The sequence below is a fragment of the Chrysemys picta genome, chromosome 13, assembly GCF_011386835.1.
Source record: "Chrysemys picta bellii isolate R12L10 chromosome 13, ASM1138683v2, whole genome shotgun sequence".
NCBI classification, from domain to species: domain Eukaryota; kingdom Metazoa; phylum Chordata; order Testudines; family Emydidae; genus Chrysemys; species Chrysemys picta.
The window spans coordinates 47855549-47976683 of record NC_088803.1 but is presented as its reverse complement, the minus strand read 5'-3'; the positions used below and the strand labels follow the sequence as shown (position 1 = coordinate 47976683).

Sequence of the window (121135 nt, the reverse complement as noted above, 5' to 3'; positions counted from 1 at the left end):
GAGTGGCAATTCTAATGCTCATTGTTACTTTCTGTGTTTTGTCCTTTGGAAACATGATGCTGATTGGCTTAACAAGGTGCAAGGAGTCAACTTATTCATTAGCCACCTCTCAGTCCAAGGGGGAAACAATATTTGTGTCTGGCGGCAGACAAGAAATTCTGTCAACGTTCTTTATAAACATTCTACAGATACAAGGGACTTCTACCGAACGAAGTGCTTCAGGGCTAAGTTGTTAGGGCAGGATGTTACACTGCACATAACCTCCCTAGCAACAGTATGGGGTAAGGTCCTTGATAGGGTAGAGGGGAGTTTTGCAAATGGCTCCAGGAGGTCCCTGTCATAGGCTTTGATGGGGCATTTTCCTCTCCTTATATCCTCTCTAGCCTTGCCCCGACTATAAAACTATATGAGCCAGGTTCTGACAGGGCGGCTCTGGTTTGATGTCGCCCTCGTTTGAGAGTAGGCCTGTTAAAAATCTATGGGGCTAGTCACAGAGTAAAATACTGCTCAATGTAAGGGGGGCAGAATCCAGCCCATGGAGAACCACTTTCTATGTCCCTCTTGCATGCGCTCTCTCTTCTGCTTTTCTTCTTCTGATTTCTCCCTCTTAGTGTCTTTTCTTTCTTTTCCTTCTGGCTGCTAGTGGTCAGCATTCTCCCCACTACCCCCGTGTTGACATGCCTGAAATATCTATGCTTCACTGACTGGGCTCTTGGAAGTGTTTTGCCGCTATCACTTCTTCTAGAGACACATTCGTTTGTCAGCTTATGGAAGGAATTTCTAGCATTCTGTGGCAACACCGCAAGCCTTAATCTTGTTGTAAGCACCTATAGACAATTAGCATACAAGATAGTTCCCGCTCATACTGCGCTCTAATGGCCTGAGAGTTCTTTTGGTTTTTCGTTTTAGAATCGAAAGGAAAATGATGTAAGCAGACAGTAGCATATGTCCTATAAATAACGTTAAGAATTCATGAGATGGTAGCCATATGGAACCGTCACACTGGTATTGCTATTGCACAATAGTCAAGTATTCATTGTTTTCTAATGAATTCTTTCGTCGTCGCATACATTTCTTTAGTATCCGAAATGCTGACACGACTCATCTCTGTGGTTTATTGAAACAATACAGCTCCCACTGGAGTTCAATGCCTATACTATTGGCTTTGTTCTAATACTCTGTGGAGATGCTGGGAAGCCAATGATACAACTAAAGGCTGCTCTTTCTCAAGACTGCCCTCTTCTGGCAGTTAACCTAATTTTAGTGTGTTGCAATGGTGCCTTTATATAGGTCTAGGTAGCCTGCAGTTGCTGATGTTGCATTTCTTCAGACAGAACTACAGCACTAGTGTGGTTGAGAATGATTTTATATATTTAGTCTCCGCTTCTGTAAAGTTTAACGTAATCTAGATGTTTGTGTCAATAAACTTCTGTGTGTGTGAGCGAGAGAGCGGGCAAGGTGCCTTATTGAGTGAACTGAAAATCCTAGTAGCAATATTTTATCCAGTACGATCTAACCATACTCTTGTTGTGCGTAATAATTAATATCTGTGCCATGCTAGCTTTCTCATGGGTATAGCAATGCATGTCCTCATTCCCTAGCAAAACAATATTTCAGCATCATTGAGTTAATTCTCTTGTGTCCTCCGTTTGTGCCTTGTTAGTTGTACAGTTACTGTAAATATAAAGTTTTTAAACAAACTTTGCTGATTATCCCTTCCGCTCGTTCTCTTCTACCCCTGAACACTGTACACATCCTTAGGAAAACTGTATATTTTGCTTTTCACATTGCCTGGATTTTTTCCAAGCAAAATATCCAAGATTCTCCAAAGACCGTGTTAGAATCCTTAAAGCTTCCAGTGCAGATCTATCCTTGTTGTATTGGTGAGCATTTCTCCAGTTCACAAAGCCGGACTACAGCTTTCCCTCCCCACCCGGGGCTGGTTTAAATACATGTAGGTGTTACATTAACCATGGATCTATACTGCAGGATTGAGATGTGCTTCTGCAGTTCTTCCCTGCAAAAATATTTCATTTCTTTCTCTTTGACACCAGTCAGAACATTCTGCTCCATTGATCCCATTTAAAAACAATTAGTAACTATTTGATTCCATTTGAAATTGGGACATACGCTGATTTACCAGCAAGCTATTGTCGTTCTTACAACCAATTAAAATGCCCAATGAATTGATCCCTGGTTGGAAACCAAAGGTCATTCCCACCCAGATGATTCAGGCAAAGTAAACAAGTTAAGAGCAGCTCAGTCCAATTTCTTTCTTGATAGATAATGACTGGGGTTTTCACCAGGGATCTGAGATTTTCTATTGATGAAAATCTGCCTTTTCTGATACTCAGAGGTATCTGTCTTTCTAAACTTCAGGGCTCTTGCCAAATTCACAGGCAGCCCTGTGAATGTGCTATGTCCCACAAGAGCCGTGTATTTTAATATGAAGTGGTTTCATTTGTCCCGGAACCAAGAGCAGCCTCCATGCTAACAAAACATATAAGACCCAATGACGCATTTGAGGAAAATTAACTGGCAAGGTGGCCATTCAAGGTAGAATGTTTGTTTGTTCGTTCGTTCCTCCCCGATGGTGTGCATCTGTTGAACCAGATTTGATCTTCAGAGCCCCGTAATATTGAATATTCCAAAAATCAAGCTCAACGGGAGATTAAAGGATAACTCTCTCACTGCCGGACCTTATTTAATGGCCCTGAAGGGTTCAGATAGGGGCAATGATATCTTTCTCAAAGCTTCTCCCTCTTTGTGCCAGTGTAGATAGGAACTGCAAGGCACTCTGGATAACTACAATGCAGAGCAGTAATTTCTCTCCTCTGGTTTTGGGGTTAAGGTAGTGGGCTGGGATTGGGGAGGTCTGGGTTTACTTCCTAGGTCTGCCAGACTTTGTGATCTTGGGCAAGTCTCTCTGTGCCTCCATCTGTAAAATGGGGATAATTGTGCTTCCCTTCTTCGCAGGGATGCTCTGTAAATCCACAAATACTAAGAAAGTATTCCAGTGCCATGGCGATGGGAGCTATATCGGTACCTCCTAGACAAAGATGTTCCGGGGAAACGTTTATATTTGTTTAAAGCTCTTCCAATGTGTAACTCAGTTACCAAACTGAGCTGATCTGTGCTTCTGATCTGTTATACTGCAGTATATCTGGAGTAACTCCATTGATTCATATTGGAGTAACTGAACTCGGAGTTTGGCTGCCCGTTAACAGTAGATGCTAACACAAAGAAGGCTCCATGAAAGACTGGTAACAGGCACAAATGTCCCTCTTGTGCAGGACGGCCAGATGAATACACAGCTGCACATTAGAACTGCTCTTGGTGATATGTGAATTCCCAATGCATTTTTTTTGAAGGTCCAGGCTACTACACCAGGCCCACTCTTGCTCCCCTAACACTGAAGTCATTGGGAGCTTTGCCATCGACTTCAATAGGATCCTAATCCCTGGTGTAACTACTCCACTGAGTTTGTAAACATGGAGCTAATGGATATCAGTGTAGGAATGGCCAACCAAGTCAGGGGTCATTTCTGCAAGCAGTGTCACAGGTATCTCCAGCCTTCAGGGACGTGGGGACCATGTGCCTTAGAACCAGATTGCATCTTACGCTGTGTCTCAGTAGAGTTAAATTGCCCCATGGCGTAACTACATTGTAGCCAATGTAACATAGTGATTTTAAAACAGCAGTACCTCAATGCAGAATGATGACTTCACTTTACATCCCTTTCCTCTGGAAAGCTGTGTTTTAGGGAAAGGATTCGGTACTAACAAAGTAACAAGGGGAATCCACCTCTTAACTTCAAAGACCCACCATTTACTTTATATATTCCTGCCAGTAAATGCTTTGTTCTAAGAATGTGCATGAAATACTGACAAGCCTCCGTTGATTGTGAGTACAGCTTTAAGAAGAGCACGCCAGTGATTAAACGTTATGCAGTAGCTTTGCATCCTGTCCACTTGGAGTATAATTTTATTAGGGAATTGGCAGGCACCTCATCTGGCTGTTATGATCTGATGCCTGCTCTTTCACTGCACATATCATAGGTAAAACGATCCGAAAGGGGAACTCTGTGATGGCTTTGAACACAGAGGACCAGGATCACTTTTAGCTTAGTGGCACCAGTTCCAGACTTCCTTTCTATTAAGGGCCTCATGGGTAGCACCCACTTGCTCTGAAGCAAGGCTGTTCTCCTTTATCATTACTTTCATTAGGACAAGATTCTTTAGAACATGCAGAAAGTGAGGCTAAGTGGTAGGGTGGGCGTAGCGAGGTGCACGCTGGGCCCGTCTGGTTTCAGCCCCTGATGCCCTCTCCAATCAGCCAGGAAGGCCTCAGCTTGATGCAACACCAGTGGTTTTTATCTACAGTTGTTTTCCCACCACCACTTTCTACCTCTGCCCAGTACAGGCCTGGCCAGCAACAGACCAGACAGCGCCCACGGCCTGGCCTGGCCTGGCCTGGCCTTTCTCCCCCGTCCCTCCCAGCCTTTATAGCCCTGGCTAATGAGGCTGGCAGGTGCTGCCCATTACCAGGCAGACGTAGGGCTATCCAACCAGCCCCAATCCATTCCCCTGGATTGGGGCTGGAGTGGCAGGGGTGGATTAAGTGCTTCTCACTCAGCACCCTGTCACAGTGGGCTAATGCAATGTAGTTTCTCTCATCTGGAGAACTGAGTTCCAACTGTGCCTTAGGTCACAAATAAAACAGATTTTTTTTTTTTTTGGGTGGTGGTCTCTAGGGTGAGAAGGAAGCAGACAATATGGAGTACAAGGGATCCTGACATACGTCCAACTCAGTGGGAGTAAAGGCTGCAGAAATGGGGCAAGTTCACACAGGTATTTTCAGTCACATGGGCCTGATAAAAGCCAGTCAGCCTGCCCAGGTGTCAGCCTGTCCAAGGATAATTTCAGGAAACAGCTAAATAAGGGTTCTGGCCAGTGGCACACGCTCACCCAACTAATCACTGAACGATTAGCAATAGGTGAGCCAATTCTGAAAAAATATAGAAATTGTCCCACATTCAAACCCTGGATCTGAACCCCCTACTTGGGGGGGATCTCAGCTCTAGGATTTGGAAAGGAGTCAGATGTAAAACTGGGATCAGGAGCAGAGCGCAGCCAAACTTTGGAGAAGAGGTTCACCTGTAAAATAGAAGAATCCAGTCTCATTGAATCTCCTTCCCAGAGCTTTGCTCATCCTATTTCTAAAACAGAATCTTTCCGGAGGGTCTGAATGTTTGAGAGAGGGATGTTTCTTGTCTGGCACTTGCGGTTAATATGCAGAAATGGAAGGATAAATGCCTAAAATCTTGGGAGAGAACCTGCTATTTCCAGCAGAATTTTTCCAGAGGCAAGAGGTCTGAATAATGCTGAGACGTTTCAGATGAGCCTCCAAACTGAACCTGAATTCAACCTTTAGAGAGTTGCCTGGCTCCTGTTGTTAATTGTATTAGAGTGTGTGCTGCTATCATGCCCTATGGTGACTGAGTAAAAGATAATCTTCGTATTTAGGAATGTATGGTGAAATTCATCCATAGGCGAGGTCTCTTGTGGGATCTCTGCGGCACCTTTTCAAGGGGAATTTCCCCACTCTCTGGGCACCTCAGCTAGCAACGGCAGAGTGCATAAACTGCCCTAGGAGGTGGCTGCCCCAACACTGCACAGGGCATGGGAAGCTCTGTTATTCTGGCTGTATGTAGAGTCCAGGGTTTTAACCATAAAGTCTGTCTAGGGTACTGACAGCCCCTATCACTAGTTGCTGATTGTGTCTTTAATCCCCACAACACCTCTCTCAGGTGGGGGTCATGCTCTTTTCCCCATTTTATAGCTGGGGAACTGAGTCACGGAGAGGGTAAGTGACTTATCCATGGTTAAGCATGGACCAGAACCTTGGTCTCCCAAGCACTAAACTGGTGCTCTAACCACTGGATCATCCTTTCTCTCTAGAGCCTTGATCTTGTCCGGGGCTTACTGTCAGTTCATTAACACAGAGCGCACCATTAGGAAGTATAGCAGATTAAATCTGAAAATGTCACTCATTTAAATAAACATATTCAGACAGGATAATTTTGGGCCACCGCCTTTCTCAGGTTAACCTGTTTTACAAATGGTCTGTGGCCTACAAGGCTGATTTTTATTTTTATGATGATGATAATTGTTTGGCCCATTCTACAGAATGAAAAATCAGCTCATTGATTTCATTTTTAATTTGATCTCTAATTTAGTGGTGGCGCATTGCAGGCTAGGATGGGTTAGCCCGAACATTTATATTTTCATGTTCCATAAGTGGTGCTTGCTTGGGAGTCTTTACTCCCAAAGCCGGTAGCAACGGGCACACAGCTCTGTGCTGCTGGATGTGAGGAACTGTGCAGGGAAAGGGCTTTTCATCACATGCCAGCCCCTGTTGTTTTAACACTCCGAATAAAATTTCAGCATACCAGAGTTTCACCTTGAAACCGTGTCAGACCCTATTAAGGCAGAGAGGAGGACAGGTCAGTGGCCTTTTCTACACCTGGGAATAGCCCCAATTCAGCAATTGCTATCCTTGCACCAGTGCTGACCCCTGCGTTTAGACAAGGACAGGAAGGAGTTTGCATTGATTCAGCCGATCAGGGATTGCTCGTTACACAGGGGTAACCCTTGATTAGCTCAACTTCAGCTTTCCACGGTTCTCCAAAAGGGGATAGCAGTTATGCAGATCTCTGACCACTGAGTGCAGAACTGAAGCTACTCCCAAATATATGCCTGGCCTTGTTGGTTTCTGTGTCTCTGCGTAGATATTTTCCCAAGTGCCCTGCACCCTGCATATACACACACCCTGTTCCTGCTGCCAACAGCCCACACAAAGATCTCTGTATTCAAAAGGCTTGGTGTGCAAGCAGCTGGAATAAGGTGAGCTGATGGCAATCAGTAGTTTAAAGCATTGGATAACAGAGCTGAGAACAGAGCAGATCGTCTCATGTGAGCATAACTTCAGAGCTCTTGTCGCTTTGCAGCAATCACCAAGAATAAAAGACTTTTGCATCAATCCACCAAGATACACAGTCCCTTCCTGTGAACCTTATTTAAAATTTGTTTGTTCAGGCGCTTGTAAGATCTCCACCCTTCAAAAGCCTTGTTATGCACTGAAGAGGAATTTTTTTACCCTTGGAGTGCCCTAATTATACAGAGCATTGATTTTTACAATGCATTCATGGATTGATTGTACTGCTATGCTCCTCCCACAGGAAGCAGCTTGCACGCTAGCACTTTTTGATCTCTCCAAAGTATTCCCTAAGGTGAATCAATGGCTCTTGCATCTTTTTGTCTCTTACTTAACTACAAGGGAAGCTGACAATGTCTTGCTACTAAAATGAGCTGTAAGAAAAATATCTGCATATTCTTAATGCCATCCAAAAAAATCTTAGGTACAGTAAAATATATTCTGTTAAGATAATGTCCACATACAGACCCAGCCAATTGTAATAACAGAAGAACCACAGGGACTTCCATACCAATTATCTTTAATAAACTAGCCAAGCTAGAGACAATGATACTGTCAGAAACAGAGTGCATAATAAAATATAAAAAAATCATTAAATGGTTTACTAAAGGTGGTGGGGAGACAGAGGTGATTTAAGTCTTTTATGGCTTTGGCACATTTGTAAAAGAAATCTTGACTATACTGGTATAAACCAGACTAAACCCTTTAATTTAAAGCAGAGGGTTCTCTTAAAGATATTAGCTCCAATTTTTAGGGAGAGTGTGCCAAGGTGGTAATGGAATAGACACAGATTCAATCTGAAGGCTTTAATTCATGTCCTAACGACTGTACATCATAATCTGAGTGACAGCATGGCTTGCTAAGGGCCTGATCCAAACCCCATTGAAGTCAATGGAAAGATTCAGGTCCTAACAGTAATGTTTCCGCAATAAGACCCAACGCAGAGGATAGCTCCTAGAATTATGGATTAATTTGGGGTTAGCACAGAGATCCCTGTTGGATCCTAGTGGGTTTGTATCTGCTGGCAAATACTTTATGTGGAGGTTTGATTCTGTTCTCATGAGGATACTGGAAATCATACTTTTATCCATTCTGTTCCTTGGTTTTAACTTAGATCTGTGGAGGGTTTCATTCTGGCATGTCTTTTGCAATAAGGTTTGTTGATTTCAATCTAGTCCCTGAGTTTTACAGTCCAGGAATCCTATTTGTTCTGTTTGTACAGCGCTTAGCACAAAGGGGTCCTGATCCAGGGCTGGGTTCTTGGTGTTACAAGTAATTCGGCTTGGAAGGCTTAGATTTGTGTCCGTGAATGTCAGTAAACGTTGACTTCACTTTACACACAAACTGATGAGAAAATATTTCCATCGGCAGTTGAAATGTACAGAGGCAAAGTAAGGGAGGCTATGTGAGAACTTGTTAGAGTTTGATTTAAAGATATTGACTTAGTATATTTTGACATGTGATGTTGACCACTTGTATTTTAATGGTTATAAAGCTGTAACTTTTTGAATCTCAATGTCTACTGTCATTAAATAATTATTGTCCTACCCACCCATTGTCTGACACTCCTATAATTTCCTGCAACTGTGAAAATATAAATAGATTATCTCCATGTCAATTTTTAAGCTTTATAAGTTTTTATCTGTCAACATTATATTTAAAAACACCAAATTCATCCAAGCCTACAAATAATAAAGGCATCAGGAACTCCCTGAAGCCCAGCCTCTTCTGCCCCTGCCCCACCTCATGAAGAGAAACTAATCTTTTTATTATCACAGGTGTAAACTTTCACCCCTCTGTGATCAATTGCGCAGTTATGACCAGGTTTCCCTGTAATGCCATTTACTACTCCCCACTAGATAGGACGAAGAAAGTTATCGTTGTTCCAAAAAGGAAAATCTATATGACTTACAAACGGTTTTTAGATTTATTTTTAAAGGGGAAAAAGTGCAATGTTGATCTTTCGTAGCTGGTATCAAGAAGACACATGGATGTGTACATGGGTGCTGGAACTAGAGGTGCTGGGGGTATTATTGCACCCCCTGGCTTGAAGTGGCTCCCATCATATACAGGGTTTACAGGTTGGTTCAGTGGCTGTCAGCACCCCCACTGTAGAAATTGTTCCAGCACCCCTGAGTATAATACAGTCAAAGGTACAGTCTAGCTTTGATTCCTCATTCGCCTGCTATTGGAGTCTGAAACTGATAAAATCAACAAAAGCCCAGATTTACCCCTGGAAGGGAGTGCTGATTCTCAGATCAGGTGAGAGCAGCATCATTCCAGCACTGATTAAAGCGAGCAGTCTGCACTTTGTTAGGCTGGTCTTTAACAGTTCTCCTGGCCCCAGGCTTCCAACAGGAATGGCAGTTGTTGGCTAGGAAGATAATGCCCTTTCATTCATGCCCTTTTTGCCTCCTCATAATCTTAACATGTTGTGTAACAGTCTTGGGATTTCTTTGCTCAGTGGTGATTGGAGGTTTTGGATGTACACTTTTCCTGTTTTATCTGTGCTGACTATGAACCTGACTAAATTCAGTGGTAAGACTCCTATTTACTTCAGACCCCACAGGTGACCCCAAACCAAAACTGCAGATGTTGAACACCCATGAACTTTAGAAGAACTCACCATGCAAGTATAAGCTTTGTGCATTATCTCCCGGCCTCTAGTGCTAAGGGGAGATTGTATCAATGAGGAGTAAATATCAATATAAAATATATTCAGGGAATGGGATCCCAAAGTTAGACTCTTGAGTCTGCATTTAGGCATCTAAAGAAAGAAGCCAGATTTCAAAGGTGTAAGAACTCGAAGTTCCTATTGGCTTCAATATCAATCTGGGAGCTTAGCTCTAGGCATCCATATTTGAAAATCTTAGCCAAGGTCCATGGCCTGAGCATCTTACAATCTGATTCATTTGCTCCACGTCCAAATCTGCAGCGCTCATTCGTCTGAGGAATGGGGCCCTATGAACCTTACCTCTCAAGCCCTCGCCTTTGGGATGGCAGGATTTATCTTTTCAGTTCTAAATAACCTAGAAAGGTAGCCGATAATTGGCAGGATGTTCCAATTCGTCTTTCCCTGGAAAGAAATGTAGCCTCCTGTATCCGAATAGTGCCAAATGGATAGTGTCCTAGCGCTTACAGTGTTGGATCTTCCAAGTTCAATGTCCCGTCCCCTGCACTAATGCCTGAGACTTCAGAGCAACATCAAAAAAAGTCCCATATTGTGGCTTTGCAATTGTGGATTGCTAGAAGAGGAAGGGGAGAAGGGATCCCTCCTGCCCCATTGGGGTGGTCAGTTTGTGCCCTGAACGTGAGCGGTTTCCTTCATTTCCACATGCCTTACCCAGTCCCCTGGTCTAGCCACCAGACTAGGCTGTCCCCACTCTCCAATAAGGATTTTGGCATCTTAGGATTACTTTGTAATGTAACTTAAATGCCTGCTGCCTTTGGAACAATATCATCTGAGCACGGCTCATTGCAGGTGGATTCTATGGTCTCTGTCAAAACCTGTGGCCTTGAAATTAATCTCCGCTAATCTTTAGATTGCAATCAAGCTTTCTAACATGGTTTATCCCAGTCCCCTTTTCCCCCTGCCCCGTTCTGCCCCTCCTTCATTCAAAATGGAAACCGGGACCATTGATTCTATATAGCCTCTCATGGCTCCAAATATGGTTCAGTTGTTCCCTAATTCACAGTGAGCCGTCTTCCAAAGCCTTCTCAGACTGATGATATAATAACAGCTTGCTCATTACTGCGAATATAAATAGTTGAAGCACCCCCTGAGAATGGACGCAGCTGGTGGAACTTCACATATTAGCACCGCATTAATATTTATGGCAGCTCTGTGTAAGTATGCAAAATATTGGCGTGCCTCCATGCAAAAGTTTACACATCTGTCATTCCTGATTCTGCCTTAATATCCCACATTGGTTAGTAAGCTGGAGTGGAGAGCTTGGGTCCCTGTCCAAACTGCAGCCACAAGAACAGCCTAGTGTCTTTGGGCTTGATTCTCCTCTCACAGCAGTATAATGCCATTAAAGTCTAGGAACCTGATTCTGATCCTATTTAGGCCCCGATCCTGCAAAGCACTTATGCATATGAGCAGTCCCATTGAATTTATTTCTCCACAGGCTGTGGCCATTTAATTGAAGTCTCATAATTCAAGTTATGCACATGCTTAATGCTGTGCAGGATCAGGGCATTATTCCAGCACGACAAGGATGGCGCTCCATTGGCTTTGAGGAATTTGGAGTCACGTAGGTGTGAGATTGGAGCCAGGTCCAATAGAATTAAACTATGCTTGTTCTTTACGCTCCCATGCTGCACCAGTGGATGCCATTGTCTGCACTACCATCAGGAAATGGGGCGGCATCAGGGGGCTGGGTTGGGTTTTGAAAGGACGTGGTGGCAACCCGCTTAATTGTTCGTCTAACATTTAAACGGTCTCAGCTAGGATTCCAGTCAGTGACTTCACCTCGGGTTAGACGAGAGAGAAAGTAATGGTGCCCTAAAAGCACATTTCGGTATATCTTTAAAGTTTAAAGAGAGTTTAATTGAGGGATGGCCTGCTGTTTGGAATGAGAGTCTGTGGTGTGGCACTTCCCCAGGAAAGGAGCAAGGAGGATCAGTCCTGCCCTGTAGCTTCAGGCTTACGTATTCCTAGGAGGACTAAATTTTCACCAGTTTTTGCTCCAGCGGCAAGTCAGGTTTTCAATGAAAATAATATCAGGTGGTGCAGATCTTCAGCTGGTGTAAATTAGCATACTCTATTGGCTTCGGTAGTGATTTGCACCAGCTGAGGTGCTGTTAATATCTAGCTTTACTAGTTTAATCTTTGAAAAATCACACTGCATTACAAGTCTGTTGCAAATTTATAACCACCTTAAGGATAAAGAACTTGTATTTTAAATAGCACCTTTCATTCAGAAGGATCCGCAAGCACTTTTAAAACTAGCCAATATACAGGGACTCTCCATGATCACAGCACCCACTCCTGAAATGAAGCCACCTCTCAAATGGAAACACAGAAACCATGTAACAGTACCCAGCAACCTTGCACAACATTTTTAGGACAGTAGAGGATGAATATCTTTTTATTAAAAGAAACTGCATGAGGCATGCAGCTAGGCAGACTGTGTTACCTGTGCTCAAACGTTGTACACACACATGCACTCACACAATTCTTTGTATGTCAATGCACTGGCTTGTGATGGGAGATTAAATATTACCCATTCTGTTTTCAGCTTATGATATCCCTCTCTGCACTAGGTGGAGTGCATTCCAATTTGCAGTGCAGTGTTAATGAAATATGAGGCACACTGTTGAAATCAAGTGTTGAATCGTGATTTATAAAGAAAGATGTTTTGAAAATGGTTAACGGCTCCATTAAAGGAACTGTGGTATTTGGCCTGGTGGTTTTCTTTGGTCCTTTTCAGAGCATTGGGTGTTAGGAGTTCAGCATATTCAGTAGTAACTTTAGATCAGCATTTCTCAGAGTGTGGAAGCATAGGGGGAAAGGACGAGCCTCTAAAATCTTCTCCACAGACTCAGCTTTCATTTAAAAACCAGATTTGTTTCTAACTGTTATGGTTGGCATTAAAACCTTCAAAACAGGATCTGAGTGTAACCAAGTCACTGACTGCCTGAATTTGCAGAGAGCCTGAAACAATAGTTCTGAGGTGTGAATTGTCTCATGCCTCTCCTTGGATATTAACTCCGAAGATGCCGGTGATGATACACTAAATGAGCATTTTCCAAAGTGTGGAGAGCAACTCTTGGGGGAATTCAAAAGACAAGCTGTGAAGGGTAGGAGTGATGCATAGATCTTCAGCCATATGTGGCAGGGCTGCAGTGATTGGCTTTATTTTCCTGGAGCGGGTAATGCTGCTGTAGATGGTGGGTGAGCGTCTCAGTTTTGGTCCAGCAGCCCCTGTGTGCTGCCTGAGCAATATATTAGAATCTGTTGCATTGGTACAAGTTTCACTTTGCATGGTTTTGGGATATTTAATTTTCATTAGGCGTTCGCACCAGCATAGCTCTAATGGTGCAAATTTAGCTAGAGCAGGCAGCTCCAAAGTCTTCAACGCTTGCATTATAAAAATGACTTTGCAGCAGACAAAACAATCGTTTATTGAGATCCATATAATAAGCAGCCAAGTTTGTATAATACTGTCCACAAGCGTTTCAGCGGGCTCTGTGAAACATTCAGGGGGTGACTTGAAAACGGCTTATTTGCTTCTTACTAAATCCCTACATCCTCCTTTGAGAAGATACTGACAGAGACACTTTGTACCCCGCTGCTGTTTTCCATCCTGTGTCTCAGACGAATATCAATGCATCTGGGGTAAAGTTCTGGGCCCAGATCCTTGGTGCTGGCTGGGGAGCATACAACACAATTTAGAAGGAAGTGGGTTAGAGCCCTAATTTGCTCTGGTTGACAATGACCCAGGGGGCCAATACAACATCCGCAGAGTAGTGGGATGTATGGGAGTCCCAGCCGCAATCCCTCCCCCTTGGCCACACAGCACGTCACCTTTTATGCCACCTCTGTCTCTTTCCCGATACATTGGAGTTATGCTCCCCTGGCTAGCTACACCATCTTTAGGACCACTTTGCACTGGCTGACCAGCTCAGATCATCCTCAATGCAGCAAAGGTCCAGGGCCTAGTCTTTAATGTACTTTGTACAGAGTAGGTATTATGTTATCAGACAATGCAGAAATGAAGGGTTTGATCTTGCAACGCTCACTCAAGTGAGTAATCTTTTCCCAACCTGGCAGTGCAATTGAAGCTGAGTAGGATGGCTCCCATGCATCAGGACTATTCATGTGAATAAAGTTAATAGCCCTAAATTGTAATTTTTGGATTTGTTGCTTTCAGTTCAGCTTTTGTTTATAAGATCAATTATAACCTGGCTTCTTGTTAGTCAGTCCCAGAGAACTTGGGAAATACTGCAAAATATGTTCCACTAATGTTTGCTGGAGTTTTTAAATGAATTTGCTTTGGATATGATGGTTTGCAGAAACCCAACAGAAAAAGAAATGCATTTCAAAGTTGTCTAGATATTTACAGAAAACTGATCTTTAATTTGCTGGCACAAGTATTCACACTCCAGGAGTCATTTCAACTTCCTCCAATTAGAGCTCAGAAATACCATGTGACTTCTGACCAATCACAACTACCCAGCATGTCTTGAATATTGAATATCAAATATTCTGAGAGAATTGTTTCTGAACAATCCAGTTTAAAAAATATTCACAACATATTTCCAATAATGAATACACTCAAGGAAACCGCAATTTGCCTGTGGCTCTCTGACAAGCAGTGAAAAAGGCAACGTTAGTTGGATAAACTATTAGTTGCAAATATTTGCTCACTTCTACAGAAACCCACTTTCTTAGCACAAATAGTCCTTAGAGGACAAAAGGTCAAGGAAAACCTATTTTCATAAACTCTTGTCCCCTCAGGTACTCTAGCTAAAATGAATTGATAATACATAATTGCTCATTGATGCCTTTTTATAAAAGATAAAATATGTTTCAAAGCTAATTTAGACCTTCCGACAAATGGCTTAAAGAAGAGCTGCGGTACTGAAAAATGTCCCTGTCATTCTCCCCCAGATCATAGTTTCAATGCACACAGCCTTAGCCTGACATCTGAATTATGTCTTTTATTAAACATTAGTAATAGAGAGCACTTAAATCATGGTTTCCCTGTAAAAGAGAGATGTGTTCAACTCGGATCTGCACATTTTAATGCCATATTTCTTCCTTTTACTCTCCCCGTAAGATAAATATACTTACTCCACAAAAATGTTTTGCTGAAAATAATTCATCCTTCAGTGTCCACCTAATGTACCTTGTGAGTAATGTGAAATGATGCAAAAATTACAATATACTGGACATGTTTGGAATATTTAGACATCTCCATGTTAAAGGTTATGTATACCACAGCACTGAAATTATATTTAATGATTATCATATTTTAGAACGTTGCAGTGTTGATTTTTTTTAAATAAAAAAGCTTTGATCAGATGCATCCTGAATATAGTGAGGGTACAAACAATTGAATCCGCTGTTTTCAGAACCGCTGGTCAAGCCAAGAACCAGGGTTCCAAAACTTGGCCACTCCTCATGCTCACAATTTGCAGATGTGAATAGCTGTGGGCACAATTTTGCACGCATAATTATTTGCAGACCTAGTTTAGGTTATTTAGGCATCCAAGTAACTGATCTATCTGTGGTATTTATATGGCCCCCATCACTGTAGCATCTGAGTGCCTGACAATTTTTAATGTATTTATCCTCACAGTGCCCTGGTGTGATAGGGCAGTGCTGTTAAATCTATTCTACAGATAAGGAGCACAGAAGTTAACTGACTTGCCCAAGGTCCCTTGGGAAGGCTGTGAATGAACAGGAATTTGAATCTGGGTCTCCCAAACTTAGACTAGTGCCCTAACCACTGGACCATCCTTCTTTTATGATTGCACCCATAGGTGCAATTAGGTACTGAGGTAGTTAAATGAATATTGAAATGGTGCCTATTATTATTTGCACCCATAGACTAAGACTACAAAAAAACTCCAAAAGAGACCTGGATAAGAATGGGCAGAAGATCAGACCCCAAATTGTATACTCTCTGTTAAGACTTAATTTAACAATGGTCTTACTCAGAGGGTTTAACTCACCCCATGCAGAAAGCACACACAAGGGCTGTGCACCACTTTGGTCTCACCTCAGCCCTCAGAATTGAGTTAAAGTGGGTTTTGAGTGTTGCATAGGCTTGTACTGACCTTCCGAATAAGGGTGATTTTCACCTCTAGGGCCCAATCTGGTTCCTACTGAGGGCAAAAGTAAAACTCCCATTGACTTCAGTTGGAACAACATCTGATCCCCACACGGTGAAGTTATAAATGTACACACGCTTTGTATACTCCTTTCAGTGCCTATGCAGAACACCCACCGATGAACCATGCCCTGCAAAGTAACCTTTTATTCAAAGGACGGCAGCCCTAGTATTGAATCACCGTCCCTCTGCTAAGAACTCTGCATAGGCACTGCAGTGCAGGGTCAGCATTGGGAAAGATCCCAATTACAACTGATACTTGGATCCACTATGACTTACTGGCCCCCAGACAGGAGTGTTGCCAGCTGAGCGGCGTTGACACTGACGCTGATCGGTTCTGGTATTCTAAAGCATTGTCGGTGACTAGGGGAGAATTCCAATGCCTCTGTTTCTAAATGGAGTTATTGCTGCAGGTGCCACTGATGGGCAAAACACTTGTGTTTCGTAGGCAATCAAAAGCTACCACCGATGTAGCACTTTACATTTTTATTGCTCTGCACAAACATTAACTAATTAGTCCTCATGCCATAAAGATTTTTATCCCCATTTCCCATCCCCAAAGCCCTCCAACTTAACTTCCTGCAGGCTCTTCTAAATTACACCAGGTGGACCCTAACTCTACCAGGAGGAGCAATACCATAGACCCTCCAGAAATGTTCCCAACAGAGATGCTAATGTGAAACGAGGCATTGTCTGATACAATTGAGTCCTGCATTAAAAATCAGCCATGTGGAATGGACAACACAGCTCAGTTTCTGCTCTGCACTATAAGTACTATCGATATTTATTAGAAAAATCAATATTCCATTGGAACGCTGACATTTCAGACAGATCCTGCCTCTTTCCAAAACAGGGCAGAAGCCAAAGCAGAGAGCAACAATGATGCACTACAGCAGACTAAAGGCGCTTTTTTCCCCAAGTGTAGGAGGTGAAGGACTAGCAGGGGAAGAGTGCATGGAACAATGACAATGCAGATTTCCCTCTTGCTGCACTCTAATGTGGCCAGGTGGAACAGAGGTGTGATTGGTTTTATTTTCCTGTGTGGGGCTCAGCTTTCAACAATCTGGTAAATGTTACGCCAAGGTATTTTCCCTTCATCAAGCTGTGGAGAAACAGCGAGTGTAACACTTTTGAGAAACTAGCTATGTAAACCATTTCCAAAAGAAGAAACAAAACTCAAGCTGTTGCCATTTGGGAGGGGGAGCTTTCTTTAAAGAGAGAAACTTCTATTACATCTGTGATGGGTTTGGTCACCTGATGTGCTGAAATTACCACTGAGCCCGTTTTCCCTGCCAGCTTGGGACTCCAGAACCCTGTCTTGTTGAGCCAGACATGCTAGCCTGCTGCAACACAGACACGGGGTCTGGGCCATGCCCCCAAAGCTGCAGACTTTAACTAAAAACAACTCAGCAGGTTACTGTCTCCAGCACCCAGACACCCAGCTCCCAATGGGATGCAAACCCCAAATAAATCAGTTTTACTTTGTATAAATCTTATACAGGGTAAATTTATAAGCTGTTTGCCCTCTATATCACTGACAGAGAGATATGCACAGCTGTTTGCAAACCCAGGTATTAATCACTTTCTCTGAGTTTATTAATAAACAAAAGTGATTTTATTAAGTATAAAAAGTAGGATTTAAGTGGTTTCAAGTAATAACAGACAGAATAAAGTAAGTCACAAAGCAAAATAAAACAAAACACACAAGTCTAAGCCTAATACATTAAGAAACTGATTACAGGTAATATCTCACCCTCAAAGATGTTCCAATAAGCTTCTTTCACAGACTAGACTCCTTCCTAGTCTGGGCCCAATCCTTCCCCTGGTACAGTCCTTGTTAGTTCCAGCAGACATCTCAGGTGGTAAGCAGGGGTTTTCTCATGACTGGCAGCCCCGTTTGTCCTGCTCCATCCCCTTTTATAGCTTTGGCACAAGGCGGGAATCTTTTGTCTCTCGGGGTTCCCACCCCTCCTTCTAAATGGAAAAGTACCAGACTTAAGATGGATTTCATTATCCGGTGACATGGTCGCATGTCACTGTAAGACCCCTAGTCTCCATTTCCCGTGGGCTGGCCCACATGTACACAGGAAGGCTTTCAAGTAACTAAGGCCATTTACAACTGATTGTTTCTGGAGCACCCTTAATGGCCTGCACTTAATATGTTTACAGCAGTGATACAAGTTTATATCTTCTTCTCCTAACTCCAGATATAGAAATAATACAGGCAAACAAATAGAATGAACACACTTAGTAGATTACAAGCTTTCTAATGACCCCATACAATGGGGTATTTAGCGTAAAGCATATTCCATTTATGTCATATTTGTAAGCATATTTCCATGAAGCATGTGGAGTACAATGTCCCATCCAGCAAATTAGTCCTGATAAGCCCAACACAACTCATTGTAATAATCTGACAACTAAACCAAACTCAGGATCAGGTTCTCAGCTGGTGGAAATCAGGGTAGCTCTGCTACCTGCCGTGCAGATATGTTGGTTTATACCCACTGAGGACACAGCCCTCAGCATGTAGATGAAGCCAGACCTGAATTCTTATTATTTGTATTGCAGTAGCACCTAGGAACCCTTGTCATGGAACAGGACCCACTTGTCAGGGCTGGCTCCAGGGTTTTTGCCGCCCCAAGTGGTGCGACAATTCAGCGGGAGGTCCTTCGCTCCAAGCAGGAGCGAGGGACCGTCCCCCGAATTGCTGCCAAATAGCTGGATGTGCCGCCCCTCTCCGGAGTGGCTGCCCCAAGCACCTGCTTGGCAAGCTGGTGCCTGGAGCCGGCCCTGCCACTTGTCCTAGGCGCTGTACAGACATAGAACAAAAAGACCCTCTCCAAAGATCTTACAGGCTTCTGGATATCCTTTTGACAAGACCTGCTAAACTGGAAACCTAGCTATGGCAGGGGTTAACACTTTAGACACAGCATTATTGTTACAATAAGTTTAGTGGCTGAGAACAGGAAGACGGCTGGATGACTAACTTTGGAAATCGATAGTTTGATAGCTTTGGGCTGTGTTAGTTATGACCCTACCAATGAACTCTGATTTCATTTACATGTCCTCTTGAATAGCATAAATGCTTCCAAAATGAGAAAAATACCTTTAGCACATTAGCTAATATCACAGCAAGGGAAATGACTGCTTGCTATATTCTCAGTAGGAATTTTTACATGGAAGGATGTAAACTGACTCTGAATTATTTATTGAACTGAAGACATCAAATTGGACAATTAACCTTGAAAACTTAATTTAAGTCCCCTAAAAGGAGAGCCCTGAGCCTTCTGAAAACGTGTCCTCCATAAAAGGCAGAGGAACAAAACACAGCAGGATATGCCACCGTCAGTTGCAAGGTTCAAAAACGTTCTGGGAACTCGTGAAGATCTGTCCCAGTGGAGAGAATAGCTTTAGTGGTAGTGTAGCATGGTAGTGATCAGAGGCTAAGGAGAGTCCAAGGGTTAGGGTATTAGTCTAGAACCAGGAGACTAGAGTTCAGTTCCTTGCTCCACCACAAACTTCTTGTGTGACCTTTGGCAATTCACTTAGTGTCTCTGGCCCAGAGCCTCCAAGGTATTTAGTCATCTAATTCCCATTCATTTTAATGGGAGTTAAGTACCTAAATATCTTAACAGATGGGGAACAGAGACACAAAATGGGGATAATAGCACTGCCCTATCCCACAGGTGTGTTGTGAGGATAAATAGGTTAAAGATTGTATGGTGTTTCCAATACTTTGATATTGGGGACTGTTTACATGCCAAAGATAGAGCAAGGGGTCCATTCAGAACCAAATCCTGAGATTTTTACGTAGTCCAAACTCTCATTGACTTCAATGGGAGTTTGACTGAGTAGGACTTGAGTAAAAATTGAGCTATGCAAGGTTTGGAGGCCTGATCCAAAGACCACTGAAGTCAAGGGGTGTCTTTCCACTAATTTCAGTAGTGTTATCCTTTGAACTTCTGCTAAACTGTACCATTCTGATGCTACTACTAGTTGGGTGATGAAAATTGCAGAAGGTCTAGACAATTTATTCTGTTTAATTTCCTCCACTGAGGTATTTTATCCTCACTAATAAAAGACTATAACTTGATCATTTTAAAAATATTGTTCCTTCTAAATCTTTATGGCTCAAAGTGGACTGAGATCATTAGAAGTTACTTTATGTGCGGTTCAATCAGTTGCAAAGGGCTATTTCAATCACTCTGTACCTGGTAAGATGAGATCCCATTTCCAGAGGCAAAAGGACATGACTTAATCACTGCCTTGCTTGTTAGGTGTTTTAACAAGTTGTATTAAGCTTCATCAATGGGAGCTCTCTTGCCAGATTAAAAATGATAGTTCACTTCTCCATTATTACAGGGCATCATTTGTTTTCTTTTGTTTTGCCAGGCAGTCGCATGCCACTGTGATTTTACATGAAAATATATGACTGATATCCCTCAGAAGTAATTAGGTTTTAAAAGCCTTGATTGCAATAGACACAAACGTTATGGCTTTACGGTGCTACTGCATTGCCATCAGTTTTATAGCTGTTGATTCTGCAAATATTTCATAGATCTGTCAATCGGAATAACTTAGTTGACATTGACTGGGACCATTAATCAGAGGGAAGCATAATCTGCATTCTTATTTCTGTGGCTAAGGTTGCAACTGCAGTAGAAGCCCCACCCACCCAGCCTTGTTGCATCTGGTTCATCACAGATCTTCAGTATTTATCCATTTAAACAGACCCACTTTGAGAGATGTCCTGGAGTATCTCAGTTTTCAAATAACAGGCCACTTATTATTCTTTGTTCCATCTCTTAGTAGAATAGAGGTTTGTTCTTTTATTAAGTATTTATTTAAATATCTAATGTTGTGTATATAAATATTGGATGTTAATGCCCGGACAAAATGTAGTTAGATCATTTCATCCTTTAATGGGGAGGGAGGTGTGTTATAAGGATATTGAAATTCTAGTAGGAGTGGGACATTGCATTTGCCTTCTTGACATCTCCGTTAAGCAGAATGTTAGTCAGAAGAAAAAGCTCCTGTGTTTTCAGTGATTGAGTTTAAAAAGCCTGGGTTTATATTCAAATATAAATTCCAGCAGTGTGGAATTAGGCCACCAACATTCAAGGCAGTTCTGCTATACCTGAAGAACTTCAGGAGCTTTTTGCTACCCTAATCAGCACTGCAACGAAGTACAATATTGAGAGAGTGAAATCCTGGCCCCACTGACGTCAAAAGCACAACTCCCATCAATGTCAGTGCAGCCAGGAATCCATCTGGAGAGTTTAGTGCTGATCTCTGACAGCCAAGGCGGAAAGAAGGGTATTACTTTAGAAGAATTTGCTTATAACCTGCAGCATGAAGCATTTTATAAAACAATCCACACACTTTCTTTAAAGTTTATAGTTCTCTTGGCAAAACGTATCGCCTAAGACTGGATCACTATTAATACTCTTTAATTTTCTTATAATAATTAGTCTCATCAGAACCCCCCAAAACACAATTGCAATATATTTACTACTTTTAAATTCCCACTTTCTTCTGAGCTAATTTTACAGTGAAGTAACCCCACTAATTTCAATGAAGTTGCTGCTGATTGACACCATTGTAAGTAAGATCAGACACAGGCCCATAGTAAATTGTGCCTTACCTGTTCATAGTAATATGTGCCTTACAGTTGCCCTAAAAAGGGCACGATTCTGCACTGACTTACACTCTATCTAAACCCAAGTCAAAGGCATGGCAAATCCGTGCAGAATTTGGCCCTGAAGCTCTCATGCACACCCCAATCTAAGTTGATTTGTAAAATCTCTCACACTTAACATCAATCTCCCATTAGGCTAAGAATGAACAGGGATATGGAAGCATGCCAAAGTTCATGCCAACTCATCAGGAAATTCAAATTGCTTTGAGCACGGGAGCCAAGGAGCCTTTCGTTCATGCTGCAGAAACCATGACGGATTGGACCATTCAGAAGGTGATCACCAAATCAGGATTGCATCTGGTACAGGAGTTTCTGAACTAGACTTAAATATTTTGAGGGAAAGGGGTGAAAAAGGTCAGGAAAAAAAGAAGCATTTCTAGAGGGATTCTTTCCGATCAGGATAAAGGAGCTACTATGACTGGGGGAGAGACACTGAATCCCAAACATCTAAAATGGTACAAAGCCAACCCTGGTCATCTGGCCCTGCAATTAAATCACCTGATGCACATACACGACTGCAGTAACTGCACATGCAAGCAAGACATGCAATTACACACATGCAGTTAGTTATGCAAATCTTGCTCTATGGTGATAGAATCTGATCTGTTCATATTACAGCTCATGAGGTCTATGTTAAGTAGTCTCAGTTCCTTTGGGTTTGGGTAACCTGTCAGCATTCCTCCCTCAGTTTATAGGTAACAGGAAATACACAAGGTTACTGACTTCAAGAAATAGATCCCAGACACACCCACCTTGTCGGATACTTTGGCGTTACTCAGACCTGGGTCAAAGCAGGCATATGACATGTCATGGCTTTGTTTGGGCACTTGTTTTGGTCTTCATTGGAGCTCTTCTAAAAACACTGCTAGATATCTAATCTCATTCACTGCGTTGGAGCAGATTCTGCCCCCCTTATTTGTGAGTAGTCCATTGGACCTAGCTCATGCATGTTTGCCAGTACATAACATTAAATGAAGCACATGTTTTAAAAAAAGGTTTACAGGCCATCTAATCAATGTCAACCAAAATCTCCAAGCCACAAAAACACAATCCTCCGAGCTGGGTTTTAACTCCTCTTAATAAAATCCTGGAGGAAAGGATAAGCTCTACACACTGACTTGAAGGTGAACAAACTTGGGCTCTGCTGGACCCAGGAGAAATTGTGAATTCCAGAATCTAGGGCCTTCTGCTAACCCCCAGAAGCACACATCTAAGATGCATCAGCTTGGGTGTCTCATCTCAACTCCATTGCCTCTTCAAAGCCCTTTATGGACATGAATCTAACTAAGGTCTAGTGGTAGCATAAGAATCCTCATCTGGGGAAGAGTGTTAGGGAAAGCAGCAGTATAATGATCTTGCAGCAAACTCCATCCACTGAAATACTTACTCCTGAGAGCAGTCCCCTTGAAGTCAAGGTTGTGACCCCAGCAGTGCACTAAGTGTTTGCAGGGACAGGCCCAATATTATTTGCCTGAAACTAATAAGAGTGAAGAACATGCCTCTCTGGGAACAAGTGAAGGCAGGTCAAAGACCTGTTCCTTGCCCTTGGAACAGGAAGTGGTGGGTTTGGGATGGTCCTTAGTTCCTGGGGGAGTTTGTTCCACAGTCTGGCACCAGCCCCCGAAAAGGTTCTTACTGTTGAGAGTGCCACTGAGCCAGCAGAACAGAGTGGTTGACAGTGACCCTCTTCTAGATCTTGAGGTGATCCTGTAGATATCCTGGGCTTAGGCCAGTGAGCGCTTGGAAGATAAGGACTGCGACCAAAAGGAGTTTGGATAGCCATGTGTCTACACTATCCAAGGCAGAACAAATCCTGCATCTTGTGAGGGGGTTAGACTAGATGACCCTCACAGTCCCTTCTGACCCTATGGTTCTATGATGCCACATCAATCAAGTAGAGTAGTTTTCAGGTGTGCTCATTTCCTGCATTGTTGCTATAATGAAGGGAGTTCTGCCTTCCTGGTAATTTGTAGTAATTTGGGTGAGACTTTGGGGTTCCATTATTCTAGGAAGCCATACATTGGCATGCCTAAGAGCTGTGCCTGTCTTTTATCTGCTGATGGACCCTGGAGAATTGTTTGGTTGGCTCCTGATGACAATAGGGGGGAGGGATAGCTCAGTGGTTTGCGCATTGGCCTGCTAAACCCAGCCTTGAGAGTTCAATCCTTGAGGGGGCCACTTAGGGATCTGGGGCAAAATCAGTACTTGGTCCTGCTAGTGAAGGCAGGGGGCTGGACTCAATGACCTTTCAAGGTCCCTTCCAGTTCTAGGAGATCCTTTAATAAGAAATAGGGGGCTGGTTTACACTTCTTTAAAAAGAGAATTCTAGACAGCAGACCCAGGAAGAAAAAGATTTGAATCACCAGCAGATAAGCACAATTTCACCTGACCCCTGAGCTATATAAGTCATTCCTAACACAGGGGTGTATTCTTATCTCATTGTATCACTTAACATCCATTAATGCTTATGGGAGTTATTCCAGTTCATGGAGATACCCAAGTAAGAATTTCCTTAAAACCCTGAGATTCAAGGTTGAGGGTTAATTTACTTTAGGGACTGTAATTCACTAACCGGGGAAGTTTCAGGTGTTAGTAGACAGAAATAGCAAAGTATCGCTCTCAAACTTGCTTTACTCTCAGGCAGGACACTTTGGAGATACTTGATTTACACTGGACTGAACTTTAATCCACGGGAATGTATTCAGTAAATATATTAGGGTCTAGATCCTCCATTGGAGGAAATCTGCCTAGCTTTTTTTATATAAACAGAATTATTGTGCCCACATATTCAGCTGGTAGAAATCAGCATAGTTCTAATGAAGGCAATGGAAGTGATTGGGTTAGATCCTCAGCTAATGTAAAATAATCTAGCTCCATGGACTTCAATATACTGCACTGACTCAAGATCTGGCCCTTTTCTTCACTGAGTCGGAAGGTCAAATTCTGACTTTGGATGTATGCACACAGGACTCCTATTGACTTCAGTGCATCAGAGGGCAGATACAAAAGCAGATCTTTCTGTTTTGATTTGTTTCAGTCCTCCCCTGGGAGGATGTGGTTGGGAAGTAGAACCTGATGATGGGTAAAAAATACACTGGCAAGCAGACTAGCTTTTCCATCAACTACCCAGCTATCTTTGGGTAGGCGAGCATGCAGCTAGCATTAAAGGCATTTTGGAGGCTGTCAAAAACAGGGCCCAGCCCCACAGAAAACCTGACTTTGAAATACATCATCAGATGTGCCTGTAGCGGTTGTTTGCAACAGGTGCCATTTAGAAAATGGAAACTGCCTTGCTATTCAGTGCTGTCGCTTGATGAATTAGCACGTTATTTCTCTTGAGCCAGTTCCAGTTTCAGCACCAAAGAAGAAACCCTTTTTTGGCAGCAGGTCCTAGGGAAATCACAATCAAGCCTGGCAATCAGTGGCTGTTAATAGTTTGCCTGGGCTTTAATTAATGGCTTCCTCTCAAACATTATCTCCAAGGCTAGGGGAGAGATCCCAGATAGATGCGTTTTAGAAAGAACTGATTCAGCTGCACTAAATGCCATTCTTCATGTGTTCGGCTCACATCTGAGTGGGACTACTGCTGTAATTGAAGTGAAGCACATGCTTCCGTGCTTTGCTGAATCGGGGTCTTTGTGTAGTTCTCCGGTTTTTGGATAATACCAGGTCCTGATATTTTTGTCCTCTTGCCTGTTGTATGAATGGAATCCCTCAATGAAAATACCTGACAATAGAAGGAACAGTATTAAAATGAAATGCTAATAGCAGCTCAGATTCTGACACTTGGTTTATCCCAGTTTCTGGGTTACCAGCTTCCCAGATCCCTTTGGCAAACCATCTGTTTTCTATGCTAACTGTCAAGTACTTATTCCTAATAATAATGCTTTGTGCTTCTGTAGGGCAATCATTCCGGGATCTAAAGCCCCAGTCCAACAACGCACTTAAGCACATGAGTAATTAATTCAATGGTCAAAAATCAAAATGTAATGAACTTGTACTTTGTCTCGGAAATATAGGATCATGCAGTCTTTCAAAAATCACTGAAGAGCATTGGAGAAACACTGTTCCAATTTGTCTATAAATGCTTGGTCTTCACTAAAGATTTTGTAGTCCCAGATGGAAACCTTGTTTATAGATCCTCTTGGATGAAGGAAAACAAGTTACTAGGTTGAGGTTTATACCATCCATTTCTACTAATCTAAAGAGACCACACGAATCTACAGTAAATGCGGGATAATACAACCAGATGTGAAAAGATGTGACCCTAGTTTGGATGTAAATTTTAAAATAAACTCCCGATGAGGTAGTTGCCGTAGTAGCTCCATGGCCACCAGCAGAGCGACAAAGAGCCAAACATCAGAACAATTTGGGGACTTTTTGTTTCTTATTGGAACTAATTTTAGACATAGTTCTGTCCTGAGGTCCTGTGAACCGGTTACAAACACAGGATCCCACAAATAAATACAACTTTTCAGTCTAGTTGGTTGGAATTTTCCAAACATTTCTTCAGATTTAGTATTTGGATTGCTTCCCTACCCCCCAAAATGGGGCAAAAAAATCCCACAAAAGGTAGGTAGGTAGGTAGGGGTGTGGGTGTTTCAACCAGCTGCAACCCTGATTGAAGTTATTTGAATTTCAAAAGTTCATTGAAAATATTTGACATTTTGATTTGGAAAGAAAAGAGAAGACGGTTCAATAACATCTTTGTAGGTCTTTCCCCTGCCCCCACATTTATACTTGAACATTAGTGAAGGAATGGTCACTTTAGGTCACATTTTGGAGAGACACAAGAGAATGATGAGTCTTAAAGAGCTCAGGAAACTGCCATAAAGTCTACATACATTTCTGTTTCTCTTCTGGGAGCAGTAGCACGCGGGTTTTCATAAATTCATAGACTTTTAAGGCCAAAAGGGTCTATTGTGATCGTCTAGTCTGATCTCCTGTGTAACATAGGCCCATAGAATTTCACCATCTAATTCCTGGATCAAGCCCATTAACTTCTAGTTGAACTAATATACACTTCAGGGATGAATTGAGGGGGTCTGTCTGTGTTGGCAACAGAACATCTTTTGCATGGAAAAGGAAATAGCAAAATTTTGACGCACCCTGCAAAGTTAAAACTTGCATTCTTTGGATCAGTTTTGAATGAGTCAGAGGTACATGGGACTTGGGGGTGATATGGCTGTTAAAACCTTCCTCATTCCCAATCACACACTTTGATTCCTTTTTGTCTGTGTGGACAGATACCGCTACCTTAAATGGACCCTCATTAGAAGTTGTAGTCCCAACTGAAAATCCCCCAAATTAGAAATTAACTGAAAGATCTATAGATCTTGTTAATGCTACAGTGTTCCCAGACCGAGAGCAACAGTTCTTGTGATCTGGTCTAGCCGGGGAATGACGGAATACTGGCCTGTACAACCAACAAGGAAAAATTAAGCTATGAAAGTAAAAGAAATTGTTTTTTATTGATTCTGCCTGAACAGAACAGAACAGACAGTGCAGACTGGGGGCTGCAGAAACCAGAGGATGGGGGCAAGCCCATCTCTACCCCTCATAACCATTACAGGGGATGTGTTTCCTGCCATTGTCCCCAGCAGAGAATTGGATTAACAACTGCTTTACAAAAGGGGCCCTTTTTGGTTTGGGAAAACCTGCCTCTCGATAATGCCCCCATCTTATTTCTGGCACAAGCCCAGTTTCCTTATTGACTTTGATTGACTGCAGCACCTCTGTCCAGCAAAGTATATTCTCTTTCTAAAGTGCTTTTAGCTCTGATGCCCAACTGGTAAAATAAATCCTACCTAATGAAATATGCTCTTTTTTTTTTTTTCAAACAAATAGTTTAGAAGAGAGCAACCAGTAAATCTAATGAACTACAGCACACGTAGCTGGTGTATAACTCATTGCATTTTTAGCAGAAAAGCCTAATCTCCCTTCCCATACTCGCAACTCCCATTCACATCAGTGGGAGTGGGGATTACACAGGTCTCTGTGCTAGTGGGATGGGGGAGGGAGACACGGACTTCAGATTCTCCAGTCACTGACACTGGTGTACATTACAGGTAACTGCAGTGAAGTCTATGCCGTTGCAGCAGTGTGAAACTGGTTTGAATGTGGGAGAGTGAGGCTCGCGAATTGCCCCAATCCTGGGCCCCATTAGGGCCACTTTCTGCCAATTCACTAGCCCGCAGCAGTGCAAAAGCCGGTGTAGCCAGTCACTGGAGATCAATCCTAAATAATGGGATCCTCTAGTGGAAAACAGCCACTATAACAACTCCTACACCACTTCCTCCCTGCAGCTGGCATAGGGGGGGTGGCCATGGCGTGTCTGCATCCCAGCTGCTGTAATGGGCCCTTTGGCCTCCTGGCAGCGAGTGTAATTTAGTGCAGCTCTAATTCCACTCTGTTACCCTTAGGGACCAGCCCAGGGTCAAGGGAATGCAACCTTGGCTTAAAACAATCCCTGTTTTGTGTGGGGAGCTCCTCGGCCAGAGCCAAGGATCAGGGCCTGAAAGGAGGCAAGAAACCTCCATGTACAATGGGTAGCAGGGTTTATTCCTGTTGGAAACGGAGTCAGGCTGCAGAATTTGGCTCCAGCTCTGGATTTTGACCACTCCAAAGCTCCTGGCTGTTTAGATCTTGTGTTCTAGTTGAGCCAATTATAAAACTAGAGGCCATTAGCAGCGTCTGTATCCACGTTTGGATTTCAGACCATCCCCAATGGCTTGGAGTGATTTAGGTCCAGCCTTTGTGTTCAGGCTCATCTCCTCTTCCTGTTTGGTATTACACATTACGTACTGTAAGTGAAGGCAGCTTTAAGTATGGATGGGTGAGCCTCGAGGGGGTGGGTAGTTTGGAAAAGCCTTCAAAACTTTGGAGCGTGTCCGAAGTCCTTTGGATGCAACATTCTGAAGAAGCAGGTTCTGTCCTGGGGTTCATACGCTTTTCGGATGGTGGTGTGGCTTTTTTTCCAGACGGATTGATGCATGACACACCTCACTATCAGACTTATTGAGCCTCAAGGAGGGTTTCGGCTTGGTGCAAATCAGGAAAGAAGGTTTATGCTGGTTCTCATTTTACCCAGACCACGTCTCTCAGTTTTAAGCACAGATTTTCCACAGGAGACATTGTACAAAAAGGTCCCCTGCGAAAGGACAAAGTGAAAGCGCTTCGTGAATCTCAGTAGCACCAGAAATCCCTACCTATTCCCATTCTTCCCAGTCCACACACAAGAACAGTCTCACATATGCTATAAAGAATCCCGTTTTCCTCTTTACTTTCATAACACTTTAAAATAATGGTGCGCTGCTACTGAATTACAAAGCAATTCCCTTGGACGTACCCATGGCATACGCATTATTAATACCAAGTGAATCCACCATGATTTATGTTATCGTAGTGATTTTGCATCTCGTTTATTACCTTCTGGAGATCACTTTGCACTCCACAGTGATTTTTAAGGTAGCATGGAAATTACCATGTGAATCGTGTCTTCTAAATCAATGCAGCCTTTTCCTGCCTGACAATAAAACTCTCTTGCGCTTTTCAGTGAGGAGATGTTAGTTAATGCTTAATTACTATGGAATGACAGGTGATAAGGACAATAGAGTCAAATAGGCACATCGTGATTAAAGGGCCTTCAATAGAAATAAGTCATGAGACACATCAGGGCACATGTTATGGAATGAAATCCAGGTCTCATTGGAGTCAATGGGAGTTTTGCCACTGACTTCAATAGGGCCAGGATTTCATCCTTTGTGCACTAAAAAAGGGTGAGCTTACTCAGCAATGGTTGGGTTTTGGTTTAGATATTCTAGCCACGTTATTCAGGGAATCCAACCTGAACTGGAAAGGCGCGGTGGCATGAGGACACTTGCGTGGCGTCAGCAGATCATGTCGCTAATCTGCCAAATCACAGGTGCAATGACCTAATGCTTTTTGTTAGATATCTAGGATCAATGATGGTATGTCAGCATTTTCTGATCTGTCAGCCTGTGCTTTTTAAGACTGTAACTGCCCCCGGAACACTGCTGCCAGAACCCCTAATAGGTCTGAGTGACTTCCTTTGACCATAGGACTCCGGTCTTAAATTCTCGTCATTGGTGACTACCATTTCACATTCGTTTTTAAAAGATCGAATTGTAATTTGCCCTAGAATTTTTGCTACGGGTTCTGTATAAGTGTATCATCAGTGACAGAGCTGGGCAAATGATTCCTGTGGTGACGCGGCAGTCACTTGCATTGAATTCAGAGAGTTGCAGGGACATCTCTGAGATCAGAATTGGAACGCCCTGAATATGTACGCAGCCTAGGCAATCTAGTTTCTGAAAGAGGGAGAAATGGGTGCTGCAATTTGCTTAGCTATGCAAGGTTTAGGCTTTTTTCCTTTAACACTGGAACCTCTGGGGTCTCTTCTGTCTGCAGAGACAGGATGCCATTTTTTATGTATTTCCTTGCGGATTATTAAAGGAGACGCATGTGCTACAAACCCCAAGCATTCAAAAACCACGAGCCAAGCCCCAGAACTTCATAAGATTGGCTTAAAAATCATGTGATTTTTAAATTGTTTGTTTAAAATGTCTATTTGTCCTCTTGTGGTGGAAACGTTTAGGGTTCCTATGCTCCATTTTTTTCCTCCACAATCAGAAGAGCCAGAAAATGAAAGCTGAGATTCTACCATAATCACCTGACTCCTGGAGTGGGGGCTTCAAGAAAACCCAATATAGCGCGAGACTTGCAATAAAATCATGAGAGTTGGCAACACTTTTGCTTCTCTCATGGAGACTCTTTTTCTGTTCATTCTTGTTTTTGTTCTCTCAATCTAAACTCAAGGTCATTCTGGTTGGAAGCCTATGGCTGCTCTTTTCTTTATGGAAATGTGACCTCAAAAATCCATCTGCACCTGTGCCCACTTACCTTTGCAAAAGTCTTAGTACAGGAGCAGCAATATATCAGCCTTTGAAAATCGGGCTGCAACCTTATGGCTAGGTCAGTAAAATTTTCTCTTCCACGCCCTTCCATGCACGCTACATGCTTTCATGCCCTGTAAGAGTTCTCTCTGTATTTGCCTGACAGCAGCCCAGAGTTATTATTGAACACTTTGGACAGTCCTAAATCCTGGACAGGATTTCACTGATCCAGTGTGGAGCTTTTTGCTATCCCCCGAATGAATTCTATGTATCCCTTTGAATATCTTGTTTTGTGATTCTGCTCAGCTAAAGCTAAATTACAATGGAACATTTACATAAGATTTACCAAAAGACACCGAATCCACTGTCATCCGGCAGTGGCAATAGATACTCAATATACTCTCAAAGACAGGATGCTTAAATGTGACCGATACTGACCAGCGAACATGCTCTAATTCTTGTGTGACTCTGGTGTTGCTTCCACTTCTTAAGGAATTTTATTTTAATTTCACAAGAGTTTAATATAAAATGGACCCTTTCAGTATTACCTGATAGGGCTCTCTTGTAACATCTCGTAAATAAAATGATACATTAATAAAAACTGCTGGTACCCACCACTGTCTGTAATTATAAGAGTAAAAAAAAAACCTGGAATTGCTACTAGCAAAATTACACAAGCCAGGGCAGTAAGGAACCGTTAGCATTCTGTAAGGAGATATCCACGTAGCCAAATAAATCCTCTTCCTTAAGGCAGCTAGTTATCGTCTGTATTACTCATAAAACACATCTCACAGAAGACCCTTACTGATGAAATAAGCCATCAATCTCCCCACATTTCTATTCATTTTCCATGTGCACTGAGAGCAAATGTCATTCAAGGCATTACAGTTCTCTCAAACTATATTAAAATACATAGTTTGATGTTATATCTTTTGGAGCCTCTCTGTTCATAAATTGCCACTGCTGATTGGAACATAAAACATATTTTATAACACCATAAAGCCCCCAGAAGATTCAAGATCACTCATGTTTGTCTTTATGGCTCAATGTGTAGGACTTCTGGAAACAAAAGCATTGTGTATTTCTTAACAGTAATGGTAGGGTACTTCTGGAAAGGAAGCATCAGACATTTCAATAAAACATTATTACCGTACTCCTTGATGACTGAAACATTGTTAGTACATAGGACCCTGAACCCTTAACTTGTAGACTGTAAACTGGTGAGTTTTCCTAATAAATCAGATTTAGGAATGTAGTTATTTTTTTCAGTGCCCAACTCCTGGCTCTAAAAGGTGTGTAGGTGTGTGTGTGTGTGTGTGTGTGTGTGTAGAGCAGGGGTAGGCAACCTATGGCACACATGCCGAAGGCGGCACACGAGCTGATTTTCAGTGGCACTCACACTGCACGGGTCCTGGCCACTGGTCCGGGGGGCTCTGCATTTTAATTTAATTTTAAATGAAGCTTCTTAAACATTTTAAAAACCTAATTTACTTTACAGACAACAATAGTTTAGTTATATATTATGGACTTATAGAAAGAGACGTTCTAAAAACATTAATATGTATGACTGGCACATGAAACCTTAAATCAGAGTGAATAAATGAAGACTCGGCACACCACTTCTGAAAGGTTGCCGACCCCTGGTGTAGAGAATTAAAGAAAACTTAGAATGATGATTCTCCTGAGAAATGAAGGGGCTGTTTCTGTGCATTGAAAAATACTAGATCATAAACTAAATTATTGTCCTTGGCTCCATCACCTTAGAGAATCCAGAAGCGTAGGCCACAATCCTGCAAAGAATTTAAACACATGAGGGGGCGATGCATGTGCTGAAAGGGGCCTTACATTGGAAAACTCTGCATTCTCTTATTTTCACTCTGTCGTTCTGACGCCTTCCAACATTTGTAAGGCAGAAGAGTTTTGATCCATGTATTGTTTATATTACTGTAATGCCTAGATGCCCCAGCTGTGACCAGGACCTTAGTGTGCTATTTTTTCAATGCCTCCCCTGCTTTGAATCAGACACATTATGATCTGTACCTGCTGAGCGCACCTGCACGTGTCAGTTTCACTCCCTCTCTTTCAGATGCCACCTGCCTCCAGTGAATTTACTTTGCTGCCAATTTCCTCCTTCCCCTGCTCTTGCTGGAGATATGTGTTTCTGAAGGAGCTTTTTCTCCATGCCAAGACAGCCTCCCTTCCTGCACTGCAATTATTCATACTCCGGTGTCCTTAGATTAGAAACTCCCTGGGCAGAGGCTGCATCTGCCTATATGTCTGTGCAGTGCCTGGCGCTGTGGGGGCCTCAGCAATGGGCCTCTCGGCACGGCTGCAGAATAAATATTCAGAGCTAGATTGTGACTTGGATTATACGCCTACACGAGGGGAGCAGGGGAGAGTAAAACCCACCCCCTTACAGCACTGCATGGGCTACCTGGGCCATGGGCCAGATCTTCAGCTAGTGTAAACTTAATCCATTGAAGTCAGTGGAGCCATACCATTTCATGCCATCTGAGGACCTGGTGCCTTGGGGTCACTATACAACTCTCCCACCCCCAAACCCAGAGCAGATGGATGGGGAAAGGTAGGGAATGGGAAAAGGCTGGGTTCCAAACCCTACTACACCAGCCAGCACAGCTAAACCAGCACTGGAGGGTATCATAATTTGCTGCTGATATAAGGCAAATTACAGCAAGGGAGCAGCATGGAGGGAACTGTGCCTCAAAGTTGGAAGGTTGGTAGGAAAACTGTTCCCAGAGAGTAGTTATCAGTGGCTCACAGTCATGCTGGAAGGGCATAACGAGTGGGGTCCCACAGGGATCAGTTCTGGGTCCGGTTCTGTTCAGTATCTTCATCAGTGATTTAGATAATGGCATAGAGAGTACACTGATACAGTTTGCGGATGATAAACAAGCTGGAAGGGATTGCAAGTGCTTTGGAGGATAGGATTAAAATTCAAAATGATCTGGACAAACTGGAGAAATGGTCTGAAGTAAATAGGATGAAATTCAATAAGGACAAATGCAAAGTACTCCACTTAGGAAGGAACAATCAGTTGCACACATACAAAACGGGAAATGGCTGCCTAGGAAGGAGTACTGCGGAAAGGGATCTGGGGGTCATAGTGGATCACAAGCTAAATATGAGTCAACACTGTTGCAAAAAAAGTGAACATCATTCTGGGATGTATTAGCAGGAGTGTTGTAAGCAAGACACGAGAAGTCATTCTTCCGCTCTACTCTGCGCTGATTAGGCCTCAACTGGAGTATTGTGTCCAGTTCTGGGCGCCACATTTCAGGAAAGATGTGCACAATCTATGGTCCAAGAGCTATTTAGAAAAATTCTTCATTAAATAACTGAGACTAATAAACATAAGAGAATCATAAACTACAAGTGGGAAAAGTGTGAACTGAAAGGGGTGAGGCTAAAGTCATTTTATTTATTGTGACTCACCCGTGGAGCTCTCGCTGCAATTATCACTTAATATTTCAAATAATTAAATCTCAGCTGAATTTTCCCTTTCATTCCCCTTTAATAACACTGGGGTTGGATATTCCATTAAGACACTTTCCCACAAGCATTTTTGCATATGTCTTTCCTGAAGCATCTGCTTCTATTCCTAGTTCAAGGGTCCGGCTCATTGTCATTCTGAATTCACCTGGCATTCACTCTAATGCCACTGATCCTAATGACTTCATTTTGTATTCATGGTGGGGATTGCATGGACTCTTCACAGACATTCCACTTTCGTTTAGCTTTAATTACTGGACACTTAGAATAATATGTTACTGGAAGTAGCTATTGCTATATTTAGCTTGGTGATTTTTAGACTGTATCATTCCCCTGCCTCGAGATGACGGCAAAACCCAGGGAAATGTGAAGCCTAGTAGAATGCTAGCTTTGATAGCCACCTTAAGAACTTGGCATCTGAGCCAAAGCTCATTGAAATCAGGGAACTCTTTCCAAAATGACATCTCCAAGTGCCGGAAAGGGGGCGCTGCTCTGTGGGAGCATTCCCCCGCCAGGGACAAGCAGGTGATGCACTCCCATGGGGAGGCAGTATCTGCGCAGATCAGTGAATTCCCCAACTGCCTTGGCTGTGTCTCCTCATGTGGAACAGCACTGGCTGGTGTCGAGCATCCAGGTAGAGTTGAGGTAGTCTCATGTTCCCCCATAACCCCAAGGTATTTCCACAGGAAGCCCTGTGGTATTTCTATCCATTGAATGGCCCATAGGGGCCCCATCAAAGCCTACGTATAGTCACAGTGAACTTTTCACTACTGGAGTAGGGACTGGAAGCCCTTCAGTTCTTGTGAAAGCTGCATCTTGCCAGTAGACTTTACTGGCCCAAATTCTCCATGGGTGTCCAAAAACTGCCTAGCCCGTGCACCCGCTTACCCAATCCCTCAACTTCTCACACCGGCACGTGCACTGAACACGATGACACAGAATGGTAATTGTGGCCAAATTGGCATCGTTGGTACAAGTCCAGTACCTCGCACTGGGGATGGTGTCACTCTGTGAGTCTGTGTTCTGGACTTCCCAAGCAAACAAATACACTGCAAGTTTATGCAAGGCCTGGTGGAAACCTGCACCTTAGTCAAAAATCCCAGTAGCGTTTATACCGCAGAGCACTTAAATGGCTCTTTACCTGGCAAAGATTTCCCTTCACTAATGTTCATGGGACATCCTCAGTAAGTATCTATCCATTACAATAAATGTTGAAACTCAGCCAAGGTCTGGCATGATTCTGTCTGTTACCATGGGCTGTGTAGCTAATGCCTTGGTATTTGTATGGTTTCCTTTTTCACAGAAATCCCTGTAGTATTTCTATCCATTTAATGGACTATAAGGGCCTCATCAAAGCCAGGTATAGTTTATATTGCAGATGGCTGCTGACATGATATAATCCACCCTAACAGGCAGGCTGTTAAAGGTCAGAGTCCCACTTCACTTCTGTTATTAGCTTTGAAGTTGGTAATATGCTGAATTCTCCCTCTCTGTCTTTTTCTTTTAGAGGGAGAAAAGACACTATTTACTGCCTGGCTCTTCATCAACATAATTGGTAGCTTCTTTAGGCGCTCTCCTGCTTTAAAAACTGCTGTGAATCAGCTGCACAAAGCCTGGTCTTTGAAAAATTCATGGGAGGAAGAAGAACACGAGCAACAGTTTGCAGGAAAGGGGCAGTGTCTGCTCCAGATGTGTGCGGAAGGCAGACAAGGCCATGTCGTTTTCATCCTCCATTCCCCCATGCTGGATCCAGACTAAAAACAGCTCTTAGACAGGAGGATGCTGTTGGTGATAACGATCCTGTCAGGATCAGCAACATCTGTACCACCAATCCCACAACAGTAGCCCAACGAGGCAAATAGACATCTGTGATCTGAACCGGCAGGGAGTTCGCTGGCTGGGCTAGAACTTCATCGCTATCGATTGCTTTCATCAATAGGATAGCAGCCATTCCAGACTCTTCTTCTCTCTGAAACAATCCTGCAGCCTGTGTGTAAAGCTTGTGTGCAGGGCTACGTCTAAGGCAGCCATCAAACCTTGGGGCTTGAATCATTAAAATAAGGCACACTAGAGACCCAGAGAGAGGTCTCGGAAAGCGAAAGGAGTTCAAATTACCCCCACTTTGATTGTCAGCTCTTGGAGGCAGGGACTGACTCTTTGAGTTTGTTTGTACAGCACCTGGGACAATGAAGCCCTCATCTGTGACTGGGTGTCATTGCAATACAAATAATGATGACAATGCAGGGCCCAATCCTGCAAACACTTATGCACATGCTTAAATATAAGCATCCGAGTAGTCTGAGTGAAATGAAGTCAAGCATGTGTGTAAGTGTTGATAGGATCGGGGCCCAAGTTTTTTCAGGCCGCTGTCCCACATCTGAACCCTAGTCATGTAATACAATGTAGCCCAACTGCCTAGGAAATGGTGCAAACCTCATCTGACGCAGCCAGAACACTGAATTCAGCATGGAAGTCGATTTCTTTTTAAATTCTGCTGTGTTGTAGCCTACAAGGCGAAAGAGTTTGCAAAACTTTCTGCAGTGCAAAATTTCCCCTAATTTGGAAAATTTTACAGAGAATTATAATTTAGCCTTTGGGTGAGGGATAAATATTACAGGTACTCGTGAATAAGAAGAAAGATTTCTCTCTCCTTAAGTCAGCCTAGGAACTCTGATTCGGGCTGATGCCTCTCTTGACTGCGGCCCGTACTACCTTGCTTCCAAATTGGACAGGACACTGAGATTGCCAAGCTCAACTGCTGTTCAGAATGAACTGGAATTGCTGGCCTGTCCATGATAAGGCAGGAATAGTGGGCTAGCTCCTAGTACCAGGGGCGGCTCTATGTATTTTGTCACCCCAAGCACAGCAGTCAGGCGGCTTTCGACGGCATGCCTGTGGGAGGTCCACCGGTCCCACGCCTTTGGTGTACCCGCCACCGAATTGCTGCAGAAGCTGCGGGACCTCCCGCAGGCATGCCACTGAAGGCTGCCTGACTGCCACCCTCATGGCGACCGGCACGCCGTCCCCTGCGGCTTGCCGTCCCAGACACGCGCTTGGTGCGCTGGTGCCTGGAGCCGCCCCTGCCTAGTACACACAGGGCTGAATTCTGTTCGGACACACGTTCTGACCCATTGATGTCAGAGGCTGACTGGAGAGTCTAGCAAAACTTGGCCCTTGGCCTTTTTTGCTTTTTTCCTTTTCCAAACATCCCCAAAAGGTTCAAGTCAGTATCTGAGGTGGGGGTCTTGTTCCGACTGAGTTATTATTTTGTAGTATTGTCCTTGTTAAGTAAGAGCATTATGTGCTTCATCCTGAAAGCTGGTAAGCACTCTTCCCCCATCCAGCAAAGCCTGTAAGCACATGCGTCACTTTTAGGGTTACCATATTTTGTGCCTCCAAATGGAGGACACTCCACGGGGCCCCGGCCCCGCCCCCAGCCCTGCCCACGCCCCAACTCCGCCCCCTCCCGAAAGTCTCCGCCCCCCTCCCCTGCTTCCCGCGAACATTTGATTCGCGGGAAGCCTGAAGCAGGTAAGGGAGGGTGTGGGGGGAGGAGGCGCGGCCCAGGCTGGCCCCCCGGCGGCTCCAGCCTGGGTCGGCTCGGGCCCTGGGGTGCCGGCCCCGGCCCCCGGCCGAGCACCCCCGGCCCGCCCAGCACTGCCGGTCCCCGGCCTGACCCGGCGCACCCCCCGGCGGCCCGGCGCACCCCCCAGCTCCCGGCCCAGCAACCCCCGGCCCCGCGACCCCGGACCGGCTCCCGGCCCCGCGGGCCTGGCTCCCCGGCCCCGCGACCCCGGACCGGCTCCCGGCCCCGCGACCCCGGACCGGCCCCGCGACCCCGGCTCCCGGACCGGCTCCCGGCCCCGCGGGCCCGGCCCCCCGGCTCCCGGACCGGCCCCCGGCTCCCCGCCCGGCCCCGCGCCCGGCCCGGCCCTGCGCCCCTGGTTCCCGGCCCGGCACTGCGCCCCTGGACCCTGGCCCGGCACCGCGCGCCCAGCTCCTGGACCCCGGCCCGGCACCGCGCGCCTGGCCCGGCACCATGCCCCCGGCCCCGCACCGGCCCCGACACCAGCCAAATAGGCCCCAGCCGAGCACCACCGACCCCTCCCTCCCGATTTTCCCGGACATGCTCGGCTTTTGGGGATTTCCCCCCGGACGGGGATTTGATCCCCCAAAAGCCGGACATGTCCGGGAAAATCCGGACGTATGGTAACCCTAGTCACTTTAAAGCATGGGTTCAGAGTAGCAGCCATGTTAGTCTGTATCAGCCCACATGTGAGTCGACCCATCGACTTCAGTGCTCTAGCAGGGCTTCCATGGAACTAGTCAGATGCTTAAAATTAAGCAAGTGCTTAAGTGCTTTGCTAGATCGGGACTTTTACTATATATCTGTTCTTTTGGAGCTATGCGGCAGCCCTTTCTGGTTTTTAAATAGGCCAGTTTTTCCTTTGCCGGTGCAGTAATCAGTGCTTTAATCGCGGCAGTATTTACGCTTTGCCTGAAGATGGCGCTAAAGAATGCCTGTGACTCAGGGAGCGCTGAATCAGGCCCACAGCTGCAATTGCAGTTCTATTAATACAGCACCTTCTGGCCAATAATCACAGTTCATCTGACTCATAAAAGATGCATGTCCTTTCACATTTGACTACCGGATTAGGGTTTACTGGGGATAAAACAGCAGAGGTCACTAGCCGCCTTGCAAAAAACAAACCTGAGTGTTCTTGGGAAGAGGGCTTTTTTTCCTTTATATGTCCCCAGATCTGGAGGTCTGAATTGCCCTCCTGCTTTTCAAGGTTACGTCTTTAATCCATACTGTTCCTGATTCCAAGTATGAATCTTCCCACTGTAGCGTCTCTACCTGTGCAAATCTCACCATCTAGGACTGAAGGCTTGGCTTCAAAACATTTCAATAAATTGAGAGATACCTTTCAGTAACCAGAAGGTTAGAGGGGTTGGTATTTCCCCCTTGCAGCTCCATATAAAATAACACAAACAGGTTAACAAATTTCCCCTGCCTTTTCACTATCCCCAAATTCTCCCATCTGGGAAATGTCAAAGCCACAAGAAGCCTAAATCACAAAGTTAATCACAAAGATACCTGGAGCCGGGGGGAGGGCAGCATGGCCTGTGATGTTTACAGAGACACTTTCCTTTGAATTCATATTAGGCTTAACATTTCGTGTTGGGAAAATTCCTGGGATCAGGGCCAGAATGTGGGTGGGTGGGGGAGGAGAGAGCCAATGCCAGGAAAAGCTCAAAGGCTAACTGATTTATACAGGAGAGGGGCTTTCTCTAGCCAAGCCCACGTTCCCATGCATAGGGGCCAATATTTGGGGAGTACCCCTGCCCTGAGAGAAGGGGCAAGGGGAAACCCCATGATACTTTTACTCAGCAAACAGGGAAATTCCACGTTGCCAGAGCATCATACCAAAGTTCACACCTCTGTTTCCCACCCTAGCAGAAGATATTGTTAGGACGATTTAAAAAAAAAGGGGGGGAGGAATGTGTGTTGTACAGGAGGAAAATTAGATCAATTAAAGGTAAATTAAAATCAGACGCAACCTTACTGGAATTATTGCTGAGCAAAAAGGCATTCCGCATCTCTGTCCTCACCCCCCATCGGCATACGTAGTGTCGACACTGAATCACTACTGCGGCTCAGCTGTACCTCTGTAGTGGTTTAAGTGTAGGCATCCCTTATACCCCTGCAATTCTGCACCCTTCAATAGCCCATGGCATGGGAGAATCTCCCGGTGTCCCCATAGGGGAGGCGGGGGCTGCTTCTCTTCTGTGGCCGCTCCACGGCGGGTCTGGCAGAGTCAGAAATAGAGCCCATGATTCTTGACTTTCCCTCACCTGCTCTAATCATTGCAACGCTGCATGTCTCGTGATGCTTCCGGTCAAAGTTCGGGGGGCTTTTGTGGAAGGATGTTTTGCCAGGGTCATGCTGTAGCCTGTTCTTAAAAGGGAGACGTGCAAAAGGAAAACCACTGAACCACCAAAGCATTCTGAGAGAAAGCTATTATGGCCCTCGCTTAGCAGTGACTTTACACCCCTGTTTATCAAGTGTTTTGCCCTCTTTTGGTGTAACATTACATACACTCCACCTTTATTTATGATTCCATCCTTGAGAACCAAACTTTTCTGATGTGTTATATAAAAAGGTATTTGTATGACAGGAATAATTGATCATAATGGGGGTTAGCATAAGCTGAAGTCTGCAAAGAGTGTGTGTGTGTGTGTGTGTGTGTGTGTGTGTGTGTGGTGTGTGTGTGTGTGTGTGTGTGTGTGTGTGTGTGTGTGGTACACCAGAGAGTGTCCCAAAGAGGATAAGATATGAAGGACAGGATAAACGCCAAGACATTCATTCAGCAGGGTAATGTTTGTGACTCAGCTCTCCCTTCACGGCAAAGTTCAGAGCCAGATCCTGAGCTGAATCAGGACTCCCGCAGAGTTCAGAACTCGACGTTCTGGCCAACCAAGCTATGACGTTCACATCTGAACTTCCCCGCCGTTCCGAAAGGTTGGTTTCAGCATTCCGGTTGGGTCTGTTAGAGGGACAAGCTGAGCTATGACGTTCACATCTGAACTTCTCCAAAGTTTTGGCGTTGCCGTTAAGGCCCGTTCCTAGGGCCCAAGCCTGATTCGCTGGGAGTTAAAGTAAAGTTTTGACACGGCCTCTCAAACCCCTAATCTGTATAAGTCTAAATTCCAGCCATTTCCTAAATCCTGTCATCTGTCTGTGCATCATTCACAAGCTTCCTAAAGTTTCCCATCATTCTTGGCCGTTGGAAACTCTCTTTGGATCTTCCTTTTGTTTACAATGAGGAAGGAGTTAACAGAGGTTCCAGAGGAAAAGGTCAGCGTAGTTCAAGAAGCATTAGGAAGAGCTTCTCAGGCCCGCTTTGATCTGTGGAGGATTTAACCAGTCAATAAGGCTGCCTCAGAGCCACATCTAGAGAAGCACCAGCATTGCCCAGATGCCCTATCCTTGGAGCCACTGGAAGGCCCTTGTCTGTGTCCCTGGCCCCACTAGTACAAGTCACTTGGGGTTTATGGCTGGAAAGAGAGTGAGTCAGCAGGCTCCGTGACTGGTAGTACCATGCACGGCCTCACATTGGACTCCAGTCACCTCCGCCGCGCTGACTGTTTGTAATTGCTGATGAGGCAGACTGTTTGCTCCTGCCACGTCCGTAGCAATATAGTAAAAGTTTACAAAGGGCTAGAGCTTAATCATGAGCTTGTGAAAACACCATTCAGGGCTCCTCTGCCCCACGGTTCAAAGTCTCAAGTGTGCTCGCAGATTTATTCATGTATTTATGTAACTGCTTTTCCGCGGAGTGGAGTCGTTTCTCGTAGGTCTCATTTGTAAGAAACAAGATAAATGGGGTGAAAACAAAAATACTGTGAGTGGAAAGGAGTTTTGTGTGTTAACCTCCAAACTCACCGGGCTAATGAAGCCGCATGTGCTCTTACAGGGCTGAATTTGTCCCATTAGCTTCACGTATGCAGGAGGATCTGTTTAAAAATCCTTGAATATAATGCGCCTCCATTTACATTGGAATTGGATGGCACCGGGGCTGAAGTATTTGGAACCTAGGATCTTCCCTCTCTTCTGACATTAATAAAACACAGTGGGTCAGACTTTCAAGTGCTCAGCCCCCACAGCGTGGCCCAGATTTTCAAAAGCACTCAGATCCCAGTTGCCCTAAATAAGGGACACATTTTCAGATGTGTTTAGCACCCAGGAAGTTTCACTGTGACACCTGGTTCTTAGATTTTTAAAAACTGGGCCCTTACTTCACTCCCTAAACAGGAACTGAGCTTCCTAGAAAATTTGGGTCCCATTTTGCATGCTGAGTCCCATCTGAAAATTCTGTCCGGTAGCATAAAAAAAATCTCGTTGTCTCCTAGGTCTGATTCTGTCTTCAGCATTTGTTTCCTGGAGGAATTCCTTTGGTTTGCCAGCTGATGGAATTCTTCAATTTCACTGCGTGTTACAATCACTTCTTATGCAGCCTGATTTAAATCACTGACTATTAAAGGAAACCATTATTGCACATTCTGTTCTGTAAGAAGGGGAAGGTGCATGTCGGTAAATATCTTTTTTTATGTCTGAATGCGATTTCAATTAACTCAACATGTCCATGTTGCTTTGTCATTCCTTTTCATTTTAAATAATTGTCACCACATTCTCACTTGCTCATTGTGTTTCAAATTCACTTAAACCATCAGAGCTCAAAATTACAGCAGCAGAACTGTGAGGCAGCCGGCTGTTTGGCCCTTAGGGAAATGACTGGAAGAGGCAGAACAAAGAAAGTGGAAAGAAACTTCATATTGAGGGCATTGAGCCATATTTTACCCTGATTTAGACCATGTGCAATTTCAGAAAGGATTGCACATTAAGGCTAGGTCTACACTACAGCGGGGGGTCTACCTAAGATACGCAACTTCAGCTATGTGAATAGCGTAGCTGAAGTTGCATATTTTAGGTCGACTTACCTGGCTGTGAGGACGGGCGGCAAGTCGACCGCCGACTCCGCTGCCGCCTCTTGCCGCGGTGGATTTCCGGAGTCGACGGCAGAGTGTTCAGGGATCGATTTTATCGCATCTTCACTAGACGCGATAAGTCGATCCCCAATAGATCGATTGCTCCCCGCCGATCCGGCGGGTAGTGAAGACGTGCCCTCAGTCAGGATAGAATTTGCCCGTACCTGCTTGTCCGCACATGAAAGTTATTCCAGAATAAGGTGGGTGTGATTTTAAAGGGGAATAGCTATTCCAGAATATCTCCATGTACGGATGCTCTTATTCTCGAATAAGCATGCCTTTTTCTGGTTTAGCTGGATCCACTTCCAGCTATTCCAGAATAGCTCCATGTGTAGACAAACAGTAGAAATCAGCTTTAAAATACAAGGGTGAAATCCTGCGCCCATTAAGGTCAAAACTCTCATTGACTTCATTTGGGCCAGGATGTCACCCCCAAATGTATGTGTTAGGATTGCAATGGAAAAGAGCTTTAATTCCATTAATTTTCTTTCGCTGTCTGTATACCCTCCTGCCTTTCCCTCTCTTTATCTAGTGTTGGCCCACTAGTTGGGCCCCCACCAACACACACACACCCCCTGTGCCACTGAGCTACCTTCCAGTGTTTCTTCGTCTTCTCAGTTCTCCATACCAGGTACAATCCTACCTGGATCCATCATCTCTGCATTCTCTTCATCCCTTTCTCCCTCTGCTATTATTTATCATCATTCTTCCATTTTGGATGACTGCTTTTATTAATAATGTTGCACACTATTGGCTAAATCTCCAGTAGGTTCCCCATCATACACTCAGTAGGTTTCCAGATGAGAAATAGAATGAAGGTGAACTGGCTGGTTCTGGAGACTAGTAATGGAACATTGAAGCCTGTCAATTATTGGTTTGAATCCAGTCCAGGTCAGTAGGGAGTGAATGGGACCATCTGACTTTTTTCAGTGGTCTGTGTGAAATGTGGCCTCAGGGAGGCCAAGACTGGAATAGGCCTGGAAAGTTAAATACTTTCTCCCCCTTAGGAGGTGCAGAAGAAGGTTGTGGCCCATTGTTGGGTATTCAGGAAGCTTGAATAAATGTTTATTGTCATTAATTTTTCTCCTCCACTCTTCATTAACCATGTCCTAGGTTCTGAACCTGTTTTTTTAAAAGGGAGTCCATAGATCTTTCCATGAATCCCTCCCAGGCTAAACCTTAAGAGACAAAGGCATACATACTGTTCACTGCAGAGGAAAGCACGTGGAAATGGGGTCACAGGGAGCAAAGAGTTTATGTATGGGAAAGGCAACTAAATGGCTGGAGTCCCATGCCAAGTAGCCACCTCCAACCCATCCATGGCTGCTACTTAGGAGCTTAGTTACACTTGGTCAGGGAAAAGAACATGGCCAGCCCGAGGTGGGGAGGAACTGGAAAACACAGCTCAGCCATCATGGTTTCTTTTTCAAAACACCAGGGAGTGGTTGACCGGACTGGCTGGGAATCAAGCTAACCAACACGTGACTTGAGACAGTCGAAGGAATTCTCATGGATATTACCTGTCAATAACAGCCAATGCGAATATTGCGGCCACGCTCCCTTTGTTGTTAACACTACCACTGGGGGACGATGCAGTAGACCAGTAGCTCTCAAAAGGCCACGCGCATCTGAAGAGCAGTATTCCCATTCTTCCTCCTGCTCAAAGTGCTTCGCTTCTGATCATCATCCTGAGGTTGCTTGCTTCCATTGCATCTCCCCATAAAGTTAATGAGAGTTACTTGTGCAGATTGGGGGAGGGGAGAGGTGGCTCTCAGGCTAAAGCAAATCCAAATACTATAAGACAATTTGACACCATCAAACTTTTTTCACATGTTCATCCACGCTGCCCTCAGAAATGAGACCCACGAGTTCCCAGGATGGGTTCATGTAAGACACAAGCAAAGCATATAAATATAGGCATATCGGAAAGCTCCAAGGTTCCTAGTCCAAGGACGGGGAATTATTCAAAGAGATAAGCACCAAAAAAGTTCATTAGCCATAGAGGGCAGTATTTATTTGAACAGGACAAAACCAATAGGGAAAATACAGTAGGCTGGCAAAGTAAATATTTCAAGCTGTGTTTCCATTAACTGTAAATTCCCTTTGCAAATTATCCCTGGTTTTTTCCTTGCACTTGAAACCATTGTTGCTTTCAGAGACTTTGCAACCCTTATCTTGATTCAAAATGTTAAACTCCTTGAGTCAACGGTTCCTAATGTTTCAGTTTGTTGTTTCAGCGATTTATCAGAGCAATGGGAGTCAGAATGAGGTATTCTTTGGAAAAGTTTGCTCGAAACATTGAAAAGGAAGGCCTCCGGTCTGAAGGCATGAATGGGGTTTTTAAAAAGATTGCCTGGGTCGTACAAGAGACAGCATGTCATTTTTCTGAAGCAGTTTGTTTGACAGTAAAAACCAATGCAACAAATACCCTTGTTGCACTAACATTGTATTATTTTCAGTCTTCTGTTCCACAAATAAGACCTTTCTTTTCTATCAAATATGTTTGGTTGTGCATACAGAAAATTCATTTCTGTAACAGACCAATTCTTTCACGGAAACAATTCTATATTGTTTTACCTTCAGGTGCATTTTCCACATGTTTATTTGTTAGTCCTTTTAAAAGGCTTTTATATATTGGCTTTATTTTTATTTATTAATTTTCATGGTGCAATATATATAATATAAAAATGTCTGTTCCTGTAAAATGAATAATCTTGCTGTTAAAACCCTGGCCTGGGATACTGGGTTCAGCTCCTGGTCTGCCACCAATCTGGATTCAATCCCAGCTCTGTTACAGGTTACTTGCATGACCTTGGGGAATCCGCATAATCTCTGTCTGCCTCAGCTCCCCATCTATAAAACGGGGATAATGGTACTGCTTTGTCTGTTGAGTCTATTTAAATTGTAAACTATGTGGGGCAGAGATTCTCTTCCTATCTGTCTATAAAGTGCCTAGGACAATGAGGCCCTGAGCTCAATTAAGGCCCATTAGTGCTTCTGTAATATAAAGAATAGGAAGTATTCAAATCTTTCCCTATACTAGGAAGATTAGAGTGACTGGAAGGAATTCTGGGCTACATTTCTGATCAGTATTTGCTTGTGATGACAGTGTTTCCACTTTTATCATGAATCTTGCAATATTGTTTTTTTCTTTAAACTCCCCCTCCCCCAGCTCCTGAAGTCATGTTATTATGTGAGAATCTGCATTTTCATTTTTTAAAAGGAGGGGTTCACATGCCTTGTGGCAGAGGAAAAACTTGAAAACATGAACCCTACCGGTTCAAACACTTGAAGACAATTAAAAGGAACACAAAATATATCTTTTAAAACAAACCCTCGTGATTTTAAGACAGTCTCATCATTTTGAGAGCCAAATTTGTGGCCTTTTTTTAATGCCCACCATTTGCAACACTATGACGATTGTTATAAATGCAACAATCCAAAGTTTTGCATTTAAATGTGCCTGGATCTGCCCTTCTCTTACCCTGAAAGAGGTAAATTCTCAGCGAGCTGCAGAGGGAACCCCATTAGTAGCAATGGATAAACGCACTTATGCATGTGTGCTCACTTCAGTCCTTTCCCACACGGGCAGTTTCCTTCAACCAGTGGCTCCAATTAAAGGGCCACCTTGGAAGAGTTAAGAGTTTCTAAGACTGATAGCTCTGAGGAGAGACTTGTCGAGTATTCCTCTGCCAGAGGAAGAGTGTGTGGGTATGGGCGGGGGGGGAGAGGCAGGGATTCAGGGTGGGGACAGAAGAGTCCAAACTAAACCTAGAATGAGTTAGGAAGGCCCACCGTCTGCCGACACCTGTGTGCCACTATAGCCCCTAGATGTTGATCGTGTGTGATATACCCACTTGACCCCAATGGATTTGGTGCATGCTCGGTGCCCCGAAGGGAGGCAAAACCAAAATGGTCTCTATCAATCTACTATGACAGGGGAAATCCTTCTTGTCTCCAAAGCTGGGGGTCAGCTGACAAACAGGGCTCAATTCTAACAGTTGCTGGATGCCTCTATCGTCCCATTTATATCCTGAGGTATCATTGGTGTCCTACTAATAGTCTTCCTGTTCCTAAATCCCCAGTTATGTGGATTCTGCCAGGACCGCCTGAGGCAGATAATTTATATATAAAATGCTATTTTTCTTAATTTTTAGTCATCAGACTCTGCCGTTGGTAACCCCTGTTCATCTCCTGGAAGGTGGCCTGAGGATTTGGCACCAGACATTTGAGGAGAGATACAGTGGCCAGTGATGAAAATGAAGTCTGAGGGTAAAAAGCATCGTCTCATGGCTAGGACACTCACCTAGGCCTTGAGAAACCTGGGTTCAAGTCCCTGATCTGCCACAGACTTCCTGTCTGCCCTTGAGCAAATCACTTAGCCTCTTTGGGCTTCAGCTCCTTGCCTGTAAAATGGGAATAAAGTATTTCCCTTCCTCACTGTTGTACAGATAGCTATAGTGAGGCACTCAGCTGCCAGTAATGGGGGCCATGTGAGTACTGTAGTTAGATACAGTTTATGTGTAGTTTGCCTGCCATGGTACCAGCAGCAAAGCCCATTGGTTTCCCTGGTAAACACCATGGGGATGTGTTTTCTGGGCACAATGGCCTTTCTCTCTGCCCAGAGAGTGCTTGAGTTGTGCTGTCCCTCCCCACATCCCAACAACTGGATTCTTCGTGCCCAGCAATGTTTGTTGTGTGACCTGCCAAGATGGGGGTCAGGCGGAGGTCACTCCAAAGGAGAGAAAGCAGCCATTGCCTTTGTGCTTATCAGCTGCATCCCTGGGTGTAGAGACACTCAGGTCAGCGTAGGGAAGGTGGCTGTCAAGGACAGGCCTGACAGGGTCACTGTTGGGTTACGAGTTAATAGCTGCTGTGATGATAGAACAAGATTTCAGCACTCGCTAATCACATTCATTAATACTTAAGCCTCAACCTCCCTGCCTGAGCAATTTTATTATAAGGCCAAGATAGTAAAAATTAAGAACATGTCCTAAGCAAGAACAGGGTTTATCCAACTGGTGTTATAGAAACTTACCCCCTCATTGTGTTCAGCGCATATCTGGCAACACTGTCGGGTGGCTTCTGCACAGCCAGTAAATAAAGCTCTGACCCTACAAACACTTATGCATGTGCTTAACTTTACTTATATGAGCAATCCATTGACTACCCATGTGCTTAAAATTCTGTATGACCCTAATCAACAAAGCATTTAAGCAGGCACTTAACTTTAAGTGCACGAGTAGTCCCATTGACTTCAATCAGATCACTTATGAGCTTTAAGTTAAGCACATGCTTAAGTGCTTTTCTAGATCCGGACCCAGCTGCGTAAGTGTTTGCAAGGTCAAAGACCAGCTCATTGCTCAGAACTCCATACAAACACTTCTGAGGAAAAGGGCACTATACCGACAAACGAGCCCACCATGCCACAAATACTGAAAATTCAGTTCCATCTAGAATGGAAGAGGGAACTCTATCTAGCAGCTATATTAAATATGTGGTGTATCCTGCTGTAAGGCCAATCTGTCACGGGTCTAGTGCAGGGGTAGTCAATATGCGGACTGGGGGCCAAATCCAGACCGCCAGGCACTTTTAAACGGACCGCAAAATCTTTTTCTTTCCTTATTACCATTGTTGTTATTTCTGTATTATTTTCTCTGGAGTTCGGACCTTGACTATACCTTGACCAAGAAATTTGGACCTTGACAAAAAATAATTGATTGCCCCTGGTCTAGTGCATTTTCATGGTAATTTACCATTAAATACCATTTTATTACTAATTATTCAAAGTTAAAAGCTGCAATCTCCACCTAATCTACTGCTTGCTAAAAGGTATAACTTTAAAGAGTCTTTAAATATCTCTACATCATCGAACTACCCTGAGAATAGAAAAGGTACATTTTGATAGGAAAAGTAAAGGTCACTCTCAGAATTCTAGGTCAGGCTCTCTGTATTTTTATTTAGTTTAGCTGATGGAATTGGAGTAAAAACAGAGGGAAACAGATATTCCATTGTAAATATTTGTCCTAATGTTACCAGTGTAAGATCTCAAGTGCTGTACACTTGGGGCTGACTCTTATAATGCTGCCTTTAACTTTCTGTGGTGTGGGTGAAATCCACCTGTTAGCAAAGAGCCTGCACAAGACCTCCTGAGCTAGGGAATCCCTGCAGCTCCCCTATGTGGATGTAGGGATATCTATATGACTGTGTATCAGATCTGAATATATTGGCATGGAGGGGAGTGGTGATGTGGGCTAGACAAGAGCCCAGTGGATCTGCCCATATGCAGATCCTCTGGCCAAGAACTCTCATCTAGGAGTGCTGCAGCCCTATGACATTCCCCTCTCTGAAGCCCTGTGAACATTCAGCCTCATAAAGTTTTATGTGGGATTCAAGAATTTCATCCTGAAGTAGCAGTAGTAGTAAATGTGGATTTGATAGAGTGAACCCTGCACGGTCAATTCTAAAGACACAGTAATTTGTGCCATAAATGACCGTGCAATAAAAACTTGGGCCCCGAGCTACAGACAGTACATGGAAAATGTTGCCCCCAGAGGATTGCTGAGATTTTTATGCTAGGGATCTGGCTTGATCTTTGTTTTATTCTGTAGCTCTGGGTTGTATCTAGAAGAAGAAGAAAAAGAGAGAACTGTTATATCTCCTCAGCAAAGTATTTCACCCAAACATTCCCCGAACTACACACTTTCCTACTCTTGCCCCTGCTTTTTAGGTTAGTAATCCCAGCTTGTATTTCCCTGTATATTCTCCTACAGTAAAATCCTCCATTGAAGTCAATGGCAAAACTCCTATTGACTTCAATGGAGCCAGGATTTCACTCCTGCTTGGTAACTGATAACCCTGTCTAAACACTACTTTGATAGCTTTCTTAGCATACTCTCGTTTTCCCAGAAGGCCTGTTCCCTACTTTATAAACAAATAGAGAGGCCTGATCTAAAGCGTACTGAACTCTATATGTTTTCCCACATATTTTAGTAAGGGCATAAACCAGTACTTTTCAAGATCTCCATTGCAGAGGTTATCTTCTGGATGGGGAAGGCGGGGAGAGACAGCAGTGTTAATGTGCATTTTTATTAATGTTATTGCTCTCAAGAGTGAATGAATAATAATAGTACTGGCTAGAGCCAGGTGTCATGTAGATATCAGTATTGTATGGTAAACATTGCCAGAATCCTGAGTAATGTTAACCTGACAGAGGTACGGTAATGCACTGATTTTTCATCTCTGGACCTGTGCAAAATTCCACATTATTGCTTTGTGGATTTGCACAGGGCGACTATCACAACATTTTACCACCCAAAAATTTGTAGTTTTAAAAATGCCAAAGTGTCACAATTGTGACACCTCCAGCTTGGTTTGTACGGGCAGTGATGTTTATGCAGATAATTAATCTGTATGTTAGAATGCTGAACAAGCGGAATGCTTCCAATCCTCTCGTCTGGAAGAAAGAGAGCCTCATACTGCTAATGTAGTGATGATAATGGGTCAAATCATAGATTATCAAGGCTGGAAGGGACCTCAGCAGGTCATCTAGTCCAACCCCCTGCTCAAAGCAGGACCAATCCCCAACTAAATCATCCCAGCCAGGGTTTTGTCAAGCCTGACCTTAAAAACCTCTAAGGAAGGAGATTCCACCACCTACCTAGGTAACCCATTCCAGTGCTTCACCACCCTCCTAGTGAAAAAGTTTTTCCTAATATCCAACCTAAACCTCCCCCACTGCAACGTGAGACCATTACTCCTTGTTCTGTCATCAGGTATCACTGAGAACAGTCTAGATCCATCCTCTTTGGAACCCCCTTTCAGGTAGTTGAAAGCAGCTATCAAATCCCCCCTCATTCTTCTCTTCTGCAGACTAAACAATTCCAGTTCCCTCAGCCTCTCCTCATAAGTCATGTGCTCCAGCCCCCTAATCATTTTTGTTGCCCTCCTCTGGACTTTTTCCAATTTTTCCACATCCTTCTTGTGGGGCCCAAAACTGGACACAGTACTCCAGATGAGGCCTTACCAATGTCGAATGATGACGTCCCTTCATCTGCTGGCAATGCCCCTACTTATACAGTCCAAAATGCCATTAGCCTTCTTGGCAACAAGAGCACACTGTTGACTCATATCCAGCTTCTCGTCCACCGTAACCCCTAGGTCCTTTTCTGCAGAACTGCTGCCCAGCCACTCGGTCCCTAGTCTGTAGCAGTGCATGGGATTCTTCCGTCCTAAGTGCAGGACTCTGCACTTGTCCTTGTTGAACCCACAATCCTTACTCAGTCTAGACTCTTGCTAAGTTCAGTAGGGAATTCTGCCTAAAATCTGTTGGTATAATGTGGCCTGGAGTAAAGATATGGAATCAGGCCCTTGAATAATACAGTGGCAGGAGTGGAACCAATGACTGAAATAACATTGGTGCTAAATTGCAAAAGCATTGTAAGACACCTACATTGTTACTGTTTAGAGCTTTTCAAAATACAAAAGGCCGTATCTTAAATTGTACTCATCTGCCTAAAGTAGTCTATGATCACTCTTTTGCTTCTTCGATTGATATGTAACTCAATTTTTTCTTTCAGCATTGTAACCGTGTTAGTCTGTATCAGCGAAAACAATGAGGAGTCCTTGTGGCACCTTAGAGACTAAAGCTTATGCCCAAATAAATTTGTTAGTCTCTAAGGTGCCACAAGGACTCCTCGTTGTTTTTTCAATTTTTTCTTGTTCCTTAAGATTCAAACTAGTTCGTGATCCAGAACGCTAGGCTACTCTATTGCTCTCAAATAAACTGATCATAGACACAGAGGAGTTACAATATCAGAGCAGACCAATGGTCCATCTAGTCCATTATCCTCTCACCAGCAGTGCCTGACACCAGATTCTTCAGAGAAAGATGTGAGAAACCTCCTATTGGACAATGATGGAATAACCTGCCCAGAGGGAAGATTTCTTCCTAACCTCAGACAGCTAAGAACTGGTAGAGAGGGCCAAAGTTCTGAGCCTACCTATTTGTCCCACTGAATAGTCTCCTTGGTTTGCTCCCTATCTTAGATAATAACCTGGGACATATTGACAGAGCATATGAGTGCCTCACAGTCTTTAAAGGATACCTCACAACACCCGCATGAGATAGGGAAATGCTATTGTCCCCATTTAACAGATGGGGAACTAAAGCACAGAAAGACTGAGTGAACTGACCAAGAAAGTTAGTGGTGGGACTTGAACCCAGGTGCCTCAAGCTCTAACCAGGGCCCCAAGCAAAAAAAATTTTGGCCGCTCCCCCACCCCAGCCCTGGGCTCTCACCCCCCGCCCCCTGCTGCTCCAGCCCTGGAATCTCCACCCCACCTGCACCACCTGCCGCCCCAGTGCTGGGCTCTCTCCCCCACTCCACCGCACCAGCCCTGGGCTCCCCCCGACCAGTGCTGACTCCGCCCGCTCCCCCCTCACCTCCAGCCGGTCCGGCGCTGGCAGGGTCGGGGTAAGCAGCGGTGCTCCCGGGCCACACCTCAGCCCAGGGTCCCTCCAGCCAGGGCTCCCGCCTCCAGAACTGCCCCGGCAGGGGACTGAGGAGCCAGCACAGGGTAGCCCCAGAGGGAGCAGAGCCCCGGAGAGCGGGACGTGGGCCCTGCACAGCAGTGCCCCGCCCTCTATGGCCCCGCTGCTGCTTCTGGCCGTCCTGCCACAGTCCCTGGGTGGCTTGGGCTGATTCGCCCAGCCCCGGCTGTGGCACTGGGGGGCAGCCGCCCTGCGGCATCTGCAGGCAGCTTCGTGTGCCCCGAGGGGCGGCCCCCAGCCCGAGTGTCCCCCGCTAGGAGCCTGCCCTGCCCAGCCACAAGGTGCGGGCACTGCTCCCCCGCGGCGCGAACTGCAGCAGCCCCAGGCCCCCCCCCTCCCCCCGCGCATGATGCGCTGCTGCTGCCAGGGTCGGCTCTAGGCTTTTACCGCCCGAAGGAAAAAAAAAAAGATGGCCAGAATGCCGCCCTTGAAAATGTGCCGCCCCAAGCACATGCTTGGTTTGCTGGTGCCTAGAGCCAGCCCTGGTTCTAACCACTGGACCATCCACCCTGTCTTTACTGTTAGCATAAAAAGTGCCAAGGTTCCAGAGAGCATGGCTCAACAAGAAAGGTTTGAAATTCCTACTCAATGTGTTTTGTTTTTTGATTCAATGACAAAAATCTAGTTTTGAAAAAATCTATGTAATAATGTTCCCCAACAAAGGACATATAGGCCAAGACTTTCAAAAGAGACTAAGGGAGATAGGGTTGTGCAAATCCCAGGTGTAGTAGTAGTAGTAATAGTAATAATAATAACAATGAATAATATCTAGCTCTTATCCAGTGCTTTTCATCAGCAGATCTCAAAGCACTTTACAAAGGAGGTCAGTATCATTATCCCCATTTTACAGATGGGGAAACTGAGCCACAGAGAGAGGAAGTGACTTGGCCAGTGGCAGAGTCAGTAGATGCCAGATCTCCTGAGTCTGATTTTGGTGCTGTATCCACTAAACAACACTGATGCAGATAACTGATATTATGCAAATGTCTTGGCAGTACATAGAGAGTGCAGCTGGTCAAAAATGTTCAGTGAAACAATTTTTCATAGAAAATGCAGTTTCACTGAAATTGAAATGTTTTGCGGGAATGGGCAGGATCTGAAACTGCTCTCAGGTTCGTCTACATGAACAAGAAAACCACTGCAAGCTGGGGTGTGAATCTAGCCTAGGTTAGCTTGCCTTGGTCTAACTGTTCATGTGCACCCCACTTTTGTGCATTAGCAGTTCGTTAGGGTGCTTTAATCTAGTAATCTTTGAAACAGGACTAAATCAAAGCACATTAATGGACTGTTAACGCGCATCAACAGGGTGCACATGAAGAATTAAAAGGCAGCGGGCTAGATTCACACAGCGAGCCCCCATGGTGGCCCAACGCACTACCTACATTCAGTATCTGTCCCAACCCCTTGAGGTTGTTTACAGCCCCCGGGTGCTGCTCTGAAGATGTCAGAAGAAGACTCTTCTCTCCTTTAGTAGCGTTGGTGGCCCTGTAATATTTCAGGGGTGGGGATGAACTGATGAGGTGCATGTACCTTCAATCACAGTGGTTAGGACGAAATATTTTTCAACAATTCCAACTCCATTATGCTAAATAGCCATTTGAACTGGACCTTGGATATCCAGAATAATCTCCAGAAGGGCGAAGAAATGGTTAAGCCACCATTACTTGACTGATTGCTTTGTAGGTGAAGTAGGACAATCCATCCACTTCACAATATGTATCTAGTACTACTTTGTGCTCTTCATTCTTTTGTGGAATGTTTTTCTCTCTGCTGCTCTGCGTGGATAATTACTCCAGTTTGCAAGGTGTGATTTCCACTTACGTTATCTGTACAGCTGGCCACTTGCCAGTTCTCAAAGCTACATGTATTCAGAGCAGAGTCAAGGGAATAGACTTGACATGTGCACCCAGCCAAGCCAAGAGGCAACAGAAATTGTGCACCCCCTCTTAAGGCCAGGAGATGAAATGGGAAGCGACATCCACCCACCAGTGGAACAAGGGGCTATGAACTGTCTTTGAGACTTATTTGCCAATGTGGAAAGAGAAAGTCAAACCAGTGCCTGGCACCTGATTGCCAGCCAGAGGAGGTGGGTGGTGCATCTCTAGTCATCTACTCCATATTTCTGAATCTCTGGAGGCCCCAGGCCGTTCTGGGAGGCACAGTCCTGAAACTCTAGGGATTGTGTTTTAATGAGGCTCTATTACCCCTCCTGAGGAAACTCCACTGGGTCAGAGGAAACATGCATCTTCTCATCCTAGTCCCCACCCTCTCTCCTCCTCTGCAGATTCCTGAATGCACACAAGCACTGTTCTGAGGAATAGGGGAAAGGGCAGAGGCAGCCAAGTCCCACTTCCATGTGAGAACAGGGATTTCTCCCAACAATTGTAACCAATAGTGAGGAGAAAAGCCCAACGGTTGCTTCTTCGCCTGGATTTAAAGTGCTCACTTCAGACCAAATTCTGGTGTCCAGTCATCACGCCCACTGACATCAGTGGAGTTCCATAGTTGTGACTGACAGGGGGATTTGGCCTTTATGGTGAAATTCACCCCACACAGACAGCTCAAACAACTATGTGCACCACTTAAACCCTAAAGACATGCTTTCAATGGGGCTTGAGTAGCAAATGCAAGGCCTTGCTTAGGCCATGTTCACAGGATTGAATGTCCCCTTTCCAATCCTGAGCACCCTGTACATGCTCAATGGGTATCTCTGGCTGTGTTGACTTCATGCAATGTTGCTTTGCACAGGCCCAGCACATAACTTTCAACTCTTTATAGATTTGTTTAATCAAAACCAGGTTGTTTATTTCAAACCCAGCTGAGATGCTGCTCCTCACTGAGGACTATTGGCATATCAACCTTCAGCTTTCAAATGTCAGCCGTCTTTATTTAATCCAGGTTATATACATAAAAAAGAGAGAGATTAGTGGGTGGATATTTTTTAAGGCAGATTTTTTTTCTTTCTCATTCTCCTATATCTGAGAAACAGCTGAAGCGATTTTCCGCATGCTCTGCAGAAATATGGCATGGGATTTTCAAAAAGGCTCAGCTTTTCCCTGGCTCTCCTCCCACTGAAATCAGTGGTAAAACTCCCTTTGACTTCAGTCAGAGCTGAGTTAAACCAATGGTGAGCACATTTGAAAATCCCACCCATTCACCTTTTGACTGCGAGACCAAGCATGGAACGTTTAATCTGAATTCTTTAGAAAGGTCTGACCAAGGCACTGTGTATTTGGCAGCACGCTGATCCCAAATTCTGCAACAAGGGCCCTAGAATCTACGGGACTCCATTGGAAATTGTCAAAATTCTGTGACAGCTCCAGATAAATGTTCAAAGTTGAAGGTTTTATTGAATTAAATTCAACAATTGTTTATTTTTATATTCTATTCTGTTTATTTCACATTCTCGTCATGTTTTCATATGTTAATTTCCATCTTTAGCTATCAGAGCTAACCAGCCACAGATGAATGAGGCAGTTCACACCCTTTCAGGTGTATTGTATCAGACTTTCTGCAAAGTTAAGAAGATAAAGCTGTATTTATATTTCTACTCCAAGTTTTTTAACGTTATCTTCAAAGTCATGTTAGTTAGAAACTATTTTTTTAAATGAAAGAAGAAATTCTACAGTGAAGTGTGAATGCAGTGATATGTGAATTCCACAACAAATTCTGAGGCTATGAATCACAGAATATATGCAGGCCTGTTTATGAGATGTGAAAACTGGGAATTATGTCTAAAACTAGCATTTCACGGCCTTGAATTCTATTGTATGCATCCTTGCATATCTTACTAAAGATGCTAGTGTTCCAAGCTTTTTCTAGCTGCTAAAATCTATGGTATCCAGATGAAATGATCATACTGGCCTCCAAAAGAAAATATTTAACCCAGAGATGTCAATGGAATATAGAAATAATGGTCAAAATCCCAGAAGCCTGCCTTGTTTTTGTCTTTCTCCTTTCATCTCGCACTTTAGGTCATGCCATCACTTACATGCTTCAGCCCAAACAGGCAATCATTGAGTTAAGAACCTCCAGTTCAAAGTGAACCATAAACCTTAGTCTATAAGATAAATCATACAAATTACTTTACAGAAATAAATAGAACATTTGGGAAAGAGGTTATCTTATTGCCTTTAGTTTACATCCCTAATGACTGTAAGTTCACAAATGCATTCTGTCAAGAATATAAACATTGCTTTTATTATACCAAGTACAGATATTTATTACCAACATGTACTGTATGGCTTGTTGGTTTAGAGGAAAATATTAGACTTTGGGTGAGAATGTACATACTTTATTATTAAATTCTCTGGACACAATGTTTGTAACTGTGCAGACCAATATTTTGAAAGCTTGATCATCTTTGATAAGAACTGGTGAATTAATTTATGCAAAAGTGTAAGGAAGAGGGGCTGAGCCCTGCTAACCTTTACCCTTACTCCCACGAGTAGAGACATTGACTACACATAGGAGTAAGGATTACTCACCTGTATAAGCATCTTTCAAAAGCCTTGAATTCAATATTTCAGTTCCCACCCTCTCACAAATCAGCATGCTTAGATTTCTTTTATATAGCATGCTTATGAGCTGTCTATTACCTAGGGTCAGATTTTTGCTGACAATGAGTAGGTCCATTAAAATCAATGGACCGATCATTCCATTTGTCCATGTAAGTACTTATTTTTTTGGTGGTACAAGCATATTGCTGGGGTACATGTGTTCTGTGATTGCAACAGTCATGAATATATGAGAAATGGGACAACATCTTGCATTTCCTGCTCATGCATATGTTTGATAAGCTCTTTGGAGACTGTAGTTGCAGCCAGAGATTGTTTGCTTCCTTCCCATGCTAATCACAGTGACTCTGTTCTGTCAGTCTGTGTTATGTCTGGTAAAGCAATGACAAGGAAGGCACAACATAGACAAAACCATTTAAGCCTAGACATGTTTGTGAGCATATGTGTGACATGTTTATGGGCTTGTTTGTCAGAAGAAGGAATATGAACCCTCTGCCCATAGCCGAGCTGGGCAAATCAAAGGGCAGAATATAGTAGAAATTTCAAAGCTGTAGCTGTATCTGCAGATCCGCCAAAATGTTGCTCTTATGCAATGCCAGAACCAGAGCAGCTATGAGGAAGTCTCTGATAGAGACCGGCCCAAGCTGCTGATTTCACCTCTTAAGATAATTTCAAATATCCCGAAGTTCAAGGGTATTCAGAGCAAGGTTTTTTTGTTTCAGGTCCATCTTTCTTTGTTTAGTAAGAGCATGTGAGAACATGTATTCAGCTGGCCCACAATGTACCTCAATGGCTCAATTTAGGAGGGCCTGTAGACTATCAATCCTGGGTTTAGGATCCAGATCCGAGCACTGCTTGGACCTTGTTATCATCTTTCTCAAAAATGCTGCTAATGGAGAACTAACCAGCATCTGGACTATAAAAAGTATATTTAGGTTTCATAGAATTTAATTGTTTTATATAATTTCACTGGCTAATATCAATTTTTATTTTAAGTTTTTTTTTTTCCATTTTTAAATTTTCACAGTTGGGCAAAATTATGTGATTTAAATTGTCTCCGTTGTGGGAAATTATGGGGAGGTCATGCAATAATTATTTAATGACTGTAGATATTGAGATTCAAAAAGTTAAAGCTTTATAACCATTACAACACACATGATCAACATCACATGTTAAAATACGCAAAGGAACTATCCTTAAATCAAACTCTAAAAAGTTCTCAATCAGCATTTTTCTTCCGTTGCCTCTCAGTAAATTTAGATGATTATCAATGAAAATATTTTTTTCAGTTTGTAGGTGTCTGGCAAAATCGACGTTTACCGACTTTACTGATAAAAATGTAATCTTTCCAAGCCTAAATATATTTATTTCTAGATTTTAGTTAATATTTTCAAAAGTGGCCTCTGACTTTGGGTGCCTCGGTTTCTGAGTCCCAAGTCCGAAGGGCTCTAATAGCAAAGAGCTAAAAATGGGAACACACGAGTTGTCTCAAACGTACTGCAGTTCAAATTTCAATAACCCAGATATTATTTGCCAGACGTAGATGATGCAAACTATAAGAGAAGCAGGCTGTGCTAAAGCCTCCTTCATCTGACTATTCTTAATGAACGACATAATTTTCATTCTTGATAGGATAAGGTGTTCCCACGTTTTAATTTTCAAAGCAATGTGGCGCTGAGGTAAAAATCTACACATTGCACTAGTAATTTTCAGAATTATAAATTCATTATTGCCTGTGTTAAAACTGGCATGTCTTAAAATACAGTTTGGGTCTATCCTAGATTAATAAAGTATGTGGATTTCTATATGGAGGATTACTCTTTATTGAAATCTACAATCTTTTATAACATGAGAAAGATACAAGTATGCCTGGATTATACCTGAAGAAGAGCTCTGTGTAAGATCAAAAGCTTGTCTCTTTCACCAGCAGAAGTTGATTCAGTAAAAGATATTACCACATCCACCTAGTATCTCTGGATTATACCAGTCATAATAAAGGGCTGGAACAATAATACATTAAGCACGAAATTTAACTAAGGTGAATGTTTTAATACAGTAGTTTATATAAGAACTAATACACAGACCATCTACAGAGCATGTTACCTGAATGGTACATTAAAATCAAGCATTCAATAACAATAATAATGTAAAACAATTTGTGAAGCTGTTTCCTAAGAACACCTTGGTTAGTTTCCAAAGAAAATAGATGTCAAAAACATTCCAAATCTCATGTGGTTTCATTGACATTGGCTGGCTCAGAACTCGGTATACAGAGTTTTCCCCAAATCTCTGTAAGGAAAACAAGCCTAGTGAATTAGGGGCCAATCCTGCAAAGTGCTGAGTGCCTTCAATTCTTATTGACCTCTCTGGGATTCATAGATTTCTGGTCAGTTCTCCTGTGCAACAGAGGCCATGGAATTTCATCCAACACTTCCTGCACCAATAAATGGGAGTTGAAAATACTCAGCAACCCCCCGTAAGGGCTCAGCAACTTGCAGAATCAGGCCCCTATTTTGAATATTCTTTTTTAAAATATAAATAATATGAGACGTAGATCCAGGTCTTGAAGTCCTTATTCAAGCAAAGCTCCTACATTAGAGTCTATAGCATAAGGACTGCAGAACTGGGCTGATGGTCTCAAGTTTAGGGCCAATTCCTCCTTGCTTTACTCATATGAGTATCCCCAGTGTTTGGGATGGGAAGTGCTCCTGCAAATTTTTCCTTACATGAGTAATCATTACTTGCAAAAGTAAGACTATTGAGAGTAGGTCTACTCTGAACATTAAGCCCACGTCTGTGAGAGGTGTTCAGGATTGGGCCCTTCGCCCTTAATCTTCCCAGTTCGAACACTGCACACAAGATGTAGCAACAAACCAGATTTAGTTCAAGGTTAGTCTCAGGAACCCTTATCTGATCACTGACAGTAATTTATCACCCAGAACCCATCATTAGTGTCAAGCTGTTTTATTACCCACTAACTTAACACTGTTTTACCAAGAGTCAAGTGTGATGTCACTCATGTTAAAGTAATTTACAGCTAATAGATCTGAGGACCGAGTCAATGTTAGCCTGCTGGGTTCTTTTCATACTGACTGTTAGGAGTTCTTTTAAATTTTACCCAGTAGGCAAATTAGATAACATCAAGGAAGGATTGATAACAAAGAAAAAATCAGCACAAAATCCCTAAATATTCTCAGAGTGGATCTTTTAACTGTAAATATAAAATCTCATCCACGGCATGTTTTGCAAAACTGAAGTATCTAGTAAGGCCTAGGAGCTAGTAATAAATATTCTGCAATATGTGACAGGAAATTTGTTAATGCTCTGATCATGTAGCAAGCTTCTGCACATCAGCAGAGATAAATATTGAATATTCAGAGTAAGGGTTCTTGCCATTCTGAACGTTAAGAAAAACTACAGGAGACTTTTAAGCCGGATTTTGTTACAATAAATGAAATCTGTTACATATGAACAGAGTTTTCATTTTCAGCTTTCTTTGTCTTTCCAGCCAATTCTGTGCAGTCTTAGGGTCAGCCTCAGTGCAGGCTGTGTTTATAATAGAATACATTTCCCATTTCCAAGCACTTGCTGTCTCTTCTAATGAAATCTCTTGCTGACATCTCCAGGATCCATATTCTCAGCCTGCTAGATGTTCAGAGATAATCCTGATTAATGTGTATATATTCTAGGCAGTGCGTGATGGCGAATTATACTTTTGGAATGAGAGTAAGGCCACCTCTGTCAATTCACCTTACAAGTTTCATATCCATTAAAAACATTGTAAATTACTACATCTGCTATTATTTTCCCCTGAAGGTTCTTAAACTCAGGATCGTTTCTCTGATTATTTGCAAATGGACCAGAAGTTGCGAACCTCCCAAGACATTGCAGAAAAGCCCTAGTTAGGAAAGGTCTTTAAAGATTAACATTTAACTGTTCTTGGAATCTCAGGTAAATATCTTGTTCTGACAACACACACCTGGACTGTAAATCATTGCAACATCACGTTTGTCAGCCCTGTCAATAACTGTCCTGGTCTGTAAATTCTGTTTGATCAACAAGCTCTTAAAACATACTATTCATTGGTGACCTCAACTTCAACTCATAGTAATGATTGTATGCAGATTAGCGTAAGGTTCTGGCACAAGTGACCCCAACACCTTGCTCTTAGAAATGATTGGCCAACCAAATGTTGAGCTGAAGATTTTTGAATACCTGGCCGAGGGTTTTGGCTGCTGAAAGCAAAGGCTGGTCCAGTTAAAGTGGGATGGAACAAACAGGTTACTAACTTTCTTTCCCTTCATGAGAAACAGAATTAGGGTCCTACAAACACTTGTGCATGTTCATGGGTAGTTCCAATGGCCCTTAATGACACATGACTCTCTTCAGTTTGGCTCTGTGGAATTGCAGAAGCGAGTTATTGGATGTTAAAAGTTGTCCATTAAGCGCCAGTTCCTGGCCCTTCCTCCACAGCCACAGAGTGCCCCTGGCCACCAAATTAGTGGCTCCACTACACATAGAGGAAGCAGGATTTAGGGACAGTCACCTAAGGTATGTGTCCACCTTATGCCCCATAAAGCTCAGCTCCATGGTGGATCTGTGCATGTCGGCATGCGGCTCTGCTGTTCGGGTTGATCTTTCCATCCTCTTCCCAACCGTAGATGGTTGGATTAGATCCACATCGGCTATTGCAGCTTCACGGCTGCAGTTGCAATCAGGGAGCACCTCTATGGCCTGGAAGAAGATTCTTTCCCCTATGCACAGCCCTGGCTAGGGTCTGGATTTGGACCTATAAACAGAATTGTTTCTCTATTGGAACCCATGCCTCGTACATGCAAGGGTCACTGTTAAAACATTGGCATCTGCCACAGTGAGTGGTGTTTGGCATTAGTGTGCTGGTTACACCGTTTGCTACTCTAAATGGGTGAGCGCTGGACTAATTGGCTGTGAGTGGGGGAAGGATAGCTCAGTGGTTTGAGCATTGGCCTCCTAAACCTAGGGTTGTGAGTTCAATCCTTAAGGGGGTCACTTAGGGATCTGGGGTAAAAATCTGTCTGTGGGTTGGTCCTGCTTTGAGCAGGTGGGTGGACTAGATGACCTCCTGAGGTCCCTTCTAACCCTATGATGCTATGGCTGTGGGGATGCATAAGCAGTAGGAAGACTTTTGTAGTTTTTAAAATAGAAGGCTGGGCTTTTCTTCAGGGAGGATCCTCATTCTGTCATGACAAATGTTTATTATTTAGCAGTTGTATTATGGTAGCACCTAGACTCCCCCCGCTGAGAACAGAGCCCCGCTATGCTACGGGGTGCTGTACAAACACAATGAGAGACAGCCCCTGCCTTGGAGAACTTACAACATCACAGATGAAGGGTGTGGAGAAATCGAGCCACGGAAAGGTGAGGTGACTTGCCCAAGATCACGCAGTAAATCAGTAGCAAAGCTGTGAATAGAACTCAATGCGTTCAATCCCAGTCCAATGCTCTATCCACTGCTTCTGAATATCAAATGGAGGATTAAAATGTCATTAGACTTTATCTCGTTCAGCTGGTTTATCTAAACAAGGTAAGTTCTGCTTCCTGTCTGGCCCTGAAAGGACTCATCTGCAATAAGAGAAATCACTTTCAAAATGTATTTAGCAACACGAAGGCCTTGTGCATATTTACAGCTAGCCACCCAAATTCTCCTCTCACTTGCACTTATGCAACTCCACTGAAGCCACCTGACTGGCACCAGTGTAGCTGTGAGAAGAACGTGGTTCTTCTACTTTATGCATTTGTTTTTAGGGTCTTTAGTGTCCCAAAGCATCTCACAATTTTCCTGTCCTTTACACTCGCCTCCCCCTTGACACGCATACTAGTGCGTCACCCTGTCGCAGCAAGCTAGCATCCTTCTGAATGAAAAGGGTTGGGCAGGATCTCCCCTCGGAACCAACCACCACAGCTTGTCCGTTAGCTGGAGAGAGAGAGGATTGCTGAGTAAGACAGGATGTTCCCTCTCAGTGTTCCCAGGCCTTTCAAATTGTGGAAGCAAATGGAGCAGGGCCCAGAAGCGAACCAAGGTCTCCCACATGACCATACGCAGCAGCTCAACCAGATCAGCCCTACTTGTTCCTATGCACACCTAGATCTGTGTGTGGAACACACTTATGGTGAACCCAGATACCGCACTCAGGTACTGAAACTCTACTTGTAGTGAAATAATGAAAATCCAGGATTGTGTCAATGCACAGCGTGCAAAGTGCAGTTCCATCTACAGTGAACCTCCCACTATGGGCTCCAGTTGTTCAAAGGTACATGTTTACTTTTGCACACTCCTGACTTGTGTGCAACCAGTGCCCAGAGCATGTGCACAAAGTGTGTGTGTGTGTGTGTGTGTGTGTGTGTGTGTGTGTGTGTGTGTGTGTGTGTGTGAAACCCTCTGGCAGTGTGTTTTACAAATCCTCCTCTAGTCTGATCTGCATGGACTATGAGTTGTTACAGTCCCCAGTTACAGAGCCCTGGCTTTTTAGCGTAAGCTGTAGCACCTCAAGCTTTGATGGCTGGAATTCCCCTTTTCAATACCCCCGTGTGTCAGCCAACAGAGTGCCAGTCCCATGGGCATGAATCCTTGACTTGTGTGAACATAGTTTAGTATGTGCACTCTTGAGAGTTTGGGACAGAATGAAATTGTTTTCACTAAAACAATGGCTTGCCTAGAAGAGGCTAAGACAACACATTGCATGATGAAATATTCCTCTGGCTAGCCAGAGAGACTTAGATCATTGGTATAGATGGAATAGCCATCCCAAACTGTTCTCACTCCAGGGGAGTCTGTTCAAACTCCTGGAAGCTAGACTTTTCTGCCAAAGGAAAAATGCAGTCAGTGAGGTTGGGATGTCAATGGTGAGGGACTGAAAAATGAGGTTAGGTCAGGTGAGAGATGCAGCCAAAGAGCTGTAGTGAGGCCATGAGAACGGTTTAGAGATGTGGTTGGAGGGTGTGCCGGACAAAGCCAGAGGAGCTGAGATGTGTTGGAGAAATTGAGAAATAAAACCATTCGTCTGAGAATGTAGGTAAAGGACCTAAGGCAGAAAAGCATGTTAGACATGATGGTATAAAAATCATCTGGCCAAGTAATGCAAAGAATGTTCCATTTCGCTACAATGGCTAGGGGTGGCTGCACTGAATATTTATCTCATCATCGCTATCTTGCTCAGGAGGCGTCGGGGTGCCACTTCTCCCTCATGGAAAATTATTTCTATCTATGTGAAATGAGGAGAGAGGTGCAGACTGAAAATTAGCCCACGGTAAAGACGTTGCTGAAATTCATCTCTGGGGTGTATCTTCATTAACATCAGTGGCCTTGCACCAGATTTGAACTCAGACCTGGATACATTCATGTGGGTGTGTGTGTCTGTGCAATGTCAGTGCTTTGATTCAATGAGTTCTCTTAGGAATGGATTCTTAGATAATGAATGACCGTTACTATCACAGCTGACAGGTTTTATAATGTGAACATGCATGTGTCCAGCTACACTGCAGTTAAAATGTGCTGAGGAAAGTGATGGTAAAAATGGGAGCGGACTTAATTTCTCCTTCTGTGTCTTCAGAGTCATAGCTGCTTAGTTTACGGCTGAATATAGGTTTCTGCAGCTCTCAGCAGTGCCGAGTCACCATAAATTTGGAAGAAGAATTAGCCCAAACTAGCAGCCCAGGTTTCTAGGTACTTTAAGCCCAGACTAGCTTACCCAGCTGGGCTGTTAGAACCCAGTCTCCAGCTTAATTTGGGCTGGAACCTGTCCATTTCACAGTGCAGACGCCGGCTAAATCACTTGAGTGTTGACAGTCCTCCAGTGCCTTCCCATAATCCCCCTGCAGGACAGACAAGTTCTCTGCAATTGACACAATTGACTGGGAAAGAATCCTAGAGCATCTTGGCACAAAAAATTATGGGATATGCCCTCAGACACACCCAGGGTGAGTGCAGAACCAGTGAATACCCAGTAACATGCTGTGCTAATGTTCGCACTGAGATAGGCCAAGTTGACTGTCAATCACCCATGTTAAGCGGTGAAGCCAGACCCTTCACATGGGCAACTGTGTTAAGAATACACGAACCTTATATGGCTGGAGATGATGTGAAAAGATGGGGGGGAAATGTAGCTCCATTTTCCAGACACCTGATTGAGTTTAGAATTAGAAACGTCTTTTCACCTAAGAGGCTGGTAAATGCAAACAAGAGTAAGGGGCAGAGACACAAGGCAAATAGTCCAACACAAGACTCCCAAAATGTCCCCCATTAGCCTTGGATCTATCCTAGCATTGCCAAGCCCAACTGTTCATAAATCATGAATCAGGCTCCCCAAAAATCATAAGACCTTTAAAAAATAATAATATATTATGCACTTCATCAGCAGTTCTCAAAGTCCTTTACAAAGAGGTTTGTATCACTATCCCTATTTTACAGGTGGAGAAACTGAGGTACAGAGGGGTGAAGTGACTTGCCCAAGGTCACCCAGCAGGAGGGGAAGAGCTGGAAATATAACCCAGGTCTCCTGGTCCAGTGATATAACCATTAACCTACCCTGCCTGTTGGGGTCTTTAAATTTGCCTTCTAGTGTTTGAGCCTGTATCACACCGTCAAGCTGTTCTCTGTAACAATTCTGGCTAGAAACTTACCTTTTGTTTCCATGAAAGGTGGGATTCTGGGGTAATCACATGACTCCAGTGACTGAGGCTTTAAGAAAAAAATCACAAGCCTCATGATAAAACTGGTGAGAATCGGCAACACTGAGTCCAGTCCCCAAGATGCCAGGTGAGGAGAAACTGGTCACTTACAACAGAATTTTCCAAAGCACCTAAGTGGCTTCGAAGCCCAAGTCCCATTTTTAGGAGCTGTGCAATGGTGACAGCTTCCCTGATGGGGCAGGGAGGAGAAAGACCCTTGGCACGTCTCCCCGGGGCCATGTAATAACCATGTTACATCATGACTTAGATGGCTGAAGCCCTGCTCTCTCCCCCACCCCCGCCCCACTGAACAATGGCTAACTGTTCTTTTTCCATCTATAAATTTGTCTGAGTTAACAGTTCCCCAGATCTGGCAGCAAGCTGGAGCTGGGAGTGAGCTGAGAGATAGGAGAGTGACAGTCTGAAATGAAACACAGAACTGCTGGGCCTGCAGCCGTCAGACAGGAGCCTGGCTCTCTCCCTTAAAGATTACTCAGACTCCTTCGCTGGAGCCCTCCGCATTCCCCAAAATCCTAGCAACAAAGTGCTGTCTCTCAGCCTCCAATGAATCATGTGAATTTAACCTTTCACCTGGCCACAAGGAGGCTAATATACCAAAATAGCCTCTTTTTTTGTTTCATTTCATTTATTGCCTTTGGGCTGGGGGAGGAGACTATGCAGGGTGGAAACCAAATGTAAGTGGGACAGCACGAAAAGTGAGCTTAGCATTCAACCACAACTCCCTGCCTCGCTGGGCTGGCCTCTGCCAGGCAAAGGGGGCAGCCGGAGGATCCGGAGCACCAGCTGAAGGGTTCAACAGATACAAGTCTGGTATTTTCCATTTTGTTAGCATGAAATATCCCCCCCACACACACACACACACACTTGCACGCAGGTGGAAGGTGGAGAGTGGGCAGATGGAGAGGAGGGGGTTGAGCGCAGGCTCACGGATTCTATTTCTAGCTTTGTCAGTAACTTGCTCTGCCCTTAAGGCTCCAACCCTGCAAGCCCTTATACCTAGAGGTACCATTAGCCACAAGAGAAAGGTCCCCTTGAGTTTTCACATGTCTAAGTGCTTGCAGGGCCAAGGCCCAATCCTGCTCCCCTTGAAATTAATGGCAGAACTCCTATTGACCTCGGTGGAGCAGGATCAGTCCCTTTAGCTGCCTGGGCCAAATCCTACACAATGTTGAGCATCTACTGAGAAGAGCTGCATGCCCATGTCTCCCAATGACTTTACTCAAAGTTGAGGGGCTCAACAGCTCCCAGAGTCTAATCCTCCTCAGTGTCCCTATCTGTAGAATGGGGGTGATAATTTTCACCTTTCTGTACCTCCATTTTCCTGGCTGGAGCATGGGTACAATAGTACTTACCTATCTCACCGGGAGAGTGGAAAGTTACAATAATGTTTGCAAAATTCTTTGAGATTATGAGATGAAAATCAGTAGGGACAAGTGCAGGATTATTACTACCACTTATTTGATTGTATTCCCTTAATAATGATAATAACAGACTCCCACTCTGCTCAGACTCCATGCCATCTTCCATTAGATTTATACAGCTTGATTGCTGTGAAAGTCCCTATCTGAGAGTCACTCATGAGTGGGGCAAAGATGAGTTTGAAATCTTAAATAAATTCTTTATCAACAAAATTGTTAAAGCAAATTACAAGCCAGGGTCAGTGTGGAAAGGCTCTAATAACTTTGTGCCAGGTGATCCATTTGAAATTCAAACCACAAATCTTTAGTCACTGCCAAGCAATTTGTTTCTCTACAAATTAAAATAGTTGTTACTTGGGAAAAAATGCTTTACACCTTTATCTGTGACCAGGCGCCCGCTTGGTGGTGTGCAATGTATTCAGGAGCTGAGGAGAAGCAGACGATATAAATTGCTGAGATCTTGAAACCCGTGGATGATCCCATATTCCCCTTGCCATTGGAGTTCGGCTGAGGTACGAGAGAATATATGTGAACTTATTCTAGGAGAGAAAAGGCTTCTTAGAAAGGGGGGAAAGGCGTCTTTGAAGGACATAAAAATACTCGACACACACATATACAAACTCCTTGAGACGTGGCTACATGCATTGAACATAAGATAAATATTTTCCCATTAAGCCTGTTGTTTGTTTAACCCTTTGAGCGGCTTCTCTTAAGTGTCATGCATCTCCTCCCCGCAAAACCAGGAGCTCCCCTTTCCGCTGATGGGGCTGCTTTAGCACAATCCTCACACATACCTCGTCCAGCCTCTGCTCTCCTCCATCCCACCACTCTTCCCTCCCAGCAAGCCTTTTGTCTTGATTTTCTCTCCAGGGTTACCTGCGGAAATTAACCTCGCTTGTAGGTCGCATTAGGCACCTGAGATCGACACCCTGTGAAAAAGACAGAGAATTCACTCTAAACAGGTAGAAAGGTAATTATTTCTCTGGGGCTTTCCCCTGTTGGGGAAATGTTGGTTCCCGTTTATGTAACTGGTATTTGATCACTGCTCGGGGGCTGGGGAAAAGGTTCCTATGTTATCCTTTAAAAATGGTTTAAATGCTTTTCTGTACAAAAGAAAGGAGAAATAGGATTATGTATGCTCCTTGTCTCATTGAAGGCCGACATAGCAAAAGAGAGGGCGCATTTCGGGGTTTAGCAAGACTTGGCTAGCGAATGTTTGAAATGAAGTGTTTCCTGAAGCCATCTTTCCCGTTTGTTTCCCTTCCACTTAATTTAGGCAGGAAGAGGGAAGCGAATCGAGGTACAGTGTGTCCCCTGGCTGTTGGTTTGGAAAGCCTGGGAAAGGTTTTAAAAGTGTACAGTCCTTTCCAGGAACCTGCAAAGTCTTTCAGTGTGGAGCGACAACATACTCCATGGGGCTAGTGTAGATTTGGATTTGAATTGGGGGGGGGGGGGTTAGGTGGCATTAGGGAACCAATAGGGACCCATTTGAGCTCTAGATAGAGCAGGCACAGATAGTCTGGAAATATCGTCTCGTGGGAGGCACACATTAGGATTGTTTTGTGCATTTTCAGCTCGGGACACTCGTCCTGCTGCTCCAGTTCTCGCTTGTTTAAAAGGCAAGGGGCGCGCTGTTCTGCACACAAGCCTTTCTGTTTGAAGCGACTTGTGATTCGGAGCGAATGCCGGGTGAATCTCGCTCCGCGTTGAAGGATTTTCAGTTTCACGGGGCAGCTTGCGTGGAATGAACCAGAATCGATTGGTAGGGCACATCACCTGATTTGCGTTGTTTTCCACTCCGCTCAGCAATGGCTGATGCTGGCTCTTTGTAACCTCAGTCCAAGGGCATGTCTTAGATTCAAAAGAAAGATGGGGCTTGTATGTTACTTGGTTTATTGGGGGCAACTTGTCTAATTAAAGGAGAATCTCTTTTGCATTTGCTCTTCTTTCAGCGCATGCCCCTCCAACTTCACTTCCCACCCAGACTTGAAGCGAGATCAGAGAGTTTCACTCCTTAAAGTCTAAACACCACGAGTGTTTCTTCCCCCCGCTTATCTCTCCTTTTGGCAAAAGGCTCCTGGTGTCTTTCCCTTTCACCTTAATTGGAAGGCATGTCCCCTGACCCCCCCAGTCCACCCCACCCTCCTTCCAGTGACCTGCTCCTGTAGCGAATGCCTCACATGTCTAGGATCAGAAAATATCCTACAAATCAAAAGGGAAGTGGGGGTGGCGGGGATTAGGACAACGGGGTCTGGGGGCGCCACTCAGTCTGTCCCAGAGCCATGAAAAAAACCTCACCTGGGCAGTTCAGCTCCTAAATCTCTCTCTCCTCTTCCCCAACACTAGCGGGGGTTGCCTCCAAGCAGCTGTGAATTACACTTAATGCTGGGGATGGTGGGTTGTTTTTTTACCGCAGCTAGACAATAATCAGTACGCGTTACTGGGCGCTCTCTTGCGAGCAGGGCTGCACTTTAAGGCGCTTGGGTTTGGGTATCCCCCTCCCCCTTTGGCGGGTCTGATCGCTCAGCTGGTGTGAATTGGCATTGACTTCAGCTCTGTCCATTCCCACCATCTGAGGAGCTGCCCCCAAAGGTGTTTCGCAGCTACACCTAGCAAGTGTAACAGGGGTCCGGGACTCTCTCCGCCACCCGAGGCCCCGATCCTGCTCTCACGAGAGAGAAGTCGGCACAGATCCGTGTCGATCCCTGCATGACACTGTAGGATGGGGTTCCTGAGCACGACTGGCTGCCCGGGGGAGCCCCAACAGGTATAACCAGCAGCCTGCCCCCCACTGAGACTGAGTTTTCTCTCCTTTGACATCCGGTGAGCTCTTCCACACGGTGACACCCCCGCTGGGGGAGCTGCGGTTGCTTCGCACACGGCTTCCATAGCGGTGAACAGGGCGATTGTTTGCAGGACCAAGTGACCCGCTCTTAAAAAAACCCATAGCCCACATCCAACTACACAACCTGCCTTCCCTAGACCCTGCCCTGCTGGATGGACAGGGGAGGGCAAAGCCCTGCCTTAGCGGGGTCCTTTTCCTCTCTCTCCCCTGAGCTAGCACCCGCAATGAGGACGTGGCTGCGAAGTGCAACAGCCCAGTGGAGGCTGATGCGCTGAGGGGAACCACGGGCCCATTCCTGAGCTTGGATCCCCTCCGTGAGCAGGAAGGGGCCAGCTCTGGGGGAACATTGTCAGCAAGGACCCTGTCCTGGTACTGAACCGATCCGGATCCGGATCCCCGCCAATCTGCTGTCAGTCCTTCCCCAGGAGTTTATAAGAATGTCTGGACAGGATTTATACATCTGTTGTGGCCCCCCACTGTCAGCTACACCCTGACACGGGGGAGCTCTCCCGGCGCTCGTGTTGTGCGGGGTCTCACCGCCCGCCGGGAGCTCGGGGAAGGATCAAGGCTGGAAATAGGATGATGGAGTCTTCACTCTCCAGCCCCTCCTGGGGCAAAACCCCCATTGACTGCCGGGGAAGGGGTTAGGCTCCAGCCCTGCGCCTTTCCGTGCAGCCCTGCAAAGCACGTGCCCCTGGCCGATCTTGTATTGGTGTGGATGTGCCCGCACAGGAGAGGGAGAGAAGCCAATTGTCAGGCAACCCAGCGACTGGCGCCTTTCCTGTGACAAGGGCAGCACCTGCCCGTCTCTCCGGGCCGCTGCTGGGCGGAGGGGCTGTGTTCAGGTGGGAGCACGTGTGGGTCCCTGGTCGCAAGCCAGCGCCACGGGCAGCAGCTCGGGAAAGCGCTTGGTTCTCAGACAAGCAAAGAACACGCGGGGGAGTTAGCCTGGCCTTGACTCGCCTCCTAGTTCCCAGAGTAGCACGGAACGAGCCCGGGATGCTGGTCTGGTGTCGCCTTTTTTAGGAGTGTGTTTGAGTCTGACAGTTACATTCCTATGAGTCGTTGCTTCTCCCAGAGCCACCTGGGTGGAAGCATCGGGGTGCAGAAGAAATAGAGTCACGGAGAGAGAGGAGATTGTCTCTCCTGGAAAGGCGTCCTTATGCCCTGTCCCTCTGACCAGTCATTGTTTCTTTAGAGTCATGTCTTCTTTTGACACTGCTCTGTCAGATCAGGCGCCTTTGGCTAGGGCAGCCTGCTGCAGCCACACAGAGCGATTGGGGGAATTGGGCTCCAGCGGTGATGGTGGGGCGGAAATGGGGCTGGCTGCATCAGCCTGACCCTCTGTGTACGCTGCCTAGTTGTACGGACAGGTCCCCCCGGATCCCCTAGGTTTCCCTAGGAGCGCCCGGTCTGGAATCTCTCTCTCCATCCAGACACAGGAGTGTGAAATATCCTGAACTCTGTGTTAGCCTTGCCAAGTTCCAGGCCACATTCGCTTAGAGGACAGGGGCGATGCACGTGGGATCTAGCTGTCACGCTGAACTTCACTCTGGAGATCCATAAACCAGCTGTTTGATCTCTCCCGTCAGGTGCCTGACTGCGTTCTTACATTAAACCATTGCAGTTACAAGACAGCCCAGTGAAGGGACCCTGCATTGGCTGACACGTCTGTGCTAGCCCCTACGTGCTCTCCTCTTTCCAAATGTGCTGGCCCCTTGCACACCCCCGAAATTCAGGGTTGAGGGCTTCTGAGTTTGATGCAAACGGGTTAGCTTGGAAACGGTACCGATTTCCGTTTAAACCTTCCATGGATTCGAGCCCAGACAAGCAAACCTGATTGGAAACAGTGAGGTCTGTGCTCCCAGGCGTTCTTGATTTCAGCTCCATGGGGATTTTGAGAGTGGCCCTGCAAACCCTTCGTAGCCTGAGTAATCCTTACCCCGCAAATTGTTCCACCGGAGCCACTGGGGTCAGTCCCATGGCAAGATCTTAACGAGAACTAGACCCTGCAGAAGTTTGTCTGGTCCAGCCCTGGGCTCTATTCCCAGCACCTGAGCTCCTTCTAGCTTTCCGTGCGCCCAGCGTCTCTTTTCTAGCCGGCAATGGTTCAGTAAACCCCATGAATTTCGAGTGCTCTTTTCCTTGCAACGAGACAGGGACTCTGCACCACAGCTGAAGCTAACGCTTGGGCTATGGACTGGGGGGGGGGGTCGCAGACGAATTCTGACGAGCCTCCAGAATCCTCCCACTACAGCAATATTTAGAGACGTTTTCAAAGCCCCCCGGTAACCTCGGACAGATCCTGCAGGTCCTTGGCTGACTGTATCTCCCAGATCTGCCCTAGCCCAGCGATTACGGACCAACTAGCAGAACAAGATCTTTATTTGGTCAATATGAGCGCCACACGTCCCATAGCTCCTGGGGGGGGGGGGGGGGTGTTTGTTTGTTTGTTTAAGTTTGATGAGTTTGAGAAGTTTGCAGTTTTCAGCAATCAGATGGTCCAGAAGCATTTGCAAAGACCGGTTTCTAAAAGTACAATAACGCTTTAGACTTAAAATCACAGCTGGCTTTTAAAGAGACATGGACAGCAATCTCAAAAATAGACTCGCTATATACACACGTAACGCGCACGTATAAATACATATCGATCACGTATATATATGTATTATTTAAACACATACATACACAAACTGAAATCATACTACCTATATAGACAAACATAGAGACATCATGTATGCGTTGCATACATAACACGCACACATATATACACAAACAATACCAACACACGGTGTATACACACTTCTACACAGGTAAATACATAAGGCGCGCACAGATACACAAACATAATACGCGCATATAGACCAACATAATTATAACACTGGGTATAAACAGATATAAACATACATAATACACGCACATCTACACACAAACTTACATAATACTAACACTGTGTGCACTTACAGAGGCGTATCCATACATAATACGCACATAGACTCATATAAATTCTCCACGAATATATACACATCTGCATATACACACGTGTATATTATAAATATAATGTATGTGTGTAACATGCATATGTAACGTGTGTGTGCTCAGACATGTGAGTACTCCGTATGCGTAGATGCGGTGATGTGTACATATATAATGCACCGTTGACAAATGACCCACTTTTGTAGCTTAAACTACGTAAATGAACCCCTTTTCTTTTAGGGTCGTATTAAACCACTGAAATTATGAGCGTTTAGGAAAGGCTGATGGAAACAATTTGGGGTTTGCCAAGCAATTATTTTCCATAGACATATTTTCTGCCTAGAAAGACATCGAGAGAGAACTTTTAAACTGTGGGTTTCTATCTGGTGCTTTTTATAATTATTTGGTGCTTAAAGTGACCACAGTTTTAAGGGGCATTGTGTTGCACTTGGTACCAATTATGGGGAACCACCGTAGACCTGCTTCTGTCCATTGTAATGGCTACCAGTGTGTCTACAATATAATGAATAAGGGTCCCAGAGCCTTTAAACACACACACACGAGCATTAGACCACTCTTGTTTATGGAAATATAACCTTCTTCTGCAACAATTAGAATTGTGGAAGCAAGGATACTTAAAGCCATCTACAAGTAATTAATTACAAGTACAGCAAGATTGAAGTTTAGGCATAAGATTAATATCTATAATGTGTGTATGAGTATCTACATACATATATATGTCCACATGTGTGAATATATGTGTGTGGGGGGGTTATATGTGTGTGTTTGTTTGAGTTGAGAAAACTTTATGGAAGTTTCCTTTAGCGTTTTTTATATATATATATATATATATATATATATATATAATGTATATGTAGAAATTGACATCTCTCTATATCTATATCTAGAGGGAGCTAGATGTCAATATATATATAGTACATGTTGACATCTAGCTCTCTCTAGATATAGATGTAGAGAGATGTCAATTTCTACATACAAACTTGTATATTATATATTATATATTTTAATATTATTTTACAATCATGCTAATCCTAAAAGAAATCTTTTAAAATTAAAATATTATTAAATAATGTTTTTAGTTTTAATAGTAAAATCAGAAAATTGAAATATTTTTCAGTTATCTTCAAATTCCACAGTTTTTCCCAGTTTTGCCGTAAAGGCTAACGGAAGGGTATTTTCAAAGGGTTTTAGTAACTGCTGCATATGAGAAACACAGACTAAAGCTCTGAATCTTCTATACGTTGTTTTTCTTGGATTTCTTTTCTGTGTACAGAGAATATATTATAGGTGGTAAATTGCAGAATCTTATCTGAATCAGCTAGAATGTAGCAAGTAAATAAATACACATGTTTCGCCAGTTACATCGTATTATTCCGTGGTAAACAGCTCGCATTCTTATACAAATTCATTTTGAATCGGAGATTTTTTATGCCTCCAACATATTTTTTGTTACTGTCAAATATCCCAGCTAAAAGTACACAATAAACCAAACCGGAGAAATAACATCCAGCTCTTATTACTTCCCTGTTGTCGATTTGTGTTTCTTTTCTAATTATTAATACTAGCATTTTTTTAAAAAACCAGCCTAATATTTAATTTTTATTATAGGATGTTAGCAATAAATCCCAATGCAGGAATTGAACAGATTGGAATAGGGGGCCCGATCCTGCATGCAGTGGGGCTTCCCACTGTGGCAGTGGGCGTTTAGCCTGTGCAGAGACTGCAAGATCGGGTCCCTAGTTTGTTGGGAAGCAGTAAACAGTGGGGTGGAGTGGGGGATAAAGAATTAAACCCCGATTTTTGTTTCCATTTGCGCAAAAGGGGTTGGGCGGGATAGTCTGTAGGACTCGCTGCCCAGCGTGAGCTGGGGGGAGAGGGGAGTCACGCCTTCTGGATTGCTGCGTTGAGCTGATGGCTAACTAAGGTGTAATTCCTTGTCCGTGGAAGGGAAAGAATTTCACAGGTATTTCAAGGCAGTAGAAAATAATCAGAGACCCCTTGACTCCCGAGATTAATTTTGCTAGCCCGCGCAAGTACAGCCGGCTGAGAACCTGCCCAGCGATGGAAACAGAAAAGAGACTTTTTATTGGTTCTGTTTAACCGATCTCTGCCAAAGGGCTTAAAATGTTGAATATAAAATCAAGTTTCATTTCCTGCCACCCTTTGCTTATTACATACGATCCGAATCAACTCTGCATCGTCTCTCTTGGGGACAAAATCCAAGTTATAGCTTTGAGCTGTTTTAATATTCACCGTAATAATATATAACTATCATAATTAAAATAGTTGTTAAGCAGGTAAACGCTATAACTTGGATTTATATTTATTTAAGAGCCTTGTTCCTTAAGAGAGAAAATCTAGACTACATTATAAATGTGTGTATTAAATAAAAGGTGGCTGCAAATCCTACTTGATAATACACTCCCAATAAACTGTTTTCTGATGTTGTTGTTTTTTTTCCTTACCATAATAGCTCCTCGCTCTTTTAACCTCTTTCAAACAGTGACACCTTTAACCACAACTCCCTCAGAAGCAGAGGGATGTTTTCAAGTACTGAGTAAACTCATGTTAAAATTCTGATTTTCGAAATTCTTTCATACTAATAACGCTAATAATAAACAACCAGGGGCTTGTTACTTAGAGCTAAATTCTGTCCTTGGTCACTATTGGTCTTCGTTAAAGTTTATTGAACAGTTTGTTCTGTAGTTTATTGAAACTGTCAAATTTTAGAAATACATTTAGGAATGACCCAGGGCCCTATAAGTTCCGTCGGCTTCACCCCAGACGCGGCGAATAAAGTATTGCTACATCTTCATCCGGATCTGGGATTTGTGAAGGTTTAGTTCAGTCGTTGTTTTGAGTAATTTTGTAAACTGGTAGTCGGGTTCCCCTTTCTTTATTATCTTGTTTTTTAAAAATGTAGAAGTTGCTGGTAAGGCAGAAAGCACTCCACAGCTTCCTATATTTCAGTGAAGAATTCTTAGCTCGGTAGATACGTTTTAGATTGTTTTCATACTTGATAACATACGAAGTGACTCTTTAAAAAAAGTGCTTTGATTTGGGGTGAGGAAGGGGACAATAATCTCTCATCTGACACTTTTAAAACGAGGGCACCAGGACAGGGAACTTTGTGCATTTGATCGTAGTTCTGCGGGAAACAGAAACTTCAAAATAGATATACACCGTTTCAAAGTAATTTCCAGACCCAGCGATCTTTACTGACTGTAAAACCCACGCGTATTTTAACTCTAATGTCTGAGAGCGGATACATGTTAGCAAAACAGCTCCCTCATTTTCAGATCTGAAAAGTAAGTGTGTGTGTGGTGGGGGTAGGGGGTTGTGAGGAAGAAGGTGGCTTGTCCTTATATTCGGCGCCAGATCAAACAAACAAACTCCCCTCTAAGCTCATGGCTTATAGAGACCCAGGTGTAGTCAGCACCGCGGAGAATTAGGCAAAGGCGGGATCTAGCTCTCTAAAACTTTCTGGTTCTTAATAAATACTAATAAAATAATACGAATAACATATATATATATGTATGTATTTAAGAGACCAATGGCTCCGAGCCAGTCAATTGACTCAGATAGGGGATCGACTTCCCCTCCCCATTCCACTAACAGAGTAGCAAAAATCCCGGCCAACAAAAGGGACTCCAGTAAGAAATAAATACCTAAAACAAATGCCCCTTGTGCAGCCCTGCGAGTTAAAGGGGCGATTCACTCCCCGGGAGTCTCTCGCTTCCCCCTCCCATGGAAAGTTTGTCGCTGGAGGTTGGTTTTGGGAGACACCCAATCCTTAGAGAACACAACGGCCTACCTAGCCGGGGGGGTCACGTGATCCGGGCCATACAATTGCCCTGCTGTAAAGCGAAGGGAACCACTTTAACTCCGAGATTAGCAGAGAAAGGAGCCAGTTAAAGGAGATAGGGGAGCTGGGTCAAACCCTATCAGAGCGATACCACTCCCTTCAAAGGGGAAGGCGGCGGGGGGGGGGGGTGAGGGGATTAAAGTCACCGATTCTTTACTGGGGGGGGGGGGGGTAAATCAGTCCCTTTTTTTGCTGGAATTTCCCCGAGGATTTGGATTCAGCTGCTGCTTAATTCCCACCCAGCCATGCACGGTTTTGCTCCTTCCCCGCCGCACTGTAAGTACTTCTCTGCGAATTTATCTGCCAGCTGTCCTTATCTCGGAGATAATGGCTCGGGAGTCGGGAGGTTTCCCGATGGGATTCTGTTAGCTTTGCAAGGCAGCTAGTGAGATTGCTCCGTGATTTACGTGGTCTCTGATTTTAAAAAAAAATCCCATGTTTAGATGGTCCTTTTTAGAGGGGCCAGATTAGGATTTTTTTTCTTCTTATCAAGGAAGCGGCACAATCCTGATGTGGAAAGGAGCCTTTCCTCCCACCCCACCCAGCAGGCCGGTACCGGCCGGGGGAATTAGCAACACTTGGAATTCTTCGCTTTGCTGTCTCGTTTCAAAAGAGCTTTTTAACGCCACGGTTTCTGTTGCTCCTGTGGGCAGCAGCTGCACTGGTTATCTTTTCACCGAGGCCCATTATTTACAGCACAGCCACGGTTGCTGAGTTGTTTTTAAAAAGACACCTACTTTCCTGACTTCTTAAAATCGCCCAGGAAGTTGTAGGGTTGTGTTGTGGCTCTTGGATAGACTGTGATGGCTGAAAGCGATCAGTAATTTCTCTTCCTGGCAGGGTTAAACACGTTATTTATACGGCAGGAAAGTCTTTTCGAAAAGTGTCGATTTTATGTGTTGTGTTTGTGTGCATTAGAAAACGATTATTCCTATTATTTCATTTGAAAAATGTATCTTAAAAAACAAACAAACCAAGAATCAGTTACAGGACAATATTAAATGTTTAAACCGACTTCAGGGTTTTGATTTGCACAAATCAATGTTGTAAAGAAAAAGCAAATGACATTAGAACTTGGCGAAATTTACATGGAAAGCAGAATATTTGTGAAGAAATCCTTAAAAAAAAAACCTCTTAGTAACAAAAGTTAAGAGCATTTGTTTAAAACACAGAAGTCCCCCGTTTAAAACACTCTTTTATTTTATCTAGCCTAAATGTAACTTTGGGACTCTGAGTGGCGTTTCTATAGATAGATACTGTAAAGCAAAATCCAACATATATATTATCTACTGCAAAGCCAATATTTATATAAGTAACGCCATATATTTCAATACATATGATGCGAAATATACACAATAAATATAAATTATATCTGTTGTATATGATCGTGCATATGTATATAATTGTATGTGTGGTATAATTATATCTGTATATGATCGTGCATATGTATATAATTGTATGTGTGGTATAATTATATATGTTGGATGTGATCATGCATGTCAAGTATCAGAGGGGTAGCCGTGTTAGTCTTAATCTGTAAAAAGCAACAGAGGGTCCTGTGGCACCTTTAAGACTAACAGAAGTATTGGGAACATAAGCTTTCGTGGGTAAGAACCTCACTTCTTCAGATGCAAGTCTGAAGTCTGAAGAAGTGAGGTTCTTACCCACGAAAGCTTATGCTCCCAATACTTCTGTTAGTCTTAGAGGTGCCACGGGACCCTCTGTTGCTTTTTATGATCATGCATATGTATATAATTGTATGTGTGGTATAATTAGATAGGTTGGATATGTGTGTTGTATTATGCAATAGAATAATACCCAATAGAGTGATTTTTCTCTCTAGAGTGAATTGTTAGGGCTAATACTGGCAAATTGAATAACTAAAAGGGGGATCAGTTCTGAAAGAAAAATCTGCATCTGGCAATAATCCAAACCTTTAATTCTCGCCCGGTGATTTTACCCATCCTAATTCTTTTCGTCGTATTGAGCCGCGATCTCCTTCCCTGAAGACGTGTTAAAACATCCCTCCTCTTGCAACTGCGTCCGTGTGGAAGGACAGGTGCAAGAGGCCGCTGCGAACCAACACGGGTTTTTTTTATGATATAATAGTTGTGCCATAAAAAAAAGTCATATCTCGCTGCTTTCATGTTTCAGGTGCCTGTGACTGTTACTGACCTGAGCCCGAACATCTGGAGACAGCTGCGGGGCAGCCCGGCTTCTCATGTCAATCTCCCAGCCCTTGACATAGGAATCTTTAAGCTTCACAACACAGAAAACTTCTGCGCCAACTGGGCTGCCGCTTTCCCCGACCCTCGGCTGCCCCGGGCCCTGGTCCCGCTTTGGAGGATATAAAATGTATCAGAGTTTAGCTCTAGCCCCCAACCATGGGCAATCGGCTTATTCCCACGACTCCAGCAATTTCCTGCACTCGTCGGCCAGCTCCCCGGTGTACGTGCCCACCACCCGGGTGCCCTCCATGCTGCAGACCCTGCCTTATCTGCAAGGCTGCGAGACAGCCCACCAGAGCCACCCCCTGGGCAACCACCCGGGCTGGGCGCAGACCGGCGGCGAGGCATCGGCCTTCAACCCGAGCAGCCCTCATCCGTCTTCGGGCTTCCCCTACTCCCACAGTCCGCCCGTCAGCAACAACGCCGGCCGGGAGGGAGCCTACCAGAACCCGCTGCTTCTGGGCAGCGGGGCCCGGGAGCAGTACAGCAATGCCTTGGTGCGCTCGGTCAATGGATCCTACACCAGCCCCTACCCTGCCTACGTGAGCCCGGAGATGCCTCCCTCCTGGACCGCGGGACACTTTGAAAGCAGCGTCCTGCACAGTCTCCAGACGAGGCAGGCTGCCTTGCCGGGCAGGAGATCCACTTTCGGTAGGTGACCGCACCTGGGCCCTGGGAGCTGCCCCCAGGCACCGCGGAGCCCAGCCCGGCTGAGCCGCACGCGGCTCCCAGCCCCTGCGCCCCCTTCCCAGCTCCCAGGAGCTCTCCATTCTGGCGGCCCTGGGGTAGGGTTCGCTATTTTTTAAAATGCAAATGATTTGTAAGGCCCCCACTTCTCTAGCTTCAGTGGGCAGCAGGATCCGCTCCCTAAAGTACTGCTGGGAGCCTCGTGGAGACGGAAAACTTACAAAAAAGAACCCAGCGTGTTAATGCAGGGCCCGGTTCTTGTGGTCAAAGTAGCGCCTGACTCTGCCCCGCTGGAATTAATGGGACTATGTGAGGCGTCAGGTAATGGGAGCAATGAGGCAGGAGAATCTGACCCCTGAGTTTTAAGTGAACCTGAAGGAAAAGATGGTTCTCTAGAAAGACCTCCTGTGTCTTTAACCCTAGGAAGGGTCCAGTGGTGGAAACAGCTGTCCGTCCCCTCCCCTCCCCAGGCAGGAGCTGGGCTGTTGCCACGTGAATGCCAGTATAGATATATATTGCAAGAAGGGGAAAGAACACGTTTAAAAAGGAGAGTAATTTCCCTGGAGGACAGAAAAATGGAGGTTGTTTAAACGCCTTGCCCTTTACCCCGAATGATCCCTCCTTTCTACAATATCGACTTTGTGCCTTCGCCTCAATACTTGCCCTTGTGTTTGAATTAGGAGGGCAGATTTATAGCTCCTTCCCTTTTAAGTAATTTATTGTGGTAAATTAGTTTATATTTGAACAGACTCTTGGTCTCCTAATTCGCCTTCACCCAAACAATTCCCCAATTGCATCAATCCGTTGCCTCTGGAGAGACAGTGAAATCTAGTCAGGCGTTGAACAATAAAACCCACTTCAATTCGTTTTTATCCACGCGGAGAGCCCTTTTAAATCAAGTTCCTAGCCAACTTTCCAGCTTCTCCCCCTCCTCCCCCTGACCCTTCCAGGTCTGCTAAATAAATAGGACCAGCTCTGGTTTATAACTCATGGGTCTATTCTTCTCCTAAGATTATGTTTTGAAAAGTACTTTAAAATCCACTTCAGGATCTCAGCCTTCTTATCATCTTTACTGCGGTGAATCGAATTATCTTATCTCTCCAGTAAGAACAAAGTAAACTAGGAAAAAATGCCTCCACTCCGTGTTTCTTACCAACTTTTCCAACTTGAGGATCCTACTTTCTTCTACTGCACTTTAAACAGCTGCTTCCTTATGATTTCTGGGAATCGTTTTTCTTTGCCTTTGAAAGTCATGTACAATCTTTTTTTCCACTGCATTAGTAGGATCCCCTGATGAGTTGAATTGTAACTCTTCAATGCGCCTAAAGCAAACATTAATTCCATAGAAATCACCCCAGTTTATAAACTATCCCCTTTTCTGGTGAGAGATGTGGATTCCTTGCAAAGTCATTCTCTGGCCCTGCATTTTGTATGTTATTGGTCTTCCAAAATGCAGTGTTCAAGAATCTCTTGTAGTTATTTATTTTTGCTCTTAGATCATGTAAGCGAGTGTGAAGTGCCTTAACACAACAACAAAAAGTCCAAACTTTTCTTTTTTAAGGGACGCTTCTTTAATAAGTTCAAAGAAGGTTAATCCAGGAGTGCATTTTTATTTGGAAAGAAAACAGGCAATTTTCAAACCACGAATAACAGCTTCTTCCAGATTGGGAGGGAGGGAGTTATTTCAGAAAAAAAAATGAGGCTTTAAATCAACTTATACTAAGACTGAAATAATAGGGGTTGTTCTGTATTGCCTGCTTGTAAAATAACTGAGGCAAAAATATACAGCTGGGAGATACACAAAGCTCATCAGACAAACAAAACGTTTCACTTTCCCTTCTGATTTCTGGAAGAAGGGGGTCAGATCTCACTCTGAAATGTCTAGCTCAGTGCCTTATGAATATATAATATTTGGGACAGATGGGAAAGTATACCCGTGTACCTATGTGCAAAATATGTGTGTGTATTTAAAACCCATGTCATTCTTGAGTGTGTGTATATATGTGTGTGTGTGTAAAAGTTGCGCATGTATGTGTGTATATATGTGTGTACACACACAGCACATTTATTTTATAGTCAACGTTTATTTTACATGTATGTTCGGTAGCCACATCGTATGGATATAGAATACAATTAGCTGTGTGTGTCTACAGCCACATACAACTTCAAACTCCTCCAACGCTGGTCCTGGGAGCTGGAAGATTGACTCGGGAAAGCTGACCCCCCTTTCCCCTGCGAGTCTGTCATTTGTCAGCTCGGAGCTCTAGGTGTGATTGATACCCACAGGCCAGCATCCCCCGAAGTTGTACATCAGCCATAGACATTCCACCAGGCCTTCCCCAGCCTGCTTGTCGCCACCAGTCAGCAACCAACACCATTTGATTGAAATCAGGAAAGTCTTCCAGTTCCCTTCCCCCCCTCCCCTCCTCCTTTTATCATCTTACAATAACATCATAGCGATCATTTATTTTTACAACCGAGCTGGGCTGCACCCGGCCCGCTTCCAGCCACATGAGAAGCGGTTTCTGGGGAGCCCGTGGGGGAAATGAAATCAAATCAATCTTCATTATCGCCCCTTGCCGGGGATATTTATTTATTTATTTTAAAAAAAATCATTAAATGATACATTAAAAGGTTAAATAAAAACGAAAACAGGGGAGAGGGCGGGGGCTTCTTTCTCTTTCGTCCCCAGCTCATGGAGACACGTGAGATTTCTGCTAAAAGCAGGGCTGGGGGTTAACTGAAATGGGTCCTTGCTAGCAGGTCCCCTCTGGTGCTTTGCAATGGATCTTCACCCAGTGAAGCCAAGGGGAAGAGTCCAGCTTCAAAATCCAGGCTCCCGTGAGGGTCGGCAGAGAAGAACTTGGGCTGATCCATTCGCCTGGATTTCTTTCTTTCTCTCTCTCCAATTCTCTGTTGACCCCGCTGCGGCTGGAGTCAATGGGAGTTTTGCAGCTGACATCCCTGAGTCTGACCCTTCTCCAGGGCATGAAAAGTGGGAGACCGGCTGACGGGATGGGCAAACCGACCTGGCTATCGGCTGCCATCTCTGCTTAAGCAGAACTCCCCTATTCATAGCCCTGGGACAGGGCCCTCAGCTATGTCGCCTAGGATTTCTTTCATGTCGGACAAATCCAATACAGGTGAGATGAGGAGAAACCTTTGAAGTCAGTGGCAAAACTCCCTTTGACTTCCACGAGGCCAGGATTTCACGCGTGGGATTTTCACCTGCGATCTGGAGGTGGGCAAAACGGTCAGTGGCTCCAGTGGGAGTCCTGTTAGGGAGGGGTCTTCCCATAACATTTCATTTCTGGTCTTTATTTACCATGGCGCTCAGTCATTTCCCATGTACTGTTTCCCTTCTTCCAGCTGCGTTTCTTCCTGGGTCACGGTGTCCGTGGCGCACGGGTGTGTTATTTTCAGTAGTGATGTTACAACTATTTGCCATGGAGGGAAAACAAGCTGGCCGGATCCTGGTAAGCCAGAGACCAGCCAGGGGGACACAGCACAGTGCTTTGCTGGAGCCAGGAGATGGCTGACAAAACCCTTAAAGGACGGAGAAAAGTTCTGCAGGTTCTTTGGCCGAAGAGAAGCCAGACGCCCCGGTGTAGCTGACACTCGGTGTCCCGGGGCTGTTTGCTCTTGCAAGGAATCGTAGGTCGTATTTAGGAAAGTAGCCGGGGCCCGGGGGGGAGAGGCCGCTAAAGATAATTTTCAGAGGCACCTGAATTGGCAGCAGCCAAATGCTCTCCCATAGCCCCCAGAGAAAGGGCTAGGGAATGCCGGTTTTGCCTTTTATTTCTCTGAAGACAAAACTGGGTTCCTCTGAGGACAGGCAGGCTGGCTCTGCCTAGCCCGGCTCGCCTGGGATCCCCCGGGGGGAGTGACTTTGTCCGGGGAAGGGAGCGAGCGCCTAACGAGCTGCCTTTGGGTCAGTTTCAGAGTACTTGGAAGAATTCCCCGGGGATGGCCGAGAGTGTGTGAACTGCGGGGCGATGTCCACCCCGCTCTGGAGAAAGGATGGCACCGGGCACTACCTGTGCAACGCCTGCGGGCTCTATCACAAAATGAATGGCATCAACCGACCGCTCATCAAGCCACAGAAGAGGCTGGTAAGGCTGGCAACCCCAACCCGCGGATCTTTTCCCCCTCTCCCCCGCACCGCGCTAGGGAAGTAGGGCTCTGTGCCTGCGCCAGGCTCTGGCTAGAGGGGGTGGTTTGTGCGCTCCCAGGGGGGAGAGGCGAGTGAGGTGCCTTGGAGCTGTCTTCCGGGGCTTGGAGATGTTGCCGCTCCGAGGAATCCAGCGGAGACGTGAACGCGTCAGTGTTACGCAACGATCCCAGCCCCATTTGCGCCGTTGGTCTGGGGCGATCGATGAGGATGATATTATCGCTCGTGAGTCGTTAGCTATTATTGACTGGTGTAAATGCAGCGAGCACACCCCAGCCGCCCAGTTGGAGCTGTTCAGTAGGTAAAGGTGGAAGGATGAAATGTCCACGTACCAACGGCCACATTTTAGAACCTACGACTTCTGTGCAATGTTGCAAGAAAATTAACTAGCTATTTACACAGCTACTGCACCACTGGTGGTAGTCCTACGGGACTGATTTGAAAGGACAGAAAGCGATAGGCTAAGAAACCAAAGGTTGTATGTTTCCTCTGGCATATGATTTATCTAATCAGAATAGAGTGACATGATCTCCCCTCAGTCGTTCCCACAAAGAGAAATCCAGTTGCTTGCTTTAACAATAACAAATAAAATCGCATTTGACACGGGAATACAGAGGTGAAACCCCTTAACCGACATCTAGAGCTGAGAGCAATTGGGTGCTTTCGTTTTTGCAAGGTAGAACGAAATTAACATTGATAAGCGTGCGTTCTCTTGTCCTCTTTCCTCTCTGTCCACTTGCCTCGCGTTTCAAACAAAGGACAGGGTTTCTTGCTAGTCTGGGGAAAATCTTTAATGTTTGGGGCTGTATAAAAGCAGAATCTAAAGAGAGAAGCAAACTGTCATGTCCCTTTTTGTTTTGTTTTTAATATGACCACCTTTTCATTACCCCGGGACTGGCCTTTCTCTAAATATTTTTTATCCCCTCTATCAACAAAAAGTCTGTGTTTAAATTCAGGGGAAGTTATTCAATGTTCATCTGACATATTTTGACACTGTTCTTTAAAAAGAAAAGAAAAGAAAAAGGCCGGAGCTTAATTGGGATTCTAGTATACAGTGGCCAATTAAAACAATATTGTGTGGGAGAGAATATTGTGTGTTTATAGTGTAGAAGAAGTGAATTTGCTTTTCATGTCAATAATAAAGTTATCTTTCCAAAGTGTTGCCTCTTGAGGCCCCTGAAATTTCCTGCTATCATGCCTAGCAAAAAAACCAACAACTTATTTTGGAAGGCTACCAAAGATAGATTAAAATGATCTATAGAGTGTCTGACTATGACCCTCTGTTGGGTTTTTGATCATTTTGAGTGTATTTTATTGGGATAAATACATGTGTGCACATGTATGCATTGCTCTTTTAGAAGTAAGGAGTAGACAACTAAGAATCTACCAAAGGAAAATACAGCCAGGTTAGCTAGAGAATAAAAAATAGATATTAATGGGAATAAAGATCTCAAAAATGAGGGTCAATGCTATGGGACTGTACTTACATTTAAATGCTAACATGAGTAGCTGTGGTTTTCTGCCTCCAATGTATAAGGATCTTTTCAAGTGACAGGCAGAGATCTATTAGGACCCTCTAGTTACTTAACTTGCTTATTATTGAATGCAGGAATTCACAGCTCCAAACACATTGGTGGATACAGGCCGATCAATAAAAAACATGTATGAACACTGAGGATATTTTTAATATTGCTCTCAAATAGGAAAGGCCTAGTTCTATGCATAGAGCTCTAACTAAGTATGCCTATCACCTTTCCAGAGCTGCTTGTGCATTTCTGGGTTTGCAGAAAAGTTTTCCCATGTAGGCTCCCCAAGACCAAGAGAAAGGTCTGAGTTCTGCCCTACACGCAAGTCACCAGCTCCCACCCTGTTGTCCTGCTTCCACAGTCACAGTTAGTGCTGAAGTCAGTGGGTGTGTGTTGCCTGAGTGCGACTCTTCAAGGCGGCTGATCAGACATCATGGCTCGGTGCTAATTGAGAGGAGCCATTTTTCAAGCGAGCACCATCAAAAAAATGGGCGGTAGAATGTTTACCTGATGCGTGGGCCCCGTACAAAGCCAGGAACCACTTTGATAGATTGTGGCTGAGGGTTGTTTAAATTAGCTGAAAAATGCAACCGGGGAGTTACTAGTGGTGTGGCATGTGCCTGTCCCTGTGAAAACCTTGACCAAAACGAAGGCACTGAACACACTAGCTATTTGTGTGTTCAGTGAAAAGGCTGATCTTGCAATTCTGATTCAGGGGAATAGCCCCTTTGGAAGGTTCAGGCTGGGCTCAAGGATAAAATGCCTAAGGGCTCAATTTAGGGCCAGACCCAGCTCCCATTAAAGTCCATCAGGCCTTTAATAAATTGAAATAATGAGTATATCTTAACAATTACTGTCCGTAGTGTAAATGCCCTCAGGACAATAGGAAACTAAATGACATGCAACTAAGCAGTATTTTCAGATTAAATATGCCTCACAATTTCCAACCATTTCGATAATCACAAACACATAGAATAGGCATAGTATCAGATTAATATATAGTCATGCATGCATCTAGATAGACAAACTGATTATCTATCTACTAGAATGCATGTTATCACCTCTTTCTAATTTACTTTTTAGACTGGGCTGAATATGGAACAATAAGTGAACACTAATGTAGCCTTACTTCCATTGAAGTCAATGGGCTGGTCTACACTGGGTGGGGAGATCGATCCAAGATACGCAACTTCAGCTATGCGAATAGCGTAGCTGAAGTCGAAGTATCTTGGATCGAATTACCTGGGGTCCAGACGGCGCAGGATTGACGGCTGCGGCTCCCCCGTCAACTGCGCTATCGCCGCTCGCTCTGGTGGAGTTCCAGAGTTGACGGTGAGTGCGTTCGGGGATCGATATACCGCGTCTTAACGAGACGCGATATATCAATCCCGGATAAATCGATTGCTACCTGCCGATACGGTGGGTAGTGAAGATGTACCCAATGAGAGCTTTGCCACTGATTTAAATGGGAACAGAATTGTCCCTGGTTAAATAAATACTGTAGGCTGGAATCGCATACAGTCACTGGTGCATTTCTGGCTGTCAGCATTGGCTGAAGGATAGGTTATGGTTACTGTGTTCATTAGTTGCTGTATCTTTTCAGATTAAAATATTACTCTTCCAGGTATTATACATTGGATTCCATCACAGTTGGGTCTCCTTGCAAGGGGGAGAAGGCGTGTCTTTTTCATGTAAATTCACCTTTGATATTTGAATTTAGTTGTAAAAAGTTTCACCTTTTCACACTGCAGCGATTGGTAACAGAGCTCAGGGCTCGATCCCTCAAACTCTGAATCAGTCAAGCTAAAAACTAGTAAATGTTTAGGATGAGTCCTTAGTGAAATGAAGTTTCAGTCGGAAATAGATTTCTTTGCTAGAGCTTAGGGTATGAATGCTTATGTAAAATCCCTCATTTTTACATGTATGTCTCCAAAACTGCAAAGATATTTGCACATGTTAACTTTAGATGTGTATGTAATCTCTGCATGTGTGTAAAGTAAAGCATGTGTGCAGAATTAGGGCTTATAGATAAATACCCTAGTATTTTGGTATTAAAGACAGTTATGGATATAATGTAACAATATGAATAGGATATTACACTCATTACTCAGGTAAAACTCTCTTTGGATATCAACGGACAGGTTTGACCGAGAATTTACAGGATCAGATCCATATAGCTCAGGGATCCCTAAGAAGCCCATTTTCCTTTGCATGATGATAAAGCTTACCAAGGTCACTATGCAGGGACTTTGGTTTTTAACAAAATATTTCTATGAACAATTACAATCTCTGTGCAACATTTGTGGTTCGTGAGCTTCAGTGTAAATTGTCTGTTTTCTATCATATCGCCATTGAAGCTTTGTTTACAAGTTATCCAGGCAGATGTGATTTTTTAAAATTAAAACTAACATGTATCAGTTAAACTGTTTTAGAAGTCTAGTGCCAATTTTTAATAAGATTTTTAATGGATTCCAACTTCTTATTATAACCAATTTCTTAAGACAAACAACTGTTTTAAAATGTAATTCTTCCGTCAGCCTTGCTGTGTTTTGCTTTCTGGTATTTATTGATATCTTCAAAGTCAATCACTGGAAATAGTCAAGATGCTTGTGTCTGAATTAGAGCTGGGCTGGAACTATTCTATGATTTCAATTCTTCTCATTCTAAAATGGAACAACCCCCCAAAAATGTGAAATTTCTCCTTAAATCAAAATTAAAACAAATAATTTCAGGTGAATGGAAATGTTTTGTTTTGATAAAAATGAAACATTTCCTTCTGATTTTGCTTTTTTTTTTACATTATACATAATATAATATCAAAACAAAATGTTGTTTCAAACCAGAAAATTAAAATGTTGCCTCCATTTTGATGTCATCAGAATGCTCCATCCCATTATTTTAAAACATAATTTCATTGAAATCCACACTTTTCCACGGAACGTTTTGCTTTCAACGAATCAGCATTTTCTGATGGAAAAACATTCTGTCAGAAAACTTCCGACCAGCTGTAATGTGTATAGTGTCTGTATACTGGGGCAGATTCTGATCTTAGGTATAGTGATGTAAATCCAGAGCAACTCCACTGATTTTGAATGCCTTTTTTGTTGAGAGAACTGTGTAACAAAAAATACCCAGGACCGTTATCTGATCTGAATGATGCTGGCATTGTAACTGACTTCAGAGCAGATGTTTCTCAGAGTTCTTTCAATACATATAGCAGATGAAATAGAGACAAATAGGTTGCACCATTATTAAGGGTGCATAGAGTTAGGAAAGGCGAACTCTCACACCTTCCCACTCGTGTACTATGTCCAGGCTGCCTAAAGACGCCGTGGCTATTTCCTATGCTGCAGGGGGTTAGGCCTGATTACTGCTCACCCATCCTTTATGCAACAGCCCCATCAGTAGAGCTGGTCAAAAATTTTCTGACGCAATGGTTTTCTGTTGGAAAATGATGATTCAACAAAATCTAAATCATTCCACTAGAATGTATCAATTTCACCAAAAAATCCAGTATGAAATTATCAAAATGCTTCATTTTGACAATAATATACTAGAATATAGTTGAAATGATCAAGTCAAAAAATGTTTTGATCTTATCAAAACTAAAGGATTCAATAAGGTTGAAATGAAATATCTCAGCATATTTTGTGACATGAACATTCAGAGATTTAGACTTTTTGTCCTGATTTGAGACAAAACCAAATTAAAAATCCCAGAATTTCCCATGGGATGGAAATTTAATTTTTCAACCAGCTCTCCCCATCAGAGGAAAAGTGATCAAGTTAGAGATGGTTTCAGAGCTTAGTCCCACTTATTGCATGTTCTGAGCTCAAAACACAGATATGTAACAGCCATTTGATAGGTCCAGCATTACCTACGTACTATACTCCTCAGCGCCAGATCAGGAGGAACTGTTGTTAGTCTGTTATTTCTGATGGTATTTCCAGCTGGGGGGATGTAATGCATTTGCATATGTATATATTCAAAGCTCCAGGCCTTGCCGCAGTGGGATATGCTGCTAAGGTTTTTTGTTGAAGTATTAGGACTTATTCATTGTTGGGGCTTTCCTGGTACAGGCCATCTGCCTAGCACTGGGGAATCATTACTGACTAAATACTTTTAATTCCCAGTTTTTAGAGACGTAACAGCTAGGACTGACAAATGGAACTAATCTAAGATTTAGATAAACCCCAACATGTACAAGCCATCCTTCTTCTGACCAGCCCCAAATCTCAAGCTGTAGAGGTCTAGGGCCATGTGCAAAGTTTACTGCACACAGGCCAGGTGTGTGTCTTAGGCCTTGTCTACACTACAGAGGAAATTCAATCTAAGCTACGCAATTTGAGTTACGTGAATAGCATAACTCAAATGGACATAGCTTAGATCTACTTACCACGGAGTCCACACTACGCGATGTCGACAGGAGATGCTCTCCCGTCGACTCCCCTTACTCTTCTCCATCTGGTGGAGTACAGGAGTCAACGGGAGAGCAATCTGTGGTCGATTTAGGTCTTCACTAAATCGACCGCTGATGCATTGATCGCCGCTCGTTGATCCCCTGGTAAGTGTAGACAAGCCCTTAGCCTGTCTGGCAAGCTCTCACACAGCTCCTCTCCCTCACTCCCACCTCCCAAAGACTCCCTTTATCAGACACACGCATGCCTAGCCTCTCATTTTTAATGTCCAGGCAGTATCCTATTCAGGTCAGGATTCATGACCATGTGAAGGATTTTCTGTGGCCATGACAGGCCCTGATAGGGACAGGGTTTTACACCTATAGGGTCTGATTTGGCATCCATTGAAGTCAATGGTAAAGTTCTTACTGACTTAAATGCTGCAGGATCACGCTTCTAGTGACGCAAACCTCATGCACCTCAGCAGTTTCAGACAGTTGAAAACACGAGATGCTCATGACAGCTGCTCTTTTTGCTGCAGTGATTCCTAGCGCGTTACTCCAGTTGAAGTCAACAGGACTCTTGGCTGAGCAAGGAGGCTAGTACAGACTAATATCATTTGGATTTGTCAGGAAAATAAATGGTCAGGTCTGATATATTTACATTTTAACAAGCCGCTGAGCATGTAACACCCATTCCCCAGCGGGCTATACATGCACAGTAACTATTTTTCATCATTTTTAAGCAATTATTCCTACCTGATTCAATGCTGTGAACTGGAAAGGGAAAACATTGGGACCAGCTCCTGTAATCAGCTCCACGTAGGCAGACACTTGTACCCATCTGCAGGCCTGTGAACCAAAGGGTCTGATTGCAGGATGAGGGGTTGGCCTATGGAAACCCACAACTGACATGTACAATTCCCATTGACTTCAGTGGGAGTCCCCTGCACAGTGCTTTGGCCTTAAGGGGGCAGATTTTCAAAAGGACTTAGCTCCCATTTAGGTAGTGGAAGGGGCCAGATTTTCAGGATAATTCAGGCCTTTTTGAAAATCAAGCCATTAGTGTCACAATGGGAGCTGATCGGTGCTGAGCACTGGAAAATCTAGCCTTTAATGTCAGATTCCCACTGGCATTTTTCTACTGGTATTTGAACACTGTTTTTAAATCACCAGAACAACCAGTTTTTTTTATATGACGAATAAAGAAAAGGACAACCAAGTGACTGGTCCATCAGCAAGCCGACAGCTGGAATACCAACCATTGCCTGCTGCAGTTACAAAATCCGGTCTCCAAATGGAGAAATGGCTCAGCCGGAATAGAACAAGCCAGTCTGTAGTCTCCATATGCAAGATCATTTGAAAAAAGAATACAGTTCTGCTCCCATTCAATCAGTAGCAAAACTCTCATTGTCTTCGCTAGAGTCAGGATCAGAACCACCTGGGAAACAGGTTTAAACCTCAAGCAGTAAGGCAGAAGTGGGAGGGCAAAAAGGGGTGAAACTGAGGATGGCTGTGCTCTGGTTCTAAGGGCATGTCTACACTACAGCCACTTCAACGGCACCGTTACAGCGCTGCATCCATGCCACTGTAGCATGGACACTTCCTACGTGGATGGAAGGTTTTTTTCCCCCATCCATGTAGTTAATCCACCCTTCAAAAGGAGGTAGCTAGGTTGACTACAGAATTATTCCATCAAACTAGCCTTGTCTACACAGGGGATTATGTCAACCCAACTACATTACACAGCTGGGACACAACATTTTTCACAGCCCTGAGCAACACAGCTTGGTTGATCTAATCTCTAAGAGTAAACCAGGGCTAAGGGGCCCAATACTACCATCCCTATGTAACAAACCTAGGTAACAAACCTTCCACCGATATAAGCTCTGCAGAAATGGGTCCTAAGCAATTGTTAACATCATTGAGTCTATATTAGTTACTGACAGTTGAGTAAAGGGAGCTGGAATGAGCTCTCAATACACTCCAGGAAACGGACCCATGTCTTCTTGTCCAGTTTATCCCTATTGTTTTCCCTTTATTCCTATTTAAAGTCTTACAACAGACTTGGTGCTCGTGGTGGTTGTAATTTAATTAACTTTGAAATATCTGAGCTGAACAAATTCCACAAGGATTAATTTTTAAGACACATGTTGTCATCCTAAGTCTGATTTCTCCTTGCCCTCCATAAAACCATTGTTTACATTCCCAAAACTTAAAAAAAAAAAAAAAAAAAAAAGTCGAGTTTCAGGGTTTCACATTTACTTTGATTTTGCTAAGTCCTAGACTTAAAAAAAAAAAATGTTTTCTGCACAGAAGTTTTCTGTGCAATATCCCTGCATAGAGTCTTCGCTAGCTTCGTTGGTAGTAAAAGGTGCTGTACTTGAACCAGTGAATTCAATGAAACACTAAAGTCTTGTTAAGATGAGGAACCATTGAATTACACTCCCTTACAGTGCATAAAAATATATACTTTGTAATAAAATAATGCTCTGTTGTCTTTATCTTATGAGCTTCATTCTGTAACCAGCCTAGACAGATATTTCACTATGTATTATTTTGCCTGCTGGATACGCTGCTTTTACTATGCAAAGTTGAATTAAAATAAAAGGCATATTTTGCACTAGAGATTTCAATATGACTGCCCAGTACAGCAGGAACGGTAATTAGCAGTTCTGTGTACAGTAGTGTAGTCATGTATAAGAAGATACAGTAAGTAAGAATAATACAGTTACTAGCCCCTTTTATATGATAACGGCAATGTTCTGTAAGTAGCATAGGCAGCAGTTTTGCGACATATTTTTTATCTTTGACATGAACAGAATGCAGCCCTATTCATTTCCATAGAAAGCTATATTACTTAGTGATGGGCTGGGATGGAATTTTGTTTTATAGAGCATCTTTCATAGTCAAGGTATCTTGAAGCACTTTACAAAATAGTAAGTTAGGCCCTGATCCTGAAAGCACATGTAACTGGGCATACGGGAGTAGTCCCATTGATTTTAATGGGACTGCTCATCTGTATAAAGTTAAGCTAATGCACAAGTGACCCTGTCCCACAGGTAACAAGCAGCCGGGAGTCCTCGCTCAAGCTGAACCCCCGGAATGCCTGAAGCAGGATTCTCAGCCTAGGTGGAGGAATAGCTTTCTCTCCAGCAGGGCACAATCCGGCAGCATGCTGAGAACACACCTAATACCTGATACCTGTCAGACCCCACAGCAGAAAGGCTGGATGCAGGCCTCTCATAATGCCGTTTCGGGTCGACCAAAACTATTTGCAAATCCAAGTCCAATCTGGCGAACCGTTTCACCCAAAAAAAGAAACAGATAATTTTCCCCCTGAAAAAGTCAAACTGTTTTGTTTTGACATTTTCAAAATAAAACATGACGTTTTGTTTAGAAATGTAGCTAGATTTTTTTTAAAAGGGTAAAAACACCCAAAATGAAACAGAACAAAATGGAAAAATGGGGGGGGGGGAGAATTGATTTGGGTCAAATGAAACAAAATATTTTTCAGATTCTTTTGGTTTGGCTGCCAAACCAAAAATATCAATTATCTGCTGGCTCTATTCTTAACTTGGTTCTTATTCACGTTCACAATTGTAAGATTGGGCCCTTTCTGAGGAATCAACTATTGTCCAAGTTACCGAGGTTGTAATTTTTTTTTAAGGCAACCATAGAACTTTCCACTGCAAACGTGGCATAGAAAAATACCACCTGGTTACTGCAGCACCTCGTGAAATAATTTCAGTAGAGCATGGATATGTTCCATGCAAGTTATTGCACTATTAGCAAAAAAAAACCCAATAAAGAACAAAAAAGGAATTAAAATGATTAAAATGTTCTGATAATAAGAACAATGTTCTCATGAAAATCAATAACACCAATCACATTCTGAGCTGAGGAAGCAGGTTCATTTGATAGAGAGGTTTCAGAAAAGAGTTACTATAGCCATTATTTAACTCTTCACGAGTAGGTAATTCCACTTATAACATCCTTTGGGGACCTTGACTTGGAGTTTGAGCTTAAATACCATGTTAACTGATGGGTATCTAGATCTATGCAAAATGTATGATGTGTTTTGATTAACTGTCTCATCAGTTTCAGTTCCTGTGTTTTCTCACTCCTTGAGTTTTAGGCTCATTCAGAGCTAGAATGGCAAAGGAACTCAAATGAATAATCCCCAGTTCTTATGTAATGTTTTTTATCAGTTAGATTTCAAACTTGTGTGTTTTGCAACACTCTGCCTTGTGTCGGGGTTTGTATGGTTTCATGAGACATCTCAGTGATCCAGATTTCAGAGGTTTCACAAAGGTTCATTTGACCAAGAAGACGTACCATTTGCCCACCTGTAGCAAACTCTCTAATGACCCCATTCCCCAACAGTCATGCCTATCTAAAGTGGCAGCAAGTTTTGCTGAGTTTTGATTTTATGTTTTTGGGGTTCAAAGGTATTTTCTATGAAACTCCCCTGCTTCCATTTCCATGTTCTGAGTCTCTGATGGCTTTGTGGTTTTCTGTAAACACTCAGACAGCTCCACAGAGGGACCATCCTCTGTTAATTCTAGTTTCTTGGGCCAGTAGCTCTGTCAGACCTTCATGTAGCTAACTTTAGCATACATTTTATTAAATAAGCTCAGACGAATGATTCCAAGAGCTTTATCAGCAGCAGTTGGCTGTCAAGTGCAGCCCATGAAGGGCTTTTTGTTTAAGTGTGCGCTACATTTATATAAATAAACACTGGAGTACAATGTTGAAGTCAACAACTTCCTAGACAAGGTCAGAATGCTACAATGGTGGACTTGGGTTGGGGGTGGGGAAGGGCAAGAACGTTCTTTCTTTTAAGTAAACTGCTGGGAAATTAGCAATAACATTTTGTACCTTTGTCCTTCAGTAAGCAAAAGTAGCCTTGACTGTGTCTTTCTTGCTGCAGTGGAAAGTTAAATCACAATGGGCAACTTCAGAGAATGTTTAAAGTTTTTTAGACCCAGTATTTTGGTAACCCTGGGCCTGATCATGCTCCCAGTGACTTCCCTAGGAGAAGGAGATGGCCCCATGGGCTGTAAACTTATTTGAAACAGCAATTTATTAAACTATCTCATAGTTGGTTCTGAAATGCCGTCAGTTACATATTACCCACTCTTCCGTCACAGAACTGCTAGGTGACTGATGATGCAAAGATTACAGAATAGGAAGGATTTTCCACTGAGTTAGGCATTGAACTGGAACTGAGGAGATGCGGTTTCTATTCCCAGCTCAGCCACTGGCTTCAGACTTGTCTACTACATGGTGCTTTAGTCCACACAAGAGGGTGTAACTTTTAGTCTGCACTAGGGTACCTGGGTGGACCCCGCTGGTGCACACTAATGTAGTACCATTTGAAATGGGAGCACATTAACATGCACCAGGCCATTTAGTGCACAATACCCTAGCACAGACTAAAATTGACACCTGTATGGTGTGGACTAGAATGCCGTGTAGACAAACTCTTTGTGTCTGACTTTGGAGAAGTCATTTAATCTACCCGGTGCCCCAGTTCCCCATTTGAGGCCCTCAAATACGAGGGTGATGAAGGCTATAGAAGTATCTAGATAGGAAGACCACTTTGGTGCCATGCCTAGTATTGGAATTCAGTGGTCAGGAGCCCAATTTTCAGTCTGACCTCATGTCATGAGACCTATTTGATCATCCTGGGCAGTGGATCCAGCCCCTCAGGTAGTACTGGTCCTTCTAACACTTAAGGGTGGAACTTTCCAAAGCTCTCAGCGCCGGCCTTACTCTACATCCAGTCAGTGGTAGAAGTGGTAGAAGTCCCCGTCTTCAGCGAGGACAGCTAGGCCAAAACCACGTACTTTGTAAACCCTCCCCTTAATACCAGATGTGGTCCTTACTACTGTGGGTAGGCCTGTTGGCTTGCAGTATGTGCTGCTTCCATGGGACTATTGATGATAGGAGAGACTATGGGACGGTTTGCAGGCTGGGTTGTGCCAATTCTGCAAGGTGCTGATCTCCTTCTTCTCTGGCTGAGTTAGCTGAGGACGCTCAGCTCCACACAAGATGTGAGCTAGGCAAATGGGGCCTAATAGGAGTTAAGGAGGCATATCTGAGGGCAGGATTTTGCCCAGGCTAGCTATACCAGGTATAACATGACCCCATCCCTCTTGCGCAGGACAGAAATTGCTAGGGAAAGATTTTGAACATCATCCGCTTCTGTTCTGTGCAAAAGTAATCCGCTTGCATCTCAGGGTTATGTTTTGACAGGTTATTTTTTGAAAAATAAATAATGTATAATGAAATATAATGATCTGCAACAAGTTGCTGAAGCTGCTTCACTTAGCAACCAATGACTCAAAGAGCGTTCTCTCACTTTGCCCTCCCTGTCTTCTGAAACTCAAATCGGATCTGCACTTAACAACTAACCTTGTAAAACGTTTCATTTTTATTCCGGCTCCCTTTACCCAATTTATCACAATGCTTAGTAATGATATGACGCAATAATGGAAAAACAAAACAGATGTGGAATTCTTTGTTACTTGCATCACCCAACATCTATCTCCGCGATGAATTGACATTTTTGTCCCCAGGCTGAAGAATATCACTCCAACACCTGAATGTGGCAATAGTCCATGATATTAAATATGGCACCAATATCTTTACACTTACTGAAGTCTCCTGTTCAAATAGCTGGAATGCCTAGCGCTAAGAGACATTACAATGAGACGCCCATAAGCTGACCAGCTAAAACCCTGTGTTGAGAGCTCTGAATTTACCACTAGCTGAGAACACGATTGACAGAGACAGGCCTGCTGCTTCTACAAAGTGTTTCTGCTTCCAGCTAAAGAAACATTAGCTTTGGGACCTGACCTGCAGCCAAGCCACCCACAAAAATCGGAATTAATTAGTGTTTGGAAAGTGCTTTGGGCTCTTTAGATGAGAGGCGGGAGATGCAGGAAGTGCAGAGGATATTCTCTTTTTATGAACCCCTCCCAAGCCCAAACACCACTGATGATTTACACCAGAGATCAGTCTGGCCCCCATTAACTTTAACAGTTAATTTAAATCGACCGCATTTTTCTATGGAGTTTGCAACATTTCTGCTTTCAAAACGTGGATATAAGATCCGTCTCCCTCTGAGTGGATCACTTTTAAATTATTGCACCATGTTATGAAATATTATTTCTCGGAACATATTTGTTCAACATTAGTGGAAAGGATTAAAAGGATGTTTGCCAGGTTTGTCAAGCTCCATAAAAGAAGGTTTGCAAATCAAAGTGAGCTCACTGGACTGCTATTTCTTTGATGTGAATTTTGTTATCTTGTGCATTTAGTCAACGTTTTTCATTGTCCAGGAAATCAGTGTAATTTGAGATTTTTTCCTCTTCCCCCTGCATGCAAACTCTTACTTTTCTTTTTTTCACGTGTGTGGGTTTTTTTAGTCTTCGTCGAGACGTGCTGGTCTTTGTTGCACTAACTGTCACACAACCAATACTACCCTCTGGAGACGGAATGCAGAAGGAGAGCCAGTCTGCAATGCCTGTGGATTATACATGAAACTCCATGGGGTAAGGTGCTCATTTATCCTCTATAGGAAACCATTTTGTCTTTAATCATTTCCCACCAGGTTTAAAATATTCTGCCTTCACTTCCTATTGGAAGGGGCAGCTTTATCCAGTCCAGGAATTGGAAAGAATTCAGAAAAGAGATAAAGGAATGATCTAAGGTCTGGAAAACATGTCTTATAGTGAGAGACTTAAGAAACTCAGTCTGTTTTGTTTATCAAAGAGAAAGTTAAGAGGTGATTTTTATCATGATCTACAAGAACATACATGGGGAAGACATTTCTGATAGTAGCTGGCTCTTTAATCTAGCACCATGGTTCCCAAACTAGGGGCGCGGCTTTTTTCAAGGTAAGCCCCTGGTGGGCCGGGCTGGTTTGTTTACCTGCCGCGTCTGCAGGTTCGGCTGATCGTGGCTCCCACTGGCCGCGGTTCGCTGCTCCAGGCCAATGGGGGCTGCAGGAAGGGCAGCCAGCACGTCCCTCAGCCCACACCACTTCCTGCAGCTCCCATTGGCTGAGAACAGTGAACCGTGGCCAATGGGAGCTGTGATCGGCCGAACCTACAGACACAGCAGGTAAACAAACTGGCCCGGCCCACCAGGGGCTTACCCTGAACAAGCCGCGCCCTTAGTTTGGAAACCATTGATCTAGCAGAAAAAAGCATAATGAAATTCAGTGGTTAGGAGCTGAAGCTAGATAAATTCAGACTAGAAATAATGTGCACATGTTTAACAGTGATGATAATTAACTATTGGAACAATTTACCTAAGGACGTGGTGGATTCTCCATCACTTGAAGTCTTTAATTCAAGGTTTGCTGTCTTTCTAAAAGATCTGCTGTAGATCAAACAGAAGTTAGGAGCCTGATGCGGAAATTACTGGGTGAGGTTCTCTAGCCTTTGTGATGCAGGAGGTCAGAGTAGATGGTTATAACAGACCCTTCTGGCCTTAAAATCTATGAATTTTAAAGACGGTAATGCTTCTTTCCTTTCTATTATCTCAGGGACACCAGTGTGACTGTGTTTCTGCTAACATTTTAATATGAATTTTGTGGATGAGAAAAGATGTATGATTGCTAGCCTGGAGTGCCCTGTTTCCACAGAACAGGTACCTCCAAGGTAGCAGCAGGACAAACTTTCCCAGACCAGGACTATGCACCTGCCCAGACCTGGCAGGGGCATTTCTAGAGGAGACTGGATGGTTTGGTCTCCACATCCATTCGATTCTTGGTTTCTAGCAAGAAGGGCAGTTAGCACCAAGTTGTGGAGGTGGTTTGATGACATTTATCCACTCAGGGCAGGAACAACTAGTGAATTGTCCATAGGCCACAAAGCAGACTTTTTGCTTCAGCCTGGGCCAATTTGAGCCAGTGCCCTAGAGGTTAACATCTCCCTATCCCATGACCATTCCCCGTGAGACATCCAGTGCCCCACACACTGGTGTAATTTAATAAGACATAGTTGCAAAGGTCACTAATAAATCAGAAAAAGGAAAATAGGAAATAATGGAAAAAAAACAAAAATTGTGGGAAAGCCTCAACTGTTCAGCCTTATACATCTTCCAGCCAAGGCCTGTTGTGGAGAAAAATAGCACTTAGTGAAGGACAAGGTCTTTGCACATGCTACAGTATGTAAATAGAAAAGCAACACACGTGGTAGAGCTCAGTACAATACAATATTAATGATTCCAAATTTTGTGGGTGTCAAGGTGCCACGACCTCTGGCAATGAAAAAGGAAAGCATCCAGACAAGGAAAAGGAAGCCTAAAAACATTACCAAAGGCAAAACCTCAACAGGTATGGTTCTTTTATTATTCCTCCCTATGGCTTAGACCATAAGCAGGGCCTAATGTTGTCAGTGATTCCACAGCTGTGGAATTGGCTAAAAAATGAATTCCTGCTACAGGTATATGCCTGCAGAATCTAATCTTTCCAACAAGAAAATAGAGTGTCTTTTAGTCTTTATGACTGGGGAAAAAATCCTCCAGATGCAAGCTGATGCAATGTTGTTTGCCTGAGCCTCAAACAACAGTACCATTCTTCTCAATGGGGTGTCCACTCATGTTGGCGATGTAAATAGCAGTGCTGTTAGCAATTTCACTGCTGGGCATTTTAGAAGAAACATGCGGTCACTGTATCCCTTGCTGTTGGATGGATGGAGTCTATAGGGGTGGGAGCAGTAGGGCAGCTGGGTATGGTCAAGAGTTGCTGGGGCAGAGGGAGCTAGGAAAGGTTAAGAGATGATTTAAAAAATTCCCCTCAGAAGCACTTGAGAGAGATCTTGTCGATTTCACTCTGCTGCTATACTCCTCCATGCTGCACGCCAGGGTGGGCAAAGGGTTCCTGAATAGCAACTTCAGCAGCAAGGGTGTGACTGGTGTAAAGGGGAAAGGGGGGGGCTGGGAATGCCTCAGATGGTCTGCTGAGCCAGTCAGGGGAGTGCCTCATGTTGCCCTCAGCAGCAACCCTCTTGCTGGTTAGGAGCGGGGCTGCTGGACTCTGAAACCGTTCCAGCCCTCTTTAGTCAAATGCATGATGAGAGCCATGACGTGGGGCCTTTAGTTTGATGGGTGGGGAGCAAATGAGTGGACTCTTCTCAGGGCTCTGACAGGAAGGATCACCCAGGAAGAATAATGTTCATGTCTATCACATGCCTTCCTCCCTCCCAAGTACAGCACCTCTAGCGTGTCACTTACCAATCAGTTTTGGTTTTGCCGTGTTTTACCTGAGAAACAAACAAACAAACTACCACACAAAAAGTACTCTCATGCTACAATAATGCCATGAGATAGGAGATTCGCCCCTAAAAAGTCCAGGCAGCTATTAAAATATAAACGACTGTTTCTTTGAGAACTGACTTTATGTGTATGTTACTTTATCAACCTGTAATGGTTCTCTTTCAGGGTCTACAACTTCAGCCACTAACTCCCCTTCTTCCATTACAAACTCAGACAGCACCGTCACTTTAAAAACCGAATCCAACGTGACATCACAGTACCCCGGACAAACCCTAGTGTCAGTCTCCCAGGTAAAGTTTGAGAACAGAGAGTATTTGTTCACATTGATTTTTTGACTAGCTGGTACAGAACTAAGTAGTTTAATTGTCTGTTGCTATAACAAGCCCAGTTTCATAATTAGACTCTCCCATCCACACCTCAAACTATCTTCTAACCCATAAACACACCTTTTGCTCTGGAAACTATTAGGCACAGATATAAAGGGTCACCACAAGTTTTATAGTTGGCACAGAGTCCAGTTCTACCTGGTACACAGCTTCAACTCTCATTGATAGCAATGGGAGTTATGTCTAGGTAAAATTGTAGAATATCAGGGTTGGAAGAGGGACCTCAGGAGGTCATTGAGTCCACCCCCCTGCTCAAAGGGGGAACTAATCCCCAGACAGATTTTTGTACCAGATCCCTAAATGGCCCCCCTTAAGGATTGAACTCACAACCCTGGGTTTAGCAGGCCAATGCTCAAACCACTAAGCTAGGTAGCTGGGCTTAAGTCTACTCTTGCTCCATTGTAAATCAGGAATAACACAATGGAGTCAATGGAAAACCAGTGTAAGTGAGATTAGGAACTTGCAGAGTTCTTGACAGCTTTCTAGTCAGACAGGTATATACTTATCTGTATGGAGTTTTCTTTATTGTTCTGCTGGCAATTATAAGTGAATTTAACACTCATGAAAGTGCAGCACAGAGTGTTCTCTAGAGATCACTGGGTGTCAGACCCATTTCCTGTCTCACGAGTTTGTCTGAATGGGTTGCATTGGGTGCACGGATTGGTGCTTTGTTTCTCTGGTGGAAGAGATGGCTCTAAATCAAAATGTTCTGACTGTGCGTCATCTTTATATTGGGTCTAACCAAGCCCCTGAATCTGAACATGTCTGAACTTAAGGGAAGTTCCGACTGAGATCCCAACTGCAGGACTTGGTGCCCTCTCTAGTTTATAGTAGAGGTTCTTGGTTGACTTTGATAAATTTGATTGGTGTTATGATTATTAAGAACATACATGTGCCCAAAGATCTCTGAACTGGACACAATCCATCAATCAATCAATCAATCAATCAGTAGAGCCAGGTATATCACAGGCTTCTTCCAGAGAGCTCTGCTAAGGCACTTTAGTGTTAGAATGAAGCAATCCTCTTGTCTAGTTCCGGGGTTCTCTTGAGCATACAATTCTGATAGGGTCTAATCTATCATATTCATGATCTGTCATATTCATACTATTAAATTATGACAAATCAGACTATTCTTTTGCTAATGACATGATGCGAGTAATGGGTTTATCTTACATCCCCTTAATTCCAAATTGGAACAGTGTCAGCTAAATTGCTGGGGTTTTCAATTGAGCCTAAGGAAGATAGGCACTGAATTCCCATTACGTTTCGATGGAAGTCAGACACCCAATTCCCTTAAGTTTCTTTGGAAATCCCATCCTAAGTGATTAGCTAGATGATTTTAGAGCTAGATTATTGCATCACTGATCGAAGACAAATATAAATAAATAAAAGTAACTGTAACTCAATGTTCTCATTCTGAAACTGCTGCTTTCAATATATATTAAAATACATCAGTGGCATTATAATAATTTCTCCTTATCATAATCTTCATAGGCTCAAAGCCAATCGGATGACACACTGGCCAGCGGCCATTCCGAGTTCAAATTTGAACCTGAGGATTACGCCTTCACTTCTGCTACCATGACTCAACAGTCAGGACTAAGCATTCCCCTCCGTCAGGACTCTTGGTGTGCACTGGCATTGGCCTAGAAACGAGGCTTCCAATAAAACACTTTGGACCAACCTTTCTACCTTCCCCGCTAATGGATAACAGGCAAAAGGAATGGCTGCCTTAGAGCTTTGGGACTGAAAGGTTTCAAGTAATCAATATATGATTCTATGTTCAAAGACAGATTTCTCTCGGAAGCTGTGAGTGAAAGCTTAGAAAATGTTGGCTGTACTTGGCCAAGTTCATTCTTCCTGACTGACTGGTTCGGTGGTACTCACTCCTCTAAAAGCTTTCACTCTGCAGAAGTGAACTGGAGACGCCTCCCCAAAGCAAAAGAAATGGGGATGTCTCTCTTTTCATGAGGAATCCTTTATCTTCCCGAGACGAAACAAATAAATACATCCCAGAATCTATGTTTATTCATGATTATTTCTCCCTTCTATGACTCCTCTGTGTGCAATTTCTTCCACTTTCCAATAAAGACTGTGATAATATGGCACCAGGTAACTTAATTCTATTAACACGTAAACCGTGTTGCCTCCTTATGTTTACTGGCCACGGCAGGAAAGGAAAAAAAGACCCTGTTGTTTTAAACATATACTGTTTTATATTGAAAACAATCATCTCTATAGAGCGTTAGCTTCTGAAGCATTTACTCTCTCAACACTGATCCCACAAGTCATCCATGAGATAAACACGCTGCTCTTCCAGTTCTATCTCCAAAGAAAGAATTTCTTTTTCTTTTTAGGCAAACCATGTGACAAAAATAGTCAAAAAAGATTCCGATAATAATAAAAAAAATCTTGAAATGTCCTTTTTCTTTTGGGTTATTTTGTTGTCGTTTCCAGTGTTGCCAACTCCAAGCATTCAAAAATCACAAGCAAAGCCCCTAAAAATCATGAGATCGGCTTAAATTCATGAGATTTTTTTTTTAAAACAACCTAATACATGTGTCAGAGTAGCAGCCGTGTTAGTCTGTATCCGCAAAAAGAAGAACAGGAGTACTTGTGGCACCTTAGAGACTAACAAATGTGTGGTTCTTTTCATTTGCCTTCTGGTGTTGGAATGTTTAGAGTTCACGTTTTCGAGCTTTTCTCTGAAGTACGGGCAGGGCTCACCGACTCCTCTGTCGGAGAACTCAGAGCTGGGATTACGGTCTGGGAACTGGCTCTGTAAAATGGCAGTCTGGTCTACAACAGGTCTATTTTCGGTGTGCATCCGGAGTCATAACGTATTACTTTAGGGAGAAAAGAAATGGTTCCTACTCTTTACTCCTGCCAGCAATGGAGAACCCAGGCAGTTACAGGTGCACTGACATCAATGAAAGACTGCCCTTGACTTCAGTGGGACCCCTTTCTATTGGCTTGCCTGTGCTTTTGGATCAGTTCCTTAGATCAGGTGGTCTTATCACAGAGGGTTCTCGATTCCCCTTGATTGTGCAACAGCAAAACAAGTCAAATGGCCGTGAACCCATGGAAATGATGTTGGTGGGGCCACATGGAGGCGGTAGGGAGCTACACAGTGACATTCACCCCAGTGCATCACCTCCCTTTGCCCCCTACAGCTGCCTTGCCAGTGCGGCCTCCACAAGGCCCTGGGGAGAGGAGTGAGGGAAGAGCCCTTTGAGCTCTCTGGTCCAGGGCTGGCCAACCTGTGGCTCCGAAGCCACAGGCGGCTCTTCAGAAGTTAATACGCGGTTCCTTGTACGGGCACCGCCTCCGGGGCTGGAGCTACAGGAACCAACCTTCCAATGTGCCGGGGGGTGTTCACTGCTCAACCCCTGGCTCTGCCACAGGCCCTGCCCCCACTCCACCCCTTCCCGCCCCCTCCCGTGAGTCTGCTATGCCCTCACTCCTCCCCCTTCCCCCCCCAGAGCCTCCTGCACTCCACAAAACAGCTGATCGGGAGGTGCGGGGAGGGAGGGGGAGGTGCTGATCGGCGGAGCTGCCAGTGGACGGGAGGCACTGGGAGCGGGGTGGGGGAGCTGATGGGGGGCTGCTCACATATTACTGTGGCTCTTTGGCAATGTACATTGTAAATTCTGGCTCCCTCTCCTGCTCAGGTTGGCCTCCCCTGTGACACTTGTAATGCACTTAGCACCTGGGAGCTGCCTAACTTCCCTTTGCAGCTTTTGTGAACACAGGGGATGTGCTTGGTTGGGGGTGAGCTCAGGTGGAGTAGAGTCAGTGCTGGGGGGAGGGGAGCGTGATCAGAGACACCCCATTTTCGAAAAGCAAAAAATGGGGAGGGACAGAAGTTGAGTAACATTATAAAATTACTTTTCCAGACTCTCTTATTTCTCACATCTAAATTAAAACTCTGCCTAGCTAGATAGCTATTTATGGTCAGGAAGCTGTCAAGCAATAGTCCCTTAATATAGACACAGACTAGTACAAGGCTTCTTGAAGCCGCTCTTCCTCCTGTCAGAAGAAATGGATCACTCGATTTTTATTATAAACAACAGGATAAATACAATCTGGGGAGAGTGCGATCTGGCATCAAATCATGTTTCATCTGAAATGGAGCGTGGAACTTTTCCTCCATTTAATCCTGGTTAGAGAGAAAGCAGATGCTCCAAGCAACTTGGGGAACATTAGTCCCCTTTCAACTTTGCTTAACTTCAAAAGTGACATAAAAACTCATTCCCTCTAGGAAGCTAAATAGCTGCAGGCTTGCATTGGCTTTGCCCTTAGCTGTCATTTAAAGAGATTACGGATTTCAATCCAGCCTTTTATCTAAAACCCTAAAATAAGAATATTTTGCCGTTTGTTTTAGTTTAACTCAAAAGTCTTATTAGCTTCTCAGATCAGGTGGAACTTCGGTGCTGCAGAGTGGCTGGAAGAGACACTTTCCCCCTTTGTAACACTCCTTTGGTACAGTGAGTTAAGAATATGCTCCAAACGGACAGTCTGGGTGACAAACTCAGCTGGTGTGAATCTGTGCAGCTCCCTCGACAGCAGTGCATCTGTTCTGGTTTACACCTACTGATGGGGCTCTCAAGCTCTCAGCGCTTTGCTGGGCTTGGCATTAAACACAGTGGATAAATGCCTGACAGGCCTCCCCAAATTTTCCCTGCTCATTGGTCCCCGCCAGTCAATACTGCTTTCACCTGTCTGGGGATCTGATTCTCCAGTCTATCTTTCCATGGTTTCACTAGATCTGCAGAGGAGCAAATGGTGGTGGTGAGCTATCCCTGGGTCTCTGCTTTCAAGTGCAATAGGCCCAAAGCATCATTCATTTTGTGTTGGAGTGGAGGCAATGGGGGGGGAGAGGCTATGCTGGGTTACGTGCCCCCTCCTGATTTGCTGGTTGGTTTGTACTGAGCATGCTCAGTAACACTGCCGAAGCCAGCTGCCCTCACTCTGCCTTCCCCCCGGCCTCCCTCCATCGGCAGGCATGGGTCATCTCTGGTTGGAGTTTCTAATGGTTGGGCTTTGGTCCAATTTCAGAATCAAGATTTTTTTTCTGTTGCCTCTCAGGCTGACCCCGACTGATCCCGGAGGCTCAGTAAAAGTAGGATGTGGCTCACAAGAGGCTTTAGTCTTGTTTGATTGGTTTCACTCAGATCACAGACTGGGCCAAAGAGTTCCCCTTTCAGTGGGCTGACCTCTCTGCTCACTTGCAGTAGTATGAGCTAGTGGCAATTTCACACAGCTCCATGGCCTCAGACTGATGTAAACCTCATGTGCGAGAGAGGAGGGCCAGGCCCACTGAGCTGTTTTAAAGTGCTCTATCGGGGCTTCTCATCCACCTTCCTGTGAGAGTCTCAGACCTCACCATTTTACTCGTGCATACACCCGTGCGCACACCCACACTCACTCGCCCGCACGTGAGCCCTTTCTCACTCACAGTCATTGATCCCACCTCCTCTCATGCTCCGAGATGGAGTTATGAAAATCAGACACGCCTTCCCGTTCCTGATTCCCTTGTTTGCAGCTCCCCCGCTTTTCATGGGTATTCGTCTATATTCATTTAAAAACACTTACGATGCTGCCTTCCGCTCCCTCTCCTGCCGCTTCGCCGCCTCCTGGGCTGAAAGAGGCTTTTTGATGGCACTGCAGTTTCAGCATCAGCTTGAGCTCTGGTGTGAGCAGGTGCATGGCATCCGAAGTCACTGGCATTGCACCAAGTCAGAATTTGATCCTTAGATAGGCACCATGGATCTGGCTAGCTCACTTGCTAGGCTGTGCCCACAGTTCCTCACCACTATCCTCTCCCCAGAAATAGTTGGCGAGCTTTTGCTCTCATTAACACCAGCCCAACTCCCTTGACCTCAGCCCTGGCCGATCGTGTTCAGAAAAATATCTTCTGCCCCACAACACTTTTTTGTATTTCACCATTTGTGACATTGCCCACTGACTCAATGGCGTGAGCTTCCACCGATTCCGTCTTCCCCCTGGCAATGGAGGAAGAGTTCACCTGATGAATTGTACCAATCCTGCAAGTTCACCCTCTCCTTCACTTGCCAGAAGATGAGATAGTCTTCACTGCAAACTTCACTAGATAAACTGCAAACAAAGGGGCGGGCAAAGTTTGGTGGATAGGATTAGATCAATGACCCACTGACACTATGATTCCCAACACACTACGCTCTATCTTGGATATTAGGAAACACCAGTTCACTAGGAGGGTGGTGAAGCACTGGAATGGGTTACCTAGGGAGGTGGTGGAATCTCTGTCCTTAGAAGTTTTTAAGGCCCAGCTTGACAAAGCCCTGGCTGGGATGATTTAGTTGGTGTTGGTCCTGCTTTGAGCAGAGGGTTGGACTAGATGACCTCCTGAGGTCTCTTCCAACCCTGATATTCTATGATTCTATGATCTTGACCCAAGTGCTCCTATGAAAATGGAGAACTGGTGTTCTGAGCTGTGATCTGCAAGAGTCCTACTTCCCTATTAAAGAGGGGGACAGAATGCAACATTCTGGTCAGTTTCACACGGCACGGAACATAGCCACACCTGCTGTAAATCAGTATAATTGAAGTCAATGGCGTTATGTTAATTTACACCAGCTAAGGATCCAGTCCTAAAAGTTTCCTTCAGACTCCTGGCAGACTGCCCCTCTGGCCCTGCCTCGGGAAAAATGGAGGCACTCCTGATCCCAAACTAATGCATTTGACTGGGCAGTGATTGAAAGCAGCAAGTGGAGAAAACACCTTATGCAAAATTAGTCACATGGTCAAACCACCAATTAAATCCTGAGCTGTATACAAAAGAGGGGCATCTGAAGAGACGTTGCGAGACGATAACTTCTACAGACAATAGCCAGAGGTTCTTGCTTTTGCTTGTGTGCGTGTGAGACCCCGAGACTCACTTGAAAGACAGGCAAGAGGACCCAAACAATGCCAAGATGTTGACACCGATGGCTCCAGCAATGTTATTTATTGCCTGCTTGTCAGTAAATGTTGACGGTAAGCCTGGATATTCTCTGGCCGGATGGCTGACAAAATGAGACGATATGACAGGAATGAAGTAATTGAGGTGTGCAATGTAACTTTCCTTTCCTGCTGGTCCCCCGCACTTAACGATGTCCCCCTGCCACGAGGCTCCTTTGTCACATTTCAGGCTGAGCTTAACATTTTTTTCCCCCCATTGACACCAGATTTTTTGGTCAGGGAATTGCTCCTGCACTGTGTGTTTGCAGAATTGGTGCTGCAGTCCTTCTGCATGCAAAACTGCCACCAAATCAAAGGCCTGGGGGGCCAAGACCTGAAATGCAGCACAGCCAGCTGTGTGCCACTGCATTGAGGGCACTAGGTCATGGAAACACTCCAGAGAGACCCATGCTCTATGAAGACCATGGTGCAGTGTGTCATGGTAGCTCTCTCCATCAGACCATGGAAGAAGGCGGAGGATTGTGGGCAGGACAGGGCCAGGTTGGAGGAGGATTATGGGGCCCAGGTCCTCAAAGGTAAGTAATTCCCTTTGATTTCTTTGAAGATCTGGGCCTGGGTGTTGCCAGTGGATGATGTCAGAAGCAGCCATCTCCACCAGTGGAAAAGCAGGACTCTCACCAGGAGCTCACCTTTGAAGAGTTGCTGCTTCAGTGTTTGCAGAGGGATGGGTTTGCAGCCGCCCAAAGGGAGCTGGAGCGAGGCATTGGTATTAGATGCAGCCAAAGATCCATGAGGCATGTTGCTTCTATGTCCCATGGATTTGGGGCTGGCCTTTGCAGGGTGACCAGAGTTCCAGTCCCAGTTCTGATGCTGTGTGCCCTAGGACAAGCCTCATCCCCCTTCTCTCCTGCTGTTTCCCCTCCAACACCCGCATCTGTCTTTTCTGTTTGGATTGTAATCTCTTCAGGGCAGAGACTTTTTCTTACAGCACCTAACTCAAATCCTGGCTGAGGACTCCAGACCATGGTGCCACCAATAATAAGCATTGCAAATCTATTCTTTATCCCATGGCACTCATGTCCTATGATCTAATTTTATCCAGCCTGCAATGGTGCAGTGAGTCACCTGCAAGGCAGGTTTTTCCTTTCCTGAACAAGCATTGCTGGTTCCCCTGGATGGCTTGGGCTGTCGCAGGAGAGCATCTGCATGACTGTGTGCCTGCCATCCTGTATGTAACCATCTGTTTGAGTGGTGTTACACAGCTGCTTTTGAGCTCTCACTTGCCATTGTGCAAAGGTCACCTGGCCAGATGAGTTTACAACATGACTACAATGATCCGGTTCATTTTGCACTCGATGCAGATGCCACGGTGTTTTCACCAAGTCAGCAAGTAACTAATGACGCACTCGAGCCGCTAAAAACATGTTGTTCTTGTTTAGGTGCGTATGAATAGCACAATGAAATCATTGCTAGCCAGCGCAGTTGCTTTCTTTTAATTGTTTCCTTTATTCTTCTGTTTGGAAAATGGGAAGTTGTCGCGAAAGTTCTGGCTGGAAGGTTTACTCCCTTCCACTTTCTAATTGGGTGTAATTTGTACAATGGGCCTAGAGGGTCATGATCTCACTGCTTCGCTGCGAGCTGTATGGCAGTTCACATGTAAATGAGCGCCTGCCGGAGGGCTATGGCACTTAGAATATGAGTCATCCAACAAACAAGCGTGGTTAAACTCGCTCCTCGTTAGAAAGCCTGTAGTTAATCAATAGGGCCAGAACCTCAGTTGGTGTAAATAGGTGTAGCTCTGTGGAAGACAATAGAATTATGCTAATTTATACCAGCTGAGAATCTGGCCCATAATGTTTCAAAGTGGGTTAGTTTAGTGGCTTCTGCAGCTACAGAGGCGTCCCTAGCAGTGGGACCAGAGGAGCCATGCTGGGCAACGGGGGCAGGCTTTGGAAGAGTTAAACAGCCAGCTGCACCCCCATGTATGAGCTGGAGTCATCTCCAGAGGCCTTTCCCAGCCATGAACATGGGAGGGGAAGGGGTAGGACCATTGGCTCCATAGCTACTCCCTCCCTGCAGCATGGATGGGCTTGCTAGTGCTGCAGGGCTGGAGTTGTCTCAAGGTTACAGTAGCAGCTGCCGAATGGCTCCAGAGCTGCTCTGTGGCACAGAGAGATGAATTCCTTCGGTCACGGCTCATTCACCTCTCCCCGGCTATTCAGCCTAGGAGCTGGGTGCCAAATCAGGGGCTCATGCAGCCTTGTCAAATCCTAAACAACCGTTCCCTGGGCCAGGCTTTTCGGTTTTGGACAGGTGAGTGGAATATCCTCTGCTTGGTGTGTTATTTATTCCCATCCTCTGAACTGCAAAGAGCCAGCGAAGGAGCTGGCCTTTTCTAGCTGCGCTGATACAGTTTCATGCCAATTTTGAAAGGCCGAACTAATTGGCCTGACCCAGGGCCAGAACTGGTCAGCCAGGCCCAGGAGAGTCTGCCCCACCCAGCTCTCCCAATGCCCAGCAGCCTAGTCCGGGCATCCCCTGACGTCATTCTGCTGTGGGGCTGTAACGGAACAAATGGGCATAGAAATTCAGAGGGGGCCAGGCAGCGGGTGATGGGGGCATCAAGGCTAGGCATCAAGGAGGGGGCCAGAAATGTTAAGTTGCACAAACCTGGCAAACTGCCTTTCACAATACAGCAGGTTTGAGAAAGACGAACAATAGCAGCCCTGGGAGAAATCCTGACTTCTCTGAAGTCAACGGCAAAAGTCCCAGCAACTTCGGTGGGGCCAGGATTCCATTCCAAACCATGGCACCCAACTTCCTGTTGCACCACAGGCCTGATCCAAAGCCCAGTGAAGTCAGTGGGAGGCTTTGCATTGGTTTCAATGGGCTATGGATGGGGCCTGATGAATCCAAGGCTTCCAGGGGCCTACTAGGATCTCAGCGCTCAAAGGTTAGTATTGCTTTCTGCCACCCATTTGTCTATACTGAACCTACATGGCCTATCCATTTCTCTGATGGGGCCCTCTGCCCAGCATGGAGTTCTATGGCCCTGCCCAGTTCCCTCCCTCCCGCCCTCCCCCTGCAACACACTCAGACTTTAATCCCTCTTTCACATGAAGCCCTCATTTCACGCGATGAACCTGCCTTCTAGAGCCTAATGCCCCTCCTTAATTATTTGTTGATCATCTCCAACAGGGCTGTACATCATCACCTTGGCCTCTGTCAGCTCCGGGAAAGAGACAGAGGCCAGCCCTGACAATCAATCAAACCCTGTGTGATGGGTGCAGGAGTTGATCTTTCATGTCAGGCCACCACAGCTGGATTGGGCCCCTGCTCTTTTAAACGCGTGTCTGAGCTGGGGCTTTAACATACGCGGTCCCTGGCTTTGCTAAAAGAACGGTTTGTAAATCCACACACGGCCTTCACGTTTGCACTTATGCTGAGGTTCATTCCCTGCAAGTCCAAAAGAAAGGACAGTTCCAGAACGTCTGTGTTCCTGTGTCATGTGTCCTGCTTTCCAAAGCCCCCAGTGGACTTATTCTTCCTCCATGTGGGGGGAGGGATAGCTCAGTGGTTTGAGCAGTGGCCTGCTAAACCCCAGGTTGTGAGTTCAATCCTTGAGGGGGTCATATAAGGATCTAGGGCAAAAATCTGTCAGGGAGTTGGACTAGATGACCTCCTGAGGTCCCTTCCATCCCTGATATTCTATTAAACTGGATATTATGCAAAACAGAAAACCTAAAAACAACACCCACAGAAAGAGAGGAAGAAAGCAAAATAGGCAGCATTACATTTCAAATCAATCTGTTGTCGCCATTAAGAGTCAGAGCAATTTACTTCTGCTGTTGATAAACCTGAAGTGAATATTTACTCCTGCCATTGTATGCGCTGTTGAGGAAGATAAACAGCATTGTCCTTTTACCACATGGGGGGATTCTTCTTACAAACTGTTGGTTTTTTTCTGGGGGTGTTTCTCCAAGAACCTCTTGTTTGCCAGGAATTTACACTGAATTGCCCAGAAAGCGCTTAGTGGAGGTGTGCTCACGCCCAGCACCTTAAGAAAAGTGCTTTTATTTCAAGGCTGAGCTTTCTCCAGTGGAAGTTTGCTAGAGGTCATACACACTGCAAGGGCACTGCTCTGCCTTCCTACTGTATTCAGGATCTTGGGTTTTAGTTTATTTTCAGCTAAAAGAGTGGTGTAGGAGATAGTTACTATGCCCCTAAGTAATACATGTCTAAAGCAGACAAGGAAAAGGGAGAACGTGCCAAATTACCTACATACTGATATCTCGGACATAGGACATTCTGGTCTCACTGAACCTGATGGTGTTACAGGGCCATATTTTTGCATGGGTAAGCTGTTCTTGTAGGATTTTTTCAGTATAATAAGGACAAATTAGTGTTGGAATCTCAATCAAGGCCAGGGAGGTACAGGCGTTAGACTGATTTCCACATGTACAGTGGGATTTTCAAAGACGCTCTGTATTTCCCTTTCAGTTGGGAGCAGAGCTAGACCAACCCCGCAGGCTTTGGAAAATCTCACCTTCTGATCAGAATCCTAGAGGGCCAGGTCTCCAGCCAGTGTAAATGGATGTTGCTGTGAAGCGAATATCTCATCTTGTCCTTGTGTGTGTGTTGTTCAAGATTGTGGGAGATGAGAGAGGGAGAAAGAGAATAGAGGATGAAAGGGAAAGGGATAAAGAATTAAACTATTAAAAAGCAGAGTCCCAATTGTCTCAGGGAAGTAGCGAGAAATATTAAACCACTGACCTTTTCTGGGTTTTGAAAGCTTTAGGGAGACATTCAAATATTATGTGATGAGTGCAATAGAGAATCCCATTGCTGCAAAGCCATCCACTATTTTCCCCACATTGCCCAGAGTCACAGTCCTTCGTAGCAGAAGGTAATTGATGGCTCTGCACACTTGCTTTAATGCAGCCCCAGTGGTGGACTTCCCAACTCCAAACTGATTTGTGACTGATGGAAGCAGTCTGGAGTTGCCAGCTACCACACCGTGATCTCCACTCACTTTTCCATCATTAGGCCAGTTCTCATTTTGGGGTGCTTGTGCTGCAGGGCAGAGGCGAGTTCCACGCACAGCTCAAGGAAGATGGCTTTGCGCATATGGAAGTTCTGCCGTCACTGCCCATCATCCCATAACTGCATTTCAATCCAATTCCACCACTCGGTGCTTGTTTCCCGAGCCCAATAGCAACAGTGCACCGTGTGCAGCTGCTCCGTGAATGCCAACATCAGTCTCGAATTGGTTCTTTCCGTGGCACACAGCAGGGCGGGCAGCACGGATTCCTGTTCAGATTTGTAGCTCATGACACACTGCAGGATCAACGGTGTTGTGTTCATAATGCTTATCACAAGACTGGTGAGCAGCGCGGGATCCAGGCTTTCAGGCGGATTTAGTGGGCGCAAAGCTGTGGCCGAGCTCTGCCGACACAAGGAACATGGTGTGAACAGGCACAAGCAATGTAACCACAGCGGTTTATGATAGTCAACGTAATTTCAGTCAATTTAACAAGTGTAGCCATGGCCTTAATCCCAATCCCAATCCCAATCCCTTGGCAGGATGGCTGTACACTTATGTAAATCTCTATTCACCCAAGCATTTATGTGCCAAAACATATTTGCATGAGTGTTCACAGCACTTTTCCTTTCTTGTTGGAAAATTTTCTCAGCCAACTGTCCGTGAAGAGCAAACAAAAGAGGCAAACAAACTATCTCTGGAAGAAATTCAGACTTTATTTTTATTTGTTGTAGTATCGTCCCTGCTCTGATTTGGACTTGTGCTTAGAAATGGGCCCCAATCAAACGCCACCACCACCCAAAAGAAATCTCCCTAGATTTTTGAGGGGTTCAGCATCCAGTTCTGAATATTGCAGCTTAAGACTTAACCTTTTTATAACCTAAAAACAAGACCATGGAGGAAATTTCCAGCCTGTGTCCCTATCCCATGCTTAAGTTAGTATTCCACCCTGCTGCAGAGCAAGATAGCATGCAGAGAACACCCCTGCAGAGCCGCCTGAAAGATCAATTAAGGAAAGAAAGGGGGTGGGGAAAACAGCCCTAAAGCTATTGTTATTTCAGGTGTAAATATCACTTTCCATCTGTTCTCTCTTCTTGTGTAATAAAACCGAATGGCTCCTGATTGTGACATGAATGTCAATGGTAAGCATTTAACTACAGGAATTAAGTGTCACGTCTGACTTGAGATCTGTGTTTAAATATTTCCTTACAGAGTATTGATATTAAAATAATTCATAGGGAAAAGCACACCCCTCTTTATTTGAACAGGAAGACTAGGTTGAAACAGACAGGGCGAATCTAGGGTGGGGGGGTGGGAAGGGGTTAATCATTTACCCTGTATGGGACAGTGGCTGCAATAGAAGCAATGTATGCATAAGGATCTACAAGCATATAGCCTTAAATGTGGAAAACCAATGCTTATATGGCACCATAAATTGGCCTTTTCGGGGGAGCAGCACATTCGGATCCACCTTTGTTTGTTTGGTAGGAGAGTATGGGCCTGTGAGTGCTAATGACACTAGGAATACCCTGTCTGCTGCTGGTGATACTCTGTTGCATGCCAGCCCGCACTGCTGTGTCTATATAAATTTTGATTATTTATATGTAGTGATCACAGTGTGACTGTGATCAGAGAGCCTGACCTTGTCATCTTTCGTCCCTGATTAATAACCCTCCAGCAACAAACAGGGGTGGAAGATTTCCACAGCAGACAATTGTTAACGTCGTGCATTTAAAAATAAATGGTAGTGCTCCTCTTAGCCTCACAGTTTGTATGGGAATTTACTGAGAAGAGCGTAAGTTTGTTTTTCTGCTGTCGGAGAGCATTTAAAATCTATTATATCATCGTCGATTAAGGGCCATTAAGCAACCCATCGCTAGTCAGTTGGCCATGGCTCCATTGGCGCCTGCCAGCTGATGGGACACCACTGGATTTGTCCTTCAATTGGTGCATGTGATAGATAATGTGGATTAGGCCCAGCTCCTAAAAGGTATTTCGGCACCTAACTCCTAGTGAAATCAATGGGAGTTAGGTGCCGAAATACTTTTCAGGATCTGGGCCTTAGTGTCTCTACAACTTCAACAACAGTGGTCTCTTGAGTGACTTCAAGCCCTCCATGGACAGGAGACACTTGGATGCACAGCAAAATGCTTGGCTAGAAAAGGAGCTGAACATTCTCAGCAGGCTGAGCTGAGGAATACAGCAAATTTTCCATCAGTCTGAACTGGATTTACTTGATGGTTCTGGAGCAGCTGGGAAAAAACCCTCCTGCTTTTAAATTAGGAATAGTTCTGGACCCAAAGACCACAGCAACTCTGTAACGGCTCAATGCGAGACCTATAATATCTCGATTCTGGGTCAAAACCAGAACCCCAAATCTGAAACTGGGCACCGTCTGAATGCAGACATAGACCCATAGACTTGGAGGTTTAGGCCCATCATCATTCCATCTGCAAGCTCCTCCGAGCCAGGGGCACCCACAAACCTCTTTGCCTTTAGCTGGGGTTGGAGGTGCTTAGCCCCTCTCAGGAATCAGGCCCCAGGATAGGTTGACTTTCTGTTCCCAGCAGTGAGTTGTTCTTGTTTGTCTTCTTTCTGAAATACAGTAAGAATCTTGGGAGAGTCAAGCGTGACTGAGGAGAAGCCCCCATTAACTCCACAGAGGAATTTCCACATTCTAATGGTAATAAAGGTAGAATTTCAAAGGGCCCAGTCCTGTTAGTCATGGAGAACCCTCCAGTCCCACTCCAGCCAGTGGAGTGGGTGAAGGCCCTCAGCCCCTTTTAAGAGATGCTCAGTACCTTGCAGACCAGGGTCCAAAGTTGCCATCTTACTCTTTTCAGAATTCCAGCCCTCGGCTTTTGTTCCCAGCGACTCCAACATGTGTGATTGTCAGCAGTTTTAAACCAGGACACTTTTCCTAATATTAAAATACAACTAGAAAGGATTTAGCCATTTAAAATATTAAATATTAATAACTCACTTCTGCGCATCAGGTTTTAACCACAATGGTCCCACCATCAAGAGCTCTAGCCTGAGGTAATTGACTTTGACACTGTTATGTGACACTGGCTTTGGGTAACGACGTCTAACTCACATCATGGTCAAGTACTTTCCCATAGAACCCCGTGTTCTGTGCAGCCCTGGACACCATAATTTCAGAGTGGGGTTTGCAAGGGAATTTTGAATTCTTGGCACGAAATTAAGCATCTGGCAAGAAAAAAAGTGAACTGTCACTAGAAATCTGTTCTACCTGCCTGTCTACCCAGGTTCTGCTATTGCTGCCCACCACTACAGTATCTGACTGGATGGGCCTGAACCAACCCCCATCTCTAAACACACCCCAAAGTTGGGGGGACATTCAAAATTCAAACAGCTCCAAAATTTCATCAGTGGCCTCACACAAGGGATGAAATCCTGACCCTATTGTAGTCAATCAAAGTTTTGCCACTGACTGCAATGGGGCCAGGATTTGACCCAAGGCTCTTAAAGTGAAGTAATAACAATAATTAACGAAGCCTCACAACACCCTTCTGACACAGACAGTTATCGATCATATCTGCATTTTACTGGTAGGTAAACTGAGGCACAGAGGGGTTAAGTGACTTGTCCAAGGTCAAACAGTAAGTCAGTGGCAGGAATTGGAACAGAGTTCAGTTTTCCTGTCTCCTGCTGCTGTGCTCCAGGCACTGAATCAAAGACTCAGGCCAGACTTGCTCTGAAGGGCACCCAGCCTACAGTAGGAGGTGGTGCATCGCTCCAGGGGTGCGCGATGACGGGCATGATACTTTGCAGTTCGTAGTTGTGCACATGGAAGTTCAGCAGCCAAGTGAAGAGCCTGGAATAATCCCATTGCTTTAGGCCTTGTACCCCCCCTCCATAAAAAATACTGTCCTCGAATGCAGGGTGTGAGCGGTTGCTCAGTACAGTCAGTGGCCTACAGCGCATGTATCTCCGGAGCCTATCCTGATACCAACAGCTTTGGAGCAGGACTCCCTCTGGATTGCAATGGGGAGATCTGCTTAAAAACCAGGAGTTCAACATGGCCCTTACTTGTTACCGTTTGAAGTGCCTTGGGTTGTTCCGAAAACACAAAGGTGATGTTTAGGTCAAGTTCTATTCTGTTCTTATTAAAACACCCCCAACATACTGGCAATAAAGAAATCCCTGTCAAAAATTAAGCTGTTCCCTGTTAGATTTCCTGATGCTCAGCCAGGCACTCTTTCTTTCTAAAAATATTATTTTGGGTTAAAAGGCAACAAAGATCCTCCATCATTTTGTAGCAAAAAAGGGGATTTTAAAAAAAATAGACTAAATTTGGAAAATGTTTAATAACAAAAGTTGCCTTAATTTGACAACAGCTTTTATTAGAGTGCACTTGTCCAGTGTGATTAATGGACATTTTCCTTTGAAACTATGGGAGTCTTTCCTTGATTCTGAGTATGAGTAGGTTCCTTCAACTTCCTACAGGATTTATTGGTGAAAGACTTAATACAATTCAGCACAAACATTTTAACCTTTCCATCTAAAACGCTGAATTCAACCGTTTCCTGAATGTGTATAATTGAAAAACCTATGCTTTCCTGGGTCAAGCTCTCTGAATCATTTTATGTCTCTTTGCTCCTATTGACTCTTTTAAGAAAACACTGCAGGAGGGTACAGCCACTTTCAGATAAATCAGAGATGTTTACTTTATGAACTGGGGAGGAAGTGAAATACTCAAATAAAGTTATGCAGCTACGTGCCAGAAGCTAACTGCCCTCTTAAATTTTCTTGTCGTCTTGAAAGAGCCTTTAAATAAAATTTATGACCTAAAAGAACCTTTACATAGTGCTAAGATCCCCACGGTCCCTCTACCTTAACTTGGTGTTCTCTGCAACATCTTAACATGAGGCTCCTGTTAAGAGTCCTGTGAAGAATGATGGTGTTGCCTGCAGGGGTTGAGGGCATGGCAATTACACCTTCAAGGTGTAGCCACTAGAGGGGGACAAGGAGCCACAACATAGCTGTTACATGTTTTCTTCCAGTCTGTCCCACATAAGATTCACCCTTGATCTCATTTTGCAGTTGGAGTGCAAATGAACTCAAATCTACATAGAATCAAGACTACTGAGTTTTACCTGGTTTTATACTTCAGTCACAGGAGATCAGGAATTTTATATGATTTTTATGTTAAGCCAAACATTGCTGACTTTATTACATATTTATCATTTCTATAGGGCAGTGGTTGCCAAACTTTAACAACCTGTGAATCCCTTTCACTAAAATGTCAAGTCTCGCGAACCCCCTCCTAAAAATGAATATTTCCAGAGATTTTCTCCTTTACCTGAGTATAAATTATAAGAGCAGTGATCTTGGAAATATAAAATGTGTTTTTATGACATGCTTATTACACATTATTTATTATTAATTATTATTTATCATTACAGTATTTTTATTACATTATGAAAATGGCAACACTCTTCCAAGATCTCACTTTCATAGCGTGTATCACTTTGAATAAGTCTGTTATAAGACAAGGCTCCTATGTTTCATCAAGGAGTGTCAGATGTGAAACAGCAGGAAGGTATTTAAGAAGTCAACTCAAAGAGATCCTCCTACACAAGCATTCAGGTCTTGAGCAGTCCAGGCAAACAACGCACATTACAACAAAGCTTACATTTGTTCTTCATAATAATTTTAAAAACAATATTAGCTGCCAGTTTAATTTTAAAACCAGCAAAAAATATCCACCTCGCTTTCCATTTCTTATAAGGAGTCTTGAAGTTTAAATCTCCTCAGTGTGATAGATAGGCTTGCTTTGATCTGCTTAGCTCTTGGAAGTCCAGGGGCTCCGGGCTGCTGGCCCCGGGCTGCCCGGGGTCCCTATGGACAACTCTGTCTGCCATTAGGGAATTTTTTCCTGAGAACCCCCTGTAACATTTTGCGAACCCCCAGGGGTTCCCGAACCCCAGTTTGGGAACCACTGCTATAGGGGCATATATAGAGAGACTAATATAAACAGCGACAGGGTCCCTTTTCCCCTTATACTTATCATGCACTCACCCAATCCTGCAAATCCTTAATACCAGATGTAGCTGTTACCTCTGTGAGACATCTTTAATTGGAAGTCAGCTCCATAGCCAGTGGTAAGCACACCTGCTAGTGAGCACCACAGCTGGTACATAGCACTTGGGCTCTAGCTGACCCCTACCAGCAGGCCTCTCAAGGAACAAGTCTGATTTCAAGTTTATGCTGACACACGAAAATGGGTGAGTTTCATTGCAAATATTTTACACCTCTCTAGTGCTTGCTCACAGATGTTGCTGTATTTCAGGGAAGTGTTTCTCTGTTTCGCAGGCAGACAAAAGCTAAAACTCAGAAGCCCCAAAATGCATTTAGGGTGACATTTACCAGGCTTAGCCTGAGGACTATGCACTTCTTACCTCCCATTAAGTCTTCACAATAGGGCTCAAGTGGTGCATAGGTTCACTAAGGGGTCATAAACTATTGAAAGGGACACCAGCCAGTTCCTAAACATTTCAGTTCCCCTCACCCAACCTTTGGAAAGCTTCAGATCCAGTTTGGTTCTCCTTACTGCAGTTCCGATCCATCTTGAGTCCCCCTCCATCCACCCCTGCAGTATATTAGCACCTGACATTCTGGTTAGAAATGCTGGGCAAATTTGACTACATTTTACTTGAATTAAAAGTAAAAAAACCCAGCTGAGTGAATTAGCCTTGCGCAACCCACACTGCTTTCCCCGCCTGGTCAGGAGTTTCTTCAGCATTCATTCCACCGTAATAATAAATAGCTACGGTAATGTGACTGACACGTTAAATATCCTGACTTGAGCCAGAGAGATTATAGGATGATAAATATTAAAAGGCACATGTAAATGGTTTGGATTTCCTTCCCCGGCCCTGCTGCTCCGCTAACGATGCACAGAAGGTCAGCAGTGCTGCCGCGCTCTGCTCCAGCTGCCAACTCTGAAGCAGAGCTCGCTGGGTAAACGAGGCTGGGGCCAGAATGCAGCAATGGAGTTGGCTGCAGCATCCCTCACGGAGGCATATGGCTTTAATGTTTATAAGCTCATCATGCGGCGCGGGATATTTCAAATTCATGTCCAAATACAACACTTTGACAGATAGCTTTATGTATTAAAAAAAAAAAAATCTCAGCATCCTTCCACCACGTCTCGCTGGAGGGAGGCTGGATGCTGGCGTAGGGCTGCTGTTCTTTCTGGCACGTGACACATGATTTTTGAACACCTGAGGTTAGCAATCCCTTCTCGTCGTACACCAGTGTGAAAGCAGAGCGTGGCTCAAAGTTTCCCACTCAGCCTGATCACCAGACACATAAGAATGACCTTGGGGGAATGTCATTATGCCCCCGGAGGCTTCCACAGAGATGGCAGGAATCCTTGGTACAGCCGGATCTCCCTTCCTAACAGCAAGCCTCTTGGCACTGAAGGAGATGAAACCCGTGGTCTATTGTCCCCTGTCCCTAATTAGTGAGGATTGGATTGAGTGGGGAAAGGCTCCTCCAACACCAATGTTTATTTTCTTTTTTCTCTTGCTTTTAATTTAAAGGGGCAGCGGTGGCACGGGGAGAGAGAGAGATCACTGTAGGGTAGGCCTTCTTGATGCTAGGCAGGGGTCCTACCATGGTAATGGGAAGGACCATCCACTAGTTAAGGCACTAGGCTAAGACCTGGGGGGATCTGGGTCTCTGGGATCAAGTCTCTGCTTCCCCCACCGACTCCCTGTGTGACTGTGGATAAGTCATTGAGCTTCAATTCCCCAACTATTTAAAAAAACAACAACCAGGGATAGAACTATTTCCTAACTCACATGAGGGTTGTAAGAATAAACCCAGTAAAAGATTTGGGTGGTGCTCAGGTACTCTGGGAATGGTGACCATATAAGTACCAAAGACAGATAGTAGGAACTGCATTGAGACCCAGCAAGGGGAAAGGAAGAGTGGAGGAGATGTAGAAGAGGGCGTGGTGAGGTATGGGAGAATTCATTTACATACATCTCCTCCCCCTAGGCCAGAGGTGGGCAAACTATGGCCCATGAGCTCCCGGCCGGGGAGGCTAGCCCCCGGCCCCTCCCCTGCTGCCCTCCTCCCCCACAGCCACGCTGCCACGCGGGGAGCACTCTAGCCCGCTGCTCCTGCCGGACTGTGCGGCTTGCGCCCACCCATCTCCCAGGCTTTCCTGGTAAGGGGATGGGGAGGGGTGGTTCAATAAGGGGCAGGAGGTCCTGGGGGCAGTCAGGAGACAGGGAGCAGTTGGATAGGGGGTGGGGTCCTGGGGGGTGGTTAGGGGTGGGGGATCCGGGAGGCGGTCAGGGGACAGGGAGCGGTTGGATGGAGGGGAGGTTCTGGGAGTGGGCAGTCAGGGGACAGGGAACGGGGGGATTGGATTGGCATGGGAGTCCCGGGAGTCCTGGGGGGGGGGGGCAGTGAGGGGACAAGGAGTGGGGGGGGTTGGATGGGTTGGGGGCTCTGAGGGGGGCAGTCAGGTGGCAGGAAGTGGGAGGGGCGCATAGGGGGCAGGAGCCAGGCTGTTTGGGGGCTCGCCCCGGCTCGCCATACTGTTTCGCAACCCCGATGTGGCCTTCAGGCCAAAAAGTTTGCCCACCCCTGCCCTAGGCAGCTCTGCAATTCCCCAGCAAGGCGCTTTCCCCCTCTCTTTGGCCTTCTTGGTCATTCTTCTATGAAGCCAGCATCTGGCTAGTTCTTGCTGGACTGCTCCTTTCTCTCGTTAGGGAAAACATATACATGTGCAATACTTGGAGAGGGAATTACTGGGGTACAACCTCCTCCCCCTGTCCCCCATAAATAGTCCAGTCAGAAAGTGTAAAACAGAGCTGGAAAGTGCTAAGAATCATTCTAGTAGGTGAAAGGAAACATGGGGGCAGAGAAGAGGTCACTCCCAAGGTGCAGCCTCGCCTCCAGCACATTCTGTACAAACACCAGGATCGCTATCATACGCTAATATTGGATTATGGTCATTACACTGTATAATGTGTCACTGATAAGG

The 121135-nt window shown here is 44.5% G+C and overlaps 1 protein-coding gene and 1 long non-coding RNA gene across 9 annotated transcripts; one reads left to right on the top strand and one right to left on the bottom strand.

Annotated features, from left to right (window-relative positions):
* Window positions 1–58630: 58630 nt before the first annotated feature.
* Window positions 58631–71982, bottom strand: LOC103307529 (uncharacterized). 3 transcript variants are annotated; one of them, XR_010592335.1, is made up of 6 exons: window positions 69029–71982; window positions 68507–68581; window positions 67525–67659; window positions 65244–67269; window positions 64683–64786; window positions 58631–62186 (listed from the first exon to the last, which is right to left on the bottom strand). It is a non-coding gene; the product is annotated as an uncharacterized LOC103307529 (long non-coding RNA). The 3 variants fall into 3 exon arrangements; XR_006176429.2 differs by having other exon boundaries at window positions 58631–64786; XR_010592336.1 differs by lacking the exon at window positions 68507–68581 and having other exon boundaries at window positions 58631–64786.
* Window positions 67122–102546, top strand: GATA5 (GATA binding protein 5). 6 transcript variants are annotated; one of them, XM_065566128.1, is made up of 8 exons: window positions 67122–67242; window positions 67601–67700; window positions 78592–79316; window positions 83289–83464; window positions 96882–97007; window positions 98710–98797; window positions 99904–100028; window positions 101619–102546. In XM_065566128.1, the coding sequence occupies exons 3-8, from the start codon at window positions 78791–78793 to the stop codon at window positions 101772–101774; spliced, it is 1197 nt and encodes a 398-aa protein (XP_065422200.1). In that variant the 5' UTR covers window positions 67122–67242; window positions 67601–67700; window positions 78592–78790; the 3' UTR covers window positions 101775–102546. The 6 variants fall into 6 exon arrangements, with proteins under 6 accessions (XP_065422200.1, XP_005302960.1, XP_005302963.1 ...); XM_005302903.5 differs by lacking the exon at window positions 67601–67700; XM_005302906.5 differs by lacking the exons at window positions 67122–67242; window positions 67601–67700 and adding an exon at window positions 76349–76713 and having other exon boundaries at window positions 83295–83464.
* Window positions 102547–121135: the final 18589 nt, after the last annotated feature.

Bases quoted from the DNA above. Each gene is read 5' to 3' on its own strand.
- GATA5 (XM_005302903.5), top strand. From the start codon at position 78,791: ATGTATCAGAGTTTAGCTCTAGCCCCCAACCATGGGCAATCGGCTTAT. The intron at 83,465-96,881 runs GTAAGGCTGGCA...GGGTTTTTTTAG, and splicing joins TCAAGCCACAGAAGAGGCTG to TCTTCGTCGAGACGTGCTGG. The intron at 98,798-99,903 runs GTATGGTTCTTT...GTTCTCTTTCAG, and splicing joins CAAAGGCAAAACCTCAACAG to GGTCTACAACTTCAGCCACT.